At 31.4% G+C, this 144,179-nt stretch overlaps 1 protein-coding gene and 1 long non-coding RNA gene across 2 annotated transcripts; both read left to right on the top strand.

Moving 5' to 3' along the window:
- The first annotated feature begins 40,032 nt into the window (after positions 1-40,032).
- Positions 40,033-139,899, top strand: LOC145313909 (uncharacterized). Its single transcript, XM_080153567.1, has 33 exons — positions 40,033-40,183; positions 48,031-48,213; positions 48,411-48,783; positions 49,205-49,457; positions 51,827-51,947; positions 52,867-52,931; positions 55,860-55,982; positions 56,360-56,512; positions 56,761-56,802; positions 67,853-68,000; positions 69,606-69,670; positions 70,793-70,839; positions 72,985-73,035; positions 93,374-93,517; positions 99,397-99,446; positions 107,045-107,095; positions 112,751-112,828; positions 113,229-113,323; positions 113,957-114,062; positions 114,190-114,299; positions 114,441-114,522; positions 118,254-118,403; positions 125,475-125,630; positions 126,027-126,107; positions 127,562-127,652; positions 128,099-128,211; positions 128,503-128,607; positions 130,487-130,578; positions 130,947-131,051; positions 137,063-137,165; positions 138,134-138,205; positions 138,571-139,094; positions 139,655-139,899. Exons 1-33 carry the CDS (start codon positions 40,061-40,063, stop codon positions 139,695-139,697), a joined length of 4,098 nt encoding a protein of 1,365 aa, XP_080009693.1. The 5' UTR covers positions 40,033-40,060; the 3' UTR covers positions 139,698-139,899.
- A 2,000-nt stretch (positions 139,900-141,899) lies between these two features.
- Positions 141,900-142,815, top strand: LOC145313910 (uncharacterized). Its single transcript, XR_013877552.1, has 2 exons — positions 141,900-142,300; positions 142,461-142,815. It is a non-coding gene; the product is annotated as an uncharacterized LOC145313910 (long non-coding RNA).
- Positions 142,816-144,179: the final 1,364 nt, after the last annotated feature.

Here is a 144,179-nt window from a genome sequence, read left to right as displayed (position 1 = left end):
TTTAAAATTTGGAAGGTCTGCCTTTATCCTTTTTACCCCCTAATGGTTTCACACCACTCTGAAGAATCGTAAGGCACGCCGATGAAATTAACTAGTAACCACAACCTATTATAAAAAGTAGAAAGGATTTTTGTCTGTCCTTAAAGAAATCGGTAACCACTGAACCGATTTAGTTCTACATTATACGGAAGCTTTGTATAGATGTCCAGAAAATAAAGATTATTATGAAATAGTAGAAATAAAGGTTTAGGAACCTAGTAATAGTGTCTAACATTTATCTTTGTGACGTAACAAAAATAGAAGGATGAGAGGGGAGGTGGGAAAGGAAACCCCTTAAAAAGAGATGGATTTTTGTTACGTCACAAAAATAAAAAGTTAGGCAAAATTACTAGGTTCAAGGTTTAGCCTTTTTGGAGATTATGATACCATTGCAGTGAGTTGATATTTAAATATGGTATCATGATCTCAAAACCAATCCTTTTGAAATGTCAAACAATTATATTTTTGAGTAGGTGAGACTGACTGTAATTTTAATTCCCAATAAGAAAACAAATCCCGTAAGCCAATATCACCTTACAAATGATAATTTAAATATGGTAATCTTTCACATATGGTGTTCTTACAATGTAGATACAAATTTTTTAAGATTTAAATCAGAGGTGTGCAGCACACTGAACAGGTTTTTCAGAGGAGAGTGTTAACCTTGTTGTGTTTAAAGAAAATGAAGGTAGACTTTTTCACATTTTCCAAGTTAGTCATCCCCCTTCAGAACGACTATCATTAAAAGTCCCCATCATAATCAAATTCCTTAGGATGACCATTGTCAAGTCATCATCCTATTTTTTTTATTTTTGTTGTTTCTCTCTGGTTCAGGAAAGCTTCACATTCGTTTGGGGCAAAGTAGGACCAAACAAGTCTTAATGGTAAAAAGTGTTTATTATCAAATTCATTTCACCTACTCTTTCGGGAATAGTCACTTTCGTGGCAACGCCCCTTATTCGTCGTATTTTTTTTAATGGCTTTTTATAGGTTATTTTAGGTTATATTGGGTTAGGTGATTGCCCCACAGGGTTAGGCACTTGGCCCCGCAGGGTTTTAGAGCAACCCGCAGGGGCTAGAATTAGGAGAAAAGCTACTGTGAATACGAAGAATCGCCCCTTAAGGTCCGTTGCCATGAAAGGGACTATACCCACTCTTTCTATCAATGTTAAACGTCAAACATTATAAGCAGCAGTAGGTACAGTTTTTAAAGTTTCTAATATGATCAGGATTTCTTACAAAAGTTAATTTGATGTTAAACAGAAACATCTTGTAATTTTACACTTCTTACAGTTTTCCATGTTTTTTGTAACTCAAACATTACTTATTCTTTTTGGCAGCAGAACTTTGAACAATTTTCTTGAAGCAAAGGTTCTCTAAAAGTTTAATTATGAAATTTTTAACAGAATTGTTGGCTTTGGCTTTTATATGACAAAAATGTGTAAATTTATTATTACTTTGATCTTACACTAGATTATCATCTACTTTAATAAAGTGGAACTCGTAGCGGGCTAAAATTCCGATCAATACCATCCACCCCTCTCTTTACCCCATCCCATCCTACTTAATGAACGAAAAGACCAAGAAATGAAGGAAAAATAGCAACCCAATTGTTTAAATAAAAATTAACTAAAAATAATATTCTACATCAAACAATTGAAGAAAGTTTATGGGTAGTTTAGTCTAATATATCTGCAAATGTTTAATTTGTAGGGTGTTAAGTTTAAAGAATGAATAATTGATCGTTTTGCTGTTATGAATATTTTTATTTTTGTTTTGTATAAAACATTAGTTCATTGGCATATTGGGATATCTCATACATATTTCAAAGTAACCTTTTTCAAAGCAAAAACTCTTCTACACGTAATTGCCTGTGTGCGTGTATGTAAGATGGTGTGTGTGTGGGTGGGTGTGTGAATGTGTGTGTTTTGTCCTTTCCAATTTACTAACACAATGATATGAAACTGGACAAAATTATGATTATTTCAACGTTATAATTAGCTTATTTATGCCGTAAATTTGTGTTTACTAAGATCTCAGCAACTTCACTTTAGAAGATACGCTACCCCCCCCCCCCCATCCCAAATACAAAAATCTACGAAATTATCAATTTAACAACTTTTACAAATTAAGAGAAGATTATTTTATCTCTATCTTTTTTCTCTGTAAGAAACCAAGAAAAAATTGAGGATTTTTTAACAAATATTGAATAAAACCATTATCAATTTAGAGGATTTTTGGAATCGGTGCATTTTTTTTGGTAAAAACAAGAAAATTTTGACAATGATTTTAAGGCAAGATTTCCTCCAAGGTTAAATAACTTGATTGTAGGTTCTGAGATGATAATATTAGAGTTATAATAGAATGATCTTTATCATTTCAAAGTTCTGATTTTTAAGGGGTATAGCGATTGTTAATATGATGCAATATTCTTTTCAAACAATACCCTTTTCAAAATCTATAGCTATAAAGTCTTTTGTTTTCTGTTTGAGAGACAAAGTCTTTGGAACATGGAAAAAAACTCTTATATTGATCAGTCTAATATTGAGTGATACAAAGCGAAAATTTAATAGACTTAAAATACTTTTTTTTTTCCAGTATAAAATCTTTAGTCTAATAGAGAGGAATAAGCACTAATCAAACAAAGCTCTTTAGTACATGGTTAAAATACTTATTTTGATCAATCTAAAATCATGAATTTATTGTTTGATAATATATAGACAATATTCTTTGGAACATGGGGAAAAATACTTATTTTGAACGGTCTAAACTCATAAGTTTATTGGTGAGTAATAAACAGACAAAAGTTCTTTGGTACATGGGTAAAATTACTGGCACTTTCCATCTTAAAATATCAAGGGAGAGTAACCTTATGAATATTAATTATTAGGATATGACCACATATATTTAGTTTGAAGGTTTTCAAATATACTTCCAGGGAAGGATATATCATCTGGAGGTCATCTTTTTCCCCCTCCAATTTGTACCACACAGTCAGAAATCGTCAATATTTGGACAGATTAAACTTCACTTCCTGCAATCAGCACATAAAAAAAGTTGAGTTTATTGTTTGGGGCGGGGGGGGGGGGGGGGTGCAACAGCCAATGGCTTCCTAAAAGATTCTACCAATTAGCCTTGCATTAATCTTGCATGGACAAAACCAAATAATCCGAGGGAAAATTTTCAAAACCACCTGATAAATGTTTTAACAATTTTTATTAAAGAGTTCTTTTAAAATACATTAACATGCTAAGTTAGCAAAACAATCTTCATAAAAGTGCAACTACTCTAAATTTATGGTATGTCTGTACGTCCGTCCTTACGTCTATGTTACCTTTCACCCGATTGCAAGCTTTCAGACATATAGAATAAATGGTGCCCCTGCCATTATTTTTTCAAACTTGAATACTTGACGTCGATCAAACAAAACTAAATAAAATTGTCCCTGTAAATCATAGAGTATTAAATCTATCAAACTAGGTGATTTCTTCATTCTTAAATTACTGTTGGCTAGTTGCTGCTTTTCTATTTATGAATACAATTAATTATCCCTGTTTTGAATAAACACTGAATATCTGCATGCAAATAATAAAAAAGTAATAATTTCAAGTTTTACTGGCGTCATGCAAGAAATGATAATCTGGGAAATTTTTAAGAAAGACTTCTTGGTTTGGTTAATGAACTTTAAATATTATTATTGATTTAATTTTTTCAAGGTCAATTATGTTCATAAAAGATGAAGTAGTACGGATGGACATATAACATATATGAATTAGCTGTGCTGCTACTTGAAATTTGATTCTATGCAGACAAAAAAAAATGTTCTTGATTGTTTCAACAGACATAAGAAAAAAATATTTTTATTTGACCATTTTTAACCATTTTATTTTACATTCTTAATGAATACTTATCGCATCTTTCCGTGGATAGTAAAATTGATAGACAAAATATCAATTCCAGTTTTGTTTGCCCCGAGAGACCAATAGTCCGGGTCGACAAAACTAGTATTGATTTTATTATTTTCATTTCATTTACATCCGTAATAGTTATTTATCTTATCTATAATTTATGGTTGTCGGCTGATTTTTAGATCTAAATGTCTCTAGGGGCGCAGTCTTTAAATCCTTAGATATAAAATAACATATTGTTCAGTGTGTATATGATTTAAATTTTTAATGAATCTAGACTAAATTAAACTAATGGATTTATTATTACTTGGATCTTACACTATATTTTCATGTTTTCTAAAAAAGTTAATCTTGTAGCGTGCTAAAATAACGATTTCCTCCCTCTCCATTTATCCCATCCTCTCACCTTCTGCTGGATAAACGTACTGACCAATAAATGACATGGAAAATAGCAACGTAAATTGACGACAATTTTTCCATTGTCATAATATCCACGTATATTCTCTATCCTATATTGAACTATATATTCTGGGAAATGAAAGTCAAATAAAAGTAGAACATCAGACTTTGTAGTTGTAGTAGTATTAAACGTGCATTCAATTAAGTCAATTTTTATTCATTGAAGCTACTCTATAATTCTAAATGTCTTTCTGTCCGTCTGTAAGAAACGATGTAGGGATTTTCTCGGCTATTATGCTAGATAGATGGCTGATTTTTTTTGTTGTTTTGTTTAATTCCCTTCACAAATAAGCATTCAGTTTATAATTTACTAGGCCCATCAATATTAGTACCATTTTATTTACTCACCAATTTTAGATATACGGTTGTGTTTTTGTGACAATTCTGCCGACTACTAATCTACTTTAGTACTTGAATGTTCCTTGTTGATACAAAAAAACTTAGATCCAACCTCCATTATGTTATGATAATTATTAAACTCAACTTAATCAAATATCAATATTTGGTTGTTATGAAGAAACAACTTTGCTTGAATTAGCTAATTCTGATGAAATTAAAGGTTTCACATTAATATTACATTAGATTTTTTTGCGACTTTTTATTCTGTAAAAGTAAAAAGGTAGAATGATGATTCCAAATGTCAATTGCATGTCTGTATTTCTTTTTAAAAATCCTTAATTAAAGTTATTGAATTATCTTTGTATTTATGTCTGTAAGTTCATTAAGATCTCGGAAAAACGGCTGGAAGATCATTTCATTACTTGAAGGCAAGTGAGAATTCGTACAGGGCATATTTCTTCTATTTTAATGGAGGTTGGTCGCCCATTTACTAGAAACTTTCTACTAAATAGTCCTAAATAACAAAACATCATATTAAAGCAAACACCTAAAAAACTGTAATTTAATTAGACGGAGGGCAACCCTTCTATCTTTGTTTGATGCCTCTTGAGGCCATTTCAGACTTTGATATGCGTTTAAGGAAGACATTATTCATATTTACTATTTAAAATAATAATAAAAAATTTAGTATTGTTTTCAATTAGCTACGCTCTATAAATAATCTTATTCTTGGTACAGTTTTAATAAATCAATTATTTACTCATGTATCTTGTCGATAAAGATCTTTAATTTGTTGTTCAAAAATAATTGACATGAAACTAGTTGACAAAACAGCTAATTTATTCAACCAAGAACAGCTATGTGGACAAAATAAGACATAGTTTAGTTGCTTATTGGTCAAGAAATTTCAGAAGTCTTTTTCATATACCTGCAGAGTTAATATAATGTATTTAACATTAAAGTAGAAGAATAGAGGTGATAAGAGCTGTATGTAACTCAGCCCACAGGGCGGGGGATTCTGTCCCGATTTTGGACAGAGTTGGAAGATGGTGTGGAGAGGACTTGCACCAGAAGCGTCACCCAGCCCCCAAGAGGTCAATTCAAATATTTTATAAATTTGCGTAATTCTTAAAACACTTATTATTTGATATTCCAGACGTGGGTACATGATATTTAATATAAGTATAAAGTCATCCGCAAATAACAGTTTCTTAGGTTGTAACCGAGACAAGGTATCTAAAAGCAAACCAACCTCTTACATCTGGGGGCACTGTATTTGAAGAGAGAGGGTGGGGGAGTCTCGAAAAACCTAAAACCATTCAAAGACTTAAATCTAAAAAGAAAAAAACGATCAGAGATCTATGTGAAGATTCCCTAAAATGGGAAGTCAATCTATTTATGGCAAAGCTGGATCTTAACAGACAATCAAATAAACCTTATATAACAGAATTCTAACGGCAACGCCCCTAGAGGCCTCTTTTGTAAAACCTTCTCGGTACCTGTATGAAGCTCCCTGTAAAGAAGTTCAATAATAGACCAAAAGTTAGTGAGATCTTACAGTTTCCGCATCCAGTCATGTCTATTAAATACTAAACTGAAAGTATCAAATTAATGGAATTCTAATAAGGATTTTAGTTTAAAGCAAAGATTCTTGAAAATTGTAGCTGTACCTTTTAGGTTTTACTTTAAATATAACATCATATTGGTGATGTAAATGTTTTTAGGAAAGCTAGGGTCGAAGCTTTACAATGGTTAATTAGTAATTGGCTTCAGAAGAATAGTACAAAAAAAAATAAACAAGAAAATTCTTTTAATTTTACTACAAATTCTACTACCTGAAACTGTAAAAATCTATGTCTGCCATGTTCTATAATCTATATAACAGAATCCTTATCCCTGGAAAACTTATTATGAGTTATTGAATAACAAAAGACAAAGTTACATACTAACATTTATTAAGTGTCATTGAATTCAAGGATCGTATCATTCATTGTTGCATAGCAGAGTTTTTAAAAAGCAGAACAGAACTTAAAGATAATATTGCAATAAAAACGTAAAAGAATTTTTGCCTTTAACTTTTTTGCTTCCCAATAATGCAGGGATAAGACAATGGATGATAAATGAATGTACATACCCAATGATGATATACAAAGTTACCCCCCTCTGTAGATTGGTATTATTTGTTGAAACGTTTGGACATTGACTGTTAAAGAACCAACCCATCAAGATTTAATAAAAGTACCCAAAGAAATAACAAAATGCAATTATTTAACTTTGGGCACTAGTGTAATTAACAGTCTATCTGAATAAGTTGCAGCAGAAAAGCGATACATTTCGTCTTAACAATTATCATTTTAGCGTTCACATTAGTTTCTTCATGATAATTTTATTGTTTTCATTCATTCTCACACACCCCTGAAGTTTAATCTTAACTGTTGATCCCATACCCCACAGTAGCAGCAGTAGGGTAAATTTACTTATAGACACGCACAAAGTAAATTAAATGAAAAGGTCAACTATAGAGTAGCTGTGATACTAATAAAAAAGTGCATGAAATACGGGGAGCTGTGTCATGATAATTATTCTTAACGGATGCCCAAACAAAACAGTAAACAAGAACATGTATGATCATAAGTGGCGCAGCAAAAAACATGCTTGTTTTAAAAAGAAAAAGTGCCGTGACGAGCACTGAACCCTAGCTTCCCCTCCTTTTAAAAATAATTTAAAATAAGGAGGAAAAGTTTTAGATTATTTTATTATTACTTTCGAACAGGTTATTTTATGTTACATTGGGTACTGGGTAGACCGCAGGGTTAGGGCACGACAAGTTGATGGAACACAGGGTTAGCATCCTGCCTGCAGGTGTTAGGCATAGGGAAAAAACTACCCCCCCTATTTTCAATTTGTTTAAAGTAAATTAGAAATTAAGTAACGTATGAGCAACGAAGGGAAAGCGACAATATTGTTAAAATACAATAGTATTAATTTGCGTTTCTGAAAGCTTTTACTGGCATGAATGAATACCACTCTCATGTGTTTGATATTAAACAAGTCATCTGATGTCAATTATCTTTGTAAGAGGATGCATGTCTTAGCAGTAGCACAACTACTGTTATATACTCATGGTCTATATGTTTGACTGACTTTCCTTCAAAGGTCTTTGAATTATATTCTTTACTAGCGGTTGCTCTCCTAACATCGAAGGAGTAAGGAAAGTAGAAAAATAGCCTAAAATCAAACTTAAATATAATAATTAAATAGCCTTAAACCATCCTGGGACCTATTAGAAGCTTCAATAAAATGGAGAACTTAATCTGTTCAGTAGTAATTTTAAAAAAAACATTGCTACTTTATATAATAGGATATATCATAGAATCTGTTTAAATAAAGTTAAGCCTTAATTATATCTAAAAAGTATATAGATAATCAGTATGGTAATCCTACCTATCCAAAGTTAAGAAAAAGTAGGATTGATAAAAATCTTCCTTGGCAAGCAAGCTTGCAAGATCTTAAAGAACATATATAACTCCTACCTTCTTACAATTTATATGAAGAATATTTCTTTAAAGCCTTTAAATTATTGTCCTTTTAAAAAAACTAATCAAGCAACAATAAAATTCAATCTTATTTTTAAGTCAACATAAAACAGACCTATAGTTGTAAAACTAAATTACAAAATTAACTCGCCCTATATTTTTAGAAGCGTCCATACATTACAGAAAAACAAATCGCTATGGATACAATCTAAATGTAGTCTCTAACAAATATAACATCTATGCAGTTTCTCTCTCTCACTATTAGATACTATCACTTTATCTATCCTCTCTCGCAATCTCACTTTCTCTCCCCAACTCTATCTATCTCTCTTTGTCTTTAACTATCTTTCTCTCTTTCCCTCCTATATATTATCTGTTGCTGCGCTAATTACTGATGCAATTGTCCATGTTTTTTTGTCCAATTTTGCGAGAACATACCAATTTATTCTCCATAAATATTCATTAAATTATTATATGAATATTCCATTCCTATCAATTATAATTTTTGAATACAAAAATAGATATAAGATTTTTACGTATGAAACAAAGTAGTTCACAAAGACATATATAATCTGAACTAATCAAAAACCATTTTTAATCAAATTGATAAAGCCTACTTTTATGATTAACTTGTGACTTCGCCCATAGTCCGTATAAAAGGCGTTTGTTTTTATAGAGAAAGCGAGAAAGATAGCCAAAAACATCCTAAGACATATGTAAAGCTTACCTAAAAATCCACTTTAGACAATTTTTGGAACCTGCCATGTTTTTTTTTGTTTAGATAAAAAGTCTCGTATTGGATTTGAGATTTTAGATCAAGAAACAATTTTAATAATTTGACAATCGTTCTGCCAATCAGTTTTGGATCTTGTTTTCTCAAAATAACATTTTCTCTGTTATGTTCTTTGATTGTCTTGCATCTTCTATTTATATATCTTCAAAGACCCATGTTGCTATTGGAAATAATTGTCCCTGTTTTAGTCCCTTTCCCCCTGATTTTGCCATATGAATGTCAGACCCTGTGCTACACTATGAATCACATTTCAAGTCATTTCTATTGTTATCCAAAACTACAAATTCACTTCTAGATTTCAATGCGAAAAGAACCATTAGTCTGTTGTAATTTATTATGGTTTATGTAAATGGAAACCAACTCTCATGATTTCTTTTCGTCTCAACCTAGTTTGCCTGACGCTATGTGAAAAAGAACCATATGTTCATTGAAAACGACCAAAGAAAATTAAAGTTTTTAAGCGCCAAAAAAATCTTTTAGCTCAAATCAAAATATGGTAGCTTTTAACATTCCTGCTTGTTAAGCATAACAATTCTTATTTAAACAAATATTATAATTTTCTCTTGATAAATGCTGTAGTTGTAATCAACTAAAAAATAAAAAATACATTATGTTTTATATTTGGCCTTTTGAAAATCCTGATGCATTTTTTTGGATTTACCTTTCATTGCAAAATTGTAAAAAATATACCTTATAATTAGCTATAATAACCTCTAATTATTTAACTTTATTGAATTATTATTGATTATCATGAATAATTGTGTTTATTGTAAAAACTTATTGCTGTGCTCGTGTGTTGCAAATTTAAAGAAAAAGGAAATGTCTAATTAGTCTGTGCACTGTACTAGGTTGTAAATAGATGTAGAATATACGTGGATATTATGACAGGGGAAAATTGTCATGTCAATTTAGGTTGCTAAATAGACAAAGTTTATTGGTTAGTTCGTTTACCCAGTAGGAGGGTAGGGGATGGGGTAAAGAGATTGGATGAGGGAATCGTTATTTTAGCCAGCTACCGCTGTTAAAGTACATGATAATCTGGTGTGAGATCCAAGTAATATCAAAGACTTTTTACTAAATTTTAGAAAAATATGGCAAGAAATGTCTAATTAGTCTAAGCATCATACTAGCTGACAATGGAATAAATAAATGGATTTATTGTTACTCTAGATAAAATAACGATTCCTTCCCTCCCCTCCTATCCTAATGGATAAACGAACTGACCAATAAGTGATGTTCCGTTTACGACAATTTTACCTCTATCGTAATATCCACTAATATCGCTATATCCATTAATAACTAACAATTATTTAATCTTATATTAAAATACTTTGACTAAAGATGATACATACAGATTAAAAGTATGAAATGAAAGGTAATGTACAATTAGTCTATGCACCATACTAGCTGGCTAGCTAGTTATTTATAGAATCGTATCATAGACAGCTTTCCACGGATATTAGAATGAAAAATTATACGATAAAAGCCTGTTTTGTTAGTCCGGAGGGGACAAAGGCTCGGGATAACAAAACTGGTATTAATGCTATGATTTTTCTGGAAAATTGTCTGTAATAAGATGCTATACATGATTTTACAGTACGACTGAGAACCGGTTTCAATCCAGCAGACATTGATGAGTTTCAAAGCATTAAAGTATTATCAGGAATACAGGTATAGGAAAATGGAAGATAAATTATAAATTGATGGACAGCATACATAGAAAATTATAATCCTCATATGCCTCTGTGCCTGTCTGATTGTGTGTCTGTCTGTACCGAAGGTTCTCGCTAACTGCTGAACTGATATGGTTCTCCTTAACAGTGTAGCTTCTTATAGGTCCTAGGAAGGTTTATAGCTATTTCTGGGGAGAATACCACTTTAGCCTTTCTTCTCACTTTTTATTTTTATTAAAACTAAATTTGAAAGTGGTGGGGTGGGGTATGGGCACAGCAAGCAAAACAGTTTTGCTTTAGAAGCATTTTCCCTTTCTTGTCTTAAGAAACAGAAACTAACAGAAAAGATTGATTTTAAATTACATAGGTAGTTAGAGGAAAAACAAGGATGACAACATCCATAAGTAGCGAAGCACAAAAAATCGTGGATGGAAATACGTAAAAGTAGATTTAAAGTGTATTTATTAAAAACAAGAATAGATTTATTGGAGAAAATAAACACGAAACCTTGTTTTATTTTTAATGATGACGACGGTCAAAGTAGATTACATAAAAGATTCTCATAACAATGGGAAAAATTATTTGGATACTGATATCCCAAAAAAGTTTGAAAATTGGACCAAAAACACTAAATATATGGGAAAATGTGTAAAACATATAAAAATAGCCAAAAACCTGATAAAAGGCAGTCTGACCGCCATGGTTGTTTTCTTTAAACGACGGGAAATTTAATTTTGATATCTATAACTGAAAAAAGTTTAAAAATCCGACCATAGACACTGAAGATATGGAGAATAATGTGAAAAAATACAAAAATAGCCTAAAACCTGCAAACAGGCAGTTTGGCCGTCATGGTTGTTTTCTTTAAACGACGGGAAATTTAATTCTTATATCTATAACTGAAAAAATTTTGAAAATTGGACCATAAACACTGAAGATATGGTGAAATGTGAAAAATACAAAAATAGCCTAAAGCCTGCAAAATGGCAGTTTGGCCGTCATGATTGTTTACTGTAAACGACAGGAAATTTAATTTTGATATCAATAACTGAAAAAATTTTTAAAATCGGATCATAAACACTGAAGATATGGAGAAAAATGTGAAAAATACAAAAATAGCCTAAAACCTGCCAAAAAGCGGTCCGACCGCCCTTGATGTTTTATAGTTAATTGTGCTCCTTAATAATGGGAATGTTGTCAAAAATTTCAGCTGTCTATCTTTAATAGGAGCCGAGAAAATCACGTTTCCCCTATTCTGTCTCATGACGGACAGACGGACGGACGGACAGACGGACGGACATTGTGAATTATAGAGTAGCTTCGCTACTAATAACATGTAGTACATACATACAGATTTCAGTGAAAACATCCATTTAAGCGAAGCTCTGTAATGGTAGGACAAAAGGACAGTGTCAGAACTTGAAAAACATAGCACTTACATTTTAGGAATAGAGATGTTTTGGGTAATATACTCTTAGAATATTTTTTTCAATTTTGAAAATTTGAGTACCCCTTCCCCCTTCCCGACAGAACTATGAACTCTGGTCGCAGCGCTCGGCTCCCTAGCCTAACCTAAAATAGTTGTTCTCTTTCGGGAGGGGGGGGGGGGGGGGGGTTCTCAAATTTTCAAAATTTATGTTTTGTTTATAATACTTTTCTTTGTTGTCGTAGGAATTATTATTCCACAAATCAGACGAATATAAAAATTATATCACTTACAAAAAGTTGTCCGAAAAGTTGATAATTAACATATTTTAATAGTTCTAGTAACGATTACAGAAATGCTATGCATTCTAAATCGTACCTTACTGTTACAGGAATCATCAGGAAAAGTTAAAAATCGACAGGACAATTCTTACAATAGGGGCAGTACAGACGGACCCACCCTGATTATAGAAAAGCCTTGATTTTAAATAGTGACAAACAAGAGAAAAGAAAGTTTCAATGAGTTTTATATTTAAAGAAACGGAAATAATTCATAAGTGTCTAACGATTATGTATCGAGAAATAGTAGAAAACTAAATTTTATCTAAAAGACAAATATGCATATAACAAGAAAAATTATTTCCATAAGTAATTTTGTGGGAGACATTATCCATATAATCTATTGAAAATTGAAATACACTTATAAGGAGAAAAAAACTAAGAGAATAATGTAAATTAGAATTTAAAAGGTAAAGTGTAAAATGTACTAATTACTAAGACACGGTGTGTTTGTGAAAAAAAAGTAAATAAAAGGGAAAGAGGGGACAGATTTGCGAGGGGGCCTAATTCCCCATGGAAAAGTTTGCGGGCAGCTTACAAAACAGCAAAAAATTGAAAAATTACAAATGTCAGAATCCGGAATACACTTTGATATAATCCAATGACAAAAAAGTTAAATTTACGAATTTATACAGCAAAATAATTTCTATGGTTCTTAAATCTCTACATCTTTCGAGTTTTTTTAATGTTATAAAAGTTTATTTTAGTTGGCTTTACAGATTTGAACCATTAACATTACTTATGGCCATGTATTAATTTTAATCAGAGGATTAAAATCTTTTATTACTATTCAAAATTTTTAAAGATATTATTACAGTCTATTAGAACTCTTTTAGGATTAGAGTATGTCCACAATGTGTCAGTTAAGATATCTATCTTTAGATATAAGGCTTTCATTTGTTTTTAACATTCTTACAATAATTCTTTCTGTATTAGCTACAATGTATTCTCACCCCCGGGGTTTTCGATCCACTGACTTACAATATACGCTGCGGCCTGGGGTGATTTAGGCTTTACTTTAAACTTTACTTTTGACTCGAGACAGTAACTTAGTAAGTAACAGTGTAGCACTTGGTGAAGTAGAATTGAGTGAGCGCTCTGCAGCCTTAGTCATGCACTTTACAGCTCTATACATAGTATAGAATATCACACTATGACAAAAATAAATTTAGATTCTTTACTTATATTTTAATTTTGTTTAGAAAAATCAAGTGAATTATCAAAAGAAGTGAAAATAATAAAATAGAATCTAGTAAGTAATTTATAGTGATTTTTTAGTCTCTTTAAAAAAAAGAGTTAATCCTAAGAAAATTACAATTTTTTATAAGTTTTTTTTCTATAAAACAAGTGTCTGTCAAACAAATGAACGTTCTAATATATTGTTTTTTTAACCTAATTAAATCCTACATACCATACCTAAAATAACCAATCAAAAGCCATTTATTTTTTTTTTTAAAGTTTAACATTTTTCTTCTTGGTTTTTTTTTATAAAAGATAATAATTCATATCAAAATATTTTAAAGAATTTGATCACAATACCTTCTGCAGATTGACAACCTTGTGTGTAGTATGACTTTGTCTGTTATTCAGTAAAACCCTACAAAAACTAATTTGTGTGGGGGAGGGGGGTTATTAAATCCCTAGGACGTTCTTACTTCTTTCTTTTGACGTTGATTTGCAGACATTTTTGTCTTTGTTAATATCCAAAATATATAGATTTAAGATTTTCAAATTATCTTGAAGAACAAAATTTGTTCAGGCTAAGTGTGAATTTTTATAAATAGGTATCACATAAGCATTTCTTTACACCTCGTCTATATAGTATACAACCAATGATTGAGTAAGAGAGAGATTACGAGAGAGAGAGAAAATGAAAGAGTTGAAGTGAGGGAGAGGGTGGGAGGGAGATAATGAAGAAGTGAGTCATACCTAGGAACAGGAAAAAATTAAGACATCTCAAATATGAATATCATATTCTTTGTTTATTGACGGATTTCTAAATTTTTAATATTCTCAATTGTTCATTGGCAATCTTACATAAAAGGTTTTAATTTTTATTCAAAATTCTATATTTTTACTTTTTACGATGAAAAAATGTTAAAGCCGCAACTTATTAGTATTACTGGCTTGCTTAAAGCAAAAATTCAACCTGAAATTATTTTACGTAATGTTTGGCCATGCTTTTGGACATGGAACATTAATCCATGAAGGGGTTTTCTTCAAAGTATTATTTTCACCAATAAATGTGTAAGTAAAGATGTATAATCCAGACAACTATCCGCCCAAGTCGTGGAGATTCTTTTCGTCTGCTAGCAAATTAATTTTTTCTTCTGTAAGGACTCTGCTCTGTTTATATTAACGACGCTTTTAGCTTATTTCAAAGATCCAAAACTTAGTTGGAACAGGGTCCCCGCCCCGTGGGTAGAGTTACATATAGCTCGTGCGCCCTCTATTCCTTTATTTTATTTTTTACCTAACTCTGGTGCTTAACTTGTAATCAGACAAGTGCAGAGGATCTCTCAAAATTTGAAATGAAAGGATTTTCACTACAGGGGTGGAGGGGGCTGCTTATTGAATTAGTCACTAGTCCCCAAAGTTTGATAATAAAATTTTCTTATTCCGTGGCTTTAAAACTTTGAGGACTAATGATTTTGATTGGATGGTTCATTAAGTTCAGTGTCCTACGGTGTCCACCTCTAATTGTGTAATCTACAGAAAGGGTAATTTTGGGGATGCAATTGTACATCAATTTATCGACGATTGTCTTATTCCTTTAGAACCCTGGTTGTATTATGTAAGTTTTGGGGTAAGGAAGGCATATTCAGGGGATGGTCAGTGTTGTTTGGGTTAACTCCACCCCCCCCCCTTCCTTTCATGCACGCCCCTGGTCTGCATGGAACATTAATCCGTGAAGGAGTTGTGTTCGTGATCTTTGATTTTCTGTGAACTCACTCCATAGCTGATATAATAGCGGGGGAGGGATAAGTTTTCTCAAATAATACAAAGTAGAACTTTGCCTGTCCGCTTGTCTGTCTGTATATCTGTAGCCTAAGACCTTGCCAACCGCTGAACCGAATAAGAAGTGCATCACATTAAATATACATATTGGGCCTGTGGTGGTTTTAATCTAATTTTCCAGCGGGACTAGGACTCCCCCAACGAAAAAACTTCACCAACAACATCCTAACCTCAAATAAATTTCTTGTTTATACTTCAGATTTCCTTCCTCATACTCGCGGCACCCTTTTAAAAATTTCTAGTCTTAACAGTTTTGGACGCTTTTTGTGTGACTTTAATACAAGTTTCAATGCCTTTTTAGATCATTTATTTCTAAGAATATAATTCTTTTTCTAGGTGGTATAATAGTGATTGCAAAGTTTAAAGTGATTTCCATTTCATTTAATTTGTACCTCTTATCAACAAATTTTCATAACATTTTATCGCAATAGATGCACATTTCTTAAGTAATATGAAATTAAATAGGCTTGTTTTTTAGGGACTTACTTTTCTGTAAATCCACTTATTCTTTTACTATATAAAGACAGAAAGAGTTTTATTCAAAATATTACTATGGAAGTTCAAAACAAGAAAATATTAGAAATTAGAATTATAAAAAAAAGTAAAGAAGATAAATATGTACAATAGCCTTTCTGAATTAAAATTTGATTTGATTCATTTATAGAAAGTTTATTAGCTAGTTACATATATTACTTGAAAATAAGAAGTGAACAAAAGAACTTTAAAGAACATAAAATTTAGAATATGTTTTAGTCCAAATCAAACAGCAAGGATATTGCCTGAATTTTTGTCTGTGACTTTAGTTATCTAATCCTTATCTAGACATCGTATATGTCTGATAAAAAGTTGTATATCTCAACATTTTATATACATGTTAATGTTAGATTTGTAGACAAAAATTTGTCAGCTTCAATTATCAATTATTTTACTCAGAGAATTTTAATACTATGCATAGAGAGATCTCGAATGCCTTTGGGCCTATTTAGGAAAGTTTTTACTGCCCCCCCCCCCCCCCCTATAAAAAAGTATTTAATATATTTTGAATCTAGGAGCAAGGGAGGCATACCCTTTAAATCTAAGCCACTGAAAAATGTTGAAAAAATTTAATAAATAGGTAGTTTAATTTTTATGTTTTGCAATTGAAAGAGCACTTTTTAGATTTTTAGATACTCAAATTATTTCACAAATTTTCTGCCAATCTTTTTCTGTCTACTTTAATGAGATTTTTTACTAAGTTGTGAAATCAAGCGAATTAATTTTTAAAATAGAGTTTAACATGAACAATTTTAAACTTTGATGTATTAGATTAGATTAGATTAGATTTATTATTCTTGGGTGTACATACATAGAAAAAAAACAACAAAATAATAAATGAATTAAATGAATATTATATACATTTATATATACAGTCAAATTTTATTGATATGGTTAATTTATAAAAAAAATTTCTTCCCAAATGGCAGTTTCCTAAAAACTAGGAAGTATGCAGTAATGTGTATTCACACATTGTTTTCATACAGGCCATATAGATAAGACAAATAAATAGAAAAAAGATAATAAGCAATAAATAAAATCATATTGGAGAGGAAAGAATGATATTAGGAAGGATTGATTAGGGCATACAAGTCTCGCACCATTATTGCAATAATAGAAATTTTAAAAAAAACATTTCAACAAATAGATTTTGATTGATTTATCAGATTTCAAACAATATTGAAAAGAAATACAATTTTATCTACATTCTTGACATAATGGGTTGTTACACACTAAAGTTAAGCTTGATAACAAAGATTCTTTTAGATTTTTTATAAATTTTTTTCTTGATTGATTGTGGGTTAATAAATCATTATTACAATGGTTATTCCATAATTCTTGAAAATGATACTTAGGAAATCTTTCAATAGATTTAAACTTCGGTTTTTTAACATCAAACATATTAGAGTTTCTAAGATTTCTGGTATGTAATTGATTACGGCGAAGCCATGTACCTTGAAAGGAACTTGGTAGCTTACTGTTTATAAAATCATACATAAATAATAATTTCAAATAATTAGCTGATTCATGTAAAGGAAGGACATTCATTTTTTTAAATAAAGGCATTGTGTGTGAGATGTGTTTCTTACTAAAAACAATTCTTATTGCCTTTTTTTGCATTTTAATTAATGGTTCCATAGTAGATTTAAGACCACAACTCCAGGCAGGTAAACAGTAAAGTAAATGACTATTTATAAGTGAGTGAAAAAGCATTTTTTTGCTATCTAAATTCAGTATATGTTTAGCTCTATTTATAAGAAATAAGGAACTAGAAATCTTTTTACGTAAATGTTCTACATGATATTTAAAATTTAAAGAAGGATCTATAAATACACCTAGGAATTTAATTGCAGGAATATTGCTACTTGAATTGACATAATTTAAAATTTTTATTTTCTCAGGATCAAACTCATTTTCATTGTTAAAGTTTAGCTTAATATTAAGAGCATTCCAATCAATAGTATTTTCATTTTTATTAAATATCATGATTTTAGTTTTATCAGGATTTAAGCTCATTTGATTACTCCTAAACCAATCGGATATCTTTTTAAGTTCATTGTTTAATTTCAGTTTAATCTCTGTAAAGTTTTTACCAGAAATTAAAAAAATTACTGTCATCAGCAAATAATAGGGTAAATAAATCAGTACAGTTTTTAAGATCATTTATGTAGATTAAAAATAGAATTGGTCCTAAAATAGAGCCCTGTGGGACACCTCTATCTATGTTCAGCTTTCTTGAGTCAGTATTGTTTACATGTACAAATTGCTGTCTATTACTTAAATAATTTTTAAACCATTCAAGTTCAACGCCATTAATGCCAATTTTTGACAACTTTTTAATTAAAATAGAGTGTGGAATTGTATCAAAACATTTTGCAAGATCACAGAAGACTCCAATTACAGTTTTATTATCGTTTTTTGCTTCAGCTATATAATTTAAGAGGTGTGTCACAGGGTGTATTGTAGACTTTTTTGATTGAAATCCATACTGATGTTCAAAAATGATATTATTTCTAATCAAATAGCACGACAGTTGTTGATAAATGACTTTTTCTAAAACTTTTGAGAAAATAGCTAATAAACTTATTGGCCTATAATTTGATGGATCAGCTTTTTCATTAGAATTATTCCCTTTTAACAGAGTACAATGGAGTTTTTTTTTGACGGGAATGGTATACACAATACACATATACCCTATTTGTAGAGTAACTACACTATATAAAATGAAAATAAATTGTTACAAAAAGTAAGGATGACTAAAGTTTTAGTATATTGTACTTGACACTAGTTGATGTATACCTATTATTATTGTTCATTTTTATATACTTTGGGTGGATCAAATAATTGTAGTAGGCAACATCCCTATTATAGCTAGTGAACCACTTATACCCCCTTTCCCACTATTGTAATCAATCGAAACTACTAGTAAATTCATTCTATTTGCAGGTTTTAAAAGATACTTGTTTTTAGTACTATACCTGTTGTTTAGGTTTGGGTTTGGATGTTTTGAATTCTAGAGATTATAGCAAGAATTATAGACAGCTTTCCTCAGATATTAAAAATCATAAGATGAAAGCCAGTTTTCTTAGACCAAGGGGCCTAAAGCCCGGGATAAAGTAAAATGGTTTTAATCTTAAGATTTTTATTTAGTTTATAACGATGCTATACATGAATTTTCATTATCGCTCAGGACCAGTTCTTATTCACCGGATATTAATCGGTTTCGAATCGATACTGATGAAAGTTTTGCATAATCTTACCTAAAGTCTTACAAATGTTCATAATCTCCTACTTTATAAACTAAAGGCATTGGCTACAAATTTAAAATTATGTCTAAATTTTGCAATATTAATGGAACATACACTGAATCATAAAAGGGACACCTCCCAACTCCTGAACTGTTTTTGCTAAGTGTTTTTAAAGAGTCTTTTTCCTTTTCAATCAACCCATGGTGGTTTGTTTTGTTAGAGCTGTCAAACATGATTTGTTTTCAGGCTTCTTTCAAAGGCAAGCACTTTTATAATTTTAAAATGCTATAAAAATTGTCCTTGCCATTTTTAGTAGTTAAGATACTCTTTAATTTTAAATGTTTGTCCGTACGTCAGTATGAAACGATAAGGATCATTTCTCAGCTGCAATTCAAGAAAGACTTCTGGTTTTCACTTATGTAAAGGTTCTCTATTTCAATCAGCTTCCATTATATAATTTACTTGTTCCGTTGGACTGTCAATCATGCAACAACAGATCAATACATACATGTATTGATTCTTTTTTTTTATGACAATCAATATTTGATATATTACTTTGTTCGTTTGTCCATCCAAAAAAATAAACTTTCTTTGCATTTATGGATGTTGTCATTCTTGATGAAGTTTTGTTTTTTATTTCGTGTAGAGAGGACTTTAAATGATAATTATTTTTTGTAAAATATCTAAGGAATGAAACAATTCGTGAAGTTAAAAGAATTTTAATAGTGAACGCCTAGTCAGAGCAAAATGGATGTGTTACCAGCTTTTCATATTTTCTAATAAAGTGAAACCTGCAGCGAGCTGAAATAACTAAGATAGGGGGTATCCACCTCTTTGCCTCATCCCCTTTCCGTCTACTGGATGAACGAAAGGCCAACAAGTAACGTCCATGTTAGCAACCTATATTGACGACAATTTTTCCCTTGTTATAATATCCACGTATATTCTACATCCATTGGCAGAGGAAATAATGGGTTATTTGTCCAGCGGAAATGAAATCAATAAATCACTTGATGTTCTTCATTTAGACACAGAGAAAGTTTTAATTTACTTAAATCTACAATTGATTGAAGTTTAATGATTTTTCTAATTTACTCTATAGTAAAGACTTTTTAATTTAGTTTATTTGCTGAAGTAAAGGTTCTTATATTTTCATATTTGAGTTCATGTCGCTTAAAAGACATCTTATATCTTCCTATGTTTACTATTAATATTGATATTTATGTTAAAAGCTTTTTCAGCATAGCTTTAAAACCTATAAACACCGCTGGCTCAGAACCGGTTCTCAGCTAAACTGAAATCATTACAGACAATTTTCCACAAATATTAAAATAAAAATCATAAAATTGATACCAGATTTTTTAGCCCGGCCCGGCGGCCCCTCGGGGCTAACAAAATTGGTTTTAAACTTATAATATTTTATTTCAATATCCGCGGAAAGTTGTCTATTAGACGATGCAATAAATAACTATTCTGACATAAAGGCCTGTACGTCAATTTTTACGGCTTTTGAAAATTTATGCAGGAAAACTGCCCTACATATTTAGAAGTAACTTACTTTGTTTGATAATTTTGACGCCATAGCAGATCTGATTTTATTAAAAATCCAGATTCTGATGAGTTTTACTAAAAAAATTGGATTATAGTTTGTTTATCTGAGAGCTAAGCTTTCATGGATGTTTTCACTCCTGTTTAACCTTTATATCTTAATTTAGATTTATTTATGATGCATTTTTAGCCAACTTTAACTATGGTAATTAACTTTCAATTCTGTTGTTGGTGTGCCTTCCCCTTCGCATATGTATCAAATCATTAGAACCGCATATTATTACATTACAAGACACATTGGCCCTTCATTTTTCAATTATTTGCTATTTTGTCTGGCTGTTTAAAAGCGAAGCTACCTTATAATTCACTCTTTCTGTCCGCCTGTAAGTCAATCAGTCCTTAACGCTATTTGGAAAATGCGATTTTGAAGATAGGCAGCTAAAAGTTTTAGTGAAAATTTCCATGACATATAAGCATCTAATCTATTCATTTTTTGTCCGTCTGCCTGTCAGTCTAGCTTTAAATGACAAATGTTTTGTGTTTTTTTTATAGTTTTTTCATATTCTCTCTTTTTTTGTGTGTGTTAGGAGAACTGAACATCTGCGCCATAACTCACTTTGTCCGTTTGACCATTTCATGATTTTTTGTACTTCACTTCTTATAGTTGTTGTCATCCTTGTTTTTAATAGGAGATGTTATGCAAATGTAATAACATGCGGAAATGGATTCACACCTCTTTTTTTTCAATCTTTTCAACTGACAACCTTCTCTAAATTTAATCACTATCTCTAATTAGATATTTTTATCATAAGGACAGGAATATGGCACATAATAAAAAGAATATTTGCCTTCATTTTTTGGTCATCATAAATTATTAGTCTTAGGACAAAATGTATTTTTTCTGTATCATTTTAAAAGATGATCTTGTTAGGGACAAAATATTTTTTTTTAATTCCATGTCCTAGTATTTTTATACATTATATTCAAAAGATGATAATAAGGATGGACACGGATAAGAGTAGATAAAAAGTAGGTAAAAAAGAATCAATCTATTGAGAAATTTACAATGGGTTATTGGATTACTTGAAAAAAATTTATAGATACGAAATTAAATAATTTTTAAAATAAATTATTGATTTTAAAATACTTTGATCTGTTCCTGATTAAAATATCTAATTATAACTTCCTTAGTATACAATACATTGTATATAGATAAAGATATATAGAAATACAAGAATAATTATGCCCATAGCTTGCGCACCAATATCAATCTATAGATTTGTTGAATTTAAAAACAATTAAACAGATTTTGTGTATGTGTAAAATTATTGTGTAAATATAGGATTCTGTTTAAGGACATACTTATATTTTTAGAACTTGAATATAGATATCCTTCGCTTAAAATATTGTACCATGTTGTCCTATAAATCATTGTTCAAAAATCAAATAAATAAAATAATGATATCATACAAAAATGTTGTAAAAACAGTTTTAAATGTATGTGTGGACTTTCTTGTAACGATTATATAGTTACTACTCTTTCTTAATCACTCTAATAGTTACAGGAAGCATAAATCAAAGTTTGAAATCGATAGAACAAGTCTAACCTGCCTAAATTTTGACGTACGTAAACAGTGGCATTTCTGTTAGTGGACATTATATATTTTTATTGACTATAACATATTTATGAGAGGACAAATACTAGTTATAGAGTAGCGCCATTTTACTCATAATTAGAAAGAGGAATTCATTACTTGAAAATAAAGAGCGCATTGTTAAGCAATATATGATGAAACATTAGGGACAGGAGTAAAGGAATAGATATAATTTTACTTTTACAAGTTATTATTTTTATCTATTTAAATAAAAAAAATCTGCTTACATGTAGAAAACAAAACTTGATTTATTAAAAATACACGCCAAATAAATTTTTTTGCTGTTTAGTATTAATCCTACCCTTAAAAAAAGATTTACGTTTTACAGATGAAATCAATATTCGCTACTTGTGGATATAATTACTACGCTACTTTTATTTCGTTACCTAGCACAATAATTGCCCATGCTAAATTTGTTTGATTCACTAAAAGTGGCGATTAATAATAAAGATTTTTTTTTCGTTGGAATATATTTCGTTATGAAGCAGCAGTAGTTACTGATCTCTATGTGTTATGGTTGAGATAGATTTATAAATGTTAAAAGTGTACAATATTCATTGAACCCATATAACTTTTCCTTTTTCTCCAATGGGACGGGCCTATTCCTCACCAAAAAGCCATTTCCTAAACATTAAAATTTGCAGTTATAAAACTATCATTTGGGGTTTTTGTGAATTGTTTTTTGGTTAGAAATAATTTACCATCTTCTGTCATTGATTTATAAGGTCTTTTACTACTATACTTATATGTACATATATTTCACATAATGTTTTATATAAAAGTTTATATTTAGGTGTAGAAGCGAAGCTACTTTATAACTAGGATATAATCTTAAGGGATAAGACAATGGACGATGAATTGGTTAACATCCCTTATGATGATAAACGATATCATCCCTTCTGTAGAATAGATTCTTAGTTAAAAAGTAAGGAGCTAACAAATTCAAAGTAGTTGTACCCTAAGATTTTGAGCCAACGAATAAGATAAAACTTTGGGTACCATCGTAAGTTACACTCTAATGTCTCCTCCCTCTCTAGTTATTACATATCGGTGCTCTCACTCAAAGTGCCCTCTTGAGTTCTCCCTGCTTTAACCTTAATGTGAAATAAATTGAAAATGGCTAGCCCTGAAGGATTAGGGCACGAAATACCTTTATAATATAGGTAAAGATACAGCTTTACTGTTTTCAAAAGTTTTCTGTTCAGCATAACAGACAAAATAATTTCCCAACCTCCTCCCTTATTTTTTTCCCTTTATCATTATTCTATAGTTTTACAATTTTTCTATCCGCAAACAACTGACTGTAAATGAACTAAAAACAGTTTAAAGATAAGTATCACCCTAAAAAATAAGTGACATTGAAATGATCAATTATTAACAAAATTTAATGTGATATAAATCAATATCTCCGTTTCTGAGATATTTTCATAGAGAAAAATGCATGCGTCAAAAAAACAAGATAGAAAGATTATTTGCACCCCTAAAAATACAAATGCTTATTTGCATTTAAAATGCTCTTATTATCAAAATCTAAAATTGTGCATATCGAATTAAATTTACTCACACATTTAGCAAAATTGTCTTACAATACAACTCAATAATAATAAAATTAAAAGCGTAGTTACTCTAAAAAAATTTATATTGTATATTGTATATTGCTATAGCAACACATATACAACCTTTTTTTGCTTGATTGTAGCCACACTGACACACACATGAAAACCTTTACAAGATTATAAATGAAACTAGACCACACCCAAAGCAAGATAATCAAAACCTTTGATTTGATGCATACACTAGAGTTTAATAGAACAATCATACCTTTATTTGTTATTAACAGACAACCAATCATATGATTTGAGATTTTTTAAAAAGGTACCAATTTCATCCTAAAACAATTTTAAATTACGAAATATTTGTTGGAAATCAGATTAAAAATTATACATTTATTTTTTAAAAATTTCATCGAAATGCAGGATTCTAAATACAGCATTAAAGGTTGAATTGAAGAGTTGCTTCGCCTATAGCATCATAATCATCCAAGGAATCTGCTTTGAAATAGAAGTATGTCTTATAAAATATTATCATTTCAAAATCAACCTATTAGTGATTAAAGTTATAATGCTGATAGCATCCATAGTATACCTTTTTGTTGCAAGAATCGTTAATTGAGGTGTTTAATGAATAAACGATTCTTACTTGCCTATAAATATAGAAAAGTACAAAAGATTATTCTAACGTTTAATTGTCCTATTTTCAGATAATAGTTGGGTTAAAAAGGGCGTTTTATGATCTTTTTTAGCAAACCCTTATTATTTCTTGAGAGTTTAATTCTTTGAAAAGTCAGATCAGTTTACAGTTTATTCAATGAAAGAAAACAGAGAGTATTTATATCGAAAACACCTGATTTTTATTTGGGTTATCTTTTTTTTGTTATCCTTATGGAAAAGTAACAGGATGTGGGTCTGTCTTTCTGTCTGTCCTTCTTTCGCCCCTAGGAAAAAATTACTCCAGACATTTATTTTCTTTATCTTTTTCAAATTTTCTTCTGTGATCTTCTGTGCTTTAAGATCTCAGAAACAACTAGACCCATAGATCCTTAAAACCTTTTAGGAGTGGTAGTACATACCTCTATATTAGTACCTATATTAGCTAAGCAGATTTTAATCTATATTGCAAGGGAGTAGGTTCACCCCTAGGAGACACTATCCCTAAAAAAAGTTTTTTCTTCTGCATGTGTTTCCTTTAAAAGAAATATTAACTCCCATTAAGTTAAAGCTTGGTTAGGGACTAGTAAATGGATGAAACAACATCTATAATATTAATGTTTTTAAAACCCAGTTATAAATGGATAGATTTATGAAAGAAATTATATTATTTTGATCTTATTTATGCATTTCTCACTTAGGGGAAGTATTAAATAATGTAATTCCTGTCACCCTGTAATTTCTAATAATAAAGTGAAAGGGGATATGCTTTGTCTAATTTCTTTCTTTTCCTTATTTTCTTCAGAGAAACAATACTTATAATTAATAAAGGATGAAGTATTTCAGTAATATTAATTGGGAAATGAAATTCACAGAATAATGGTTCTCCTCTTGAATTGGGAGTTGGACAAAGGCAATGATATTGTTTTTCTTTTTATTCAAATGCTTCAAGCCTCAGATTTGATCAGAGTGGTTTTATTTTAAATTTACAAATGTTGTGTTCATTTCGTTGTTTCCATACTCATTATATCCATTGCCGGGTGTGGAAAATAATCCCTCATTATTCAACATGTTAAATATCTTTTCAAAATTGCATGATTTCTAAACTCTGTAAAGTACCTTAATCGCCTTTCTTAAATTCTTGTTTTTATTTTCTTTTTGGCTGCATTACCGATTAATTTACACTGGATTAGAACCGGTTCTCAACCATACTGTAGTTCATCGTATTACCGACAATTTTCTACGAATATTAAAATAAATCATAACATTAATAGCAGTTTTGTTAGCCTAGGCATTCGGCCCCTGGAGACTAATAAACCTGGTTTAAATCTTATAATTTTTCTTTTTAATATCCGCGAAAAGCTGTTTATAATACGATGCGATAAATAAACTATCCTTAACATACATTTTATTTAATATATTTGAATTGAATCAAATCGCTGTCCTTACTCTTAATCATATCTATTGCCTATACCTTTATTTTATTTAATGAAAATTTATGAAATACAGTATCTATACTACAGTTAAAATTTGACTATACCCAACAATTTTCTAATATATAAAGAGTCCAAAGTGCGGAACTGTATACTACTATAACCTTGACATCATTTCCCGTTGTTGCCTAATTCTTAGTTGGCAAAAATATGCAAATTATTTTACATTATTTGGAAAGATTTTAAACTAGCTGCAATTACAAACTATTAAATGGCTTATTATCCTAGATTTTAACCCCTTTGAATACCTCAGGTATACAGGGATAGGACAACAAACAATATTTTAACCTTCTACTAACATCCTTTTATGTAGGATTGTAAATTTACACATAAGCTTATTTTTATTAGGCGAAAGGATTAACTGTTATGTTTCTCTCCAACCCTTTGAATTGAAAGAGTTACTGTAGTCAGGGAAAGAGGGATATTACAACAGAAGATGAAACAAAACCGTAACATTTTGACTCAATAAAGTTATATTGAAATGAAATTGTAAGTTGTCAGTACTTTGTATGTCTTTGGGTTTAGATAAATTGTAAAATAACATTTTAAAACTTTCTAGTAATTATTTAGAGCTGAAAGAAAACAGTAAGGGCAATTTTTGAAAAGCATTGACTTTATTTGAAAGTTATCTAACTTCTTAATTAGTTTTGTTGATTTTACAAGAAAAAGACAAAAAGAAACAAATTTAGCAACTTTTTTATCTAACTAAATTGTGTAGGGGTGTTAAGTTGCGGGATATTTGAAATTCTTTTCTAGGCAAAGTATGTTCTATAGGGCTTAGAGTTCTTTCTTTGAGTTTTAAATACAAAAAGTCAATTTCTGATAGTTGCATTTTATATCATTTAAGGTCTTGCAGTGGCGTTCACTGGTTTTTGCCAGAAGGTATGTTGCTTAATTGTACGAAAAAAGGGGCGGAACTTTACAAATTTTCATTAAAAGGTAGGATGTTGACAATCCCCTTCGACTCCTTGCGCACGTTTATGGTTTTATGTTTATCTTGTTTTATAAAAAGTTTCGCTTCTATTGGATACACAATCGTCTCTGTGTTTTTAACAATAAATAAGGACAGACTGTTTTTAAAAAAAAAACTTTGTCAAAAGTATTTGTTAGTAATAGATTTTCTCTGAATCTGAAAAAAATACAACAACATAAAACATTAAAAAATAAAAAAGAATTATGAAAAAATCTCAAATACATGCTGAAAAGTCAAATGTAAAAATAGACATGCAACTCGTTGTATTTAAAATACATTTAACTTAATTTCAGATTATTCTGACAGCTAAAAAATATTTTTTCCCCTAGAAAATGCGAATAAGGCCATTTTTTCAGTGCATGGGGTGAGAGGCAAGGACATTCCACAACTTCCCTTAATTTGACAATGGACCACGATAATTCCCCCCCCCCCACAAACACAATTTTTTGGCAAATAATGATTTATGGATGCTTTCAAGGGGAACCACCCCTTTTTAAAAATAATTTAAGAATAAGATCGTAAATAATTTTCAATTTATTTTCATATAGTGGGTTGGGTGGGGACTCCGGTTTTTTTTAAGTTTGTTAGGATTGAACATTGAGGAAAGAGTAAAAAATATTAATTATATTAGAGCCAAAAACATTTAATGAAAACTCAGTTTCATTTCCACTAAACAGCTTTGATGTTCTCAATCACGCAGAGGGGGGGGGGTTGCAAAAATTAACCATGTAAAAATAAAGGAAAATGGCAAGTTTTATTTGTGTAATTCAGCTGGCGAAATTGCATTAATTATGGGGGATATCAACTTTAATTTTACATTGTTTTTGGAATGTTGGAAAATATAATGGGGGGGGGGGGGGTATATATTCAAAGGATAAGGGCATGAATATAAAAAAAAAGAACTACATACAAAAGAACCAAAAGAGCATTGGTTTTATCTTGGGGGATTTTGTATTCACTGTTAAAGCATCTTTGTTAAAATTACTTTTATTTTTTTTCATAAAAATAGTTATTTTTAAATAAGATACAAACAAGCAATAATATTATATTAACAGTTAAAATTTTTTAAGTTGTGTTGCAATTTACCTATCCGTTTTCGAGACTTTAATAGACATAGTTTTACGCTGGTATATTAGATCATACGCTTTTTAACATTAAATGATCTTTAGAAAGTGATAATTTATCATTTAATCACATTGAACACATTATTATTTATTCATTTATCGTAGCAGGGCAGGTTATTAAGCGTGATTATACAGGGAGGGTGAGGACATTGGGCTGTTGTAAATTGATTCATTATTACTTGGATCTTACACCAGGTTATCATGTACTCTAAAATCTCATCCTACTCCTTTACCCTCCCCTTACTACTGAATATATGAATTGACCAATTTATGATGTCCATGTTAGCAACCTATATTGACGACAATTTTCCCCTGTTTATGCAAAAATAATATATTTGCAGGAATTAAATACTTTCGCGGACGTGGTGTAGTTCCTCAATTTATGTCTAATCATATTTATCATATAAATGATTGCTAAATTCTTGTCCTTAAAGGACACTATATTTTTATTTACTTTATAAAAGGAATGATGACATTGTATGCTTTTAAGAATGTTTAAATTGTCCTTTTGATTTGAAACTAAAACAAGTTTAAGAGAAAGATTTGTCTGTTTACTGTGAAAATGCCAGTAATGACTTATCGTCAAAAGAATCATTGTTAAGACTAAATAGATTAAAAGGAAGAGACAAAATAATTTTTTATTCAAATTTAAAAAGTTGGACGTTCCTTCCAAATGCAAAATGTTGAGGCCGTTTGAGTTATAAAACATTTTTTTTGCAAATAATATTTAAAGTAATAAAGTATGATGATTTTGCTAAAGTTTTTAATGTTTTGCTGTAAACATTTTTTATCAGTATTTATGTCATATTTTCATAACATTTATATCCTGTTAGAGCGTCGCTTCTCTAAATCAACGACATGTCTGTAAGTCATATTACGTCAACAGCAATTGGGTTAATTAAATCCTCTAGTTTCATATTACCATACTGAATTTATCATTACTTGGATCTTACACCAGAATATCATGTACTATAATATAGTAAAACTTGTAGCTGGCTACAATAACGATCCACCCCTTTACCCTATCCACTCCCCTCCTTCAGATTGAACGAATTGACAAATAAGGGATGTCCATGTTAGCAACCTAAATTGACGACAATTTTTCCCCTCTCATAATATCCACGTATATGCTATATCCAATTAGAACACCAATAGGGGTCTGAACCTAATATCCAACGAATTATTTGTGATCTTGTGACTTCAAGACATCAAAAACAGTGCAAAAGACCTCTAAATATGAGTTCTTGACTGGCATGATAAAATCTTGGGGTAAAATTTATACTGCAATGCAAAAAAAATCCGTCAAATCTATGAACTGAGTCTAAAAAAATTCTTTACATCCTAATTTTATACACGCAAACTTATCAACTTGAATTTCAGTGTCGTGGCTTAGAAATGTTGTTCAGAGGCGTGCGAGAGATAGAAAAAAAAACACAATGGCCATTATTATATTACATTCTAGTTTTAATTTTTAACTTTCCTATTTGATTATCCATTTAAATCTTAATGAAAAATCATTACTAGCGGCTACGCCCCTCTAGGTGCGATTGAGGGTGGGGGGGGGGGGGGGGGGAATAAGTCGAACACCCCCCAATTTCAATTTAAGTTGAAAAAGGAAAAGTAAAAAATCGAGAAATTACATTGTACAGAAGAACCATTTCGGTTTAGCGGTTAACATTATCCTTCAGTACAGACAGATAGACACACACATAGACATTATGTTACTCTACATAAGAATACACCTCTAACATTTTTGTTTTGCTTCGTGCACCCTCATGGCAAAGACCTGTGCACGCGCCTTTGAGGTTTTGACATTTTTGGCTTCAACTTCAAAACTAAAATCACCATAAAGATTTGATATCAAAATAGGAAGCTTCATTTCTGCATTTTTTTGGCATTATCTTTAATGTTAAGTTTAAAGGCAGCTGCTCTATTACTAGAATATTTTCAAATGTATTGTAGGTCCTTCTATTACTAAAAGAATTCAAAAGGAATAAACTCTCTTTGCAGTCTACAACCTCTTCTCTGTCTACACTACATAGTTTTTGAGGTATAGTCCCTTTAGTGGCAAGGCCCCTTAAGGGACGTTTCTTCGTATTTTTACAGTAGCTTTTCTCCTATTTCTAGCCCCTGCGGAAGCTCTAACCATGCGTGTCTAACCCTGCCGGGAAATTACCTAACTCAATATTACCTAACCTAACCCAAAATAACCTATAAGGGAGCGGATATTGGGCTGTTTATTACACTAGTCCCCGAAGTTTTATAATAAAGATTTTTAATTCGTTGCTTCAACAACTTGGGGGCTTTTGTAGAATTTTAATTTGTTGGTTAATTAAGTTGAGTGTCCAATCGTTTCAACCACTTGTAATTTAGTGTATCATCTTATTTGATGTAGATCAATTTGTCGGACATTGTCTTATCCCTTTAGATCCCTGGAATTTTCTTATTTTTGTTACTGTATAACATTGTAATCTTTTAAGCAGCTTTAAGCTGCTGCGCTACTTATTGACAAAAATGTCTTTATAAAAATCATTGAAAAGATTATTTCCCTTTCTTTTTCCTATTTGCTACAGTTGCTATTTTTTCTGTAGAATTGCAAAAAAAGAGTACAATTGATTTTTCCTGCATAAATGTATATGCAAAAAATGTCTGAAATGCCAAGTGGGGTTTTTTTTAAAAGCGAAGCTTTTCTATAACTAGAGTCGGTCCGTCCGTCCGTCCGTCACGGATAGCTTTTTTCGTTAATTTAGACATGTTAGAATTGTCCTATCAATTTCAAATTTTGCATGGTGATTCCTTTAGTAGATAGGTACGATTTAGAAAGCGTAGCAACTCTATAATCATTACCAAAATGTCCGTACGTCCATTTTAAACATGTTGATTTTTTTACTTTTTTAAATAGCTTTTTTCGTTAATTTAGGCATGTTAGAATTGTCCTATCGATTTCACATTTTGCATGGTGATTCCTGTAATAGTTAGGTACGAGTTAGAAAGCGTAGCAACTCTATAATCATTACCAGAATGTCCGTACGTCCATTTTAAACATGTTGATTTTTTTACATTTTTAACAACAAATTTGTATGTGACCTAATTATCCGATTGGTCTGATATTTGGTATACTGATTCCTGGGACAACAAAGTAAAATATTATAAGCGAACCAACTCTATAATCAAGTCCTAAAAATGTAAGTATGTCCATAATCATTATCCTGTATCAAGCAGTTTTTTAACAAATTTACTTACAATTTTGCTTTGACCATTATACATTCGCATTCTGATTATTCAGTTCTGACATTATACAAGTGTTAATGTTCGTTTGTCCTACCGTTTCAGAGCTTCGCTTTTATGGATGTTGTCATCCTTGTTTTTACATAATGTGTATTGACAAATACGTTGATATTTAACTAAACTAGATTCCTTATCAATATTTGTCCACCTTTGTATTGGACTTTGTCAGATTAATGGATATAGAATATAGGTGGATATTATGACAGTGGAAAAATTTTAGTCTATTAAGGTTGCTAACATAGACATCACTTATTCGTCAGTTCATTCATTCATTATGAATGAAGGGAATTTTGGGGTCGTTTTATTAGCCAGTTTTTATTTATGATTTGCTTTATTAGAGTACATGATGATCTGGTATAAAATCCAAGAAAAAATAAATTCATTGTCAGATTATTATGACTGTTTTTTATTAAAGCGAGGATAGCAACATCCATATGTAGTAGAGTTTATTTATTTTTAAAAGAATTCTAGAACAAACAAAGTTAGAGATAACTAACTATCTTTAATGGCAGCCGAGAAAATCATTTTTCACTACGATAAAATTAAACAAGTTTTTTTTATGAAATAAAAATAATGAAAAAATAAAATATTCAGGGGCGTCCAAGCTTTTTTATTTGGTGGGGGGTAAAATTTTTTTAAGGGGGGGGGTAAAATAGCGCGCGAAGCGCGCCGCAAATTTCCCCCCCCCCCCAAATTTTTTACCCCGGGGGTAAAATTTGCTTGGGGAGGTAATTACCCCCCCTGAACTCTGTTGGCAGGGGTAAATTTAGTTTACCCCCCCAAAATTTACCCCCGGTAAAATTTTTTTTGGGGGGGGGTAATTTGATAATATATTAATATTTAGTAGTAAAAAATTTTTTTGTTAAGGATTTTTTATTTTGGGGGGGGGTATTCCCCCCCCCCTAAAATTGTTTAAGGGGGTAAATACCCCCTGCTAAATGGTCTACGGCACCCTTAAGGTAGGGGTAAACTTTAAGTGGGAGTGGTAAAATGAAAAAAATGTTGGGGTTGCCTACGGCACCCATTAATTCGTTTGGGGGGGGGGGGGGGGTAATCACCCCTTTACCCCCTCACCCCCTTGGACGTCTATGAAAATATCATTTATCTGCTTACTTTTCACAAGTCATAAAAGGTTAATTATTGAGTAATATTTTCAAAAAAGATGAAAATGTAATTTTTATTGATTCAAAACCACAATTGTAAAGATATTTTCCATTTGGATAAACATTTAACATAGACAGACTTTTTATATTCATTAACAGCGCTGCAACTGTAAAATCATCTTTAAGTTCGTCTGTACGTCCGTCACAAAAAGATTTAATACCTGCCTCATTGTAAGACATTTTTGTGTATTTTTACATATTTAACGAGTTTGTTTATAGTTCGAGGCTAACAGCTCCCTTTTGGCTTATTTTTTTTTTATAAAAAATTAACTAATAAACTGTAAAATTCAATGGACATTTTGTAAAAAAAAATCGGAGCCATTTATGAACATATTATTCCTTGTTATACTTATTTTTAAAACATTTTGTACATTCCAAAGTAGATTTTTGCAAAATATTTTTTTCTTGGAATTATAAACATATAATCTTATTTTATTATTGACTAGCGGCTACGCCCCTAGAAGCCTCTAGGGGCACTTATGTCGACCTCATTCCATTTTAAATTTGAATGTCAAAAGAGTAAAAATAATTTAAAACCTTCCCAGGACCTATAAGAAGCTTCACTGTAAAGGAGAACAATTTCGGTTCAGCGGTTAGCGAGATCCTTCGAGACAAACAAAAAACGCTTACTACTTTATATATTAGGATAATGCTGAATTGTTCTTTTCATAATTCTAAATTTGGACATGTTGTATTTGAATACATGCTCATTATTTCAATAACAAACCATCAAAACATTATTTTTATCTATTCAGAAGGTCACAAAGCATTTGCAAAAAAGTGTAAGGATAAATGGATAGTTATCTATACTAGGGGCTACACCCCTAGCATCTATGGGCTCTCTATTTGCAGTAAGGCTGTAAAAATAGCCTAAACTAATCCAAGGACCTAAATCAGAAAACAAAATAGCCTCAAACCGTCACAAGATCTATGTCATGATGCCTATCTAAAATAAAGAACCCAATCGGTTCAGTAGTTATTGAAACCTTACTACTTTATAAAATGAGATAGTTTGATCCTTGATTGGAGAATTTTTGGAGTGCAGATACTGTATAAGTAGGGTCTATCCGTATGTATCTACTTAGCTCCACTGATGATGCAATTTTGTAATTTAGAATTTTCTATATATAATTAAGCTAGTTATTTATATAAAGAGTGAAAAATATCTTTTATGTTGATTACTTTTAAGACTTCATATGCAATTTAAATTTTCATAAACACTTCAAACTAAATATTTGACTTATTTACCTATCTATTTTTTTCTTGGTAATAAAATACATTGAAGTTAAAGATTAGCCATGGGTTATCTCGTACTAGAAGTGTCCTTATATAAAAGAATTATTAGCAAATTACAATAAATGTATAATTGATGTATGATCCAGACAACTACCTGTCCAAGTGATGAAGACCCTTTTCGTCTCCTAGCAAATTGTTTTCTTTCCTTTTGTAAGGAATCGGCTGTTTTTATATTTCCGACGCTATTGGCTGATATTCAAAGACCCAATTGTAAGTCGGCAAAGGGTTCCCATCCCGGAGGCAGAGTTACATATAGCTTGAGTCTCATCTATTATTTTATTTTAATGGACAATGTTACATTTTTGCGGGAACTCGTCTAAACTTAGCTTTGATCAAACAAGTTCAAAAAGTCAAGTTTAAAATCAGATTGATATCTTGGAAAATTGAAAACGGGGGGTTCTGGGATCATCAAGTCAATCTTCAGGCGGGTTTTAGTTTTTTTCCTCACAATTTCACAGTAAATTTAAAGCTCATAATAATGTTTTCTGTTGTGTGTTTTTGTTGCGATAGACAGTTTTAGAAACCACCTCATCTTTTTCTGTAATCTGTGTTACTGTATCATTCATTACAGGATAAATGGATGGTATGGATGTAAAATATTTGTGGATATCATGACAGGGGAAAATTTGACTTCAATTTAGGTTGCTAATATGGAACTCAGTTATTGTTCATTGTTTTATCTATATACTAGAGTTGGCTCGATATAATTATCTCCCTATTGGCTAGTTTTCTATGTGCATATCTATTTCTCAATAAATCTATTTTCCTAAACCCGGCATTACTATCTAAAAGAAAGTAAATATTTAATAATTTAAATGATTTTAAAAAGATTTTTAAATTATATTTTTTTCTTTACATTACCATCACCAAAGGGTTAATAATGATGATTACAATTTTAGTTTAATATTTGAACACACAAAATGTCGCCACAATCGAATTCTTTTAAAACAGAGTTTTCTTAAATTTATTATATTATAAGTTAAAATTTTCTTTTTTATTATTAGAAATTAAATACATCAATATAAGGTAAATAGCAACATGAAATTAAAAAAAGGAATTTATTTTTAATAACGTAAAATAATGGGTCTTATCGTTCTGGGCAATGAGAGTTTATTATGGATTATTGGAGCACTATGAGTTTTAAACAAATATTCCTTGGAAAATTTGAGCTCGTTTATAGACATTTATTTTCTATACAGATCTGACATGGATCTTGAAGCAATTAAGCAGGCCGTTTTGTACATGTTAAAAATTGGAAGATTTCATTAAATAAAAGTTATCGCAAATATACTTAGTAAATGAGGGGAGAGGATTGGGTAAAGGGAATGGATGGGGGTATCACTATTTTAGCCCACTCCGAGTTTTACTTTATAAGAGAACTTGAAAATCTGGTGTGAGATCCAAGTAATAATATATCCTTTATGGATAGTAAAGATTAAATTAAAGAACCTACTTAACAGTCATGCATTCTCAAAATAATGCATGAACATTAAAGTAAAACAGTAGAGGGGGAATGGGTTAAATAACTGTATTTCCCAACCCCGTTGACCTTGTGCCGACTTTTAATTGAGTCTTCAAATATCAGCAAATAGCATCGGAAATATTAACACAGCCAAGTCGCTACAAAAGAGCATAAAGCAATTTGCTAGCATACATGAAAGGTCCTCGACATTGAATCCAGGTCGTTGCTTAGTTTATATATTTATACTTATACATTTATTGCATGAAAGATGGAATTAAATATATAAAAAATTAGAAAAAATGCACTTTGATGGTCTTTAACAAAATAAGTTCAATACTTAATCAAAATTTTATATGTTATGTTTTCTACTCTAGCAAAAAGATCACTAGTTGCTTCACACCTAGCCTAAAAGGGAGTGTGAAGATATCAGAAAAAATAGCCTAAAACTATCCTAAGACATTTATTGAGCTTATTAGTTGTAGATAAATATAAATTGTATATAAATTGTTTTCTTGTTTCAATAAGATGTAATCTCTTAGAATAATGTGCAAGTGAAATGTCATGCCCTTTTAATTTTGAACCCTTGTGCTAGATATTAATTTAATTGTCAGTTTCCTCCCCCTTCTTATTAGTACCGCAGCTTCTCTATAATCCATCCTATATTCTTATAGAATCAGACAGTTTTATCTAATAAAATATATGTATATCAAACACAAAATGGATCATGAAAAGAAAACTAAGAGTTTCGTCGTATTTTATTTATTTTATCAGTAGCTTTTGATTGGTTATTTTAGGTTAGGTTAGGTAACTGTTAATGGTTGCCCCAAAGGATTAGGAAATAGGCTCCACAGGGTTAGAGCCCCATCCTCCCCCGCAGGGACTAGAAATAGGAGAAAAGCTTCTGTGCAAATTTGACGAAACCCGCTACTTCGTTTTCTTCCATGATTCAATATTTTTCTCTTTGTATATTACTATACTTTTTCAACTGAAATACAGTTACTATATTATTCCAGCGCTACTAATGGATATAATTGTTCTTGTTCTAAAGAAAGCAAAAAGAAAAAGAGTTATTTGGCAATTAAAGTCTTAACCTCTTTATTTCACTATACAACTTTCATTGGAAAGTAACTGTAAGTTAGTTTATTAGAAACAAGGACAATCTATATTACAAAGTAGCTTGATGTCTGTCCGTCCGTCCGAAGATTAATCTCTCTTTAACCACTGAACCGAGTGGATTCTACTCTTCAGGGAATATATCTATTGGTCCTGTGGTGGTTTTAAGCTATTTTATTGGGGGGTGGGACACAACCCCCCCCCCAAAAAAAAAAAAATCCCCCCTCCCAATTTTTAAAAAAATATTTGAAATTATTGGTGACAGCTCCAGTAGTACTTGATTTTTTTAAAATTACATCTTGGGGTAAAAGACTATAAATTATGCAGATATAAATTTTTTAGTTAAGGCTAGTTGGACAATAATTTGGAAGGAATTTTCAATTATAAACGAAAAATGACGTATTCTTTAAATTAATCAACAAACTATGTTTTTTTTCTAAATCGGTAAATAAGTTGCGACTAAAAAAAGATAATTTGTCCTAAAATATAAGATTATATTTTGCATAATCAATGCATTAGATCTTTAAAAATCCAGAGGTATTTATATAGGGGGTTGTCAACACCCACGTATAAAAGAAATTAAGAAAGAATTATGGTAGCATAAACCTAATTATTTTACTGCTTTTTACTTTGTTATTTTCATGTTTATTATCCAATTATGCTTCATAACTTTTATGCCAGGTTTATAGACAGACTAATGAAATAATTATGAAATCATAAAAAGATGGTTTCTAACTTTTTAGGAACTCAAAAGTCACAATTGTAACCTATACCAGAACTAGGTTAATAGTGTAATGTTTTCAGGTATGATTTTTTTTCTAGAACCCTGAAATCTTCAAAAAATGAATGCAGACATTAACTTGGGTGAAAATTTAAAAATCTTACATTAGACCAAGTTGTTAGAGACTTAACAGTGCATTAAAATTACTTCTTTTAAAATAGTTAATTATGAGTTCTCTGTCTGTCAGACTTTTGGTTATTGCCTAATAATTAAACTTTAAAAATTGTCTAACAAATTTATTCTACGCTAGCATTGAGAACCATTACTTTTACTTTGATTTTTATATTATCATTAATTATACTTATTTAGGTTAAGTCCAGTTAGGGTCCCTGCATTTCAATGTCATACTGGATGATTTCTACACTTTTGGGGGGTTGTATTGTTAAATAAAAAGGCCCTGTTTAAAAAGGTTTGGATTTGATTTTTATTAGGTAATTTAGGTATGCGAAAAATCTTACAATGGATTGGTCTACTGCATGAAGTTTATTATAATTGAAATTGCGGATGTAGAATTTGCAATTTTAAACAGGAAACATTCAATAACCATGGGCGACAATAGAGCAAAGAAAAGAAGCAATAGAGTTAACTTAGATTTATTTATACGGTTATTGACTTTGCTGTAATTTTTTTGGCTCGAATACTTATTTTTGAAGCAGCTAGTTTTTTATTTTTGATTGATCTTTTCAAATGTTATAGTTCTAAAAATAGCTCTATATTAGTGTTTTTTTTTATTTTTTTGGATTTTTAAGAGACTAAAAGTAATTCTAAGCCATCGAAATTATCAGTATTTTATCTTTTTTCTTTAAATTTTATTATAAATTTTTTATATAGCACTATTAAAGGTTTCGTGATTTATATACTTTTTTCATAGATTAAACCTAATTTCAAAAATATTATATGTCATTTAGAAATCAAAATGAATATATTGATCTTTTAATAAATAGTATTCAGTCAATAAATGCATAAATTAATGAAAATTGTATCAAAATTAGCTTTAGAGTAGTATTTTTTCAAAAGTTATTCAATCTGCAAATACGACATTTTAAACGTTGTTACTCCCGTAATATCCCTTATTTCACCCCCACTCTCTTTCTACCCATCCCCATTATCCCTTAAAGCGCCCTTATTAGCCTTCTCTTTTTGGCGGGAGATGGAACTTCAAAGTTGCAGCTTCTCCCCATTCGGACCCGGGCTTTCGGTTAGAAAATAGAAATCAGCTGTTTAACCAAAATATTGAATTTTCTTCCCGCACACTCACACACACTGACTACACTATCACACGCACACACACACAGAGCATAGCACACTGTCACACACACACATAATTTAAATCATGCAGCGCTCTTACTTATATTATTATGCCTAAACTGAAACTTTGAAAGTTTTGGCGGTGTTTGTTTGTTTGTTGGCCCTCCCCCCTCCCTTGGGCTTATTTCAAGCCTTTTATATTTTGTGTTGTCATACGACTCTTGGGTTGGATATTGTTACTTTTTCTTAGTTAAAAAAGTGATTTTTTATATTTTGGGTGGATAAAAACTAAAAATCAGTCAGGTGTAAAAATAATAATTTATTATGTGATTCAACAATATAAAAGTACTCTATTGTTTTAAAAAATTTAAAAAAAGTGAAAATATGATATTACGTTTAATTTTTAATTAATAAAAAATTAAATTATGAATATATGATGATTTAAAACAAACCTTCTTATAATCAACTCACAAAGTTCACCAAACAAAATTGTTAATGATTTTAGATTTAATAAATTTTCCAATTGTAAATTTATAAACTATTCTAAGTATATTATTTGAAAATGAGTTTTTACTTAACATTTTCTTTGATTGACTCACCTATTAAATTAAATTTATGGGTAAAATGTTATAGATTGATTTTATTAAAGCCTATCTTCGACAATTTTTGTCTTGGCCCGGATATGGAAGAGCAAAAAGATTCTCGTTGAAATTCTAAGGTTTCTTTATGTTTTATTATGATTTAAGCTGTCCGGTCACATATCTTTAATTGCATCTTTTTTTGCAATTTCTGTACGTGTCAACGAACGTATATAACTAGCTACAATTGAAGATTATTAGATATTTTGTGGTACCTATTCGTTGTAGAGGTGAATTCGCTTTGGGGGGTAGAGATACCCTGTCCCAAAATAGTTTTAAACCTTCCTTAGACTTAGTTATATTATGACCTTTAATATAAAGGAGAACCTTATTGATGGTTAACGAGATCCTTAGATAAACACACAACAGATAGACATTCTTTTGCTTTTGTTCAGGAATAGAAATTTAGACAGTTCGATCCTAATCTGAACACAAATCGATTTCTGTTTCAATCGATTTCCAAGATCCAAAATGTCTCCCATTATTAACTTATGTACTTAGACAAAATTATAAGCTTTGTTATTTTCCATAGGACAATTACAAAACAGGATTTCAACTTTTGTACGTTTTATCCACATGAACCTAACTACCAGAAGTGAGTTAAATAAGGAAGTAATGCATCACATGATCAAGTTAGTGTTACAACGAACAACCCTTTGATTTTAAGACTTATTGCTTTTTATATCAAACTCAAAAATATTTTACATTTATTCCTAACATAATTAATTTAATTTCAGATAAAACACCTAAACATACTAGAATGGAGGAGGAGGTGGAGAAACGAAAATCCTCCATTGAGATAGAAATGGAGAAATATTTGGAGACAGAATTAGGAAAACTCGACATAACCAACGAAATCCCCTTGGACCTTACTGTGAAAAAGGTATTATATATTACCAGTGTGCCTACTCTGTAATAAACATTTACTTGTCTTAACCAAAACTATTTCATTTCTTGATCAATAATGTCATTCAAACAGCTTATTCCACGCTCCCTTAATTAGTTTAATAAAAGTAGGACAGCTGCCACATTAAACATAATTATTATAAAGATGTTAAAAAAAGCCCTAGAGATGCTAGTCGAATTTTTAAAGTAAGACATGAATCACGTTTTAAATCAATTATTACCCGATTTTTTACCTGTATCCTATAACTATAACACATTCTAAAGTAAACAAGATTAAAACAACAAACTTTAATCTTATTTTGAATGTTAATTTAATTCTAATTAAACTTTTTTTGTATATCTGAAATTCCAACGAATATTTGTAAGGAAGATAAGATCTTAAAATTTGAAAGTTAAGAAAAAGAATAGTTAAGCATTTTAATAGGTAGGTACTAATTTAGCAATGAGAAATCTAAAACATTACCTATAAATGTGATCGCAAATTGTATCTCTTAAAAGATTGTAATCGAATTTTAAGTTTAAATAAATCCAATATTGTAATAGTATATCCCGTCAAATGCCCTGAGATAATACATAATTAGATTGGGTATTTAAAAACTGTCATTGATTCACCTAATGGATAAAAAACCATGAAAAAAAATAAATAGAGATAAATAGCTGTCGTGTTAATTTCTTTAAAACACATCTACTTCTTTGGAAACTTGCATCTTTATTTTATTTATGTGTTTGTATTCTACAGATCTGCTTTGCTTTTTAGTGCCTCAGTTATGCCGGATATATAAGCAATGCAGCAATAATATTTATGGATCATGTTCATACATTATAGCTAAAATAATTGACTAGCTATAATACGTCTTTAGATCAAGATAGTATATGTAAAGAGGGTCTAAATGAAGAATTAAGTTAAACATGGAACCTACTGAAAATACACATAAATGCCAAAAGAGAAGTCACTAACTAGTATCCTAAAAAGAAGCTTTTAAAAAAGTTTTCTTAATGCAAATGTAATTTATGCATAAATCTACACGAAAGACTCTTAATTATTCTACATACATAACTGCTTAGGTAGTAATTCCCATTTTTCTTAATATTTAATTAAAAGGCAGACGAACATTTATCAGTTGTATAGTATCTGTGCTACTAAAAATTAAAAGCCTTTACCTATAGTTTATATTATAAAATATTACTAAACTTTTTTTTTATCAATTTAGGTATGTTTATTAAGAGATATAAGTTTTCCGGAATTGTAATGTAGGGAGTAGATTTGAAATCTGCATCAAATTTTAAGGATTTTTTATAAAATTCGTTTTTTGTATAATTCTTTATCTAAAAGCGGAAATACAAATTAAGTTAATTAATTTTGGCATCTGTGATTAGTGGATCTAAAAAATCTGCGCTCTGATTGGATGTCGTACATCATTCAACCAATTAGAGCGCAGGTAGTTTAAAATCCACCTATCCTATTGGTCAAAATTAATTAACTTAAAATGTATTTTCGCTTTTAGATAAAGAATTTTACAAAAAACGAATTTTATAAAAAATCCTTAAAATTTGATGCAGATTTCAAATCTACTCCCTACATTACAATTCCGGAAAACTTATATCTCTTAATGTTTATACGCTGCCAGTAAACACCATAATTTTAAAATATTGTGTGAATCTGCGTTGCTGTCTAGCTGTAATGCAGTAAAACTGTATATTGGCAATCGGTTTTATTATTGCCCCAAATACTTGACAACTATTGTATGATATGCAGTGATTGTTTATAATTAGACATGACGTAATTGATAAAATATTAATCTTACTAATATGATACGAATAAGATTAGCGGACTTAATTTTAATTTTTTTAATGTGACCTTACTAGATCTAGATATAAATCTTTTCCTTACCTATACTTTAACTTTTAAAGCTAAAATTAGAAATATTTCCTAATGGCGACCTTTAACTTTTTTTTTGAATTGTTAGCGAGCAAAAGTAATATTTTCTATTTGTTTTATTAATAAACTAAAAGTTTGTTTAAGGATTGGAGGGGTTAAAGTGGCCGAAGGGGGTAAATTTGCGGCCAAGAGCTAATTTATTTTGGTATAGATGAAAGTTTGTCCAATATAGCTTTGCTAAACCAAGTAGAGTGGTGTTCATTTAAAATGGCGTTTATAATTATATATTATTGGAGATTTACAGTTTATAGCTTAAAACTTGCCTTTGATGTTCTATGATTAAAAGTCCTATAATAGCTATGTTTATGTGTTTTGCCTCCTTTTAATGGGCCAAGGTATTAAAGTTTTCTGAAATAAAATTAGATTTATCTATTATCTTTAGTATGACAAGGTGTGATCTTTTCTTTAACCAACGGGCGCATTTCTTTACGCCATTGGCATTGGATATTTCTTTATCAATACACATAGACAACTACGTTATTACATACATTTTTTTTTGGGTGGGGGGGGGGGTAGGGCATTTTTCTAGAACAATTTTTCTTGGGATGGTTGCAATACCCTTCCCTAAAAATAGTTACAAACCTTCCAAGGACTCTGAGAAGCTTCCTTGTAAAGGAGAACTATATCGGTTCAGTAGTTAGCCAAATCCTTAGGTACACACACACACACAGATCCTGTTACTTTATTTTAAGGATGGAAATATTGTCTTCATTGTTAAAACATTTGAATCAAGTATAGCCAACTGAAATCTCAGCAACGATACTGCTTTCATGTGTTTGGGTTTGATGTATTGGTTAATTCTTTTCATTATATGTTTCAATCAGGGGGGGAGGAGACATTGGGCTGTTATACTAGTCCCCAAAGTTTTATATTAACGTTTTCTTAATTGTTAGCTTGATTAATAACTTCGGGGACTTTTATTGATTTTGATTGGTTGGTTCATTAATCAACCATTGTCTTATCCCTTTAGATCCCTGCCTTTTAATAGATTTCTCTATATAAAGGGCCATGTCAGAAAAAGGAATTTTGAGAAAATTATGAATTTTAAAAAGAAAAGACGAAAACTTTATTTAACAACAAATAACTTCTGTAAAACTGTAGGTATTTGACTTTTAAATCTCCATCTTGACGTTTGCTAACTATGTACCTATTGCTGTTACATAATATAACTTTATAAAAAACTTTCAATTTCATGGAAGCATGCCAGTTTTAATATCTATAAGTTAAATGTAGCATAATTTGCATTTCTATACACTATATGTATATTATTTATGAATACATTTTATTTGCCTACTTTTCTCTCTCAATCTTATTCTCTATGCCATAAATGGTGTTCTCACAAAATATATAGTTTGTATTTTAGCAAGATGACTACTTAATTATCAGGAAGGTATATTTAACATTATATTTTATTAAAATAGCTATATTGCCTTCTGTTGTTTTAATAAAAAATGATACTTTTTAGTAAACTAGCGGCTGCGCAACTAACATCATATGTAGGGGATCTATTCAAAAAGGTAGGGCTAGGGGTAGATAAATAGCCTAAAACCATCCAAAACCCTATATATAAAAGAAAATTACCCTAAGCCATCCCAGGACCTATTTTTAGGTTTAGTAGTTATTGAAATCTTAAGCTTAAAAAAACTTTTCTGCTTTATGTAACAGGATTGGAAGACAGTTGTTATATTTTAGCAGAAATATCTGTTGTTGGCCTATCCCCTCTAAATTTTTGTATGGAAATATGAAAATTTTTGTTTAAGAAATCTTAGAACAATAGATAGATAGCTAATATTTACTGTTTCGCATGCATACCGCCATATTCCCGGCTCTTTTACTCTGCATACATAATTTTCTTGTGTCGGAGTGGAGAGGGGCTGTTGTAGTCTTTCTTTACATCTCTCAGAGTGTGCCTTGCACTGCTTTGTGTATTCAATATTGTATTTATGTCACTGTGGTCTAGAATTGAATCAAGACAAAAGTAAGTGCCGAGCCCTGGGACTTATGTATGGTGAAAATAGACATAAAACCATGATTATTCCAGGTAAAACCAAAATTTTTCAGCGGGGGCTTTTTGAGAAAATTAGATTTGAAAATTTCAAGTTCAATTTTCACCCCCTAGGAGTTGCCGCATATTCACGACAAGAAAAGCAAATATTATTTATTTTAAATTTTGAACAACTTTGCTTGTTTAAAGTTCTTCATCAAACCACTCCTGAAGGGAGTTAATAAATGGCCATTTTTATCACTTGCTTTGCAAAGGTCTTGAAAATTCAGCCTAAAATAAATCATATATAGAGAGGTTTTGAGAAGGACTTATAAAAGCAAAGTTGTTCAAAATTTAAAATAAATAATATTTGCTTTACTTGTCATGATTATGCGGCAACTCCTAGGGGGTGAAAATTGAACTTTAAATTTTCAAATCTAATTTTCTCAAAAAGCCCCCGCTGAAATATTTTGGTTTTACCTGGAATAATCATGGTTTTATGTCTATTTTCACCATACATAAGTCCCAGGGCTCGGCACTTACTTTTGTCTTGATTCAATTCTAGCCCACAGTGATGTGTGTGTATCTTTTGGCTGTTGTTTATACAGAATAGCTTAATTGGTATTATTCTTTTATTTAAAAGATGTTTTTGCTTTTTATTACAGTAGATATTTAGTTATGTTTGAAGTAAGATTAAGAAAAAAAATAATATTCTTTAACTCATACCATGAAGTTTTTAAATGTGCCTAAGGGTGTGCTTTGACCTATATTGTTATATATTGTTTATATGTGACATCCTTTTTGTTAAATTGAGTTTATGTTCATCCATTATATAAATTAAATGAATGTCTGTCTATTTTTATCTTAAAATCTCTAACTTCTGCATGTAATGAGACGGTTCTCCTTTTCAGTGACGCTTCTTATAGGTCCAGTGAAGGTTTATAACTATTTTTAGACACATTACATTCACTCTCCAAAAAAAATAAAAAAATAAAGGGGAGGGACCTCTTAATCCCACTCCTTGACTCAAGTGCCATTAAAAGGCCTTAAATAAACATAATATTGATATATTATTTGCTATGTACATACGATTGGTCTGGTTTTAGTCAGTTTTGTCTGTATTTTATTGTACAATAGCATGCTATAATAGTAACAATATTGTAAGAACACACAATGGGCCGTTCTATCAGCCCCGGTGCATTTATAATATATTGAGATTTAGATTAGTCTGCAATACAAACAGGGATAGGACTTATAAAGAAAATTTAAAAGCTAAATTCTGTTTTTTACTGTTAAATACTAATCTTCAGGTAATCGTTATTAATAAAGACGAAAATACAATATATTCAATATAATAGACTGAGTTATTAAGATATTAACTCAAACATTTTTAATTTTCTGATGCTTTTTCTCTTCCAATGGCTGTCTAGTCAGCTATTTATTATTTATGATAAAAATATATTAAAGTTTGTTAATGTGTGAGAATTTTTTGGTTCTAGACATTTAGCAAATTAGTTTGGTTTATTTAGCGTGCAAAAATAATTTTTCCATAGGTATTATTTTATCAAAATGAAAAAGAAATAAAAAGCAAATTAATTCAAAATTTCGAAAGTATATAGTAGTATGTAGTAGGGATGGGAATCCGTCGAATTTTTAGGCCGGATTCGGATTCCGGATTCTGAAGGAATCCGTCCAAAAAAGTGACGGATTCTTGCGGATTCCGGATTCTTATTTTTGGCGGATTCCGGATTCGGATTCCGGATTCTAGCAGTATTTTAAAAGGCCGTCCGTCACAGAGGGATAGCTTTTTTCATTAATTTAACACTATGTTACTTGGTTGAAGCCTTGATTTGTTTAAAGTGTTAAAGTGTTAAACATTTACATAACATTAGTAATTATTAAAATTTGTTATGTACAAAAAAATTTAAGAGGGAGTTGTAAGAAAAAACTCAAGACGGTAATTTTAGCCTACCAATTTAGAATCCGGAATCCGCTATAAAAAACGGATTCCGGATCCGGATTCGGATTCCAAAATTAGCCGAAAATTGGGCGGATTCCGGATTCCGGATCCGGATTCCCATCACTAGTATGTAGTATATTTATATCTAAACTTTTCTAAACTTTTTGATTAGATTTTTATGCAATTCATGCTACTTAAAATCTTTAAAAGTTTCATATCTTTCTTTTTGGCAGTGTAGTAACTCTGCAACTTGGGATGTAAGTATGTTAACCAGACGTTCTGATGGCCCCTTGCTTTGGTTACACTGTCTCTATATAGCTTCTTTCTACTGGCAAACACCCTTGCAGCAGAGTTAGTGTACATACAGTGTTTTTATATGGTTTAAATCCTTGAAAGGTTGTTACTACTTTACTACTTTTATTCCGCATTTCTGCGCTACCCGAAGGGGGGTGGGGGGTTAAGATGACCCCCCACTTTTAAATTTAGTTTGAAAAGAAAAAGTAAATAATTGAGGGAGGGGTTCATTTTTTTGAGGGCTATTGCATTTGGGTGGTTGGTTTTATCCTCTCCCAAAATAGATATAAACCTTTCAGGACCTCTGAAAGGCAACCTGTAAAGGAAAACCATATCGGTTCAGTGGTTATTGAGATATTTCGGTACATACACACAGACAGACCTGTTACTTAAAAATATGATATTATAATAAACTTATTACTTTCATAACTTTGAAATAAAAGTAATGCAACAAAAAGATTTGTTGAAGATAGGTATTGTAATATAATACCATTATGCAAAGTGTGTCAAATAAACTTTAGGTAGGTACCTACAGAATAGCAATCTCAAACTTTCTGTTAGGAAAAATAAAATAAATAACTTTTGGCGTATAAGTAAAAGATTATTTACCCCTCCATACTCAGCAAATTACAATATGTTATGTTATGTTGATTTCCTAAAAAAAGGTCATTTCTTTATCAGGACGGGAGGGGACATTGATCTGTTTATTCCACTAGTCCCCAAAGTTTTGTATTAACGTTTTCTTAATCGTGGGCTCAACAGCTTAAGGGGTTGGTTGGTTCATTTAGATGATATTCCACTAATTTTAATCTACAAAAGGGATAATTTTGTGTATAATCATTGGGGACGTACATTAATTTATCGACCTTAGTCTTATCCCTTCAGACCCATGATTTTTATGCTGTAAAAAATTAATAGCTAGGAAGGATATAAGGTCGTTAATATATCTGATATGATTAGATATCTAATGTGTAAGTCTTCTATTGCTATAAAAAACTTGCAATTTATGCGAATGGAAAAAGTTTGAAGATATACCTATATTAGATGGATAGTAAAATCGTCTAGTGTAATATTTGCTCTAAACTTAGCAGATTTTATGTAAAGGTGTGAGTTTGTACGCTAGAGATAAAGTTCTTTTTATTGTACAATACATTTCAAATTATGAACAGTAGTATTTTTTCTGTATTTTTCAAACACTAGCGGCTACGTTCCTAGAGGACGCTCTAGGGGCACTTCAAAAGGGGGTGTAGTCGAATCCACAATTTCAATTTTAGTTTTAAAAAGAAAAGGAAAAAAAAATAGTATTTGGGGATTCATTTTTATCGAGGGGTGGTTACTCTTGGGAGATTGGTGGTACCCTCCCAAAAATAGTTTGTTATAAACCGTCCAAGGACTTTTGAAAATCTCTACTGTAAAGGAGAAACATATCGGATTGGCGGTTAGGGAGATAGACAACCAAACATGCAAATAGACTGCCATCGTGTTAATTTAAGGTTGAAAATAAGAGATTCAAGTTTAATTAAAACATAAATATGAAGGAAATGTCCCTGCCCTTTGTATGGTTTCATTATTAAGGGTGTTATTGTTGAAAAACACAATATTAGGTACTTTTTTGGTAAAACTCAACCTAACCTAATATTTTTTCAGACAAGTAACCCAGAGGTAACAGTAAATCCTCAACCACCAACATCAAACACCACAACAATACAAGCACCACAACAACCTGATCTCAATAAAGAATCCACAACAACGCCAGTATTCAACACAACATCACAACAGCAACAACATAATTCTCATTATGAAACTAAAGAGATTGATATTGATTCACAGGAATTGCTCATTATAACTATTCTTTTTCAAGAATAACGTTTATATTATGACAGGGCAAAAATGCCGCCAATTTAGGTTGCCATCATGGAACTATTTTACTTTCCAGTTCGTTCATCCAGTATGCGGGTATCGTTATTTTAGCCCGCTGCGAATTTCACTTTTATTAAAATAAAAATAATGAACATTAATTTTTTCAGTTGGACAGTTTAAAATCCACCGACAGTGCAAGATCTGACGAATTGGTATCAAATGATACCACAGAAAATCTAAACAAATCAGATAGTGATAATCCTAAGAAAGATACTACAACAGTTACTACTAGTGATAGCAACAGTGTTAAAATCATTGTAAACAGCAACGAAATGATCTCAGAAAACAGTACAGATACAGAAAAATCACATTCCAGCATCAGTGGCGAGAAGCCAGAAAAATGTGTGACAATTATTGAAAACGCTAGTGTCGCGGCTAAGCATAATCTGCATAATGTGGTGAAAATTAAGATTAATTCTGAAAGTTTTGACAGTGATAATGATAGGAAGATGGAGACGAACGAATCTGAACAAATCTCAGGCATTTTATCAATTAAAAACACAATGTAATGTAAACAAATTCCTTTAGTACATATTTTATTCTTATTCTTACTTTTACTTTACTGCAATTGATGTTATCCTCAATTTTAAACATTTTTTTGATAAAATGTTGTTTTTCCTACTCAAACCTTGATACCTATAGAATGGATATAGAATATACGGGAATATTATGATAGGGGAAAAATTTTCGTCAATCATGGACATATTGGTCAGTTCGTTCATCCAGTAGCAGGGGAGTGGATTGGGTAGTAGGGGTGGATTGGGAGAATCATTATTTTAACCAGCTACAAGTTTCACTTTATTAGAGTTCATAATAATCTATTGTTGAATTCAAGTAATAATAAAAGCCTAAAAATCAAAAACTTTTGGTAAAACTTTTATTGATAATAATACAAATCCAGGTACAGTGCAACCTCCAGGAGCCGAAAACAGTCCTCCAGAAAAAGGTCCTCCGAACCCTCCACTAAGTCTAAACTGCAGCATAACCCCCAAAAGAGCGGTTACTCCAAGCGGTAGTGGTATAGCAACCCCAGTAAGGTCTGGGACCCCGAGTAGGGGCATGGAAACCCCCCAAAGATCTGGAACTCCAAGTGGGGCGGGCAGTCCTAATTCTGTTCAGTTAACGCCTCCTGATCTTATTCCTGAAAACGCCAGGTTCATTTTTATCATACCTAATATGTTAGGCATCATTATGGGTTTAGTTACATATAAAGATATCAATAGAGTTTACATTTAGGCTTCATTTAATTTTTATTTTGTAATAGGTATTCATAGTAAAATTGCATACCTAAACTAACTTTTCATAGCATAAGAGTGTTACTTTTTAACAGACACAAAGCCAGCTCATAAATATTAAGAAATCACAAAGAAAAAAAGTAGTTTTTGTAGTATTTTATTTTTAGTTTTTTTATTGGATAAAAAAATATTGCCAAAAATACAGCAAAAAAACGAATTTGACAATAACCCACCCACTTTTTGTGACTATATTTTGCTAGTGGTAAAAGTGGCAGCACCCCTTATTATTTCATCTCTTAGATGAACAAAATAGATAATAGTTTTGTTTAAGGTACCTCTATTTTCATTTAAATAAGACACCTGTCATTTATCTATAGACAATTTGATGGATTTTAAAAAGTGTAATGCACATTTTTACTGAAATCCTATGATTGTATCTTGACCTCGTTCAATTAAGTCGACGCAACAATAATAATGATTTGAAGTTACTTGTCAAGAATAAATAAACACAAATAGAATAGGTAAAAGGATGACAACATGGATGAAAGGGAAGCACAGTTAATCCAATGGTCAGACAAACAAACATTTAAAGACTAAATTATAAAGATGCTTCGCTGACTATAATATAATTTCTACTAGTCAAGGAACAAAAATGCTAGGAATTATTATATCAAGTTTAAAATCGATAGGACAATTATAACATGCCTGAATTAAAAATTAGATGTATCCTATATGGACGGACGGACCATCCCTAAATGTAGAAAAGTTAAGCTGGTATTAATAAGTTCCCTTTCTAGCATAATAATACGCAGTAAGAAATATAACACAATAACCCAACAAAATGTAGAAGTATTAGAAATGCGTTTTCATTCAAAAGCAAAGAAAATCTTCTAATTTCCTTGCCTAAAAATATGGCCATATTTGTTTACTTATATATCTTGCATGAGGTTTCCTGTAACTATAAGGAATAATCTTGAATGCATCTCTATAATCCCTAACAGTAAGTCAGTACGTCGTCCATTTTGAACAATTTTTGGCTTTTTTGACACTGACACTTCATATTTGTCGAAGTGCGTTGCTTCGATTGTCTTGATATGTTGAGCTTCGCTTTTATGCAAGTTTTCAAGCTTGTTAGTTCTCATTAGATGTCCTCTAACTAATAAAATCTGATATTTATGTGTTAATTTTTTTGGCTGTTTCAAGTGCACGTTATAAATATGACTATAAATAGCGTCGCAACAATCCTTAGAAATGTAATTATGCTTGTCTGAATGTTCGGCCCATGCAATGCAGGGAAAAAATTCGAGGATTTATTTTTTTATATTTTTACTTTGTTTTTGTTTGCTGCACACACATACAGGGATAAGTATCCTAAAAAATATTTTAAAGGGCATAAGAGAAAGAAGTTAAAATAAACTTAAGAGAAATCCTATTAGTAGACAAATAGTCCAAAAAAGATTAGGTTTACTTTAAGTAGACAGTCACATATTGTATTTCTCAAAAGATATAAATAAGTCTACAGATTTTTTGTTCTCTTTTTAACACTCTGTTTATTCTGTGTTGACTAATGATATTTGTATTACTAATCTTTTCTATTATTTTTTCAGAATCCCTTTCTTCTATCTTATTGACATTGTACACTTTATTACCCAAAGTCTAGGAAGTAGTAGAAGTGTTATACCTAACTTATTGATAATTACTAGAAACTTTTTTTCTGGGCTAGTATTATTTGTGTTTATACCTTTGATAATTTTTTATGGGATTTCCGCATTAATCAAGTAAAAATTTCCATTGATGTAATTCACTTAATTAGTCCGTAACGCTAGTGGGGTAATATTATTTTCTCTGATGCTATTCAAGATTGCTGTTTTTTTGCTGAAGATTCTCTGTAACACTGAGCATTCAGTATGTAATTTACTTGGTCCTTAGGTATATCACTCATGATTTCGTGCTAATTTTATTCTTGATTTAAAATGCATCTGCTCTTTAAATCACCTTGTCCGTATTAACATCCATGATTTTTTGAACTTCGCTACTTATGGATATTTTCATCCGTGTTTATGCTACAAAAATAAAATATCTTATTTTTATCCTTATTGCCTATCTTTTATATTTATTTCATTTCTAAATTCTACAATTATCTACTTATCTGGTATAACATTTATTCAACTTTATCATGGTAAAATTCATATAACCTTTATGTATATCCGTTTGGTATCTAGATATCTTAACATATATTTTACATTATTTATCTCGCTACCTATCTATCTAACATTTTCTATTTGTAGAAGTGAACAGAAAGTATCTCCACCCTCCCGTATTCCGAGTAGAAAGAGTAGCCACGCATCCACAAGTATTAATGAAGATCTAAAGAAGCTTGAATCTAAACTGGAGAAGTTTATGCCAAAGGTCAGTATTTTCTAGTACCGTAGCTACTCTATGATTATATTTATCTGTATGTCCGTCAGCCAGTCCATAACGCAGAGATGGGTTCTTAAAAGATGCCGCGTTTTTTCGACAATTTTTTAGACATTGATTGATTGAACGAAGACGATGGGATTTCAACACAGAGTGTATACAACATAAGAATTCAAAATAATATAACTTAAATCCATTTTGCGCTGCATATTTATTAATGCATCTTTTTAGAGCTGTGTTAGACATTATACAAATGGCTAAAATAATAATTTAAAATTTTGAATTCTCAAGTTGAATACTCTGTTAAAATCGTACGGGGCATTGATCTTCGAGATGGAATAAGGTTTTTAACAGAATATACAAATTTAGAATTCAAAATTTTAAAATTATTATTTTCGCCATTTGTATAATGTCTAATACAGATCTAAAAGGATGCATTAATAAATATGCAGCGAAAATGGATTTAAGTTGTATTAGACATTATAGAAATGGCTAAAATACCTAATAATTTTAAAATTTTGGATTCTTATGTTGTAATACTCTGTGTATCGTCTTCGTTCAATCAAGCAATGTCTAAAAAATTGTCGAAAAAACGCGGCATCTTTTAAGAACCCATCTCTGTGAGAGAATGTGATTTTCTCAGCCCTTATCCATTGATAGATGACTGATTTTTTAAAGATTCCCTATACCTGAACATCCAGTAATTAATTTACTTTATCCGTCGCTTCGGTCTGTCAGTCATGCTACATGCTCTTTAAATCTCCTTGTCATTATTCCCAACTATGATTTTTTTGTGCTTCGCTTCTTAGGAAATTTAATGTTAAGAAGATAATTATATCCATTTGTACAAAGTTAGAAAACCAAGAACTAGAATATCCAATGGCAGTAACAATAATATTTTATTATTTAGGCTGGAAGTGATCTTGGAAGTGAGACATCAGAATTATCCGAGGGATCAAACAGAAGTGGTAGCAGGTTTGTAAATATTCATATTCAATACAAAGCTTCTAAAAATTGTCAGTCAGCATGCAGTGTAAATGTTAAATGCAATAAGGAGTGCAAAAAGCGTACAAAGCCCCGTCATAACTAAAGACTTTGAAAATTAGTTAACATGGTTGTTATTTCAGCAGCTTTGTAATAAAAAAGAATATTGGGAATGCCTATGTTTAGAAACAACCCGCGACCGTGGCTCAACACGTAGCGCATCTGCGCGTCGTCGGGAAGGTGATAGGTTCGAATCTCGGCCCGACACCGCGTCATAACTAAAGACGTTAAAAATGGTTCCCACTGCTACTATGTTAGATGCGCGACGTAAATAGTTAGAGTGGGGGGAATGCCTTGGCCCAAAACAGGCGCAACTCGCTACCATGCACAGTTGGGACTTCTCAGACAAAGGTCGTGCATCTCAGAGAGTTGGTTGTCTGATGGGTGAATGGACGCTTTACACCGCAATCATAAGTATTGTATGTATGTTTCAAGGTGCGTGGAGAGAGGTCTAGTTACCTAGTACCCGAAGCGACACCTAGCCCCCAAAAGTCTTAACTCTTATGTTCATAAACAGGCGCAAACAATTTCCAAGCAAAGTTAAGACTTTGGTGTCGTTTGAATTGTTAAATATGGGTGAAATAGCAACAAAATGGCTTTATGTTCAATTCTACTGGCCAATAATAGTCAAAATATTAAAAAAGTGAAGCTTTTCTTTTCATTATAAACAGGAAGTTTGTTAGTCTCATTTTTATACCACTTTTTTACCATTAATATTTAATCTCAATTTACGTTGTAAATCCTCAATCTTCAAACAGTACATAAAATAAAATTAGATTTGATGCTTCAAATCTCTTCCCTTCTTTCTATCTAAGAAGGAAAAGGCTATTGTAATGGGAAAATCTTATTTGGAACAAAAGATTATAATACTAAGACATAAAACGTAATAATGACAATATGTAAACAAAGGCAAATAATGCATCAAGGATTAATTGATGGAAAAAAACACTTGTTACAGAAAAAGTATCAATTTCCTGTATTTTTGTTTTATTTTCTTATTTTGCCCATTCTACCATCTCAATAATAAAAATGAAAACTTCATTCAAGGCCTTTTGGGCTGTGATCTTTAGATGCTGATAGATGTGTGCCTCTATTAAACCGATTCTGTACACTACATTTTTCCAAAATAAAAGCCTTCCAAAACACAAAGTTTTATAATTGCCTTTTCTTATTCGTTGGTTTAACAACTTTGGGGACTTTTAAGAATGTAATGATTGGTTCATTAAGTTGAGTGGTGAAACGTTTCAACCACTAATTGTAATTTACAGAAGGGGCTTACCCCATTAGATCTCTGGGGTTTCTGAGTGGGTACATTTCAAATGCAATGGATATTGTCATAATAATGATATTAAATATTCCCTTGTCATGCTTTTGCTTCAGATTTTTGTTGACATATGTAAGCTTAGGGCCAAGTTTTATAAAAAAAGAATATTCTATATAAGGAAAGAACATGTAGCGCAGTAATACATCTAGCAAACATTACTTTTTTATGAAAAAGAACCGAATACCTAAGATTTTTTTTGTGTGTTATCAATGATGTAAATATTGAAATGCTCTATTAATTCTAGGCAATTGAAATCCTCAAAATTCATATATGCAAATTTTCCTTAATCTGTAGTATAGTTAAACTTCTTAAAGGGCATTACATTAAATTAAGAGGGAATAATATTATTTTTTACCTAGAAAACTTATCTCCTTCCTTGTAAAAATATGAAAATATCGTTAACCTACATAGAAACATTTTTGTCAACTTTTTTCTGTCTTGTTTTGGTCAAACATGTCCTGTTTTTCTACATAATTTCAGGCAGGGAGGGGACATTGGGCTGTTTAATAGACTAGTCCCCAAAGTTTTATAATTAACAACTTTGGGGACTTTTATTGATTTTTGGTTGGTTGGTTTATTAAGTTGAGTGTCTAAGCGTTTCAACCACTAATGTAATCTACAGAAGGGGTAATATTGTGTATCATTATTTGGGAATGTACATTAATTTATCGACCATTTTCTTATCCCTGTGAATCTGTGACATTTTTTACAATCACTGTTTTGACTTGAAACATTTTTATTAAAGTGTTTGCTAAGTTAGATATTTAGTTAATTCCTATATATAAAAGTGAACCACCATTAGCCCCTCTTAATTAAAGAAAAGGTGTTTTCATATCCATAAAAATGAAGCTTTTCTACAATTATAATAGGTCTGTACGTTCTTTAAAGATTTAACTGGATTCCGAAATGTAAAGGAAACCAAGAAAAGTTGTTTACTTTAAAATAAAGGGGTTTGCTATGTGGAGTCGTCTTGCCTTAAAAAGGATTAAGCCGATGCTTTCAATATGCAAAATATGACCTAACATTTAAAGTTTAGACAAAACACAACTTATCTTAAACTACATCTACTAAATACATTTTTGAATGGAAAGCAAAAAATAAAGTTCTACTATCTTTGATAGCAAGAACACATGAAATGGTCAACAGAATTTAGGCTACCCATCACCCCAATGCAAAAAAGTTATATTTTGTGTGAAAGGCATTGGTACCTAAGGAATGTACGTAAATATTATGACAGGGGAAAATTGTCTTCAATTTTGGTTGCTCATGTAGACATTACTTATTGGTCAGTTCGTTCATTCAGTAGGAGGGCTACAAGTTTCATTTTATTTGAGTACATTATAAACTGATGTAAGATCCATTCATAAATCTATTGTGGAAAAAAACACATGCAAACAGAAATGGAATAATCAAAGAATACTAACACTGCCGGCTTGAAGGGTCTAATCGTTCGATATTATATATTTAGTAGTTTGAGAAGATTAAGCCGAAATTTTTTTTTCTTCTGTCAATAATTTAATTTTGCTTTTTTAAAGTTCATCCAATATTGGACAACGGCTCCACCACGGACAAACAGCAAGCACGAGAGCGAAAGCGTCGGAATTAAAACAACAACAGGGTAGTGTCTCCATGAACACAAGCATGACTAGTAGCTTCAGGTTAGAACATTTTTTTTATGTTATTGTTTTTCAATATTTTTATATTTTCCACTGGTGTATCCTTATATAAAACTAACACAATGTCTGTATGTGTGTAGTGTACTGAAGGATCTCACTAACTGCTGAACTGATATGATTATCCTTTACATTAAAGATTCTCCTATGTCCATGGAAAATATATAGCTACATTAGGGGAGGGTACCGTCACCCTCCCCAGAGTAATATTAGTTTATGACAATACATTTTTTGTTTTTTTTGTAGATTAAATAAAATAATACCTATCATTTGAAAATTATCCTCTTCCAAAACAATCAGAAAAAGAAAAAAATAATATAAAAGATGTTGGTGTTAAAGAAAATCTACTATTATAATTTCAGAGGAAGGTTGCCAGAAAGCCTGACTGGCAGTTTCAAAGCCAGAAAGTCAATGGCAGCCCCTGGCAATAATAGTAACACCAACACTATGACGTCATCGTCAAATACAGGGTCTAGTTCTAGTTCTAAGAGCAGCTCGCCTCCGGATAAAACAGGAATGTTTTAGTACCATATTAACTTCTATTTTGTACAGAACTTTCTTAGTTTTGTTTTTGTCAGTCGTGAATCTTTTTGGATCATGGAAAGAAAACGAAAAGTTATAACTTTCTATGTCATTAGTGCATACATAAGACTTTAATTCAAATGACATTAATTAACAATTAAAAACTAGCCGTCAGACATACGCCAGGAATCTTTTCCCCTACGCTAATAATAATCGTGTTAAAACTTTTTTACTGAACAGGGACTGCTTCTATGCTGAAAACTACTTTGAGAAAAATGTCAAGGTATGATTTATCACTATCAAGTAATTAGATGTCTACCGTTTGGTTTGTATGTCTTTTTTACCAAAATCTATACGTATGTAGACTGCGGTTGCGTTTATGCGAGTAAAATAAGCGATGGACAGTTTAGGTTACTAGTTTGTACGAAAAGGTTAAAACAGCTGATTGCGACAGCTGTTGCAAACATTAAAAGTTTTGTAATTTATGTTTGTTTCTGTCTATTGCAAAAATCACTTTATTTTATAGTTTATGTTCAATGACCTTGTTGTCTGAATCTACATTAGGATCATCTAGGATTTAAACTATTGCATGCTCGTAACAGTTAAACGTCAAGTCAAACATTTTATGTTTTTCTTTACTTACAGATGTTTTTTCTCTTTATTTTTATGCTTTATTATAATCATTCACTAATAAGCATTTTCTCAATACTATAATGAAATAAAACTTAGATTCTATTACTCAAAGATTTAAATAGTACGCAATATAAGGGATTTTCAAAGTTTTTCACATACACAAAAAAGTGAACAAAATTGCAGCATTAGTTATTAAAAAAGCTATAATTTAGGTACTTGAATTATATACTGAACTTGTCATTATATATTAATGGCAATGCTGTTATATAATATGGGGATTATAAATGTTTTAAATGTTTTCCATTAGCAATAAGTGAACTGCGTAATTGTCTTAAAATAAATTATATTAGGTAGTTTGAAATAATTTTAACTTGTAAAACAACAAGGACAAATATGTCCATGGCCATCAGTACCTAACAAAATTGTTAAAAGAAAATTTGATTTTAAGAAGGTTTTGTCAATAAATCACTGAAACTAAAAATTGTGATAGATACTTTTTATTGAAATTGAGCATTGTAAAGGCCATTAGTAATTTTTTTGAGTATTACCATTAAAGTTGGGTGTGACATTTTAGTCATATGCTCTTATTAAGTCAAACTGTTCTTAAGGTGACACCCAACTTTGTGGAAATAAAAAATTACCTACAACCTTTAGGATTTTGTGAAAATGCTGAAGTTATTAATATTTTGATAATATACGAGGTTGTACAGACTAACTGACATTACCAATTTACAGAGTAACTGCATTGCTAACAAATCTTTTATGCCTTATTTACATTCTTTTATGTCTATGTTTCTCGATTCATTTCAGATGAATTTACCCTTTAAGTTATGTTACTAACAAAGATAAATAACATCATTTGGCTTTGTACGGAATATTTGAGAAAAAATCGACCGAATGTGGCAGATTATTAGTTTAGCGGCTGCCGAACGCTAACTGCGGCTTTATTAAGAATTTTGTAATTAGAGTTTCCTCTTGGAAAACATTATAGCTGATGTATATTATAAATATAATGACTTGCTGCGGCCGCGGATTTTTAAAGATTTGGCGGCTTCATAGAAGTTTCCAATTCTTAAAGCTAAAGATGTTAAACTTATGTTATGCAATATTCTTTGAAAAGTTACATATTTGTAGAAATGAGTTTTCTAAAAAACTTAACTTTTCTTGTGAAGTGCAAGACTCGACAGAGATATGCCACCTAAAAATAAAACTACTTATTCTTCAATTATATCCCATTAAAGTATTCCTATTTTTTATAACAATATTTATAACAGAATACTTCTGCGGAAAACATACGATCTGTATTGGTACATAGGTATTAGGTAATGATTATTGTACCTATAGGTAGTGAAAAAAAATATTTTTTTGGGTCTCTATTCAATTTAGGTGCAATGTTAAATTTATAGATATAATGGAGGACAATGGACAATCTTTTTTTTATGAAAATACTTATGAAAAATATATTTCATGTTGTTTTCTTTTTTATCTTACTCCTTTCATAACTTTTATGTTAACTTTAGCAGATTTCAGTGAAATATTTTTAAAATCTTCACGTTAATACTTGTTTCCAAAGGTTAAAAACTGCAAACTTTCATCAACTAAGCATTTTTTTAAGAGCCTGACTTTTCCTTTGTAATGATATAATATTCCACTAGCGGTTACGCCCCTAGAGGCCTCTTGGAGGATTTGAGGAGAGAGTCGAATTTAATAATTAAATTTCTCATTTTAGATTTTAAAAGAAAAAGTAAAAAAAAATATTTTTTTTTGGGGGGGGGGGGATTTTTCATTTTATGGGGGGGTAGGGGGTGTCCAACCCCCCAAGAAAATAGTTATAAACCTTCCCGGGACCTATGAGAAGCTACCCTGTTAAGGAGGACCCGATCGGTTCAGCGGTTAACATTTTCTTAATCATTAACTATTTAATGACCTTAAATAATTTTTGATTGGTTCATTAAAATGAGAGTCCAAACGTTTCAAGTACATATTGTTATCTATAGAAGGGGGAATGTACATAAATTTATCGGCCATTGTTTTATCCATTTAGATCTTTAATTCCATAACCTTCTTTGTTTATTTTTGTCATGGATCTAAAGGGATAAGACAATGGCCGATAAATTGATGCACACTCCTAATCAAGACACACTTAGTTATGCCTTATGCAGATAAAAGTTAGTGTTTGAAACGTTTGAACAATCAACTTAATGAACCAACCAATCAGAATTCTATAAAAGTCCCCATATTTGTTAAGTCAACGAATAAGAAAAAAATTATCACAAGACTTAGGGGACTAGTGTAATAAACAGCCTATTCACAACGGTCTAAGGGTGGAAATTTGGCAAAAAAGTCATGATCAAATTTTCTTATTTTAACTTTATATTATTGATTTACATACCCCAGCGCATGCATAATGGACAAGGAAAATAAAAAATAACGTTTGGAACTAAGTTTATTTTTACTTCAAAGTTGGGTCAAATCAATATTTTTTGAAAGTCAAAAATCTACTTTTTATTTTCTACCTAGATATGAAAAATATTTTTTTTTTGCATAAATATCTATTAAAAACTAATTTCGTTCATATTTTTTACAAATATATACACCAAATCAATAAATAAAAACATTTTTATTATATATTTTACCTTATAAGTGTTAATTTTATGCTTTGAAAGTAAATTTATGAAATTATTTTCATCATTTTTTTACTGAAAAATTTAGCAAAAAAAAATAGTTTTCAACATTTTACTCCTAGTTGCGCTACCGACCCCATACCAAACCATATATGATTCTAAATTTTGAGAATATAATACAACTTTTAGTCAAGTTTCCAGAGTGGGGTCGGTAGCGCAACTTTAAAAATTTGTAATCTGAAAATTGCCTGTAAAACCTAAATTTGAAGGGGGGGGGGGGGAATTACAAATCATAACAGCAATCTTAATTTCTCTGTTATTCCATTACTATTAAAGATAATTGAGTAAAACTTTTTAAAATTAATCAGTAATTACTTGAGGAACAATAATTTTAAAAGAAAACCGCGACTTACCCGCAGTTCCCGCAAAAAAAGCCGCCGCCCGCAAATTTTAAAAAACTAATTTTTTAATTTTAGTGTTTAGGGAAGGTTTTTGCAACTCTTGTCCTTAGAAGGAGTGTGCAAAAATAAATTTTGTAGTAGCGTAGCTACTTTCTAATTCGCTAAGTCCGTCAGTCTGTATGAACTGATATGTAAACATCGTGAATTTCTTTGCTACTACTCAAGACGGTTGAAAGAAAATCTTTTTATGAACATTATCTGTCAACAACCATCTAGTGTAAAATTTATTTGGTCCGTCGGTCTGTTGTTAATTCTCTTACAGACATTAGATATCTATAGGGAAAATTTGATCTACTACGCAGTTTTATTTTGTAAGAAAGCTGATTTTTTTGTGGTGATTAACTCACCAACAAGCATCTACTCTTTAGTTCACTTGGTCCCCTCTGTCTGTAAAACTCTAAGAACATTAAGATTTCAAAGAGTAAATGGTTTTGTTTCTTCTGTCTTTTTTTGAAAGATACAAAGCATTTTTATGTTATGATTTAGCTGGCAAATACTGTTTTAGTCTATTACTTGGTCTAACGGTATTTCTTTACTGTTCTAAAATGAATTAAAGTTTGTTTGATATCAATTTTATGATGGTTATCTTATTTTTGGTTAGATAGGGGGGGGGGGGGGCATAGATACAAAAAAATATTTAGTTCAGTTATGAGAATTCTTTTTTCCTTTAAAACTCATTCTGATACTTTTAAAAACAAAATTAAAATTTTAACTTCTGGTTTGGTAGTAGAAAGAGGGGGGGGGGGGTGGCGGTGTTGGCCCCTGTAGGCCATTGAAGGACAGTACTAAATTTAAATAGGTACTTATAATAGTAGACTATACAGGTAGAAAAATACTTTACAAAAAAAAATTAATCAATATCTTTAATAGGAAGCTCGATTATTCAGTCTCAATATTCATTTTCTTTGAGTTTAAAAAGACCTAACCCCTCTTAAATAAATTATAAATATTAAAAAGCAGTTGTAAGTGGATAGAAAAAGGTGTATTATAATACTTTTATTCAGATAGATCACACTTTTCTATTGACTCCAAACAGCCATGGGGTAGCAAATAACACGGCGGAATTCGGCGGTAGACGGCGGTTTCGGCGGGAAATCCCTATTATTTATTAATAATCGTTTACCTAGGGTAGTAATTGAATCAGGGAAGAAACTTGGTTCAATTATCTTTAAAAATAACGTAGTAGTAACGAAAAGTATATTTTAAAAATCACCCCTTTTTGGCTACCCCCCAATCACATTCCTGTGCACGCACCTATACATGACCAACTTTAAAAAGTTGCCTAATGTAATATATTACTCATAACTTTTTATTTTAATGAATTCGGACTGGTAGAAGTGTAAATATTTAAATTTGATTAAAGCTATACCAAATTTCCACTAAACCCCTTAAATAGACCATAGTGCTATTGTCCCCTCTCTCTTCTGATTTTTGTCCAGGCTGTTAAATATTTATTCCCTGCTACCTATCAAATGTCCACTTTTAAGAAATCAATCTTTTCTAAAGCAACAACAATGTAGTTTCAAATTGTTTGCCCATTTTTCATTTTCACTTAAAATAAACTTTTAATTTCCAAGATTTTGTTTTTAATGGTCCCCCCCTCTCATATTTTTCTTGCTAGCAGATCAAATATACCAAATAAACAATCTGTTTGATTATTTATGCATCTTGTATTAAGGATTTTATTACATTTTGTCTCAATTATGATTATTTTTATATGACAAAAAGTGAATATAACACTGTATAGTTTTTCTATACCTGTAGTACTGTACTGTAGGAAAAGTAGACTATTCTCATGGATCTATGGGGATAAGACAATCGCCTTTTAATTAATGTACATCCCCAGTGATGAAACACAAAATTACCCCTTCAGTAAATTGCAATCAATAGTTAAAACGTTTAGACACACAACTTAATGAACCAACCAATCAAAATTTAATATTAGTCCCCAAAATTATTGAGCCACCTAATAAACATCTTAATGTGTCCCCTCCCTCCCTAACTATTCTAGAGTTCTTTTTTGTTAGTAAAAGAAGGGGGGGGGGGGGGTATTGAAATAGGTCTAAATCAACTCAGAAGAAGTTAACTTTCCCTTATGTGACATATTGTTGTTTATTAAATTCTTATTTGTTTTCTGTTTCCTCAACAATACATACTACAACAACAACAAGTGAGTAAACATAGGATGCTATGTGCGTCTTTAAATGTAAGTAGTTGGGTGTTTGTTTGTCTGTTAGCAAAAAAATATTCGACTGACTCTTTAAAGATCGTTAAAAATGGTTTGTTTTAATCTAGTTATTCATTATTATTGGATATATTATTACTTGGATCTGACACCAGATTTTCATGTATAAAGTTAAACATGCAGCGGTCTAAATCGCCCCCTTTACCCCATCCCCTCGTCCTCCCTTCCTACTGGATGAACGAACTGACTAATAAATAAGTTCAAAGTTTTAATAAAAATTAATCTATTCAATAATTATAAAATTTACTTATCTAATTGTTTCATTCCTCAGTTATTATTTGTAAAAGTAAGTTTTGTTATAAACTGATTTGTTTGGTCTAAAACTAAAAGGTCTGATACAAAATCCAACATGCTTAACATGCTGTGTATTTTTTATTTGTTTTTTTTTGTGTTTGTGTGTGTGTGTGTGGTTGTGTATTTGTGTGTGTTTGTGTGTGTGTGTGTGGTGTGTGCTTGTTCGTTTTTGTTTCCTAGCAAGTTTTGAAAGCAACAGGAGATTAGGGTTTCATTTTTGAGAATTTAAAAAAGTCAGGAAAAATTTATTTTTATTGGTAAATGCTTTTCTGTTAGATAAGCAATTTTCAGGATGCAAATTTTTTATTTATTGATCAGATTTAAATTTTCTTTTCACACATATTTAAAGTCCAAGCATAAAAAAAGCAAAATGAAAATTGTCCATTATATTTTAATGCTAGCTAGCTACTAAATTTAGACAATTTAACGAGCAACTGTATTCCAAATTTTACAGGAAGAATTTCACGTAATCTTTAAGATAATATAAATTCTCGTATTCATAAAAATCCGGTATATAGGATCCGGTTCTCATCCATACGAAAAAAACTATGTCTAGCGTCGTATTATATCCAGCTTTCTACGAATATAAAAATGTACAATCATAAGATTAAAACCAGTTTTTTTTTACCCGTGCCTTCGGCACCTCGGGGCTAAAAAACTGGTTTTAATCTTATAATTGTACATCTTATATCCGCTGAAAGCCGATTATAATACGATGCGAGAAATAACTATTCTATACACTTGAATATTAAACCTACTCGTTAATTTACTCTCACTGCATGTCTCCAATTTATAAATCGATTTATTATTATTGGATGTTACATAAGTTTTTCATATACTCTTGATAATAGTAATGCTCGCAGCTGGCTATGTAAAGATTCCTTCTATCCACCCCCTTTACCCCCTTTATCCTCCCCTCCTACTGGAGGAACTAACAGACCAATAAATGAGGTTCATAAAATGTCCAGTTTTCCCTTTTTTAGAAACAAATTGAAGGGAATTATATTTTACTTATTTGTGTTACCTATGTTTATTGTCATCCTTGTTTTTATAGATATAGATTTTGTGATATCTGATACGGTTAATCTTGTGTTTATGATATACATACATGTTGAATATGTTAATTTGAGATCAAAAGGAAATCTAAAAGATATATGAAATTAAGCATGAAAGATTAATTATTCTGATTCAGCTCAGTATACATATGTTTAGCATTTTACTATTGAGGATTAAATTTAGAAGATTTAAAAAGAATATACATGTAAAAGGTTGCGTGATTTTATTGAGACAGAAATTTAGACAAATTAGTCTTCACCTAATTCTTACATATGTGAAAAGGGAACTATTGGATAAGATAATGGCCGATAAATTGATGCACATTCGCATTGACTGCACTGTGGGCTAGAATTGAATCAAGACAAAAGTAAGTGCCGAGCCCTGGGACCTATGTATGGTGAAAATAGACATAAAACCATGATGATTCCAGGTAAAACCAAAATATTTCAGCGGGGTCTTTTTGTTTTATTTCAATTTTAAGTTCTGAAAAAAAAATGAAAAAAATATGAAAATCTTTAATAAAAAACAAACAAAAACTGTTTTTCAAAATTTTTTTTCACTAAAAGATACAAACAACTTATATACATACTATAAGCTTTAAAAAAATCAAAATTTTCAAATTTAGGACTGCCTTTCCAAGGTTAGAAGAAAAATCCTAACAACGAATTCTAACATATTTCTGATCAACATAGCAATAAAACGTCTTTTGCTAAATCTTTAACATCAAAATTAAATAGCACTTACTAAAGACTTTTTTTCATTTAAACTTATACTTTTTACATTATTTAACTTTTAAGATTGTGTTTTTTTTAAAGAAAGGTTGCGTGATTTTTTCCCTCATAATTAATTTATCTTAATATACTGCATTATAAGTGACTGACATTGTAGGCTGTGATGGCTTAGAAAACTCAATACCAGTTTTGTTAGCCCAGGCCATCGGCCCCTCGGGGCCTACAAAACTAGTTTTAATCTTATTATTTTTATTTTACTATCTGCTAAAAGCTGTCTATAATCCCATACAATAAATAACTATTAAACATACCAATTAAAGTGAAACAGGGATCTTAAGGGATAAGACAAAGGATGATAAATTGATTACTCCTTCTGTAGATTAATATTATTGGTTAAAAAGTTTGGACTTTGCATGTTTGAACCATCAAATCATTAATCAATTCATAAATTATCAATAAAACATACCAAGACTAATAGTATAAACCAAACAATCAAGATGAAAAATAAAGTTCCCAAAGTTTTTGAACCAATGAATGAGAAAATATTTATAAAGAACTTTGGGTACCAGCAAATTTTACATTTCAATGTCCCCTTGATCCATATTAAATCTACCATTTCATAAATTGAAGAATTTATTTATCAGTATAATTTAATTGTAAACAACAAAACAACAGGGAAGAAGGGGACATAAGAACTGTAAAGATTCTTAGAAATAGGAAAAGTTTTCTTTTGTGTGGACACTGCTAGTTTGAACCATCCAATTAAGATTTAATAAAAGACCAGTTAACTAATTAGATAACGTGTCTATAAAAACTTTTGGTACCAGTATAATTTATAGTCACATGCCATACTCGGCGAGGGTGAGGTAATAAAGAGTAGCTCACTTGTGACAGCGGGTCAAGGTATAATATACTTGAGCGTGGAGCTTAATAGCCCTAGTGGCTAAACAAAAGTGTTTCATCCTTCTTCATTACTACTTAGGTCCAAACACTAAGAAACAATGGCTACACAAACAAATAAACAGTCACATTTTTCCTCCCTTCTTGCCGATTTGCATGTATTTATCATGTATAAAATCAATTATTTATCATACATTGGAGGTAGGGGGCTTTGGACTGTTTATAACACTAGTCTAAAAAGTTCTATAATAATAATTTATTATTCGTTGGCTTATATTTTAGTAAAAATATTTTGTTTTGTTTATTCTAGGTTTTTTTAAAATGAAACTTATATGGAATGTGTCCCAGAAATAGAGAGGACAATTGACTGTTTAATAAACTAGTCTCTAAACTTTATAAAGACATTTCTTATTCTTTGACTTAACAACTATGGGTACTTTTGAATAGTTTTGTTTTTGTCTGTTTTCAGGGGAAATTTAATTTGTATAGCAGCTATTCAAGACAGACGGCTGCATTTTTTGTGAAAATTCCCTAAACAATTTACTTTGTATATCAGTCAAGGTCTATAAATATTAAAATTATAAAATACGCAAGAAAGGTTTCAGGATTTAAAGAAATTCTTTTTAAAACTGCTTGTCCATATTCCCATCTCATCCATGTTATTGATGTTGTCATCCTTGTTTCTTTCTTTCAGGGATCTTAAGGGATAAGACAAAGGACAGTAAAGTGATACATGTAGATTTCCACAAATTATGACAAGGAAACTAACCATTTCTTATGTAAAATTATTGTTTGATTATAAGTTTGTAAAATATTAGTTTGAAACCATTCCATTAATTTTAGTAAAAGTACACAATTTTTTTGAGCTAACGTGGGTACTGGTGTGATTTACATCCCAATGTCCCCTCCCTCTTATAATTAGCAAAATAAATTTTAAAACGGCATTCTGCTTTTCAAAACAGGATATTTAAATAATTTGTATGATAGAACAAAAGATCCTAAAACTCTAGACAAAAAGTAACAGGATGTCTTTCTGTCTATATATAAGTGTATGTTTAACGAAGGAGGGAGGGAGTGAACTTGACATAGAATTGTAAATCATATCCAAAGTTTTATAAACACATTTTCTTATCCTTTTGATAATTTATGAATTGATTAATGATTTGATGGTTCAAACATGCAAAGTCCAAACTTTTTAACCAATAATATTAATCTACAGAAGGAGTAATCAATTTATCATCCTTTGTCTTATCCCTTAAGATCCCTGTTTCACTTTAATTGGTATGTTTAATAGTTATTTATTGTATGGGATTATAGACAGCTTTTAGCAGATAGTAAAATAAAAATAAAAAGATTAAAACTAGTTTTGTAGGCCCCGAGGGGCCGATGGCCTGGGCTAACAAAACTGGTATTGAGTTTTCTAAGCCATCACAGCCTACAATGTCAGTCACTTATAATGCAGCATATTAAGATAAATTAATTATGAGGAAAAAAATCACGCAACCTTTCTTTTAAAAAAACACAATCTTAAAAGTTAAATAATGTAAAAAGTATAAGTTTAAATGAAAAAAAGTCTTTAGTAAGTGCTATTTAATTTTGATGTTAAAGATTTAGCAAAAGACGTTTTATTGCTATGTTGATCAGATATATGTTAGAATTCGTTGTTAGGATTTTTCTTCTAACCTTGGAAAGGCAGTCCTAAATTTGAAAATTTTGATTTTTTTAAAGCTTATAGTATGTATATAAGTTGTTTGTATCTTTTAGTGAAAAAAAATTTTGAAAAACAGTTTTTGTTTGTTTTTTATTAAAGATTTTCATATTTTTTTCATTTTTTTTTCAGAACTTAAAATTGAAATAAAACAAAAAGACCCCGCTGAAATATTTTGGTTTTACCTGGAATCATCATGGTTTTATGTCTATTTTCACCATACATAGGTCCCAGGGCTCGGCACTTACTTTTGTCTTGATTCAATTCTAGCCCACAGTGACTGGTTGAAACGTTTGTATACTCAACATAATAAATGAATCAATCAAAATTTAAAAAAAATCCCAACAAAGGCAACGACTAAAAAAATGTTCTAATAAACTTTGGGGACTAGTGTAATAAACAGACCAATGTCCCCTCCCTTCCCGGTTTTGGTATTTAGATTGTTGACAACTTCAGCGTTATTGAGTAAATATTTTCCGGTATTGCTCCGAAACCGTTTAATATCCGGTGGATAAGAGCCGGTTCTCAGCCACACTGAAAAATCATATCGTATTATATCTAGTTTTCTACGAATATTAAAACGTACAATCATAAAACTGGTTTTAATCTTACAATTGGTACATTTTTATACCCGCGGAAAGTTGTTTAGGTATAATACGATGCGACAAATAACTATTCTAGGTTTTCAATGGGCAGCAAGAGTAAGAAAGATGCGGAGGTTGACTGTGTGGAAAACAAGGGTATCAAATCCCCGGATCCAAAGCCGCGGGGCCGACCATCATCGGGAGGTTTCAACTCTAACACCATTGGCAGGAGTAAATCTTTCAAGGTATTGTACAAGCTTTTTACTTCTATCAATTCAATATAAAATGTAAAGTACTATGATTTCTGTCTGTGAAAAGAAAAGTTATAGGAACTCAGTTACTGATAAATCGATTGCTTTTGAAAAGCTTCCTTATTGTATTATTTTCATAGAGGCCAGTGGCGAAGCTAAAATGCTAAAAATTAGTGGTAAAAAAGAAACCGACTTTGATAAACGATAAGCTATAGAAAGTCTTTCTACAGACATGTTATCCATTTTAGTAAATCTTTATCTTTAAAAATTGTAGGTAATAATCTTTATATTAATGCGGCGGTGGCAGATTACTAATTATGATATGCGTAGAAATATTTTACAAACAAGGAAGATAACCTTGTGATTTCTTATTAAGACAACTTTTCAGTGTTCACCTCCCTCAATCTATGATGATACAATAAAAATGGATGTAGAATATACGTGGATATCATGACAGGGGAAAAATTATCAAATGAGGTTGCTTGCATGGAGCTCGTTTTTTGATTAGTATATTCTCATTAATCCAGTATGAAGGTGTTTTGGAAAGGGGGTGGAAGGGGGAAATTGTTTTATTCCGCTGCAAGTTTCACTTTATTAAAGAACATGAAAATCTGGTTTAAGATCCATGTTTTAATATATCCAATCCATTATAATACATAAAGAAATAAAATATTTCTAGCAAATTATGCTTAGAGATATTACAATCAGTGATATCCACCTGAGGCAATTTTTCAATTTTCGGCTCCCTGAACCAATGATAATACAATAAAAATGGATCTTGAATATACTTGGATATTATAACAGGAGAGAAATTGTCAATTTACGTTGCTAACATGAAGCTCGTTTTTTTATTAGTACATTCATCCAGTATGAGGGTAAGGGGTGAAGGGGATGGATTAAAGAAGGGAATCGTTATTTTAGCCCGCTGCAAGTTTCACTTCATTAGAGAACATGAAAATCTGGTTTAAGATCCAAGTATTAACATATCCATTAGGTACAATAAAAAATAAAATATTTCTAGCAAATTCTATTGATGCAGCAATGTATTGCATTTGATAGAAAATATCCCAAATAATCCCTTATATCATGATATGTTTGAGATATAAAATCATTCAGGGATCCAAGGATAGGTAAATAAAGGATGAATAAAATATTAGTTTAGTTCAGCCATCAAGTAGGAGGGAAGGGGATGAATTAAACGGCGCGGGGTGTGTGTGGGGGGGATATTGTTATATTAGCCCACTGCGAGTTTAACTTTATTAGAAAACATGAAAATCTTGTGTAAGATCCAAGTAATAATAAATCTATTGCTATGCAAAAGAGATTTTTGATAAAGTTGAAGGCAAAACCTTTCTTAAATTTCTTACTTTTAATCTTTTATTAAGAGATTATAGTATATTTTAAGGGCATATCACTGTACCCCTGGAATATCTGCAAAATAAGCTTATAGAGCTTATAATACAGTGACCAGAAAATACTGCTTTTATTACAGAGCACTGATAGGACAATCAATGATAAATTACACTCCATCCAATTGTCTTTTTCTTTTTTTCCGTTTGATCTTTTTTCAATTAGACTTTGAAAAAAATATTTATTTAGGAACCTGAGCCACCGAAACCGCAGCCACTTTCATCCAGAAATCAACCCTACACCAGTTCATTGAGGTAAGCTTGGAGTCCCCTAAATTTATTACGTGTAATGTATTTGAAAATGATTTTTTATATGTAAGAGATTTCGTGATTTTATTCATATTATATTTATTTCAAGCTGGTAATTTTGTTGGTCCAAAACTTTTTGTGGTTGTTTCCTCATTGGCTAGTCGAGCGCAGAACCCCTACTTAATGGGAAAAAAATATCTCCCAACCCTTATTTTAAGTTTATTTTATAAAGAAGAGGGAGAAGAAGGGGGTTTCAAAGCTTAATAGAGAATTAAATGAAAACGACAAACTTTTGTGTCATGTCAAGTTAATAAATAATAGCCTACATGAATGATAAAAGAAAGGAAATTAAATTTTTTCTTATTAGATATTTTTTGTATTTTTGTGCAAAGTTCACATAAATAAAAGCAGCCAAATATTGTAAAATGCATCAAAGTAGACACTGACACGCTTACAAAATCTTACAAATTAAATTTTCATATTTTCTTTCCTTTCATAATAAACAAGGACAGAAAGGTGCAGGGAAGGGAAACAAAGCTTTTTGATTGAATTTCGAGATATAGAACTCTACCTAGTTGAATTAAAATAAGTGTTAAAAACCAACCCCCCCTTTCCTTTTCAAAATAAATTCAAAATAATTGGCTTGAGGATAGTTTTTTTCTTATGTCTAATCTAGCCCTTGTTGTATCCTTAACTCTGCGGGGCCCAGCTTATACCTGTACCCGATATAAAATAACATGTCATAACCTGAGGTGGATTCTTAAAAAAAATTTGCCCCACTAATCGCTTAGTGGGGTAAAATTGTTTTCGTGAAAAATCCACCAAAATCACATTAAAAATCTACAAAAATTAAACAAAATGATAGAAGGGTTATAAACATAAGATTTTATTTAATTTTTGTAGATTTTTTATGTGATTTTGGAGGATTTTTCACGAAAACAATTTTGCCCCACTAAGCGTTTAGTGGGGCAATTTTTTTTTGAGAATCCACCTCTGACCTCAAATACTATCCACCCATAAGGGTGATTGTGGTGAATCCAGTGCTCTACTAAACAACTTTCAGGGAAACTGCTGAATTTAGAAAACAAACATAACGCAAACAGTCTTTAATATTGTTATTTCTTTTAGGAGAACGAAAACTAAGGCTCCAACAACAGACAAAGATCCTTCACAAGGTAGATTTTTCTTTTTATTTCTTCTTGAAAAGGTGATATCTTCTACTGAGGAAAACATTTATACTTTTGAATGTTTACGATAATCAAAGATACAAGTTTTAAAAAATTCTCTTATAATAGACGTAAGTATAAATTTTGTAGGTATTAAATGATTTTAAGATAATACTTATTTATTCAGATGTAATAAATCTCCTCTCATTTCTTATTAAATATAAGTTTAATACATATATCAAGTAATTGATTGTTTGAACATAGAAATATCTAATTTATATAGGTATACATTTACATAAATACATGTTAATTAATGTTACACGGATTGGTCAATGGAAGTTGGATATATTCATCAATATCTATTTCAATCAATATCAATTTTGGACACAATCATAACGTACCTAGGAACTTTGCGGTCTCTTTATTTTTCTTCATTGACTTTTCCCTGTAGCCCTGACATCATTCACCAAAGTTTAATATTATTCACCATTTGAACTTGAAATTAAAATTAAATTAAGTTTGTAACTTGTAATGCAAAATATTCCTTTGCCATGAAAGTTGTATTATGCAGTACACCAAGTGGTGGTCATACAATACGGCTAATTATATATTTACAAATAATTGGGCAAAATAGTTTTCTTTTAGTCCCATATTTTTCTATTTTTTTCTATTAGCATTCAAGTAAAACTTAAAAAATAGTTATTAATGGCATCGTATTATACTTATGGAAGCTTTCTGGGGATATTAAAATGAAAAGGTATAAGATTATAACTAGTTTTTTTAGCAACCAGGGGCCGAAGGCACGAGTTAAAAAAATGGTTTAATTTTAGGTTTTGTATTTCAATATTCGTGGGAAATTGTCTGTAATACGATGATATACATGTTTTTTTCCAGTATAGCTGAGAACCGGTTATAATTCATCGGATATCAATCGGTTTTAAAGCCATATTGGAAAAATTAAAACAATTTTTTTATCACAATAAGCTGTCTCTAATTTATTTTGATCATACTATGTTTTTTGATACCTTTCCCAAATTTCTCACAATGTTTTCGTAGATTTTTTCAAAAATAAATTTGGCTATTTTTATTATACATTAGTTATTTCTAAGGAATACCTAATTTATGCAAGCCAAATTTAATTTAGTAAGCAACTGAAAGGTAGAACTTTATCAACTTTATGAACATACAACAAAGCATCTTATTTTAAGTTTTCATTATCATACCCTATGTACTTAAGTAGCTGGATGTTTGTCTATTACTTTTTTGTGCGGGTCTTTGCTAGGATTTAAGAAAGATTTAAGTCCATTGTACTATACCTATATCATCGAATTGAATTCCAAATTCTCTACTAAATCTGTTTTTTTTTTATGTTTATAGTTTTAACCCCACGGAAAGGTTGGTAATAAGTTGTAATCAGGGGAAAGACGATTGATACTCAGCAATTTTGATCATGTAATGTTTGGATGAAATCAGATTTTGTGTATTTCCTTATAGTTCCATTTTAAAGAAAGTTTTAGCAAATAGATGTATTTAGGTGGGCCATTTAAAAGTGAAATTAAAATAAAAAACAAACATTACAAAATTCATATTAACAAAAATTGCTAAATACATTTCGCTGCTCCTGATTGTATCTGATTGTATTAAAGCTTTGGATTGATGTTAAAATCTCACAATATATTTTCAAAAGCACTGCTAATATTGCAATTCTGCTTTCTTGGTTTAAACTTTAATCACAAATTATGATTGATTGAAAAATAAAAAAAAACTTTTCTAGCAACTTAAAAAATGTAATTTAGGCTTCTTCACAGTTCATTTTGCTTATCACAAACACCGCAAATTAAAATAAATTATTTCAAAAAATGACGGATTTATTTTGAAATACATAGAGCACCCAAATCGATGTTGTATGTTTTGCCTTAAAACTTTTCATTTTAGGAATTTAAAAATATTTAAATTTTGAGCCCTTTGTCCAAGATTTCTTTATCATAGGACGATAAAATCTCTCCTTTATTCGTATGTTAAAAAATTCTACCTTGGGTAAAGATAAATTTAATCGACATTGTTCCTTCCTTCCTAGGATGATAATACATACTTCAAACATATAAATGTACATATTGTAGTAATTTTAATTGATACATATTTATATTATTAAAGTTCTACGTGGAGTCCGTTGTAATAAGTGGCTGAAAAGAAGTGGTTCAAAAGGTTGGACATAGTGTGGATTTTTGTTGTTGTTAAAAATGTGTTTTATACCCCCTAAAATTATGTCTCTTGAGTGCTTTAAAACTCATTTTATTAATATATCTTGAATGGAATTTCTAGACAATTTAGTTGCGTAGCAATAACAAGAAAATAACATCAAAAAGCACCTAACAATGTTGTATATGACATATTAAACTTTAACCCTAACGGTCAGGAGGTATGATCCTACACCAGCAATCTTTAAATGGCTCCTGTGACCACATTTTTTCACTTAAGACTTCAAATTTTAAAGTTAATTTTACTGATATACATTTGCCCGTGGACAGACAGACAAACTGGCATATTGTAGTTTGAAGTACCTGCGCTACTGTTTTTAACCAAGTGTTTTAAGATGCCTACTGCTCTAACTAACCACTACTAAACAACATATTTGTTTTCAACTAACCATAAGAAGCTACTGTGTTATTTTAACAACATACTAACATTGTAATTATTTTAATTTTAACAGCTTTATGATTAAGTATATGATGAAGAACTTAATACACATTTTGGCTGATTTGTTAGGGTTCTTTAAAAATATTGTTAATATCATTAAAGTTAAAGAATAGTGGGGACACGAGCTATATATTTAACTCTTTCCACAGGGTGGAGACCTTATGCCGACTTTCAATTAGGTCTTTGAATATCATCCAATTGCGTCGGAAATATTAACACAGCAAAATCGCTACAAAAGATCAGAAAGCAATTTGACAACAGACACAAAAAGGTCCCCAACACTTGGGCCAGGGCCAGGTAGTTGTCTGGGTTATACATCTATAATTTTACATTTATTTCAAAATCAGTAAAGTGAGTTGTACTTTTGTATTTTATAATCCTGATGAAATTTACGATTATTTAAAATAAATATCCTGTAAAAAGAGACTAGTGTTAAATTGAAGCCATAGAAAGCCAATATTTCATTTTAAAAAGTAAAAGTTTTCTTATTACATGGAAATTTGAATAAATAAACAACAAGAAATTAAATTATTGTATAATTTTGTATAAATAAAAAAATACATCTAAAATGCAATGTTCCCAGTTTATATCTTACAGCTTATCAATGGGAAAATATAATAAATCCTAAAAATTGCTAATTCATTATTAATTCTCGAACCAATTCTTTGAATTTTCCTTATATTGAAAGCGTTTTCACATAAAAGCAAAAATACTGTGGTGAAATTATTCTGACATATAAAATATAATAATAAATATAATAGCATGTTGTAAAGTAAATAATATCCTATTATAAAAAGGAACTGTATTTTTTTTAACTGGGTACTTAAAGCTGATTTTTGAGTGGTTAACAACTATTAAAAAGTAGACTAAGCTATTTATGAATACTAGTAACATTTAAATGCATACATTAAAAAATCAACCACATAAAACGCCTCAAAGGATGGAAGTGTGCTTTTTAATTTATTTTTCTATGGTCTACTTACATAAGGTTAAGTAAGAAATAAAATTTTAAGTAACATTTTAGTTACCCTGTAAACCTTATTAATGTTATAAAAAATAACAAGTTTTACACTTGGATTAACAAAATTTCATTTTTAAGACGAAGACCTTAATTAATCAACATTGTAGGTGTAATCCTTGATTTTCGTTGACATCTGTTAAATACGTTTACTGTTTGAATAAACTTTCCAATAAATACAATTTTTAAAATCAAATTTTACCCTTTAGTTAATAAAGTTATAATATTAGTTATAAAGTATTTATTTACAGGCATTTATTAAGCAGATAGATCAATTGAAATGAGATTAATATCAGTTTAAAATCAATTTTATTTAAATCTACTCCTTCCATTACCACAGTTTTCTCTTTGTAGGATTGACTTGTCCTTCAATATGAGATATAAAAATCTGCCAAGGCCTATATAAATATTCTTGAAAAGGAGAATCTCATCGGCCCAGTGGTTATTGAGATCTTATAGTACACACATAGATCATCTACCTATTTTATGTAATGATTTTCCTAAATTACCGGCAAATTGATTGATGGAAAAAAAACTGAAGAAAAGGGAGGGTAAATATTAAACATTGCATATAATCTTTTTAATGGAATAATAACAAGGACAACCTGGCCCATAAGTAAATCAGCAAACGACTACCTACCTACTATAAAATCTGAAAAATTGTATAAAATATGGTGGGCCAGTGACCAGGCACATTTAATTAAAGTAGATTTATTTCATATTTTCGTTTCCGTTGGATTGGAACGGGTTCTAAGCTAAACTGAAAAATCATATATCGTATAGGAACAAAGCCAGTTTTCTACGATTATTAAAATAAAATCACAATATTAATACCAGTTTGTTAAACCGCCGGGCCTGCGGCTCCTCGGGGGTAACAAAATTGGTTTAAATTTTAAGATTTTTCGAAAAGCGGTCTATTTGAACAATATACTTTCGTTTAAAATTATGTAGTAGCTGCGTTGGCTGAAAAGGCAAACACCCAAAAACTGTTGGAAACTACAGAAAAATGAAAATAAAATGCATTTCCCGTCAGGAAATATTGGAGAAAGTCTATCTCAGAGACAAGGGACCCGCCACCACCTTCTACCTTATACACTTATTTATCATTCATGTCGGGTTTAAATCACATTAAAAAGAATCCTTTTAAAGAATAAATATTAAACTGTAATTTAGGTAATATGCATATTATTGATTTAGGGAATTAATAAAAGTAAGGATGTTTTTACTTTTTAGTATTAGTGTTAATCAAATAAGTGTCACTTATACTATAGAATGTATGATGTATGTCAGTAGAAAAGGAAGGTACTCTCTGATCCTCGACTCTCTCAATTTTGTGGGCTAGCCCCTGAAGGCTAGAGATGTAGGCACAAATGAGCATAAATAGTGCGAACTAATTTGAAGGTTTCTTTTCATGAAGAATATAATTCGCTTAGGCTGACTTTCTAGTAAGAAAAAATGTTAATATTGTAAAGGGATAGTTTCACAAAATGCATTTGAACTTAATTTAGTGAACCGCATATTTTTTGCTATTGCTAATTAATGGGTTTAATTATATTTATATGGCATATATTTGAAAGAATTAATATTTTCTACCACGTAGTTTTTAAAATATCAAAAATCGTATTTTTTGATATATGCAATTTAAAAAGACGATTTTCAAGTCTTGATATTTTAAAACTACGTGGTAGAAAATTAAAATTCTTTCAAATATATGCCATATAAATGTAGTTTAACCAATTATCCAGGAAAAAATATGCTGTTCACTAAATTAAGTTCAAATGCCTTTCGTGAAACTACCCCTTTTATTTACAAGGGTTTGTTTCATCACATATACCTTATCCCGTATTCTATAGTAATAATCAGTAAGGTAGTTACATAAATAAAAATTAGCAATATTCATTGTGCACTAGTAAATAAAAGCAAAAAAGTTTTGGAAACTCCAATTTTTAGCCTGATTAAAAATTATACTTACAATATTTTTAGAGCAATTTTTTTTGTTGAACAATGATTACAACATTCCAAAATGCGAAGCTGTTGAATGAACATGAACAACTACAGCGTATTTGTATTAACGTTGTAGACAGAAGGACAGACTAGAGTTAAACAGTTAGGGAGTTGAATCAATTTTTATAGAAGCAGAAATATAATCTATGATTATGGTTTGGACCCTCTAAAACTGTAATTATCTTTCCACTTCCCCCTCTCTTGTTGAAGATATCTTCAACGCCGATACGATTTTTGAAATGTAAGATTCTACTTTCCCTTCTCTTGGTGAAGATATCTTCAACGCCGATACGATTTTTGAAATGTAAGATTCCACTTTCCCCTCTCTTGGTCAAGATATCTTCAACGCCGATACGATTTTTGAAATTTAAGATTCCACTTTTGCCTCTCTTGGTGAAGATATCTTCAACAAGAGAGACAAAAGTGGAATCTTATATTTCAAAAATCGTATCGGCGTTGAAGATATCTTCACCAAGAGAGGGGAAAGTGGAAGGGTAGATTACAGTTTTAGAGGGTCCAAACCATAATCATAGATTATATTTCTGCTTCTATAAAAATGGATTCAACTCCCTAACTGTTAAAAGAACTTTGCTTTCATAAACAAATGACAACCTTCATTGAAAAAAGAAAATTACTTTTTATCCTAATATAAAAGTAACTAAAATTATTACACGAATATGTAATTGTGTTAATTATAGATTTTGAATGCTTCACTGGTAAATTTTTACATTTTCTCCCAGCAAAAAAGTTATTATTAATTTTGGCATTGGGTGTGGAAGGGGGAGTTTGATATACATAGAATAACAAGAATGACCATATTTATAGAACTAGGATTGGAGAAGGTAAAGTACATCAAGTTCCATGTTTGCCTTGTTGAGGATGTACATGGAAAATAATGAATTTAATATTACTTGGATCTTACACCAGATTATTATGTACTCTAATAAAGTGAAAAAATAAAGACCCTCTCCATACACACCCCTTTACCAAATCACCTCCCCTCTCACTATATGAACGAACTGGCCAATACGTGATGTACATGTTAGCAACCTAAATTGACGATGATTTTTCCCCTGTCATAATATCCACGTATATTCTATATCAATTTATAAGATTTAAACAATACCTAGAAAATGTCACTTACATGGATGGATATTTTTCTAAGCATATGTTTCTCCTGATTGTTAGAAAATTTAAAGGCAAAATATTTTTTTCTTTATCAAAAAAAATAACTTTTCCTGAGCATAATAATCCGTCATTTCATTTTTGTTTAGGCTTCAATTTTTAAATGAAAATAAAATTGTGTAAAGAATAGATGCGCTTTAAGTGACACTTTTAATGAAACTCCATATTACGTAAAAATGCATAGAACACACTACACAGTGATGATGTGTAACATGATAAGGGCTTCAATGACTTTAAAATGGATATATAGGAATATGTAAATGGAGTTTATTAGTCAAGATGAGGTCTATAATACTCTTAAATGTAATGAAAGAGGAGTAAACAAAATAAATGATTGATTGATTTCAATCGTCCTAAACAATAAATGTATAATAAGTATGGATCCTTTCTTGTGCCTAACTGGCACAGGAATCCCTATTCCCTTTATTTTGAATAAATTGAAAATAAGGGGGAGAAGTTTTAGTTCTTTGTACACTGTACCCAATATAACTTACCTAATCAAGGTAAAACACGAGATATCCCCCCCCCCCCAATTTATTTTTTAAAAATGTGGGGTGGGGATCTGTGATATAGCTACCCTACTTATGGACGTAATAGTTTTGAAAATACATGACCTTGTTTTAGTAAATATTATTAAATTCGATCATATTTATCGGAGGGTCTCTGTGTATTTTTATAAGTGTGTGTGTGTGTGTGTGTGTGTGTGTGTGTGTGTGTGTGTGTGTGTTTGTGTGCGTGTGTGCGCGCTCTAAGCAGAAAGAAAATGCACGCAAGCACTTTTTCAATTTTCATTACAACGTCAGTCTGTGTTTTACTTTACTCGCGGTTAGTTGTGAAAAAAGTCATTAAAAATTGTGAATATAAGTTAATTCTTAAAAAGTACATTAAAATGTTAAATTGAAGAAAAAAATGTAAGTTTTATTATTAATTACATTATGATATTTTAAAAATAAGTGATGTAATTTTTTGCACGCTTGGGCGATTTTATGAAAACAATTTCCTCAAAGTTTTTACTTGTTTGGACATTGATATCATGATTTAAAGGCAACAGTACTTTAAAAGCAGGTGGTAACAAAATCTAAACGCAAATAATATCATTTATTTGTAGATTTTTTGTTATTGAACATTTGATAAAAATATGATTGGTAGAATACTTCATAAGTTTAGATCATTGTATTTAGTTCAACTTCACTTGGATTCTGATTTTGTTTTGTTTTAAGCATAAGATATTAGATTTTGAATAGTTTTAGTAGACTGGTACAAACGGACAAAAACTAAATCTAGAAAAGTGACACTATGAAAAATGGACAAAGTTAGTTATAGAGTAGATGCTTAATGGTAATAAAAATCTTCACACAAAAATTCATCCATCTAAAGTCAAGAAAATCACGTTTCCCCAAAGCCGTACAAACAGACGGACCAAAAGAGTTGTAGAGTAATTTTGCTGCTAAATAAAGATAAACAACGGTCTAATATCCTTTTTTAACCCATTAAACTGTTTAACACCAAAAATACATCATTTTTATTGTAAACATAACAGTGCTTGTCAAAGACTTCCTTTTGGATGTACGAAGACAACAGGGATCTCAAGGGATAAGACAATGGACGATAAATTGATATACATCGCCAGTTATAATAAAAACTAATACCTCTTCGGTAGATTAAATTGATCTTTGATAGGGTTGAACACTACTAGCTTGAAACAAACCGATAAAATTTAATAAATGTAAAAGTTTTTGAGCCAACGAATAAGGTATAAAACTTTGGGTACCAGTGTAATTTATAGTGCAAGTTTTATTATTTTCACATGAATGAGTATTTTAAGCCACTGGGATACATTCTATTTGTTTTTGGACGTATGTTTTTATGTAAAAGCCTTGATTATAAACTAGCTGCGCTATTTGAAATACTTATACTGCAAAGAAATTGAGATTAATGTATTGATAATCCAATACTCATTATTATTTACAATTTATGAGTATTTTATGAGCTCGCCTTTGCTATAGTTGTATAGTTTAGTTAAGCACCAATAGTATTATCATATGATCAAATTACTTGAAGCGAAGCTTCTCTGCATGCTATGTCCGCTGCAAATGCACTGCGAATGAAGGTTTTCTGGAACAAATTAACCCCTTATTTATTAGTAGCTTATGAAGTATAGCTACTTTAAAACTATAACAACTTTCGGGTCATTTTGATTCAAAGAACACTGTTTCTATTCAGTTTTTTTGTATCATCATGGGAGTTTATCTTTTCACAGAATATTGTATAATTCCATTCATTTAATTAGAATATGTCATAAATTTATCTTTGTTGATTTTCATGTATATACAAGGTAAGAAATATTTTCTCTTGCTATTTTCTATTCAATTTCTTAAAATGAATTTGTATAAGTGAAATTGCCACATCTATTATTCTGAAAATAAAGATAGGTGCTAGCATCCAAAGGGGGGGGGGCGAAAGTGACACTTTTTGAAACCAAAACTAAGAGTCAACAAAGGAACTCAACTAAAAAAAGGGTTACAGGTCTGAGATTTTGCATGGCAGTTGCTTTATAGGGGTACAATATGGAACTGTGAAGAAACGGCGGCGCAACCGCCGAAAACCGCCGTTTCCCGCCGTAATTTTTGTTGCCTTTTCTCGGCGGTTTTCGGCGGTTGCGCCGCCGTTTCTTCACAGTTCCATATTGTACCCCTATAAAGCAACTGCCATGCAAAATCTCAGACCTGTAACTCTTTTTTTAGTTGAATTCCTTTGACTTTTAGTTTTGGTTTCAAAAAGTGTCACTTTCGCCCCCCCCCTTTGTTCTTATATATGTCTTATAAAGAACATTTTGTTAGCCGAGATCAAGATAAGTCAAAATTTCTATGTGTAGTCTTTATAAACAAAAATGATTGAAAACTTTATTGTGTTATTCTGATTTAAATTAAACTCAAATTTAACCTCATTATTTACATACATTATTTAGCTTTTTGATGCTCTTTTTACTTATGGGTAGCAATAGAATAAATTTGGTGTTATTTTTGCGAGGTTTCAATCTATAGCATTTTCAAAGGATGAATGAGGGTATAATGTAAATTTAAATAATTCCGCCGGAAGGAAGAAAATGATTGTCCAAGCTAGAGCAAAAAAATGACCACTATATAGTATTGTTATAAGTGACTTGTATGAAACCTTTAAATTAGAATATTAACTCCCCCCCCCCCCCCCTCCTGTTTCTTACTTTCTCTATAAGCTTACCTACTCTTTAATAATCTTTGTCCTTTCGCCTGTCCAGAAATACTATTTCTCCTCCCATCTCAAATTAATTTTAGATTTTAAAAAAATTGCAGGGTAGTTGAGTTAACCTATCTATACGTAAAACAGCCTGAAACCTGCCTAGAATAAATATATAGCCTTCTAAACCCCGAAAACACTGGGTCCAGCAGTATTGGAGATCCCGAGTTGTAGTGTAGATAGGCAACACCCTACCCCTGTGATGCACTGCCCTTGGATTAAAATTTTCCTTGTTTTCAAAGCTCCTAGGGGGCCATTACTGTGATTTTCTAGTGCACTGTTTAATATTTTCAATGTCAATCCACACAAAATTTAGATAAAACAGCCATTATATCGTTATCATAATATAGCCAACTCCATAATGTTTAATTTTGTAGTACTGTACAACCAACGACTTTGTCACTAGCCTTTAGGGGTCTTATTTCAGTGCGGGGGGGGGGGGGGGATTGGTATAAAAAGAAGCCTAAAACATTAATAAAGCTTCTCTGATGAGCACAATTCACCCTTCGAATAATTTTAGTGATTTAATGCCTCAAAAAATAAAAACCTTGCTAATAGGTTATTTATAGTAATGGTTATAGAATAAAATGAAAAATATTCTAAACTTGTCATAAGATTCCAGACTTAAAATATTTAGGTAAATGTAAGATAATTTTATTTTAGTAAAGTATAAAAATGTACCTTAAAGAAACCCTCCAAAGAAAAATCCTTATTGTTTAAAAAACAATAAAGTAAAACTAATCTAGATAAATGATAATGATTTAACTCATTGTAAAGAAAGGAAGAAAGATAATTTAGTAAAACTTTGATACAAAAAAATTAATAAGCACCTTCAGAGTTAATTAGACATTTTTGGCCTCTATTGTTTCATTATATTTTTTCACTTCATTTTATTCTCTAAGCTTTTTTTTCATATGTAAATCTTGGGATGATTTAAAGCTTTTTTATTGACCTTCCTGCCCCTTTAAATACAGAGCCCCTAGATTCTAAGGGCGCAGTCACGAGTTAGACTTCTAAGGATATTATTTTATCATTTTGATGTACATTAAACAAAATTATTACAACTCATAAATTACCGACAATTTTATTATCTGCAAAGATGGAGGTAAAATAGTTTTTATTTCAGTTGCCGTATCTGTCTGTCTGCCAGATATTTTTGTTTAATCAGATGAGGGTTATTTTAGTTCCTATTCGTGATTATAGGGTGGATTTATTTTGATTAAGGTGTATGGCACTTTTATACGCATATTATAGAGTTCTTTTAGAGTAATCACAACATATTTATCTCTTTATAAACTAGTGGCTACGCCCCTAGAGGCATTTATATTTATATGGCGATTTCTTTTGGGAGGATGGTGAAACCCTACCCAAAAAAATAGTTATAAACCCAACCAGGACCTATGAAAAAGGAGAACCATATCGGTTTAGCAGTTACAGAGATCCTTTGGTACAGAGACACAGATGCAGTTACTTTTATAAAGCTTCACATAGTTGTTATTTGCTATTCTAATTCAAGGTTTAGTCTTGTTATGGTTTTAGGCTATTTTTTATAATCTTCGAATTAAGGGCCTCTTGAGCAGCCTTTAGTTTTCTGAAAGGTAAATGTAGAAACTTAATTTAAGTGCCACGTTAAATATGATATTGGTCGGTCTACAACTTGTTTGTCTGTAATGCATATGAATTGAATAGTTCAAGATGAGAAACAGGAAGTGTAAAGTGTTGGAATGTGTTTGTCATTTTATAATCTAATAAATTTAGATCTTTGGCAATGGATGTAGAATATACGTGGATATTATGACAGGGTAAAGGTTGTCCACAATTTAGCTTCATCACTTATTGTTCAGTTCGTTCATCCATTAGGAAGGGAGGGTATGGGGTAAAGGAGGTGGATTGTTATTTTAGCCAACTACTAGATTAAGGGGGGGGGGGTAGATATACCACACTTTTCTGGGATCTTGCCAAGTCAAGTATCAACTGTTAGGAATATCAAAGGATGACTCCATGCAAAATTTGAGCCGGATCCGGCCAAAACCGGCCGTGAATTTTATGAAAAACCGGTTTTTTTCCGGTTTTTAGGGGGTATCTGTAAATCGATTCAGCTGGAGCAAAACCGGTTGGAGGTACAAAAAATTTTACTTCACATGAAATTTAGCCAATGCAATTGCCTACAAAAATGTACTTCATCATCAACTTGATTGGACAACTCTTTCCCCTCCTAAATGTCCATTAAAACCTCGGAAACGGCAAAAATCGCCAAAAATCACGCCTTCGGCGGCAAATAACGGCTAAACGGTCAGCCGGAGGCAAATGAAACATAAATAAAGAAATGTCTGCCTCAAAAATTTGTTCAACATCATAGAGATGCTTGAAGTCTCTAAAACGACTTCTTCCCCTCCTTTAAGGGAAAAACTGAAAAAACGTGATTTTCAAAAGTATGCCCACTTCGTGGGTGTGGGGGGCACTGAACCCGTCACCCCAGGGTCACCAAATATAAAGTCTAGGCGGCCCACAATGCTGAATTTTCACCAAGTGAAAGTCTTGTGTCATTATCTCTTATGAGAAAAAAGTTATTAATTAATTAAAATTTCAAATTGTGATTTTTTGATGGATTTCTTTGATGAAATGACAGGCTGGTCAATTTTTAGGCCATTTTTTGCTGTTTTTGGCCCGCCACGCCCAAACGGTTTGAGATAATCTCACGGGACCTTTTGCCCGACCTAAGCCTGGTTAATAGTAAGGTCTAAGAAAAAAAAATCTCGGATTGGATGAAGCACGACGTCGCTGCGCGCCGTCAAAAATCGCTGGTCGGCTCATTTTGCCCCCTCTAACCCTCACCTCGTGCCATTTTTCTGTGTAAAGATTATAATTATAATCTTTTGCGTAAGTCTGTTTTTTTTTCCTAGACCTCACAAATAACCAGACTTAGGTTGGGCAAAAGGTCCTGTGAGATTATCTCTAACCGTTTGGGCGTGACGGCCCAAAAACCGCAAAAAATGGCCTAAAAATTGACCGGCCTGTCATTTCATCAAAGAAATCTATCAAAAAATCACAATTTGAAATTTTAATTATTTAATAACTTTTTTCTCATAAGAGATAATGACACAAGACTTTCACTTGGTGAAAATTCAGCATTGTGGGCCGCCTAGACTTTATATTTGGTGACCCTGGGGTGACGGGTTCAGTGCCCCCCACACCCACGAAGTGGGCATACTTTTGAAAATCACGTTTTTTCAGTTTTTCCCCTTAAAGGAGGGGAAGGAGTCGTTTTAGAGACTTCAAGCATCTCTTTGATGTTGAACAACTTTTTGAGGCAGACATTTCTTTATTTATGTTTTATTCGCCTCCGGCTGACCGTTTAGCCGTTATTTGCCGCCGAAGGCGTGATTTTTGGCGATTTTTGCCGTTTCCGAGGTTTTAATGGACATTTAGGAGGGGAAAGAGTTGTCCAATCAAGTTGATGATGAAGTACATTTTTGTAGGCAATTGCATTGGCTAAATTTCATGTGAAGTAAAATTTTTTGTACCTCCAACCGGTTTTGCTCCAGCTGAATCGATTTACAGATACCCCCTAAAAACCGGAAAAAACCGGTTTTTCATAAAATTCACGGCCGGTTTTGGCCGGATCCGGCTCAAATTTTGCATGGAGTCATCCTTTGATATTCCCAACAGTTGATACTTGACTTGGCAAGATCCCAGAAAAGTGTGGTATATCTAGGGGGGGGCGAAAGTGACACTTTTTGAAACCAAAACTAAAAGTCAAAGGAACTCATCTAAAAAAAGAGTTACAGGTCTGACATTTTGCATGGCAGTTGCTTTATATGGGTACAATATGGAACTGTGAAGAAACGGCGGCGCAACCGCCGAAAACCACCGAGAATAGGCAAAAAAAAAAATCAGCGGGAAACGGCTGTTTTCGGCGGTTGCACCGCCGTTTCTTCACAGTTCCATATCGTACCCCTATAAAGCAACTGCCATGCAAAGTCTCAGACCTGTAACTGCTTTTTTAGTTGAGTTCCTTTGTTGACTTTTAGTTTTGGTTTCAAAAAATGTCACTTTCGCCCCCCCCCCCCCTTTATTACCTAAAGTACATGATAATCAGGTGTAAGATTCAAGTAATTATAAATTTAGACTAATTTACCACTTCTGTGGATAAATATTTCTAATGTGCAAATAACCCTACAATCCATATTTTGAAATCACCATGGTAGATTTTATTTATCTTTTCAATAATATCTTAACTTTTTATTTCGCTTTTATTGAATTTTATCAAATACTTTATTTCGTGAGTTTAGGACAAATAATTTTTTTTCTTCTAACAAATGTTTTTGTTTTGAACTCATTGAAGCGATTTCAGTTTTTTATTTAAATTTCGTGCAAGATAAGCAAATAAATTACAAATTAATCTTTTTTCTTAGATATTTTTTTTCTATGAATGTCTTCATGAAATTTCTTTATTACATTTGAGAAAAAAAAGTCGAACATTTGTATTTCCACACACGGTTAGAACGTCATTCTGATTATAGAGTTCAGTTACTTTGCTACAAAACCATTTAATTCTAGAAGGGGTAGGTAATCGATATATTATTACTTGGATGTTGCACCAGATTTTCATTTACTCTAAAAAAGGGATACTCGCAGCTATCTAAAATAACAATTCCCCCCATCCAGTCCCCTCCTATAATATGAACGAAGTGACCAATATATGAGGTCTATATTAGCAAGCTGAATAGATGACAAATTATCCCCTCAATTTATACACGTATATCTTATATCCATTCTAATAAGTATTATAGAAATATATTTTTTTGTTGGTGCAATATCCTTATCCTAGTAAGGATGTGTAAAGGGGGCAATGATAAAAATTTGGAATTTATTATTATGTGTTAATTGCGGTGAAATAATAAATAGGAGGTTGGTAGAAAATCAGGGATCTAAAGGGATAAGACAATGGCCGATAGATTGATGTTTATCCCAAATGATTATACACAAAACTACCCCTTATGTAGATTACAATTAGTTGTTGAAACGCAACTGAATGAACTAACCAATCAAAATTCAATGAAGTTTCGAAATTTTTAAAACTAATGAGTAAACGTTATTATAAAACTTTGATTACTATTGTAATAAACAGCCCAATATCCCCTCCCTCCCTGGTAGAAAATACACAATAGCATATTATTTCACAATAATAACCGTAATTAAACTAGAGTTGTTTCAATAGCACAGTTGTGATATACATCTTTTTTTTCCAATAGTTTTCTATAAATATAAAACTACAGAATAAAATAATTTAAAGCTCTTCTATAGGCGCATTTTTCATAAGAGAATAAGTTTTAATTCAGAATATAGTGTAATTCATAGTAGTATACTTTGTATTTTAGACTGCTTTCCGCGGATATTAGAATTAAAAACGATAAATTTAAACCTGTTTTGTTACTCAAATGGGACAGAAAGCTAGAATTTCATTTCGATGTGTGTAATAAGCACCATTTAAAATCATAATTTATAGGTTGAAATTCACCCTAGTCCTTGTCTTCAAGTGAATATTATATGTAGTGGCGCAGCAGGTCCCCTTATAAACTTTATGGTTCTTGTTCTTTGATAAATGGAAGAATTTCATATATTTTTATGTGTATAATAAGTTATAGTAAGCATCATTAAAAACCACAATTCAAATGTTCATCCTATCTTTGGTTTTTCTTGTTATTGAAATAATAATTAATAATTACATTTAAATACTTTTTTTTTGAAGCGAAACTTTTCTATATTTTGAAATGTCTGTCCGACCACCAGTCAGCTACATTTAGGGCGAAACGTGATTTTCTCTGCTTTTTTTCAAGATAGATGTCTAAACTTTTTAAAAAAGATTCCCTGTACCAATGAGAATCCTGTATTTGATTTACTTGGTCTGTCAGGCCTACTACAAAAATATTAGTATTGAATCCTATTTAAAAGTTTGTCCATAATTGATGTTTTTTTGCTTTAATGCAATTCATACTGGCAGAAAAGTTAACGGAAAATAGACTTTCTTTAGATGAAATTTCTCCCTGCAATGAATTTGCAGAGGGCCAAAACAACCTGCAAGAGTATTGTGAAATGATTTGTTGGTTTAAACGTCACGACCAGTAACAGGTGCTGGTAATTGCCCAATAAAAATGAAACTTTAACCTCGTATTGGCCTATTAAAACCATACACTGGAGATTAGCATTCCTACAAACAAATTGAACAGATTAGAGAGTTCTAATTATCAATATCAGGACCTATTATGACAATTTGTTGAAGGGTTATAAAAAAACAACAATTGATTTTTTAAGTTTCTAATACATAGAAGAAATCAAAATAACATGAGCATCATTTATTTTTATATTTGTTTTACATAATTGTTTTTAAAAATTACAAGGTAGAAAATAAGTAGGGTTTTAAAACTGTTTTTAAAAATCTTCTTTAACACAAATTATCATATTTTGCTTTTCAGGAAACATTTCCTTTGTCTTAATTAAGGCAGTATTGTAAATTAGTTAAACACACACAGCATGATCTAGATACAAATCAGGAATTAGGGGAATGGATATATTAATCCTTAGATTACATAATCGTTCCATTAAACACATTGATGAATTGGAAACACATATCATAATTTTTAATTATTTAATTATTAATTTACCCCTCCACTAAAAGTCTTCTAAAACCAACATAAACTAGAAAGACAACATCCATAAAAGCATATCTGATCAGTTAGCAAATTAGATATAAAGACATAAAGATAAAACAGCGTGCCTTGTCGTTCAAGAAATATTCATGCTTTCTTTTTAAGAACTATAAATGATTATAGAATTACTATGCTTGTTACTTAAATCTCTATTTTAAATCTATAGCACAATTTAACATATTTTATTAATAACCCTAAGGAAATATTCTTATTGTAGAAAATCTTCGCCATTTAACAATACGTGAAATTTCTCCGTTTAAAGAGATTAGGATACTTAACTTGATTTGTATCTACTTATCACTAGCATGTTACTCATATTATATTTTTGCTTGGCCCTCAACTTTTAATAATCAACATGATATAAAAAATAACCATTAACGGGGATGGCAACATCCATAAAGTGAAGGTATAAATTCAAACGGTAGAATAAAAGGAACATTAACACTTGTAGAGTGTAAAACTTCATAAGCAGATATAAACATAATTGTACATAAACTTTGAAATCGAAAGGGCAATTCTAACATGCAAAAATTAACGAAAAGAGAAAACCTTGATGTACTTAGCCTTAAATTTGTAAAAGCTTCGCTTAAAAATAACCATTTAAAAACCTATTGATAAAAGTTACTTAAATTCTTAATAACTGCTTCATTACTGTTGATTAACTATGTACATAAGTATTACATATCAATAGTTTTTTAGATTAACAATTATTTCTTTAAAGCAATTCATTTTTTTAAATTTTGGCAATCTGTCAATTGGTAATTTATATTGTCGTGATAAGCGCGGACAAATGAACATTCCCTGCTTATGGAGTAGCTATGCTTCAAATAAAAAGCTATATCTTTAAAATGCTTTTGAAATACAAAAAAGACTGTAATGCACATAAATATATAGGAAACATTATTTCTAGTTCATGTCTAATAAATAGTTTTAATTGTAGGAAAAAGTGACATTTTAGTGTATTTTAAAGTATTAATATACCAACCAACCTAAAGGGATAGTTTCATTATAAGGGTTTTCAGCAGTAAAGGTTCATGAAAGTTATACTAAAAAATTATGTATAGCATCGAATTTTTTTACATATACTAAAATGAAATCTATTAATACCAGTTTTTTTAGCGGTTTTTTTTATACAGAAAATTAGAAGTATTAAGTCTAATGAATTAATCCATAAAATCATGTTCTCCATCCATAAGACTTAAAGATCATGAGTTCAAAACTATTTGCTCGCCAAATTGAAACAATCACTGTTGGCTGCCCTCCCTTGCCCCTTGCTGTCCTTGCCCCCACTTTTTTCGGCTAATACATATTCGTATACTTGCTAATATAGCTATGGATAAAACGTTTTTAAAATATAAGAGTTCCTTGACTTGAAAATATCAGTTAAGTCTAAAGGTAATAATTTACGCCTGTTTTGAGGTAAAGCAATTCCCCATGCATGAATTCATGCCTTTTATGAGATATTACCTTGTATAAGAATGCTTTGTCCATCCATATATATTATATCCATTAACCTTGCATATGAGCGAAGAAAAAAGTTAATGCAAATTTTCTCTTTAATCTAATTTACATATTGAACGCAAATTTTCGTTTTAAAGTGCAGCTTCTACTAAATTTTTACATTTCTAAGAACACAAACTTAGTAAAAATATAATTTTAGATGAAGTGGGGTTGCAAGATGATTAATTTTAGTTTATGACTTTTCAGACACTCAACAAAAGATAGTTACTAAGTGGTTTAAACTTTCATCCTTCTCTTGTATAGGCTTATAGTTATAAAGAATCTTTTTCTCCACCTTGGTATATTTTTTCCTTGTTTTATGATGATGTACAATGTACATACCAGAGCAAAACACGCCGTCTCACACGCCAGTGGAGAGAGATAAGGCATAAATTGATATACATTATCAATCATAATAAACAAAATTATCCCTTCTCTGTCTGTATAATCTATTGGTTGATAGGTTTGAACACTTGGTTTAAAAACAAGAGATGGGTAGGTTTCTGGTAGAATCCGTAAAGGTTATGTGTTATAAGTTAAAAACAGTAGTAGAACGATAAAAATTTATATTAACTTAAAAAAAAAAATTTGTCTATAGTTCTTTTCAATAAGAAATACACATATTTAGTGAATATTATCGTTCTACTACTATTTTTAAGTCTTAAAACACACACAAGCGAACGAAAAGAATTACATGTATCAGCCTTATTTATATTCAAATGTCACCTCCTTTCTTTAAAAATATGAAACAAAGCAGATTTGTGATAAATTATTCCTGAATTCAGGGGAATTAAGTATGTTTTTTTCACGGGAATGTATTTGTTAATCCAATTAAAGAAAAACCATCCCTATACAAGCGCGCCGAGTATGTGCGTGCGTGCTTATACATTTGTCCAATATCATATACATATGAATTTATATGTGAGCGTGCATAGTTTATTATGTTCCATTTAAAATTACAAATTCTGAAAATTGAATTGAATATACTTATTCGCTTTTAGATGCACAGCTTTTTAAAAAAGATGTGATGCATACATTTTTTATGATTAATTATTTTATTAACTATTTGTAATTTAAACATCACATTTACTGATAGCCACTTGAGATTTTCTTTATATACCTACTCTAAAAAAAGTTGTAATTGATGCATTAATTATTAACATAATGGTCCTAATTATTTTTTACCACACACACACACATACACACTTATACATACATACAAACAAATAAATATTGTTTTGTTTGTTAACCTTGTAAATATTATGCACGGGAATTGGAATAATTATTTATAGATCTTTATTGATTTGGCTCTCTTTTATGAAGTTTAATTGAATATTTACACTTTTTAAAATTGACTTCAATATCTAAAATAGTCATCTATCTAACTTTTGAAAGAAAAGCTCTTCTTTATATGTGAAGTTTCTTTGGATTATGACTGGGGTAGCTATCTTTTCTTTAACCCTTCCGTAATTGATATATATGTAACAGTAAACTGTTCTATTTTACTGTGAAATGTTGTGTATTTAAACGTCAAGTTTAAAGTTTGTTAAAAAATAATTAAATGCACTTTTAAAAAACTGTCAAGAAAAGCATTAATCTTTAAATCTGTGGTTAAAAAATTGATAATTGTTATCATTTTCTGAAGGTGTAAAATTGGTTCTGCAAAAATAAAGGCTTGAACCTTATTGCAAGGTATTGTCAAACTCCAGAAGAAGCTCACGTAATATTCAAAATCTTCAAAAAACGCAAAATATACTTAATTTTTAGAAAAACTGGGGGTAAGTGTGTATGTGTGGATGAGGGGTTTAAGTCGACCATCCACTTTCCATTTGGGGGGCGGAGGGGAGAAGATATTTTTTCTATGTGGTACTCTTCTTGGGAGGGTGAAGGTACCCTCCTCAAATAGTTATTAACCTTCCCTGGAACTATAATAAGCTTCACTGTAAAGGAGAACCGTATTGGTCCAGTGGTTAGCAAGATCTAAAGGATTATTACTAAGACTTAAAATCTAATGTTGTAATTTTATGCAATTATTATAATTATAACCTATTATTTTTCAAGCTATAAATTATCGTGGAAACAATTGCACAACCTTTCTTTATAAAATATGACAACAATGCTGTTCTTTACCTTCAGTTTTAATATATCGATTTACTTTGATAATATTTTATAAGTTTACCCTTGATTATCACTGTAGGTACACAATATACGAGAAATAGACTAATAAATTTGAGAACAAATAAGAAAAAGTTAAGGTGATTTAAAGTTTAGATTAATATCTAAATTCTCACATAGTTTTAGTAGCTCAGCTACTCGATGACTATGATATCTTTACGTCCTTCATATTTGTTTTGAACTTTTTAAAAATTCTATTAAAAATCTAAAAGAAACCTTTTTGTTCTTTTTATCAAACATGCATTATGAACAAAATTGCACTTTACCTAAACCTTTTAATAAACTGTTTTTTTTTTAAATTTAAGTAATTTTTGTTTATAGTATATTTATGCAAATTTAAAGATCTAAATACCTCACGAGCTTAAGGGGGGGGGGGGGTTTTAATGCAACCATCTCGTAATCAATGTATAAATGGCACTTAGAATTCGAATTTGGATCTGAAATTTTGCATGAGTAATCCTTGGTAGGTCTATTTTCCCTAAATTGAACAAAAAGTTGGAAAAGTAGCGGCTAACGGCTGGCGGCTCATCCGTTTAGATATTTGTTGGGTATTTTCAAGCGAAATCTATCACGAAACCTCTCTCCACATAATGCTCTTTTCCGATCCAAAACGTTTTCAAACGGTTCTAGCCGGAAATTGCTGGTACTAGAAATCTAAAAAATATTTTTTTGTATCATTTCACATAATTTAAATCAAAAATATGTTTCAAAAAGTTGATTTCTACGTAATTTATGAAGAATTGCCCTAAAAATAGCCAAAAAAACAGCTAAACGGCTGAGCCGTTAGCCGTTACTTTTTCAACTTTTTTTTTCAATTTAGGGAAAATAGACCTACCAAGGATTACTCATGCACAATTTCAGATCAAAATTCGAATTCTAAGTGCCATTTATACATTGATTACGAGATGGTTGCATTAAACCCCCCCCCCCCCTTAGTTTGCTTTCAGTTAGGACTGACAATGTTTTACATGGCCAGAAATAAGTTTACTATACCTAAATATTTATTTTTTTTACTCATTGATTTAAATGTTGCTTTTGTCAAATATCATGCATATAACAGACATAGAGTTCATAAAATAATATTTTCATAAAAAAAATATTTGATTTGAAAACCTTGACAATTTGTTAAAACCAGAAAAAAATGGTAAATCCTTGATATTTGTCAGGGAGACAGGGATAGGGAAATGACCATTAGACTAATATTTTCCTATTTCTTTTGCGTTGAATTATCTCTTTAAGGTTAGGGGGGGGGGGGGGCGTGTTCATGGGCATGGGCGAGGAATATGTTTAAATAATTGTCCTCTCCCTTACAATTATTCAATGAATTTTTACTGTTGTGGAACTTTAGCATTCATACAAGAGCGTTGAATACTTTTTTAGCAGATATTTTCACGATTAACACTACCTTTCCTTAATAATGGCAGTTTGAATCCTGCTCAGAACCAATACAAAGCTTCTCTTACTTACTTACAAAATGAATAAATTACAAATACCTAACTGCTCTAGTATCCTAAAAACAGTTTTTTGTAAACACCACAAGCGCTCTGGGAAATTCTTGACAGGCTATAAGCCGAGCAAAAATTATACTTTAACAAATCAATTTTGCAAATTATTAATTTTTTTGTGTGCAATTTATAATAAAATAAACTACTTTAGTTACTAAACTGCCATGGTTGGTTGTTAAAAGTTTGGTTGTTTTAAATTCATACTTACTCTATATCCTGCCAAAAAACTAACAAATAAATATAAGATTAACACATAATACCTAAACTCAACTTCAATACGTTTTTACGCTCAAACATTAAAAATATCTTATATTATTTAAAGAAAGAAAAAACTCTTCTATAGGTAGGTATAAAAGATTGTTTCTGTTTTTATGTTTTTTACCGTGTCAATATATTTTCCATTGTCCAAACCTGTATTTCATTGTATTTTTTTTATTAATAAATTGCATAAGTAATAATATTTTTTTTTTCAGTTGGAAATCTTCAGAGAACAAATACTGGAGGACAATTAGACCGTGGCGGGATGCGGCGGTCAATATCGGCGTCTCGGGGCGGTCCCGGCGCCAGAATTGTTAAAAAGTCGCGGACAGTGCAAACACAGCTTACACTTGATGCAGGTAAATAATGATCACTTAATCGATATATTATTACTTGGATGTTAAACCAGATTTTCATGTTATCTAATAAAGTGAAAATCGCAGCGGGCTAAAGTTACGATACCCCCAACCACCCTTTTTTTAGCCTTTCCCCTCCCCTCCTACTGGATGAACGAATTAAATTATAGAAGAAATAGCAACCCTTTTATGTGATCTAATCATCTGATTGATCTGATTTTTGGTATTTTGATTTCTGATTTTGATTAATGAAAAAAGCTATCCATCTCAGACGTACGGACGGACGGACGTACGGTCCAACCCTAATTATAAAATTAAAGTTATTTTTCCCTGTCATAATTTTCTTGTATATTTTACATCTATTCTTAGAACATAGGAGGTCTTCATAACTAGTTGGGACGTTATCAGGGAGGAAGGGGACATTTTACTCTACCCAAAGTTTTTCAACCACGTCATCAAAAAACCTTGTAGGTACTTTTTTCTTGAATGAACTAGAATTAAGATAAAAAGGGATTGTCTTTCTTGGTTTATTTATACAGAAGCATGCTGTTATTATCATTATTAATTATATTATATTAAAGTCCTATTTTCAATGCAGAAAACTAAAGTTAAATTATTTTTCATCAAGTTCCATGATATCCTTGTCACTGGTTAAGAATGACAAGATCAGACATTTAATAATTTAATTTTTAATGCTTAGTAGTTCTTTCAAGTTCTCATTGCAAGGTTGTTGTACCACGCCCATTTTTTAATGACCGAATCCTTGAGAAAACAAGGATTACAACATCTAAAGCGAAGATTAATCAAACAGACAAAAATACAAAATTATAACCTAACTCATTTTAATATGTTAACACTCTTAAAAAATCTTTTTCTGTCAGAAAATTGTATTAAGTGTTGTCATACTTTATGGATTACATTAACTGTTGCAGTAATTAGCATAAAAGGTTTGAAATCCTTAGGACTAGTTCAAAACTAACTTTATGTAATTTATAATCAAAAAATAAAATACATTTATTAAACTATCATTTAAATAAAAATTCGAAAACAATTTTGCATAAACACAGAGGCCAAAGCCTTGCGCTATGATTTGATTCACTTGATACAAATCTTAATTGCTTTTTGGTCATAAAGTTGGTGTTTATACCATAAAACGCAAAAAAGTTAAGAAGCATTGATTTGATTATGAATAAAAATTAAAGAGTTTTAAATTAATCTAAAAACAGGATATTCTTTTTTGGATTGATCTCTTAATATTTTTAAATTGTTTAACATTTTTAATATTCAAAATTATCTTTTATATATAACTTCTTCTAAGACTTTGAATATTTCTTTAATTATCATACACTAGTGGCTACGCCACAATGGGCTTTTAGGGACACATGAGACAGGATTGGGGAGGGACAAAGACTCCCACTTTTAATTTTAGGAGTTTTTTCCCAAATGTGTTTTCACTTTGGAGGGTGAAGTTACCTTTCCACAAACTAGTCAAAAACCTTCCCTGTAAGGAGAACCATATCGGTACAGCGGTTAGCGAGATCCTTTCCTACATACACACACACAAACAGATAAACATCCCCAGACTTGAATACGCCTTTTATCTGCATTTTTTTTATGTAGTATTACGAAAACAGTCTATAGTTACAATTTTATGTTACGCTTAAGTTCTGGAAAATTTCATTTTCTTTCATTTTATAATTCTCATCTTTATTCCATAATTTTTAATCAAATTTTCTGATCCAAACAAAAGGCAGTTGTCAACTATTAGGAATTTTGATATCTAATTTCATTATTGGATAAACAAGGTCAATTTTGTCCACTAGTAGCGGAGCTATAATAAACTAACAATATTCCAGTATACTTGAATTCAGATAAATGTTAGGTTTAAAACAAATATTTATTTGGTTTACATAGCTGGACCATAAGTGTTGGTTGTCTATTAGAGGGGCAACTCAGTTGATTTTTAAATTAAATTATGCATTCACTAGTCATAGATTATCTACGCCACAAAGAATTAAGTTCATTTTATTTTTTTATTTTACTCTTTGAACTTGAAAATTATTGGAGCTTTTCTACTCTAAATATGACTTTCCAATTTTTTTTGTTTTGGGCGGAGTTTTATTACTTATCAAAATAATTAACTTGATGTATAAGACGATGCTATTATTCTATCTGTTAAAGAAAATGCAGTATTTAAATGTACTGTTGATTTTAAAATGTTAAAAAACTATGAGATGATTTTAATTTACTTTTGGTTAGGAATATTTGATTGTCACAATGAACAAACGTGTCCTTGTTTCTAAAAATAAATCAGTTGTTAATTTTCAAATCAATTGGCTTTTTAATTTTCTCGTTGAAGTTTGGAAAAAAATTTTTAATTGTTATGGTTTCCTGTTGTAACTCTTAGTTCCCATGTTGATTGAAACAATGTCCAGTGTTCATACATTTTGTTTGATATTAATAGTACAAATGTGCAAATGATTGATAATGTTGTATGCAATTATCATTAGAATGATTTCTCCTACTCGATTGATTTGAGCTTTTGGCAATTATCTTTTAGTTTAAGGTTCTTCACTTTCGTGGCATTTATAGCCAAGCAAAGGGTAATCCAACTATTATTTATTAAGTAACTAAATTTCTGAATGTTATGCAGCCCTTGAATTAAAATAACTTTATCACATTGTCTTAAGTGAGTTTACTGTCGAGTCAAAATAAATTTTCACGCACCTGATGAGGCAATTTTAGCCTATAAAACTATTATAAATATAAATGCTTTTTTAGTTGTTTTGTAAAAATATTTTTTTTTTTTTTTTTTTTTTTTTTTTTTTTTTTTATTATTATTTGATTCTTTATTTGCCTTTATCATTTACATACAAAGATTACATTAAAAGTATAACAATATTAATTTAAGACTCATTTAAAATATTCAAGTTGGGTAAAAATTGTTTATGTACACATATATAAAAGAATATCATTTCAAAATTACATTGGTTAAATAAAAAAGATTTTTTACAATCTGTGACATTCCCTTCGTTCAGTCATATTTTAATTCCTCAGATTATAATGGATCACATTTAAGGTGTGATTGGCAGACTGAATAAAGAAAGGAGGGGCAGGGACAGTTTTATTAAGAGCAGAATGCTCTAAAACTGTTAAGTACAAGGGTCGCCAGAGGATGAATTAAGGATAATTTTCGACTGGTCCCTTACCTTATTATTGCCCCTATAACTCAAGTCACAGATCCTGGGCAGGGACAGTTTTATTAAGAGCAGAATGCTCTAACATTGTTAGGTACAAGGGTCGCCAGAGGATAATTTTCGACTGGTCCCTTACCTTGGTATTGCCCCTATAACTCAAGTCACAGATCCTGTGGTATTCCCCTAGCCCAGTCATCAATAAAGCCTCCAAAAAAAAATAGTGTATCACATATAAGATGTGTTTAGCAGACTGAATTAAGATGAGAGGGGCAGGGACAGGTATTCTGATAATAGACAGCTCTGACCCTGTTAGGTTTAAGAGTCGCCAGAGGATCATTATCGACTGGTCCCTTACCTAGGTATTTACCCTGTATAGCATACTTGAGCTGACTAACCGACAGAGTAGAAATAAATTTTATCCAGGGTCAAATTGTATTGTTGTTAATTTTTCATATCCTAGCTTATAACTTTTATTTTTAAGCAAAAATTTCCTTTGAAAGGAAATGAATTCAAGTAGATTTGAATTTAATGGAAGCTTTTTTTTCAGTCTTGACTGAAAGATGAAAAATAACACAAGAATAATTTCGATATTCAATACAGTTATGAGGTTACTGGTGAGCGTTTTTGGAACTCCTACTAACAGCCAGCTTGACTCAAAATTATGTTCAATATTTTGTAGAAGGTTTGTGAAGTAGTTGGCAGTAATACTAGTGGTGACAGGACAGTCCAGATAAAAGTGCTGGGCAGTTTCTTTGGGTGCGGGTAGATTCCTGTCCAGTCTACAAAGTGTACATTCTGGAGACTCTGGCCTAAAATTAGCGATATTGGCGTTAAAATAGTGAAAATTGTTTATTGATTTAAACGAGAAATCTCTTATGTTTATAGGAATAAAGGACAAATTCCAAACTTTTTGCCATTTACGCTCTCTCTCTATGTCAAATTCTCTGATTTTCGCCCAGTTATACCTATTTAAATAAGTCTTACACTTTTCTATCCTCTATTCATCATTTGATAAGAAGTAACGAAAATGTTTTGACTTTACTTTTGGCTTTAAAAACAGGGAACTAATTTTAGTTTGGGGTTTTGAAAGTTTACACCTATATATAGCAATATTGTGCTGAACAAATCCCCTAAGTCTCAGATATTCCATGTAATTAAAATTGACCTTTGATTTGATGTTAAAGTTTCTATAATCTAGACATACATTATCAGTATTTAAAAGGTCTCCAAAGCAAATTAACTTAATATCATTTTCATAACGTAACCATGTTGTTTCTGTAAAAATAGCCCTGCTTACCATTTGTTTATCACTATTACAAAAATAATCATTTTTAAAAATTCTCATGTCTTTTATATTGTCATGTTTTAGCCAAAATGAATTTGAAAATATTGTATATGATTCAATAATTCTTGATAAAATGGGATTAATATTCTTATCTAATTTTTCATAAAAATAAAATGGATCATTTGCTTGGCATCTTGTATTTTTTAATTCTGAAGACCAAGTATCAACTATGGATAAAGATTTTTTATACATTAAAATATCTAGAGATCGTAAAAAATCTGTTACTTTTGGTATTCCTAAACCTCCATTTTCGGCACTTGAAAAGATTTTGGATTTAGCTATTGGTCTACTTTGACATAAGAAAGAAATAATAAGATTTTCAATTTGAGAAATTATTTCTTCAGATGGATAGACAACTGCCCCTACATAATTCAGTAAAGGTAACATGAATCCCTTTATAATAGCAATTTTACCAGGTGTAGTAAGGTAGAAAAGTGCCCAAAAATTTCTAATTTTTGACATTTTAGTAACAATTTTGTTCCAATTATATTGCATATTTAAAAGTTTTGAATCAAAATGTAAACCTAAAATATCAAATTCATCAACCACGTCAATTCTAATTACATCCAACTCCCGAAAAAAATCATTTGATGGCTTCCTACCTATTATACAAATTTTAGTTTTGTTAACATTTGTTCTTAAATTAGAAACTTGAGCAAAGAAAGTAAGAATTTGAAAAATAGTTTTCAAAGCAATGGCAGTTGGATTAAATGCAACATTGCAATCATCAGCAAATGCTGATTCAGGGTCAGGCTGTTTGTCAGTGTCAGTCAATTTAAAAGGTATAGCTCTTGGTATTACAATTTCATTGTTAATTGATAACATAATTAATAATGGGGTAAAAATATTTGCTGGTATTGAAAAAGCTTGATAATTCATTCATCATTTACACTCAGTGCGGAATTTTTATTGTTTCTATTAAATTGGGAACTAAAGCCGAGCTTTAGCTTTGTAGAAAAATTGGATATAGGATATACGTGGATATAAAGACAGGGGAAAATTTGTCGTCATTTTGGTTGCTAATATGAACCTCATTTATTGGTCAGTTCGTTCATGCAGTAGGGGGGAGAGGGGAGGCTATTACATTTTTATTTTGAAGATAAAGAATGGTGTAAGGTATTTTTTTTGTCCCCTTTAGGGTCAGATATACCTTTTTTTAAAATAGTAATATATATGATGATGTTAAGACTCGGAGCTTACTACCAACGTTCTCGTCTTTTACGGACATGAATCGAACCCCAAGATGTAAAAGTATTCAATAATCAACCCTTCAATACTGTACTGCGGTTGTGCATCATCCATATACAATGAGAGCACGACAGTATTAATGTTTTGTTAAGGAATGGACAATGAGGATGTGGTAGACGGTGCCAGTACTGTTCAATTCCAGGTATTAAAATTTTTTACCTCATTTTATTTTTGTAAATATTTTTTAGGGGTAGTTCCATGTCAGAGATTTCAGGAGATTAGGTACTTAGCACACTTTATGTATGGTGGTTTGTTCAAATCGGGGCCAACTTACTGATTAAATGTATTTTATAAGTAAATGCTTTTTTTAAAAACTACATGGTAAAAATTATGGTTTTCCTTTTCTAATTTCTTACTGATTAAGAATTAATTCTTGAGCTCTTTCATGGAACTATCACTTTGACGGCCAAGAAATATATAACAAAGGGAAAGTTGTATGAAGTGCATTTAAAAAGTTTGAGTGCAAGCACAAGTTGCAAGAATACCATCTTACATAAATAAACATATACTTTTTTACTACAATGAAATGCAATCAATTAGACACCATCAAAATAGTCAAAATACTATTTTTGTAAAAAAAAACAGAACAGTCATTTATCCAAACAATATGATTTTCACGTCTTTATATTTTTAAAACTACCTGGTAGAAAATTGAAATTATTTCAAATATATGTCCTATAGATATAGTTTAAACTATTGAACATAAAAAATATGCAGTTCACTAAATTCAAGTTGAAATGCAATTCGTGCAACTCTCCCTTTTTGGTCTACATTATAAATCCTGTTTGGCCAACATTTCAGACAGTTTGGCAAATGTAACAGGATGCATATAGCACAGTCTATACATTTATGCAATAGTTATATGTTATATTTATGTAATAAAAGACTAATAAGCAATGATTATGTTTAATGCTTTCATTATTTTATTTGAAGTTAAATACGCTTATTTTTGTTATTAATAAAATACTTTTTTTCTAATTTTATAAAGCTTATTTAAAATTCACAGTTGAATTTCAAAATATATCACAAATAAAATTTATCCAAAGAAAAACCATTGTGTCTTTTAATATCGGTATAGCGGTTAGCGAGATTTTTCGGTACAGACAGACAGAGATCCTATTGATTTTGTATCAGGATTAACAGATCGATATGATTATGGAGGCAGAATGTTTTCTTAAAGAATACATACAATCTTATTTACTATTTAATAATTATTGATGTATAATTTATTTACATCAACTCATTATTTGCTTCCACAGTTCATTTCAAAATCTTATTTTCACTCAAGGAATTTCATGTTAGACTAAATTACAAAACAGCAAAATTGTTTATTGTAATAGTAGTAAACTTCAATGTAATGTCAATTCAGTAGCATTGAAATTAGGAATCTAAAGGGATAAGATAATTGCTGATAAATTGATGTACATCTCCATTAATGATTCACAAAATTACCCATCCTGTAGATTTAGTGGTTGAAAAGTTTAAAAACTTAACCAAATGAACCAGAAAACTTTAGGGACTAATGTAATAAGCGGCCCAATGTCCCATTCCTCCCTGATTGAAATCCCACTCGGAACACTTATACAAAAGTCTTGCAATTAAAGAGACAGATTCATTTCTGAATTTAAACCTTTACAATTGATGTGGGAACACTTTTTTGATAATTTGTTCCCACAATCTCTGAAGCTTTTACAAGTGTCATCTTTCTTCTATTAATTTGCAATTATCTTTCTTATAAGCATTCTAATAACCATGGATGTAAGCTTTTAACGTTTCCAATTATATACTGGATATTACAATCAATAGGGCTATATTAATGTTTATTCTTAAGCAAGGCCCACTTCACAGTGAGATCCAGTGGGACATCCAAAAAATTTAAAATTGACTTTTATCTATCCTAGGAATTAATAATGGCTGTAAGTAGACAGCTAGAAAAGAAATTTTTAAAAAATATTCATCTTTGGCGGATTTATGCCATTTTTAAAAAAGGTAGTGAAAAATTTCTTTTCAGTTTTGATGATTTTCCAGATTTTTTTACACAATTTTTTCAAAGCAACAAAAAATACATTTATGTTCATCTTATGAAAATAATTTTTGATTGAGGTACTTTTCAGATACCTGTACCAATGTCTAATTAAAGAAAAATTTAAAAAAAATATTTTTTTGGTGGTGTAAATTGACATTTTGTGAGAAAATTTCACCAAAAATATTAAGATTTTTAACCCCAAAAAATCAGTTTTCTCCATTTTACCCAAAAACGGCCAGGATGCCCCGGGTTTTGCAATAATAATATTAATATGCAACATGTATTGTGTTTAAAACAGTTTTCATAACCTGGGGCCTCCCGGCCGTTTTTGAGTAATTGAGCATTTTACATTGCATGGTTTGAACAATTTCGTTCTTGTTAATTTGAAATTTTCCCTCGTTAGAGGGGGAAGGAGTCATTTTAGAGCCCAAAGTCATCTCTGCAATGTTTTCTAACTTTTTGAGGCGGAACTTTCTTTACTTATGCATTATTTGCCTCCGGCCAACCGTTTCGCCGTTATTTGCCGCCGTAGGTGTGATTTTTAACGATTTTTGCCGTTCTCGCGGTTTTAATGGACATTTAAGGGAACAAGGAGTCCTTAAAAAAAGATGACTTATAAATACTTTTATTTTAGCAATTAAATTTGCTAAATTTCATGTGTTCTGAAAAAAATTGTATTTCTAACTGGTTTTGGTTCAGCAGAAATTCAAATTCGGGGATTAATTATAATATTGCAAAAACATTATATATGCGTCTGAGAGAGAGAGAGAATTACGTTTGAGAGAGAATATAATATAAGCAATTATGTTTATATTCTTATACAAACTTTAAATGAAGATAGCTAGACTTAGAATAAAGGTATTAACACAAAATCAAAAGTGTTTTGAAAATTATGTTATTGTTGTTTATATCTGTAAAAAAAAACATTAGAAAACATGCCTTATTAGTGTCCTATTTTACTTATACTGGACCTACCTAAAAATGCCGGGACTCGAACTGGGTGCACCTGACGCTATATTCATGTTCACAAACATTGTTTGCATTGAAGAAATATTTACATAGACGTTTATTTTGTTAAAATATTCCTATCCTAACTAAAGTTATGAAGGTTTATAGATTTTTTAAAAATAGGGTAGCTTCGCTCCTCCAAAACCGCCAGACGTACTTACCAAATGCACATTAGAAGTTAACAGAAGCAAAATTTATGTTATTTTTGAGTTAAAGCAAAAGAAATTACATCATTTCGTCAAATACAAGCTTTTTTATTGATGTTTACTTTTGTCTACCCTTAATGTCCCGTTTTTTGGCAAAAGATCCCACTGTGCACTTGGGATACAAGTGCAATTTGCTTGTCTTATTTAAGTCCCTCTTTACTTTTTTTTCTAAAGCCAATGGTTTGATAACATCCATATTTTTACAAATCCAATGTTTCTCATCGTAATTATGATTAAGAATTCACGTTTGATTTATGGAAATTATATGTTCAAGATTTCATTTTTATTTGAATTTCTCATATGCATTTTATCTATTCTTTGTTTTTAAAGTTAAAAACATCATTATTTTTAGTAAAAAGAATGAAAATTTTTACAGGTATTATAAAAATCGTTCTTGTTCAGAGGTTAGATCTCCATTACAGCTGATTAATTAGATAGAGCTGTTTATGAAAGCGTTCCTTTTACATAGTATAAAGGATTTAAAACTTGACCTTTGACAAAAACAATTATTATAATTTCCAAAATAATGTCAATTAATCACCAAATATGACATTATCATTTTATGTATAGATTTAATAATGCACTTTTCTATATCAACAAGGAAGGCTTGATTAATCAGAGGTTTTCAGTTGGACGGACAATTGAACATATCATAATTATGAAGTAGCTTCCCTAATATTAAAAATGCAGCCTATGTACAAGGAAACTATTTTACAATCAGCCAAGCATTCAAATTTTAAATTTTACACCAGATCAATTTTGCTTCAAGTTAATGCAGGGACATGAGGGATAAAAAAAATAATCCACAACACTTTTATCTCCCTAAAATTTACCAGTTACAATAGTCCTCCAAAGGGGTTAGTGGTTAATGGTGTTTCACACTGAAACTCCTTATTTTATTCCCCTCAAAAAAAAGCTTGAACGTCCATGCCATGACAGTTTCTAACAGCTAGATAACTGGAGGAAGGTTATTTCTTTGTTCTATCCCTGCATCCCTGGGTGTATATCAGTTACAGATAATCCTTTAATTGCTTTATTTCAATTCCTAGCTGTTTATAAAATACAGAAAATTTCAAACTTAATTTTTAGAAAATGATAAAAAAGTACCTGTACTTTATAAGATTGAGAAAGAGTGATAAAAATGTTTAGATATTTGATAAACTTATTGTACTAGATTTTAGGATTGGGTTAAATAAAACCATAGTTTAGCCTAAAACTCATCATTGACTATTATCAAGCTTTTTTTAAAGACTAGAACTGCTAATGTTTTGCCTGTTAAGAAAGAAAAACTTATCTAAACAGAACAGTTGAAAATAATAAACAAAATGTTATGCCTGTGGTAACTTTTTTGCTGAAATTAAAATTTTGTTTTAAATAAAGTAATACAATGTCATTTTAAAGGTATTTCTTTTGACTGGAGAAAAAGTTGAAGGTAAAATAGATAGACATAGCTTTGTCCATCACATAAACAATCATCATTTAAATTTTCATTGATTTTCCTTGTTCAAAACTTGATAGTTTTGTATGAACTCCCAAGATGGCAGTATTTTAAGTTGCACACTCTATACAATTCAAATCTGCTAAGCCAGAAAAGAAGGACGTTTCTTCATTTCTGTTTAAATATTAATATTAGATTTTACACACCAAAAGGATACTTCAAGAAGTCTAACTAATTGAGATTTTTTTGAAGATTTTAATAAGTTTAGGTTAATTTTAAAATTTTAAGATAGCTAGAAAAAAAATAATGTACTTAAATGCTTATCAATTGCTTTGTGGCTTTAAAAAAATTCTCCATCAATAATGATAAAGATTAACATCTATCTTGGAAAGAGCTTTGTTTACTATCTAAACTAAGTATTCTTGAGGGAAATATTCCATCTAATCAAAACACTGTTTTTAATGGACACTATAAAAGGCACTGGAAGGGTTAGATTGGATTGTGCTAAGATTAAGGGAACAAAATTCTAAGGGAAAGGGATCAAGGGATAAAGTAGATTAAGAAATTCTTGCAATTTTGCAAAGGTGTCAACTCAATGTCACTAAAAGATAAGAAGTACAGCAAAAAATGCGAATAATGCAACGTGATAAAAAATTACAAAATATCAATGTAAATTCTAAGCTATATTGTATAGGTTAAATGAGATAACTGGTAAATAATCTCTAGGACCTACTAATATAAAAAAAATCTCAGTCCCTTGCGGGGCTTTTATTACCCTTACTAAACCTAACCTTGCCTGAAAAATTGTCATATCTTTTTGTTACAAATAAAAAGAAATTTCTAGTTGCAATTCGTTGAAATCTATCCCTCTCAAATCCTCTATAAAATTAGTTTTTTTTCAGTACACATAAATCACATAAAACCACTAGCCCTTTCTTGTGTGTAACTTATAAGAAAACTATGATGATTAATTGCCCTTAGAAACCTTCCAATTCTATATTGTGCATTTCAATTTATCACACATATCATGCCATTTTGGCGATATCAATAGTCACTGTTATAGTATGATATCAACACTGTAACCAGGTTGTTTGTTATTAAAGTTTAATGTTATACCTTAGTTTTAGTAACTCTAGATAAGGCTTTTTGCTTGTATAGTTTATTAAGCTCAAAAATGTCACAAATAAAAGGATATGAGAACTCTATGTTTTGTTAACTATCGACTACGCCACTAGCATCTAGGGCTATGCATTCAAAGTAGCATAAACGAACTAGATAAATAGCTTAAAACCATAACGGGATCTATATGAATCTTACCTAAAATAGATTTTAGTAATGAGATCTTAAGCTTTAGACAAAAAAAAACCTTCCTACTTTATATAATAGGCTATATGTTAATAAAATAGATTAAACACATGACTAATGGGAGTAGAAAGATAATTTGTTGCCTCATAGTCTTCTTAAATTATTGCTGCAAAAATAAACTTTTTCAAACCTTTCTTACAAATTCCAAATGACTTCTATCCCTGCAAATTACATTTTTGTTTGCGACATTGATATAAAATGTTTTCTCTTAAATTTTCCTTTCATTTTGTAAATGATTGTTTCCTTGTCACATTGATTTACTGCTAGCAGGGGGATTAAATGTTTTCTACTGCGAATAAACACTAATGGCCACGCCCCTAGAATTTGGGGAGCTTCTCTCCAGATGTCTGTTTCGGGAAACTCCGTAAGTCACATTTACTTGGCTTTTCTTTAGAAAAATAGCTTTAAACCTATCCATTAACAATAAAAAAAGCAACATTGGTTGAAACATCCTTACATTTTAATGCTGTAAAGTTGCATAAAGTGCTAAAAGTCAGAAATGTGTAATACTGAACGCACAAAAAATTCAAAACTACAATCACAAAAACTGTTTATAATTCTTTTAAACACAGCTATATTCATTGAAACACAAAGTTGCAATTTAGTTAGCAAATGTTATGCACCAATGGATACGCAACCTTCTTGTTATTTGCAACTAATGACAGTTTCTAAAAACATTTTATCAATATTGTCACATAGCATAATCATTATCATAGATTGTAAATTTATTGTGGTATTGAGTGTAAAATAACTCTTGAATACTTTAATTCAAACAATTAAAAACTTGCAGCTTCTATGTTTTTAAAAAGCTGCTATTTTTTTGTTTATCTAAATAGCACATATTCCAATAGGTATTATAAATCTTTAATATTTTTGACATGATTTACATATGTTTAAAAACAAAAATTATAATTATTTTTGAAGACTAAATTCTATCATATCGTTTACGCTAGATTTTACTTTTAAAATCTGCCAAAATTTTGACATTTTGTGTCAACACTAAATAATTTTATTTGTGCCGAATCCTTTCAAATTCAAACCTTTATGTAGTGCCTGCTGCTACCTTCTAACTTCATCAGAATATTTAATAAGCTTTATGTAAATTGTTTCATTTATGCATTTTAACAAAAAGAATTAATATATTCAAAGAAAAGTATGTTTAAGCTCTTGACAAAAACTGCTTAGTTTTCTGAAAAAGCGAATTAATAATAAAATATGATGTAAGAACAACGTTTAGGCTTAGAGATTAGTCCTTTTTATGCTTAATGTTATTGCTTATTTTATTTTGTTTATCACCTAAGATTACTATATTGTTGAAAAATTCAATTGAATTGGTTGAATCCAAAAAGAGAAATATTTCCTTTTTTAGTTACGGATAAATTACGGATAAATTTGATTTAACGATCTTTGACCTATCATTAGTTTTACTTTTAAGAACACTTTTTCTATAATATTAAACTCTTTTCCGACCATATAGTAACCAAAATTATTGTCCAATCACGTTCGCAAAAAAATCAAAACTTTATTTTTGCATTATACTCACTCTTTATGTTACTTGCTTTTGTGTCTTTTTGTCAAGGATTTTTGCTAAGCATTAATTTGCTGATATTGCAATTTTGCGAACTTGATTGAACACTGCATTATTTTGTTTATATTTCCCCTGCACGCGCCGCTGCTATGCATATGCTTTATCCTAGGTTTGGCTGCCTGACCTGCTCGGCGAAGAGACAGATAAAGTTGAGACACATGTAAGATATATTTTTTGTTTTGTTGCACTGCAGGGAGGTTAATCGTGAAAAATAAGCTGTATTCTTACGTTTTACCTCCCTCTATCTATTTTTTGAAAGCCAATAGATGATAAATGTTATTTAAAACTTTTTATCAGGTATAGTCCCTTTCGTGACAACGCCTCTTAATGGGCGTTTCGTCATATTTTCATAGTAGTTTTCCCTCTATTTCTAGCTTCTGATTGCAATCACCTAACCTAAAATAACCTATCAAAAGCTACTGTGAAAATACGACGAAACGCCCCTTAAGAATCGTTGTCACGAAAGGGACTATGCCCCTTTTTCTTAAAATGCAGAAAAACAGAGGGAAAAATCAACAATTTTTCTATAATAAAAGCAGTACAAATTGTGGACTTGTTTCTCTTGCTTATTATGATTGTGGTCTGTTATCTTTTTATAGGCTTTCAAAAGAAAATCTTAGATCTATTAATCTATTTTTTGAAAACAAAATTAATTACAACACCGTAAGTATTTGTGTTATGAAACCAACATCCAGGGAAGGATAGGACAATGTCATTAAAATAATTTTTATAAACTCCCCCCCCCCTGTATCATCCAGCCATTAAAGACAGACTTTTACATATAATAATGTTGAGAAGATTAATTTACCGTCCATTATACTATCTCTTTATCCTGGTTTAGCATCACAGATGGTTAAAATATGTAAGTAATTTTTACAGTCCGCTTTAATTTCTAATTTATAGCATAGTTTTATTTATCCCAATGCTTTTTATCTCCTACTAGCGACTGCGCCCCTAGCATCTAGAGACTCGACCGTTTAAAATGGCTTATAATCCTCCTGGGACTTGTGAACCTTCCTTGAAATTGAGAACTAAAATAATTTAGTAGTTTGGAGATCTTAAGGGACGAAAACTAATCCAGCCACTTTTATCGGTTAAGGGGAGTTAAATCATTTTGATACTATACTGATCGTCCGAATATTGCATTTGACCTTTTTTCAGGGAGGGAAGGGACAATGGACTGTAAATTACACTGGTACCCAAAAATTTACAACCATATTATCTTATTCGTTGGCTCAATAACTTTGGGTACTTATACTGAATTTTGATTGGTTTGTTCCAAACTTTTCAACCAATAATTTTAATCTACAGAATGAGTTATTTTGTTTATCATCATTGGGGATGCAAATTAATTTATAGTCCATTGTCTTATCCCTTATCCTGCCTTTTTAAATGAAATTTCCTATAGCTTTCCAAAGTTGAAAAATACATATTTCGCATTTTTTTTTATTTTTGCACTGTTAATGCACTAATTTTATAACTTAGCGGCTCAGCTTTCGATGTTATGATTATTTTTGCATTTATAATTTTATTTTATAATTATATTTGGATATTATGTCAATAAGTATTATTATACGTCATTATGAGAAGGAAAGAAATCCATAACATTTTGGATAAAAAAAAGTATTTCTATATAAATAGTAAAAGGGAGAATCTTTTTTTCGCCAAGTGAAACACCTCTGCAACCCCTTATAACACACTTTTTAGAAACTGCGGGGCTTTCTTAAATATTACCTAACCGAACCTAAAATAAATGAACTGTATATACCTACCTTATATGTTGTTGTTGTATTGGCTGCTTATAGTCCATATTCGTGTCCAGGTTGTCATCAGTAGGTGGGGGAGGGGAGGCTTATGGAGGGGGCTCTGGAGGGGGGCGTTGAAGAGGAGGGAGGCTGGTGAAACTGGGGTGTGATGATAGGAAGGCAGCTACGAGGGTGGGATTTTGCCAGAGGTCAATGGGATTTAGGTTGGTGGGGTTATTAGGGCAGGAAAAGAGGTGTTGGACTGTTTCAGGGGTAGGATTGTTGGGGCAGGATGGGCAGTTGGGTGAAAGAGAAGCGTTAATGGAATGCAGGTAACTTTGGAGCTTAGGACAATAATTGGATCTTAATTGGGAGAGGATGGTTCTGTAGTGCCTAGGAAGTTGGATCTCAGAGGGGTTGATGTTGGGAGGGGCATGATTAAGGACAGGATTAGGGGGGTAGGAGTTGATGGCTTGGGTAACTGCAGAGGTGTGGAGTCGGGAGATGGTGGATTTGTAATTTGCAGGGAGGAGAGTGTTGTCAGGGGTGAGAAAAGGTTGGAGATTCGGGAGGAACATGGATTGGAGGGTGGATTTCTTGGATCTAGGACCAGGAGGGGTTGTGACATTGGGGAAGGATGGGTGGGAAGGACGGAGGGAGGAGGCCAGGTACTGGGAGCATAAAAGGGAGAGGTGGTTCCGTACTGGTAGGATTTTAGTTTCTTGGTGGAGGTGGCTAATGGGGGATTTTTTGGTGGAACCAGTACAGATGCGGAGGGCTTGGTTTTGGAGGACTTGGAGTTTGTCAATGTTGTTTTTGGAGGTGTTAGGAAACCAGACAGGACAGGCATAGGTGGTGATAGGGCGGAGGAGGGTGTTGTAAGTGGTGAGGAGGGTCTCCTTCTGGTGGCCCCATTTGGTGCCAGCCAGACATTTAAGGATTCTGAGGCGGGAGGAAATTTTAGAGGAAATGGTGGAGACATGGGAACTAAAGTTGAAAAAGGTGTCAAAGGTAACTCCAAGGATCTTAGGGGTTTTCTCAAGGGGGAGGATGGAGCCGTTAATTTGGACTTGAGGATGGAGGTTGGATTGGTGCTTACGGTCAGGAGTGAAAAGGGTGACAGTGGATTTGTTGGGGGCGATGGAGAGGCCATTGGTGGAGGCCCAGTCAGCGATTGAGGAGAGGTGGGAGTTGATGGATTCAACTGACTGGGGGATGTCAGGAGAGGAGTGGAAGGAGTTGAGGTCGTCGGCATAGGAGGAGGTGGTGGCAGGGGGGATGTGGGGGGCATCTGCTATGTAGAAGTTGAAAAGGACGGGGGAAATAACAGAGCCTTGGGGGACACCAGTGTGGACAATTCTGGGGGAGGAGTTGGTATTTTGGTAGGAGCAGAAGGCCATTCTGCCACGCAGGTAGCAGGACAGCCATCTGATGATGTTTGGATGGAGGTTTGAAGAGGAGATTTTTTGGAGAAGGAGATGGATTGGGATGCAGTCGAAGGCTTTGGAAAGGTCAATGGAGGCTACGGTTGTGCGGCTGGGGGGGAGGTTTTGGTTGAAACCGTTAGCAATGGAGGTGGAAAGATTAAGGAGTGAGGATGTGGTGGAGTGGAGGGGTTTGAAGCCATGTTGAGAGGGGTGGGTGGAGAGGGATTGTTTAAGGTATGGGAGAAGGAGGCGTTCAAGGACTTTAGCTGCAGGACAGAGGAGGGAGATTGGGCGGTAGGAGGTGGAAAGGTCAGGGGGTTTACCAGGTTTGAGGAGGGCAATAATTTTGGAGAGCTTCCAAATGGCAGGGATATTAGCAGCGGAAATGGAGAGGTTGAAGAGTTTGGTAAGGTAGGAGATGCCATTTGGACCAAGGTGTTTGAGGTGGAGGATGTTGAGGTGATCAGGGCCAAGTGCAGATGAATTTGAGGAATTTTTAATAGCTTCAAGGACAAGGGCAGGTGTGAAAGGTTGGAAATCTCTATTGAGGCGGTGGCGGTGTCTAATTTTGCGGATAATTTTTCTGGAGAAAGGGTTGGAGGTGTGGCGGGAGACAGAGGTGAATTGTTTGGTGAAGGATTCAGCAATGTGGGCGTGGGAGGTGTGAACTTTGTTGTTGAAGGAAATGGGTTGGTTGGAAGGAGGGGAATTGTTTTTGCCAGAAAGGGATTTGAGGAGGGACCAGAATTTGGAAGGGTTGGTTCTATGGTCGGATTTGGAAAGGGTTTCTTGCCATTTTTTGTTGGAGTGTTGGTTTACTATTGAGGAAATTTGTTCATTGAGGATTTGGATTTGAGGATCATGGGGGTTAATTTCTCTTAAGGAGTCTCTTTGCTGGATAAGGGGCTTAGCAGACTGGGGGAGGGAGGGATTGGAGTTTTTGATGAAGCCAGCGGGGACTGTGTGTTTGGAGGCAGTTTGGAGGATTTGGCGGAAAGTGGCTTCACCTTGGGAGCAGGAGGAGGGTTCAGGAAGATCTTCAAAGAGGGTTTCAGTTTCAAGGGTGAAGGTGTCCCAATCTGCTTTACGGAAGTTGTGGAAAGTTTTGACAGGGCGGGGGTTTCTGTTGATTTCAGGAAGGGAGAGGAGGATGGGGAGGTGATCAGAACGGAGGGTGGTGAGGGTGTGCCAGGAAAAGTCAAGGGCAAGGTGGGCAGAGCAAAGGGAAAGGTCGGGGGAGGTGGGTTGGCCATTGGGGGGGAGGCGGGTGGGGGAGTCCTCGTTGAGGAGGCAGAGGCTGCTCTCATTGAGAGCTTCCAGCAGAGCCTCCCCACGATTCATGGCAGATTGGTCAAGGGTGATGGAGTTCCAGGCAGGGTTGTGGGCATTGAAATCACCGACTAGGATAAGGTCATTTGGGTTGTCAAAGAGGAGGTTAAAGTCAGGGGTGTATTGGGGGGGACAGGAAGAATGTGGAGGAAGGTAAAGGTTGATGATTTGTGTAGGAGAGCCATTGCGGGAAATTTGGATACCATCAATCTCTAGGGGGCCATTGGAAAGGTGATTGAGGTCAAGGTGGGTGAAGGGGATGTCATCGGCAATAAGGAAGGCTATTCCTCCACCAGGTCGGTCTTGACGGTCCTTCCTGAGAAAGTTATAGCCAGGGAGGGGTTTGGGATTGGATTTGCTGGAGAGTTTGGTTTCTTGGAGGCAGGTGATGGGGATGTTATGGGTAGAAATAAGGTTGTGGAGTTCATCTTGGGTGGTAAGGAGGCCATTACAATTGAATTGAAGAACAAAAGGTTTACCAGGAGGTTTTCGGGGGGCAGGGGTGGGTGGAGGAGGGGGCGGGGGTGAAGGAGGAGCTGCAGGGGAAGGAGGGGTAGACGGGGAGCTAGGTGATGGGAGGGGTGTAGGGGGAGATAAGTTAGGAGAGGGAGGGGGTGAGGTTGGGGGGGAGCAGGAAGGGCAGAACCAGAAAGGAGAGTAGTGGGTGGCAGATGGGAGGAGGGAGCATTTAGGGTGGATCCATTGGAGGCAGGAGTTACATTGGAAGGAGCCAGTGGATTTTGTAACACCTAAGGAACAGACTGTACATGGGAATTTAGGACCGCGGGGTTTGGATGGGGGTGTTGGTGGTTGGGGGGAGATAGGTGAAAAGGGAGTTGTTGAGGCAGAAATGCAGGGTGGGCAGGACCAGTTGGAATTGTAATCGGATTTGGATGGAAGGAGGGAACATTTAGGATGAACCCAAAGTTGGCAGGAGTTGCAGAGGAAGGCACCAGTGGAGCGGGTAATATTGCGGGAGCAGGTAGAACAGGGGTATTTGGGGCCAGGGTTCGGGTGGATGTCGCCAGAGAGGATGAGGGGAGGGGGGGGAGGGATGTTGGAGGGTTGGAGTTGAAAGGCCTCCAAGGCCTCCAGAGCTGACAGGGGCTGACTTAAAAGCCTATTAGGCCAGCCCCTTGGTGGAAACCCGGACAGGGTGAATGGTCAAGCAGGTGTGTTTGATGCAGGTGCTATTAAAATAAGTAAGTTATAAGGACATGAGTAGATTGGAAAATCATAAGAAAAGAAATTGGGGAAACATTAATTTATCTTCTATTTCTCTGTCTCTTCCTTTTTACATTAACCTTTTTTTAGGTTGAAAATTCGAATGAACCAGTAGATGTAAGAAAAAATAGACAGCTAACCCTGGAAAATATGAAGTTGCATAGAGAGGTAATCATTTTTGTTGTGAATAAACACATAAGTAGCGAAGCAAATCTACAATTATGATGAGTTTGTTGTCTTGGTCACACATAATGCTCCAGAATACATGTAAAGTGAAGCTTATTTTGTTAGAATTTGGGTACTAGCTGCTTTTAGAATTATCCTTGATGTAAGAATGAATTTAATATTACTTGGATCTAAAACCAGATTACCATGTATTCTAATACTCTTTACCCCTTACTCTCCCCTCAAACTGGATAAACGAATTGAGCAATACGTGACGTCTATGTCAGCAACCTAAATTGACGATAATTTTCCCCTGTCATAAAATCCACGTATGTTCTACATTCATTGATGTAAGCTACTTCTACGCGGATTTTTTTATCATTGCCTACCTATTCATTTATAGATTGACAAACTGAAGAGTCAGGTGAATGAGAATGATGTCCTGAAGAAAGAGATTGCCAACCTCAAAGTTAAACTGGAAGAGGAACAGAAATCCAGGTAAAGTTACAGACTGACCGACCAACCACATTTCATAAAGGCATCGTCATAAAAAAAAGCAAAACAAGGATTATTATCTCTCATTTTGAGTGGGAGATGACATTGGACTGTAAATTAAACAGTTATCCAAAGTTATAACCAAGTTATCTTATTATTTGGCTCAAAAACTTTGGGTACTTAATTGAATCGCTATGACTGTACCAATAGAATATATGATACAGTCATAGTTGAAATTAGCGTCCTTAAAATGAATATTAAATGTTTGCTTCACATTCAATATTTTACTTAATGAATTATACAAAGTTTTTAATTGATAGGATGATTCTATCATGCTTATATTTAAGACTAGAGCTACCTACCTACTTGCATCGTCCTACGGAATAAAATAATTACATAAAATATATTTTAGAGTACAATTATGATGAGAAATATCTATTTATCAGATTAATAATTTGCACAAAAAGATATCAGTTAGGCTCGCATTTATCAAGAATTAGAAGCCATAATTTTAATTCTATTCTCACGTGCCCCTAACTATTTAACAAGCTAGGTAACAGTGATATGGCATCGGACCATCAGCTTTAATTATGTTCATAGCTTATAACCTTGGCTTCGATACCTTATTGTATTCAGGTTAAGTATCCAGAAAGACCTAGAACAGAATCATGAACGTGTCCGAGCCATAATGATGTCTATGGATACTGTTGAGAAAGAATGGGAGAATAGAGCTATAGAACAGGTAGAACAATTAATGTATAAGCATAAATGTATAATCCATACAATTACCTGCTCGAGACCTTTTTCGTCTTCTATCAAATTGCTTTCTATACTTTTGTAGGGACCCATTACAAAATCATAATGTTAAGGAGCAGCTCGAACAGCAGCTGGAAGCCGCCAGACAAGAAGGTGATCAGCTGCGACAGCAGCTGCAAGCTGCAATGCAGGCTATTCAGTCTCAGAAAACTCAACTGGAAAAGTAAGTTACTTCACATGCAAGATTTATCTATTTGGGTTCAAGTTCTGTCAAATAATTCAAATTTTGAATAGGTGTTAGTTAATTAGAATAGTTAATTATAAGGCTTCGAAAATATGTATTCCTTAACAAATAATATTCAAGGTCCCTGAGTTTACAGAAAACCTTGATGTCCCAATTACAAGATACAGAAGCAGAAGCAAGAGAGTTGCAAGATTTCTTACAGGTAAACTTAACTTTAAATTATGGCACATCCTTATTACCCCGTCCCGGATTTGAAAAATTTTGTTAAAATTTTTGCCCCCAGCTAAAATATGGTTGATTTATGCATAAAAATGACCCATGCAAAATATTTTTTCTGTAATGCAAAAATTGCGACGGTACAAGCACTGCAAAGTTTTTAAAATCTGCAAAAAAACCCTGTTTTTATGGCTTTTTTGGGGCTTTTGTACCATCCCAATTTTAAAGATTTCTACAAAATTTCAATTCAGGTGTGTTGATAAATACCTGAAATTTACCAAAAAAAATGGGGGCAGACTCAATTATAACATATAAAGGTGTAGCAAGTAATCTTCCAAATACAAAATTGTCAAATTGCAAATTGGGCCGGATACTTTTTTGGACGGATACTGGATATCTGGCTGGTTTATAATGCCGGATATCCGGCAAATATATGTTATTTGGCCGAATATCCAGTTATTCGACCGGATATCCGGTTATTTGGCCGGATATCCGGTTATTCGGCCAGATATCCGGTTATTCGGCCGATGTTCTTTTATTCAACCAGATATCCGGTAATTTGCCATATAACGATTATCTGTCATTAGAAATCAACCGGATATCCGGTATCCAGCCAAAAAAGTATCGGCCCAACCCTATTATATATGTATGCAATTGTTTCTTCTTTACAGTAACGTTTCTGATAGATCCAGAGAATGTTTCAGTTATTACCACTTAAATAAAATTAGAGGATCGACCCTTCTCTCAGGTGCCCAAGAGTCCTTTAGGAGCGTTACCGCTAGAAAGTACTATGGAGAAGCTCTTCTTGTGAAAATTAGATAATTTTTAACATTATCTTTTTATGTGTCATTATTCATTGTTTATCTCTGTTAATTTTGTATTGACTTAATGAAAAAAGATGTCTTAGCTTATAAAAGATGTTCGATGCTTTCCCTCAAAGTGTCTTTTGATCACTGACAACCCCTCCCTTCTTATATTAACTTGCAAGGGTCCCCAATATAAACTATCCTAACCTGACCTTATATAATTAAGAAACAAACTAGAAAGTATGTGCTCGACTAGGCACTTGGGAAACTGGCAATAATTTGCATTAAACTTACGTCTTCAATATATCAAAAACTAAAGCTTTAAAGCAGAAGTACCGATTGCAGAGTTGCTACACTTTCTAAACCCTTATTGTTACAGGAATCATCAACCAAAGTTTTCAATCAAAAAATTTCAACTTGCTTAGATTAAATAAAAGAGCTAACATTTACGGAGTTCGTTCAGACTCATATTATAGAAAAGATTTGCATTTAATAAGTATCAGAAATAGATTGGACAAAATAGGCCATTTAATACACTAGTCCCAAAAGTTTGAAAATAACCTTATCTTATTCGTTGACTTAATAATTTTGGGGACTTTCAATAAATTTTGATGGATTGGTTTATTAATTTGAGAGTTCAATCGTTTCTACCACTAATTTTAATCTACAGAAGGGTTAATTTTGTGTATTATTAATGGGGATGTTCATCAATTCATTAGCCATAGTCTTATCCCTTAGATCCCTCAGTAACATGTTATTTCTTGTTATGTAATAAAAATAAAAGTGTTCCATTTATTATTAGTCTTTGGTTACAGGGATCTAGAGGGATAAGACAATGGCTGATAAATTTATTTGTATATTCCATGATGATACAGAAACTGACCCTTTTTGTTGATTACATAGTGGTTGAAACGTATGACCACTAAACCTAATGAACCAACCAATTAAAATTCAATAAAAGTCTCCTAAGTTGTTGAGCCAAGAAATAAAAAAAAATTATGTTTCTTACATTTGGGTTAAAACATTGGGGAAATTCAGTAAATTTTATTTGGTTGATTTTTTAAGTTGAGTGTTTAAAAGTTTTAACTTCTAGTCTTAATCTACAGAAGGGACAATGATTTGTATCATTATTGGGAATGTACATTGTACATCAATTTATTAGACATTGTCTTATCCCTTTAGATTCTTGAATAACATGTAATTTCTTGTTATTTAATAAGAATAAAAGTGTTCCAGTTATTATTAGACTTTGGGTACAGGGATCTAGATAGAAAAGACTGATAAATGGACGTGTATACCCCATGATTATACACAAACTTACCCTTTCTGTTGATTCAATAGGTGGTTGAAACGTCTTATTAAACCAATTAAAATTTAAAACAATCTAAAAAGTTGTTGAGCAAACAAATGAAAAAGTTTTTAAAAGACTAGTGTAATTAACAGCCCATTGTGCTCTGCCTCTCTAGTTATTATTAGACTTTTGGTACACTCTGGTATAATTCAGAGAGGGAGGGAAAATTGGACTGTTTATTTCACTTGTCCCCAAAGTTTTATAATTGTTTTTCTAATTCATTAGGTTAACAACTTTTGAGAATTTTATTGAATTTTAATTGGTTGGTTTATTAAGTTAAGTGTATAAACGTTTCAACCGCTAAGTTTAATCTACAAAAGGGATATTTTTGTGTATCAAACAAATTTCATACTTATATAATAGAGGTAGGCCGGATACTTTTTTGGCCTGATACCGGATATCCGGATGATTTATAATGCAACATATTTGGTATCCGGCAAATTACCGGATATCCGGCTGAATAACCAGATATCCGGCCAAATTACGGGATATTTGCTAGATATCTGGCCAGATGTCGGATATCCGGCATTATAAATCAGCCAGATATCCAATATCCCTCCAAAAAAGTACCCGGCCCAACCCTATTATATATGTATGCAATTTGACAATTTTGTATTTGGAAGATTACTTGCTACACCTTCATATGTTATAATTGAGACTGCCCCCATTTTTTTGGTAAATTTCAGGTATTTATCAACACACCTGAATTGAAATTTTGTAAAAATCTTTAAAATTGGGATGGTACAAAAGCCCCAAAAAAGCCATAAAAACAGGGTTTTTTGCAGATTTTAAAAACTTTGCAGTGCTTGTACCGTCGCAATTTTTGCATTACAGAAAAAATATTTTGCATGGGTCATTTTTATGCATAAATCAACCATATTTTAGCTGGGGGCAAAAATTTTAACAAAATTTTTCAAATCCGGGACGGGGTAATCCTTATATAAAAGTAACCGGATGTCTATCAGTCCACGTGGTAAAGGATTTCAGTAACCGTTGAACCTTTGTCCTTTACAGTGAAACGACCCCTTGTAATAAAAAACTAAAGTACAGAGTGTTTTATTGTAAAAAATAAAACTTCCCCATTGTTGGATAAATGGTGATTAGTTACCTCTTGTATTAGTATTCAGAAGAGATGACTTAAAGATTGGAGTCTCTACAGTAACTTTATGAATATTATAACAGTGGCCTTTTTATGACATTATATTAGGTATACCTCCATAGTGATTTGACAATCCAACTGGTCGCTTCGTTCCCCAATAAATCAATAAATATAGATGCATACCTAGGTAACCAGACTACTACCTGGAACCCCCTGTTGGAGACCTCGTCTGTTAGCAGATTTTTTTCTGCTCTTTTGTAGCGATATGGCTGTGTTAATATTTTCGGATGCCATTGGTTAATTTTCAAAGACCCAAATGAAAGTCAGCACAGTGTCCTCGGGGTGGGAACATACAGTTATTTAACCCCTTCACCCTCTAATATTTTTCTCTATTCGTTTTCCCTTGTGCCGACTCAAAGTTGATAGATAATATATCTTTCTTATTAATCTTCTTATTCTAGGCAGAGAAGAGTACCCTATCTGAAGCCCTGAAAGAGAACGAGCAAGAAGTATTGCGGCTGCGCGGAGTTATCACAGAAAAAGACGAGAAACTGGCCAAGGTGGATGAACAGACCAGCCTCTTGGTCCGCAGGGCTGAACAGAGATCACAGGTACATTAAAATCTCGGGAATGATTTGGTTGTAAGAAAATTGTTACTAGGATCTGTCTGTCTGTCTGTATCCAAGGATCTCGCAAACATTTGAACCGATATGGTTCTCCTTTAAAGTGTAGCTTCTCATAAGTCTTGAGAAGGTTTATTACTATTTGGGGGGAGTTTTGAATAAAACTTCATGTCAATGTTATATTTTGTTTATCTTGCTCAATTTGTATATCTTGACTTGATTAGATAAGCCAAAGATGAAAAAATGATAAGGAAAACCAAAATAAACAATTTCTTTATGGTTTTAATTTGACCATCCTTTTTTAGCTTTGTAATTTATCTTTTAGGGAGATAGGGGACATTAGGCTGTTTATTACACTAGTCTCCAAAGTTTTATATTAACGTTTTCTTTGGGGACAACTTTGGGGACTTTTATTGTATTTTGATTGGCAGGTCCATTAAATTGAGTGTCCTAACGTTTCAACCACTAATTGTAAAAATGGGGTAAATTTACAACAATTTTTTGACCATTGTCTTATCCCTTTAAGGACCCTGTTAGGCCTTATTTCTTTTTTTCGTTTTCATTCGAATCCGGTGGATAGGAACCGGTTCTCATCCATACGAAAAAACTATGTCTAGCATCGTATTATATCCAGCTTTCTACGAATATAAAAATGTACAATCATAAGATTAAAACCAGTTTTTTTAGCCGGTGCCTTCGGCACCTCGGGGCTAAAAAGCACTAGTATTAATCTCATAATTGTACGTACATTCTATATCCGCAGAAAGCCGTTCATAATGCGATGCGAGAAATAACTATTAATCCTCCCTTGAATTGAAAAAGCTTCAATTAAAAGAAAATGTCTGTTTTGAAAAATTTAAGTATTTATTACCATGCATAATATAATATTTGAATTTTATTCTTCGATATGAAAAAACAACCACAAAAAGATTTTTTGTTTGTGTTAACTGGATAATGACAAAATAAGATGGTCAGTGCATTCAGTTTAAGAAATGTGCAACTAGTTTTAATTACATGGCTGTTTGCTCAACTACTTGACTTCAGGGATAAGAGATAGATAATTTAGTTGAATAATAATGTAACTTGTTTTAATTACATGCCTCTTTGTATCAAAAATGGTAGAAGTAATATCATAATACCTACATAATCATAATTGAATGATACCTAACAAAACCTGTTCTTTGGAATTATACAAATTCTTGTTGGTTATTCCTTATTCCTGGAAATTGAAAGTTTGATTTCATTAACTAACTAATTTTGGATTTACCATTTCACCACTGCAATGGTTGCAAGCATCTACAAAATATTGCGATGCAAATCTTCTTCATTTCTTTTAGCCATACTAGTGGCTTCACTCCTAGCCTATGGGAACTCCACCTTAATGGGGAAATATTAAGGTGTTTCTCTGAGTTATGTCTCCCAGGGAATGTGGAAAAAAAGAAGTTTTCCATGTCCTGTTAAATAGCCTAAAATCTGACTGGTACAATACATCTTTCCTTAGTAATTGTAGATTATTTAGTAGTAAAGTTTAAAAGATCTTGATTGATTCACGGGCATTCAAACGCACAAAAATCCAGTTTACTAAAATGAGGTATTAAGCATCTTTATAATCATAAAATTTTTGTAATTTTTTCTATAAAGCACCCACTGTGAATATATCCCTTTAGCTTTTTTTCAATTTAAGCAAAAACTGCACAAAATAAAAGACATTTCACGGTTAGTTTTTTATTAAATGAATAAGTTAGGGTACAATGTTTGGCACTTTCGATATAAGTAAATGATAATAACAAAGCCACAGAATACGATAATACCTTCAGAAAAATCGATGAAAATAGTTTTCATACTAAATTTTGTTTTTTTGTATTTTTTCTAAAATGTCATGACAGAAGATGTAAAATGTCGTCTTAGTTTTTTGAAAGGATTAATCTTCTCTGAAATCTAAATTATCAAAATATTTTTTTTGGTAAATGATTATACGATATATGTCAAACATTTTATCAGAAAGAAATATTTAAAATTGTGAAGTAGAAACCTGAATAATTTTTCTTGTGGAAATAGTTTTCTGCAAATGTTGATAAACATATGTCTGCTAGCATTAAGATGTTTGTACTGCCAATACACGTTGGGTTTTATTTAAAGAATTTCTTTAAAATGTTTTTTTTTTACATTGTATACCAATAACGCAATATTTGCTATCAGAAAACCCCGACTAAGACTCGCCTACGACCCGATCTTTTAGGATTGCTTTGTAATTTATATTTTTGAAAGTCTTTCAACAGTATACACAGCAAATTCTCTCTTTTTTAACTAACTTTCCGAATAATATACCTAAAGCATTTGAATTGACAAAGGCTATGCTAATATTTTTACCATTCAAGTTTATTTAATATTCTAATAAATAGCGCAACCCTCCAAGTTTATGACTACTTTTCATGAACATATGATCTAAAGAATAAGCTCTGACGCAATGTCATATAAGGATATTATAATATTCATGAAAAAAATTGTTATTTTTGCATATATGTTACATTTTACTGTGTTTTGTGGCTCAAAAGAAAGACAATTAAAAATTATTTCATATTATATAGTTTAAATTACATAAGATAACCTAGAAATAGTAAAAAATTCCCTTTCTTTTTTTGTCGCAAAAGAGAATTCAACAAAGATTTTCATTAAAAAACACCTTAGTGTAAAAATTAAAAAGTTTAAACATGGTCACAAAAAGATTCAATTAGTTTATTAAATGTTTCATTTTCAGCAAATAACAATTAATCTCTATTACAAAGAATAAAGTGTAAAAAGATATTCTCGTTTTAATTTTAAGCAACTTAAAATGCATTTTAATACCTTTTAATGATTTATTTTTTAAAACATCATTTTATAAAATGTTATTGATTTTTAAAGTTATATATTAGAATGTTTTTAAATTTTGTTAACATTTTGTTTTAAATGTAGAAAATTGGTAATTCTAAACATTCAAAAAATGATTTTATTAAATTTTCATCACTTAAATTGCATGTTTGATGAAATTTTCAACTGATAATTCAAGAAAAATCGTTTAAGTTTTATTATATTTTACTTTGAAATGTTAAAAAAATATATTATTGTCAAAAATGTGGAAGTTATACTTTCCTCAAAAAAAGACCTAAAACATGCAAATTAACACGTGTAATGAGATTTTTTTTCTTTCAGGTTTAATTTTAAGTAATTATTGATATTTTTTGTAAAAAGGATTTTATATAAAAAGTTTTAAAACTCGAGTTATGTAGTGGTTCTAAAAAAGGTTGCGAATTTATGCAATTTTCTTGCAAAAAAAATTTTCTAGGATTTTAAAAATAGCAAAGGGTGTTATTAGACGTACTTACAGATACAATTGCTAAGTCATTTTGGCCAAACACTAAAATAAAGTTTTGACATCTGAGGGTCCAGCCGTGATTTATAATAGATTTTAAGCCTAAAATAAATGCACAAATTGAATAAATTTTGGTGCAATTTTTCTGCAAAGAACTTAAAAATGGCTACTGAAAATCTTAGGCAAATGGTCAAGATTTTAAAAGGGTAAAATAAAAGATTTAGATATTTTGAATTTACCGATCTATCCTTTATCCTGCGATGTGCACAGGTATTTTGCCAGAAAGATATATACATCTTGAGAGGACTATAAAGGGAAGGTTGACTTTAATTTTTAGGGGAGTGTCGACACCCCTTTTTTTCACCTATACCTATATGAATCTATAGGAAATAAAAATGAATTTCAAAGATAGAAATGCCTAAAATGAATTTATGTTTAATAAAAATATCAAATAAATAAAAATGAAAATTAAGGAATAGTTTGCTTGTTATTTCTGCATTGCTTATAGACATAATTGTCTTTTTTACATTCCAACAGTAATGGATATAGTTGGATATTAAAAGGGAGGAGTAGGTTGCGATAAAAATCCGTTAAGGTGTGAGTTTTAAGGCTTAAATATAGTAGTATAACGGTATTATTCACTAAATATGTGTATTTCTCATTGAAAAGAACTATAATAGACAAAAAAAAATTTTAAGTTAACATAAATTTTTTATCGTTCTACTACTGTATTTAACTTAAAACCCACAACCTTTACAGATTTTTAGCGCAACCTACTCCTCCCTTTGTCGTCAATTTAGCTTGTTGATATGACCTCATTTATTAGTCAGCTCATGCATTAAGTATGAGGGGAGCTGAGGGGATGGGGGAAAGGCGTTATTTTAACCAGCTTCGGGTATTACTTAATCAGAGAACATGAATTTAGGGTGCAACATCCAAGTATCAATATATAGATTCCCACCGCCGCCGTATTTTTACCAAATCTGTAAAGTCCTATTGTTAAGATCTGGGTTTGCATATGATTAAACTTTCATGTTTTAAATTCAACTTGTCACGGCACATTTTTGTGAAAAGATAATAACTTACTGTCTTAAAATAAATGCATTTAAAGAGCTATTCCTCTTAAAGATTTCTCCCCCTTTTTAAAAGCGAAACTTTTCTATAATTAGGGTCGGTCCGTCCGTACGTCTGTAACGGATAGCTTTTTCGTTAATTTAGGCATGTTAGAATTGTCCTATCGATTTCAAACTTTGCATGGTGATTCCTGTAGTAGTTAGGTACAATATTATAAGCAAAGTATCTCTATAATCAAGTCCTAAAAATTAAAGTATGTCCATGAACATTATCCTGTATCTAGCGTTTTTCAACAAATTTTGTTTATAATTTTGCTTCGACTAGGTATTATACATTTATATTCTGATTATTCAGTTCTGACACTATACGAGTATTAATGTCCGTTTGTTCTACCGTTTCAGTGCTTCGCTTTTATGGATGTTGTCATCCTTGTTTTTTAATAGTGCAGCTATTCTTATCACTGGTTTCCTCACTGACTATGTAACAAAAACAGGGTAGATACTTGTTACCATTTGCTTTGCCTTATTTCTTTTTGTCAGACAAAAACATATCTTTTGAAGATAAACACGTTTTTAACAGGGATCTAAAAGGATTAGACAATGGCCGAAATTGTTGTACATCCCCAATGATGCTACACAAAATTAACCCTTCTGCAGATTGCAATTAGTGCTCAAAACGTGTGGACACTCAACTTAATTAACCAACCAATAATTGGGAGAAAGTCCCCAAAAGTGTTGAAACTTTGGGGACTAGTTTAATAAACAGCCCAAAGTTTGGTAGGTTATGGTAAATCTTTCGCTGCTATTGTCTGTGAATTGTTATTGAAATTCATATACCTATAATTCTCCTGATTTTGAAAATCATTTTCCTTTATTTTAAACATGTGTAGGTAAGGGTAAAAATTAGAAGTAAAGGAATATCTAACAATGGATATTTAAATTGTTCTCCCATTACGATATTATGGCATTTTTATTAATTGGAGCTTATTAAACTTTGGGAAATAATGGGATATAAATTAATTTATTGTTCTTTTGCATTATGGCTGAAAGTATATCATGAATATTCAATATTTGAAAACAGATAATATTACAGGAATAAGGTTCCTTATTTAATTCTCGAACTCGAGGGGGCTCCTATATTTTTATTCGGATTTCTTGTCCCTCTTTCTATTTTTCCCTCTCACTAACTGTTTATTTAAAGAATTAAAAAACATAATTTTAATTGAGCACTTTTTTATTCCTTATTTCTGATACATATTTCCCTGAAAAATATTTAAATATGCATAAATCCATCCCTCCTATATGGAGGATTTATAATAACAGGGATTAGAGTGACAGTGGTAGAATATTTTCCCGCATTTCTTCAAAGCCGATTAATATCTAGTGGATTAGAATCGGTTCTCAGCCATACTGATAAGTAAGGTATAGCATCGTACTGCAGACTATCTTATACTTTTTCATTCTAATATCTTCGGAAAGCTTTCTAAAATTCGAGGCGATAAATAACTATTATTTTCATCGCTTTCTTACCCTCAATATTTCATCATAGGCATAGTTTCAAATATAAGAAATGTCGGAAGAATTAATTAAACATGCAATTGTCCATCACTGCCTCCCTGGTACAAAATAAAATGGAATGAAATGCACTGAGTGTGTCTGGTTTAATTTCCAAGAACTCCCGACAAATTTGGTCAATTTTATGTCTATTAGATACAAGGATTTTCTAACCAAATGGTTAAAAAAATGGCTGCATAATACTGGGATATGTGAATAGAAGAATAGTTATTAAAACAGCTTTCCGCGGAAATAAAATGTACAATTATCAGATTAAAGCCGCAGATGGTCCGGGCTAACAAAATGGTATTGATTTTATGATTTTAGTTTAATATTTGTGGAAAATTGTCTGTAATACGATAATATACATGGTGTAATGTTAAATCATTAACCAGATAATTAAGACAATTGTAAGTTTTTCCTTCGGTGTAATATCAATCTTTTTATTTCTTGTTTATGAGTAAATTTCCAACCTTGTTACAAAAAAAATCCTCCAAAGAACATGCAAAGCAGAAAGATGAAACTTGTGATAAAATGGAAATAAATCAAAGAATATTTAACGTTAGAAAGTTGGATGGACATGTTTAATAAGCGAATATAAAAGCGAAATTGGAAGTTTAATTAAGGGAAACACCAATCAACGATAAATAAACGAATGTGATTGTGCACCCCCAATTGTATATTAATTTTTTTTTGTGAAAACGTTTGTATACTGCTAGTTTGCCCAATCTAATCAGGTTTTAAGAAAGTCCCTAAACTTTTTAAGCTAATTAATGGAAGAATGAATGTATAAAACTTTGGGGGCCTGTATGATTTTCTTCTCAGGTCATTAGTCTTAAATTGATATACTAACACCACAAAAATATCTAAGATATTGATATTTTATTAAACTTGATGAATACTTTCTCTAGTATGGCTTCAAAATCTATTGATATCCGCTGGTTCTCGGCCATACTGAAAAATCATGTTTGGTATCGTATTACAGACAATTTTCAACGAATATTAAAATAGCTGTCTATAAATATGAGGCTATATATAACTATTTTTAAACTGACAATTAACAATGGATTATTTGTTAAGGAGTTGTTGACCGCTCGCGCCGAGTTAACCGGGACACGTGACCGCGCCAGGGAGATGTTGCTGGCCCAAGGAGCAGAGCTGTCCAGAGCCAGCATAGCCCTGTCACAAATATTTGATAAACTTGAGGCATTTGCTCCCATCTTTGCAGAGGATAAGGTAAGCTTTTGGTTTATGAAAATTTTTTTGGCAATATAAAGTTAGAGATATTGTGATGCATATAAATCAGCTATCTTAAAGAATAAGATAACGTACGATAATTTGTATACATCATCAATGATGAACAAAATTAACCCTTCTCTAAATTAAAATTATTGTTTAAAGAGTTTGAAAAATCTAATCAAAATTAAATATAGTACACAAAGTTGTTGGACCTACGAATAAGATAAAGTGTGTGTGAAATTTTGAGTACCAGTATAATTTACAGACAAAATATTTTTATTTTCTATGAAATAATTCTACGTAGCTCCTTTTTTTACCTCTTTTTGCTTGTTTATATAATAAATTTAAACCTTAGCCTATCTGCATTCAAATTATAAAAATTGGTTTATGTAGGATGGGGACGTGGAAGAGGTATCTGAGAGCTCTGATTCCCAATCCCAACTTGAATATGATAAACAAGTTGATTTGGCAAAGGTAAGCTTGCACGCATTTGTAAAATTGCTAATTTTTTTATGTCAAAGAAAACGGTGGTCCCAAATATTCCTATTTTGATAAATTTTCTTTCTGCAGAGCTACCAAATTAAGTTCGATATTCATCCAATTCATTACTATATTACCTATTCAAGTAAATGCAAATTGTGTATTGTTTTAACTTTAAGACTTAATTTGCCAGACGATGTCTAGCTGTGATCTGTTATTAAGGTCATCCTTGTGAACAGTTCTACTATAATTTGATATTTATTTAGATATTTTAAAATGATAGGATTAAAATCCATAAAAGTGCACAATTCACACACACACCAGGGATCTTAAGGGATAAGACAGTGGACGATAAATTATTTACATTATTAATGATGATTGACAAAGTTACCCCTTATGTATTAAAAATTTGTGTTTAGTCCCTTTCGTGACAACGCCTCTTAAGGGACGTTTCGTCGTATTTTCACAGTACATTTTCTCCTAATTCTAGCCCTGCAGGAGGCTCTAACCCTGTGGGGCAATCACCTAACCTAACTTTTCAAAAGGTACTTGAAAATACGACGAAACTTCCCTTAAGAGGCGTTGTCACGAAAGGGACTATACCCAAAAAAATTTGGTTTAAAAGTTTGAACACTTTCAGTTTAGAACCAATCAATTAAAATTAAATATTCAAGTACCCAAAGTTTTAATCCAACAAATGAGATAACGTAGGTATAAAACTTTATTTGCCAGTTTAATTAAAATTTCAATGTCCCCTCCCTTCTTGTATATTTATTCATACTTATTCACCTTGAAGAATTGTTTGAATTTTTTTTTTTTTTTTTGATGGATGAACAAAACAGTTTACTTTTTACGGTTAATTTCTTTGTTTTTTGATGTGTATACTGTATAGCAGTGCAGCTATTATTTAACTTTCTCAAATAGGTGAAATTCAGATCTAAACATTATGTTTGAAACATTTTAATGTTTTAATATTATTTTATATTTTTGCTCTTAATTAGATCTTTTCTGTCCTATTCTTTACTTTCTGTTTATTTACAAAATTTCTCAATTTAATTGTATTAGTTGGCGCTAATCCTGGACAAAACAATCCTTGTTTTATTGTTGTTTTCGTGACCACTTTTATGCATGAAATAAACTGATTCTCATTTAACCCTTGCCTTATTATTTGGTTATATGTATAATACTTATAAATATCAAATATAAAATTGGTGCAATGTCTGTCTGTCTGTTTACTAAAAATTTTGAATCCAAAGGCTCAGGAGTTTAGTGAAGCTTCTTATTGGTTCTAAGTAATTGAGAACAAATTTTAGAAAATTTTAAATTATCACATATATTCAACTTTGAAATGTAATAGACTTTCAAACAATAAAAGACTTCTAATCATAAAATATGTGTATGTTATTTTAGATTACATGAGCAAGTTTTAACCTATTCCATATTTTCAGAACCGACGACATTCCCAGTTCCTGGTGACCCCCACAGAAAACCTGGACGTACTGACAGAATTTAGCAAGGCCCTGATGTCTGTCAGTACAGGTATAACTACTCTTCGTTGACTATGAAAACCTATTTTTTCTGTTTATTAAACTAGTTGATTCGGCTCAATGGGAGGGCTGGGTATTGAGAAAAATAGCCCAATACTACCCCAAAGATATTTATAAAGCTTCTCTAAAATTTATACCTAACCCATTTAGACCGGCAATCGATTTATAATAACTTGATTTTCATGTACTCTAACAAAGTGATACTCCCTTCTGGCTGATATAACGGTACCCTTTGTTCACCCCCTTACCCAATCCCCTGTTTTTAGATAAACGAATTGACCGATAAATGAGGTCCATATTAGCAACCTAAATTGATGACGCATTTCCCCCTGTCAATATATCAATATTCTATATCCATTAACCTATTTACCTTAGACTATAGTTTATAATCTTGGTTCTTAAAGATAGGTTGCGTGATTTTAAATTTATATATTCCAGGTTCCGACCAATTACAACAAGAGCCAGGAGTAGAGAACTCAATCAGTACTCTAGCTACAGCCATAGCTGACAGGAAAAATACAGACAGAAAGAATTCAGAAACACTGAGTCAGGTGGGTGACAACTCTATTTATCCGTTTTGGATATCATCGGATAAAATTTGGAATCCTTTCATAAAATTAAAAAATAATTAAATGAAAGGAAGGGAGGGTACATTGAACTCTTAATTATCATTGTAACATTTTCCACAAAATATTCTATTATATATATAATAAATTTTGTTTTATCGGGCATGGCTTAACCCTTAAAATAATTCTAAATTCATGTTTAACAGATTTTTAAAAATATTACCTATTAAATTATCAATATCTTGTAAAACCTTAATTTACCTATATTTTTTTTAGTGTGGTGGTGCTGTTCCCTCATTGGCTGATCAAATCACCCAATTAAGTTCCATATTGAGTATTCTTATAGCTGAATACACTACCAAATCTGCACTGGAATCTTCGGTAAGTGACACTTTTTAGCTTCTATGGACCAAATAATCATTTTTCTCTTTATATATCCTATTATTTACAGTAGTAATGTGTTTTTTGTATAAAGCTTAAGATTTCATTATCTGCTGAACAGAGGTGGATTCTTATAAAACGTTTTTTTGCTTACTGGCTCACTAAAATCAGTGATGCTCGCAGTGAGGCAAAATTATCCCAACCTAACTTTTAGCGAGCCTCACTGATTTTAGTGAGGTATTGAGCCAAAAAGTTTTTTAAGAATCCACCTCTACTTGAGTGCTCCCTTTAAGAGTAGCTTCAAATAGGTGAGTCTCAGGATGGTTTTAGGCTATAAACTTAATTTGTCAACACTTCTCTTTATCCCAAAATACATTTTTACAAATCTCTAAATACAGAATTTCATTAAAAAGAATTTTTAGGAAGTTTAAATTAGCGTCCATTGTAATTTCTATAGATAAGCTGTTATTCTACTTTTATGTTATTATCAATAAAATTATGAATATAGAAAAAATAGCTGTAAAGCACGTATACAATATACATACCTAATCTGCAAAGGTTTTAATTAGTTTTGCAGATGAATGAAAAGGCTGTGTATAGCAACAGGCATCAACGGAGGATTAATTTACTAATATAGGGATAGTTTTGACCAAGTTACTAAATATATGTATAATAAAAGTTATAGATAAAGGACTGTGGAACATTTTTTTTATTGCATCGTATTATAGACTGCTTTCAGCAGATATTAAAATGAAAACGTTTAACAATAATTTCAGTTTAGTACGCTGCTAAGGTCATTATTTTTTTTAAATAGATAGTTTTGTTAATTAATGACATAAAGTTTTAATTTATCAGCTAAATGAATATCAATTTAGAATCTAATGTTTAACTTTTTATATATCACTTTATCCTAATAAGAAGGAGAATGAGAGTAGATTTGAATAATGATAAAAAGTTTTAATAAAAAAATTAAACAACTAGAATATTAACACATGTGTGCATCTGTTGGAGGCATAGCTTCTCTTTTAAGATTTTCTAATAGGAAATTTCGTATTTAAATAGGACACTATAGGAATGGATGTAGATTGTAGAATATACGTTGATATTATGACAGGGCAAAAATGCAGTCACTTTAGAAATATGGTTTATGATCAAAGTAATAATGTATCCATTACTACAACTAAGGGTCCTAGGACAAACGCAGGAGTCCCAACCGTCAGAGTGGTCACCTAACCTAACCTATTTTAGACCATCTTTTAGGTTTTTTAAATGCCTTACCCCTGCAGGGGACTTATTTGTACATTCATATCTAAACCTAACCTAACCTGTATAGAAATACTAAATTAAATTAATATTTAAACAATCCTGCGTTTGTCCACTCCTACTTTTGGGACTCTTGCGTTTGTACTGGAACCTAGATAAAGGATGGTTTATTCAAAGAAATTAAAGGTTCCGTGATTTTACATTTCTATATTAACATATCCACATATGTGTTTATTTGCACAAAGTTATCCTTGCTTAATATAAAAGTTTTGGTGCATTGGTAGGTATGCAATTTATAAACAAACAGCACAAAAAACTAGGGATATGTCATGAAGAAGAAAAGATAATTTTGTAGTACTAAATAGATAAGGCAATGGTCGATAGATTAATGTATGTACAATGTAATTGTACATGTACATCCCTCAATTATATTATAAAAAATTACTTTTTTTCTGTAGATTGAAATTAGTGGTTGAAACGTTTGAACACTCAACGTAATATACTATCCAATCAAATTAAACAAAAGATATTTTTTTTAAACTTTGGGCACTAGTGTAATAAACAGCCCAATATCTCCTCTCTCTCTATGAGGACTTATTTTTATGTTATATCTTAGGCCACAACAAGAGAGGCTAAGAACAACCTGAATAACCTGGTAAACCTAAACGGAGCTGCAGCTGAATTACCTCCAAGTGACATTCCTGCCAGGTATAATTTAGCAAATCATTTTATTGATGTTTTGTTCTTTCGTTCATTTGGACATGGAAATAATGGGGTTTAAATAATTTAGCGCATTTTTTATAATATTTTGTTGGGAAAAAAACTAGCATTATTAAGGACATGTGTCCTTCTTCAAATTCACTGTAGGATTCGACTTAAAGAAATTAAAACTGTCATACTTTTAAAAACATGGGTTAAAATAAATGATCATTTTGTATCTTTATCTAACAATTGGGTATTGGAAATTCCATTTCTTTGTGTGATAGTAGGTAAACTACAACCAAAATACATTTTCATAAAATTTTTGTCATATTTTTTTTTATTTCAAGCCTAAAATTAAATATATTTATTTTTAGTGTAAGTCCACCTGTAGATCTTGATATTGAAAACGTGGACCTCACAAACCTGGAGCTTACCCGCAGTATTATTCTAGAACAGAACAGATACCTAGCTCAACTCAAGTAAGTTAGATAGATACCTAGCAGCTTTATAGATAGATAGAGAGCTTACCCGCAGTATTATTCTAGAACAGTACAGATACCTAGCTCAACTCAAGTAAGTTAGATAGATACATACCAGCTATATAGATAGATAGGAAGCTTACCCGCAGTATTATTCTAGAACAGAACAGATACCTAGCTCAACTCAAGTAAGTTAGATAGATAGTATCTAACAAGATACCTAATTGAATCAGGCTGTGCAAAACTCGGGTTTTTTAAAAAATACCCCGGGGTCGTGGAAAATAGGGGTTTTACCCGGGTTTTAGGGGTTTCTTGGGGTTTTTGGGGTATTTTGGGTTTTTATAGTTTTTACCTATACTGTAAAAGCTTGAATAATATATTAAATATAATATATAATAGACGATTCTTTCTATGGCGCAGCGAGTTTCATAGTATTTTCACAGTAGCTTTTCTTTTATTTCTACCCCTGCGGGGCAATCATTACCCCTTAACTAACCTAACCTAAAATAACATGTTAATAGTTACTATAAAAGTACAAAGAAAACCACTGTGCCATGAAACCAATTAGGTCCATTCTTTTAATATTTAGAAACAGGCTAGGACATAAGAAAGATGAAAAGTTGGCTGCTATTTACAAAAATGCAAAAATGCAAAAATCTAAAGATCCTAAAATTGTTTTCTTGCTGGTATATCTCTTTCTTATCCCATGCCAATGGCAAATTTGCAAATCTTCCTATTGAGTTGACAAGTGAGGATATCTCCAAAGATATCATGGAGGCTATTACTAAGCTTACGGAAAAACAATCCTCCGACCACAAGCAAGTGATGGATAAGCTCAACAGCCTGGATGATTTAATACAAAGGGTCCATGTCCTTGAGGAAAATTACAAGAAGGTTCTACCCCTTATTCAAAAATTTCCACAAATTGAAAAGGATATTAGCGCCATAAAGGTTGTTAACACAAATCTGAAGACAGAGATGGAGAGCTACAAATCTGAAATCAAATTGCTAAAAATCAAGCTTGATGACAGAGAACAACACAGCAGAAACGAGTGTGTAAGAATCAATGGTGTACAAGTTGATAAAGATCTGGAAAAGTCCCTTGGCCACAATCAAGCAGCCATGAAAGCAGTTGAAGAGGTCCTCAAACCTCTGCTAGAGGCGAACAAAAACCGTCTCAAAATGCCCACTGAACCAGGTCAATTCATCAAAAATGCCCATATTCTGCCTATACCGAAAGACAAGAATGGATCATACAAAGTTCCACCTATAATTGTAAGGTTCCATAGTCGCCCATTGAAAGATTTTATCCTCTCAAACAAAAAAATCTGCCTATAAGAGAAATTGACGTCAAAAATGGTGTAGAGAGATACTCGATAAGCGCCGACCTCACCAAAATGAGGTATGATGTTATGCAGAAACTGATCAGAAGTAAACAATTCTCTAAATGCTGGCACCTGGATGGTAGAGTGATCAAATATATTAAGAACGAAGGAGACAGGATACAATCTGTGAAGTTTTTTGATAAATCATGCAATGAACTAATGAACAATTAAATAGTGCTCAAAGTTAGTTTATATAATAGTAATTATGACCTAATCTTAACCTTCTAAATTAAACTAGTAATTGAATTTTATTCAAAATAGTATTTCTCGCTATTTTTTTCCCCTCAATTTTTAAAAATGTCCTTTCATACACCCTAAATATCTTATTTCAACAGGAAGTTAAAATATTCTCACCCCCTCTCTCCTTCCCTTCCTTAATAAAAGTTCCTAAGTTTTCCCACGCAAAATTTTACAACATTTTTTATGTGCTATTTTTTTCTTTAAATTTTGACATTCATTAATTATCTAAATGAATGTTTTGCTGATAAATTAAATAGTGCAAATCAAAACGAAATTGAAAGCCCGTATCTCAGTATTGATTTAAAATGTTCCTATTTTGACAACACACAACTCATTAATAAATTTAAGAATTGCAGGAAGATAAAATTCTTAAGCTGGAATCTTGGTTCCTTACCCTCGAAATTTGATGAATTTAAAGAATATATCAATTTTCTTCTACAAAACAACATTTATTTTGACATAATTTGTATTCAAGAAATATTTTCAATTATTGATCAAGATCTATATAAACTTGAAAATTATAATTTTGTATTTTCATCTAGAAAAAAGGGGAAGGGAGGGGGAGTTGGAATCTATATTCATAAAAACATAGATTTACTGTAATTGATGATTTATCATATTTTGAAGAAAATCTTTTTGAATCTTTAACATTGAAAGTTATTACTGAACAGAAAAAAAGCAATATAATTAGTTGTGTCTATCGTCCTAATTCTCCAATACAAGGCATGAGTTCTAATGATCAGATGGAATATTTTATTGATAAAATATCAAATTTACAAGCAGCAATGTCATCTTATAAAGGTGACTCTTACATCATGTCTGACTTGAATTTAGATCTCCTTAAATTTGAATCTCATTTAAAAACAAATGATTTTATAGAGAACACTTTATCTAACGGGTTTTTGCCTTTAATTACAAAACCAACTAGAGTTACACATGCTTCATGTACATTGATTGATAATATTTTATCTAATTCTTGCAATAATACATTGGAATCTGGCGTTATTCTGAACTCAATTTCTGATCATTTCCCTATTTTTCATGTTAGTTCTCAAACACAAAAAACAGAAAAGCCTAAAACATTTATCAGCAGGGATATAACAAGTGAAAAAATTATTCAATTTAATGCAATGTTAAACACGAACAACTGGGGTAATGTTCTTAATGAATTAAACCCACAAATTAGTTTTGAAAACTTTCATGAAGTATTTGATTGTGCTTTTAATTTACATTTTCCCATCAAAGAAGTTAAATTTAATAAAAATATTCATAAAATAGAGGGATTTATGACGGGAGGGCTTATGATTTCTAGACGAAAAAAACTTGAGCTAGGGACAATTTATTCAAAAAATAAAACACCAGAAAATAACATTGCATATACAACATATAGGGACATTTACAATAAGGCAATAAAAGATGCAAAGAAAATTTTTTACAGGGAACAACTTAATCAAAATAAAGAAAATCTAAGAAAAACCTGGCAAACTTTAAGACAAGTAATCTCAAAATCAAATGACAAGACATCGTGTATAGATGAAATAATTGTCAATGATACATCTTACAGTAATAATCATGATATTTCTAACAAATTTAATACTTATTTTACTTCAATTGCTGATGAAATTGCCAGCCAAATTAACCCTTCCCCACTTAATCCGTGCGACTTTATTCCTGATACAGACAGTGTATTTAAGCTAAGAGAAATAAATATTCATGTTCTTTTTAATTTAGTGAAAAAAATGGAAAATAAAAAGAGCTCTGACATGTTTGGATTATCAAATTGTTTATTAAAACAAATTATAAATAGTATTGCCGTACCTCTTGTTCACATTATTAACCAATCTATTAAAACAGGTCAAATTCCTTCACAATTAAAAATTGCTAAAGTTTTGCCAATTTTTAAATATAGTAACAGCTCTAAAATGGATAAATGTAACCCTGGCAATTATCGTCCAATAAGTTTGCTACCTATTTTTTCAAAATTGTTAGAAAAAATTGTATCTGAACAACTCACAAGATATCTTGAATTTAATCAAATTATCTATGAACATCAATATGGATTTCAAGCAAAAAAATCTACACTACATCCTATGATTCACCTTTTGAATTATCTGGGACAAGCAAAAAATGAAAATTTAATTACTATAGGGGTATTCTGTGATCTTGCTAAATGTTTTGATACAATTTCGCATACAATTTTATTAAAAAAACTTAAAAAAATTGGTATACATGGATTAGAATTAGAATGGTTTAAAAACTATTTAAGTAATAGAAATCAGTTTGTTTATACAAATGGCGAAAAAAGTGATTTATTAGGAATCAGCAAGGGTGTCCCACAGGGAAGTATTTTGGGCCCAATTTTGTTTCTAGTTTATATCAATGATATTAAAAATTGTACTAGCTTAATGACACTACTCTTTGCAGATGACAGTAATTTTTTGATATCAGGAAAAGATTTGAATGAGATAATTGAAATACTCAACATTGAACTTAAAAATATCTGTGATTGGTTTCGTTGCAATGAAATGTCTCTTAATCCAACTAAAACTAAATTTATGATCTTTAATAAAAGGGAGGATTCCATAACTTGGGACCAAATTAAAATTAAATTAGATTTTAATAATGAAAATGAGAATGATACAGATAAAATTAGATATTTGGGTTATATCAACCAACAGAGTGAAATTCCTGCAATTAAATTTTTGGGTGTGTTTATTGATTCTCAACTTAACTTTAAATACCATATTGAATATTTAAGGAAAAAAATATCTAGAAGTTTGTTTTTAATCAATAGAGTTAAGCATATATTATGTGAAAAATCCTTAGTAACACTATTCCACTCTTTTATAAATAGCCATTTATTGTATTGCTTGCCAGCATGGAGCTGTGGCTTAGAATCATCTATTAAGCCTTTAGTAGTTCTACAAAAAAAAGCTATTAGAATTATACACAAATCCGCTTATAACAGCCATACGCCACCTTTGTTTAGGAAAATTAATGTTTTGCCTATTAAGGAGCTATCTATTTATACAAAACTACTATTTTTTTATGATTTTATTCGCTGGAGGCTACCAAATTCTTTTGATGGTGTATGGATTAGAAATAATCTAAGAAATCAGAGACAACTAAGAAATTCTAGTGAGTTTTATATTCCAATAGCCAAATTTAAAAAAATTGAAAGGTTTCCATTATTTTCATTTCAAAGACTATGGAATAATTTTTGTCATGAAAAAGATCTTTTAAATGAGAATATTCCTAAAAAAACATTTGCATTAAATCTTAAAGATGAACTTTTTAAATCTATATGTAATATTGAAGAATGTAATGAATGTACTTAAAATATATTGATTTGCCTGGATTTATTAAAAACCTTACATTATTAATTACAGAAATGGTTTTAAAATTTAAGAAAAACTAGCCTTAAAATTTGTTGTAACCCTTCTTTCCTTCTCTTTTTCCCCTGTCCATTTAATTTTACCTACATTTATTTTGACATTATTATTTCTTATTTTTCTTATTATTTTAATGCCAACCTAAAAAAGGCAATGCAAACATCTCGGATACGCATATTCCTACTTTTAGGGAAGCCTAATCAGTGCCACACATAACATCTAGTGTTAGTCATGCAATTTAAATTTATAAATATTATGAAAAATTGTAAAGTACACCTGGTACTAAGCAGTAGCTTGGTGTACTATTGTATGTACTGCTTCGTAAGACGGGGCGTAATCTGTCACTGAATAAATGTTTTTTATGTTTTTTTTTTTTTAAATCAGGCACAAGTAGTAATAGCAGCAGTCTATTCCTTTCTTAAATACAGGGGTCAATGAAAAACATATTTTTTTTATATAAACAATGAAAAATAAACTTATTTTTGAAACAATTTTACTTTTTTTAATAAAACCCCCAAAACCCAAAACCCCATGGGTTTTTTAAGGTGGGTTAAAGGGCAAAAAAACCGGGTTTGTTTTGGGGTGGGTTTTTGTCTGCCAACCCTGAATTGAATAGCCAGGCAAACTAAATATCTAGTTGAAAGAATTTCAGGCAGAATTTTAGAGATAGAATGAAAATTTTTAAACAGATGGGGCATACTGATAAGTAAAATAAATATCTAGGTAGACAGTCTTTCATAGATAATTTACAGAAAAAACAATTCTACTATATAGAAGTAGTAAAGGTTTTCAAAGGTTCAAGGCTTCTATCTCTTTTACTTGAAGGGATGAATCTAACAGTTGAATCAAGTAGGTAGTAGAAAAAATTTTCTCGTATTCATTCGAAACCGGTGGATTAGAAACTGGTTTTAATCTTATAATTGTACATTTTATATCCGCGGAAATCTGTTTATAATACGATGCAAGAAATAACTATTAATTTATTATTTTTTAGGTCGATGGTAAAAGAGAAAGAAGAGAATATGAGTGAGATGAAAAATAAATTTTCAAAGCACAGACAAATTCTCACATCAAACTGGCAACAAGCAGAGGATGAGGTAAGAAAACAAAGTTTATCTTGTCGGCAATTCTCCTTTTTAAAGGGAACTATCCATGAACGAGAGCAAGTGATTCTAAGCACCTTCCAGCAATGATCCATAGTATTTTTTTAGTGAATATACTAGGTTTATGTTTAATATTAGGTTTATCAACTCAAAAATTGGCTTTTACCATAGTTTTATATGAAAAAATCTTTGAAATATAAATAGTTTTTTGATGCAATATCATCAAATGCTTTGTTGAGTTCGAAGGACAAAATAAAATAACATGGCAGAAAAGCATCAAATGCTGTAAATTGCAAAAGTACTTTAATTAAACTGTTTACAATATTACCAACCCTTTTTCTAAATATACATTTTTAATCAAAATAATTTACTTTTGTGTCAAAGCTTTTAAAAACAGTTTAAACTCAGCAAAACATTTGATGATATCATATGGCACAAAAAAAAATGCTTTACTTGTCCAAGTTGTTTTTCATATAAATAAAGGCATGGTGAAACCTAACTTTTTAGTTGAAAAACCAAATATTAAACATAAATCTAGTATATTCACTAAAAAAAATACTATGGATCAATGCTGGAAGGTGCTTATAATCACTTGCTCTCGTTCGTGGATAGTTCCCTTTTGTTGTGTGATTATCAGAGACAGAGAGGGGATATTGGACTGTAAATTACACTGGTACCCAGATTTTTAAAACTTTAAAATCTTATTCGTCGACTAAAAAACTTTTGCTACTTTTGTTGAATTTTTCATGATTGGTTTCGAACTACAGGTGTCCAAAATTTTTTATTAAATAATTTTAATTGATAGTGATGTAATTTTGTTAATTATCATTGGGAATGTACATAATGTATATATCAACACTCGTTGCGTGATAGAGAATTCTAGAGTTACAAAATATGAGTACAAGAATGGTTTTATTTCTGAAGTTTAAAAATATTTTGGGACTTAACACAATCTATTTTAGGTGAGAAAGGTGGATGATATCTACCATTCTACAATTGATAAAGTCATTTCAACAGTTGAATCTTTACCAGAGGTAAGTAACTAGTTTTTCAACTTCAAAAGATTTTTTCTATAATATTTCAGAAATATATCATTGTTATTACAATAAATGTATAAGAATGAACGTATAACCCAGACAATTAAATGGCCCTTTTTTATCTACTAGTCAATTGCTTTCTGCTCTTTTGTAGCGACTTTGCTGTGTTTATATTTCCGACGCTATTAGCTGATATTCAAAGACCCAATGGGAAGTCGGCACAGGGTCCCCATCCATCCCGTGGATAAAGTTACTCATGTCTCGAGTCCCCTCTATTTTTTAACTCTAAATATATCATTATGAAAGTAAATTTACTTTTTATATAGCTGGGCTATTAACCATATTAATTTCCTTGCTTTCAGACTTTGAGTGGCGATCCTGCCCTCGTTGCTTTAGTCACTTCCCTCCGCCAAGAACAGCTGGAGGCGGAGACAGTCGTTAAAGCCGAGAACCTGGCAAACGGCAACGCCGTAGAGAACAATAAAAGTGCCGCCGCCCAGATAACAGACGGAATTAACGGCAACCAACAGTTGAGCAACGGCAACCTAAGCAATAATGGGCTATCACCGCCGCAAACGGCCACAGTGAAGTCTAAATCCGATTTGCTGTTAAGCTTAAGCTGCCGCGACACGTTGTCTAACGTTAATGGCGGCGTGGGTAAAGGTACAACGGCGGAGTCCACAACTGTTAACGGTAACAGTAACGGTATGAGCCAGAGTATGCTGATAGAATCTTGCCATAGCAGTAACCGCAACAACATTAACAGTAACGGTATTGAGGTCGGCGGTATCCGGCTGAAAGGCGGTGTTTTAAGCGAGCCTTGCCTGCAGAAGGCGCCCTTACTTGGTGGGCTTCCTACAACTACTTTGTTAACAAGCCCTGAAAGGTAAAGAATCTTTTTTAAATAGCTCCCAAAGTTCTCTAATAACGGTTTTTTTATTCGTTGGCTTGACAACTTTGGAGACTTCCTGAATTTTGATTGGGTGGTTTAATCTACAGAAGGAAAAATTTGTGTATTATCATAGGGGATGTACATCAATTTATTATCCTTTGTCTTATCTTTTTAGATCCCTGAGCAAAGCTCCTCTGTTTTATTGAGTCAAAAATAAACTTCTTAAAGAAAATCAAAGATGGATGTTTAAAAAGGAGGGTGGGGGATATATAACTCCGAAATCAGTTTTTTCCTTCAATTTCTTGTTATTTAAAATATTAAAATCATACCTACGATGAAATTATTACATATGATACGGTATTTGAATTAAATATTAAATTATTAGAAACATGTAACATTGGATGTAAAATATGACAAGGGAAGAATTGTCGTCAATTCACTTAATAGTGAATATAATATAATCACTGCAAGTTTCACTTGATAGAGAACCTGAAAATCTGTAAGATCTAAGCAATAATATATCAATTCATATAACATATTTTTATTTATTTCAGGTTAAAACAGCAAGAAGATTTGAACGCCAACCAATCCTTGTAAATGAGATATCCTATATAATTACAAACTTTGTATCATGACCAACCAACATACAGACTCTTAATGACCAACTCTACTTATCACATATATTTATTTACTAACCTGAAGTCCAGAACCATATTTGACTTTATTATTTTAATCCTAATTTTTAATTATATAGGAATGTATATCAGCGATTTTTATCATGTTATGTTTATATAAGAAACCCCCCCCCCAAAAAAAAAAAAAAAAAAAAAGACAAGAAGTTTAGTGGATGTTGAGTGTGGAAATGGGTTGAAATATGAGGAAAGCACACAAACAATACATGATAAGAACCAATGAATAATAACATCTTTACTACTTATCAAATGAATTCTCTTATTTAAAAAAAACCAATGAGATTTTAAATTATTGTAAAAAACCCAAATCTTAGGTATTTTGTTGGGTATTCATTCAGAATAATATTTGGATAAATATGAAAAATCATGTATATTACATGTATTAACAGAACATTATAATTCCTAAATCTATAGAATCAGGAATGGAGGTATAGGTAAATTGAATAAAAATTAAAGCCTAACATGTACTGCTTTTATAAGACAATTTTCATATCATTTTTTGGATAATAATTGTTTAATAAAATGGTATTTCTCATGGAAGGAGGGGACACTGGGCTGTTTATTACACTCGTTTTCTTATTCGTTTGCTTAACAGCTTTGAGGACTTTAATTGAATTTTGATTGGTTGGTTCATTAAATTAATTGTCCAAACCACTAATAATAATATACAGAATGGGTAATTTTGTGTATCATAATTGGTGAAGTCCTTCAAATTATCGGCCATTGTCTAATCCCTTAAGATCCCTAATGTCCCTCATAGATAATTTTTCATTTACCTATCCCTTCATCCAAATCAAAGAACAATCTTAACTTTCAATAACCAAAGAATCTGAAGTATTTGTCTTTATGCTTGTTGCTAAGCTCTAATAACTATTTCTTCGTGTGTGAATTTACTTTTGCATTGTGTCATACATTCGCAAAAAGATGTAATAATAAGGATGTCCAAGCTTTTTTGAGGGGGGTTAAATAAGGGTCTTCTAGGTTTGAGTGGTATAATATAATAATGTATCTTTTTTTAAAAATTATTTAAGGGGATAAAATGTAATATAAAGGGTTTCAAAGTTTGAGAGAGTGAACACCCCTCTACCCCCCCCCCCCCTTTGGAGGTCTATGATTTAGGTGGTGGTTTATTAATAAGGGGCAGATTAAATTTGTTGAAATTATGCTCGTTTTCTAATTATTTGATACATACCTATGCAGAAGTAAAATCACACCCCCAATTCATATCTATTCCTATTACAAGCTTTCCATAAAGTATATTTATTCATAAAGTAAAGAATTCAATCTAAAAGGAATCTTGTTTAGATAAATCTTCTAATTATTTTAAGAAATCTTTTAATTTTGTCACAAAAAAAAGCCTAAAAAGAATCTTAATTCGCTCATTTAAAATACAAAAAAAGACTCCATACACATGCTATTATTGACCTAATAGTTTTTGTGATTATAAAATTACCTAACCTCTCTATATTTAATTTCATCACATTTACTTAAATTATATATATTAATAGGTAGTTATTATATTCATAACAACTTTGCTTTCATACATATTTAAAACTTTCAAATTGTAAAATTCCAGTATAATGTAGCTTTTTAAAGTATATATAGTGTCGATTGTTTGGTTTTCATTATTTCATTTTTTGTCTTTGCCATAAAAAAAAAAACACTTCATCTATGTCACTTTAAAACCTCGATGTAGAGCAAAAGCCGCTCGAAAAAAGTAATTTCTGGCGGCTCTATTAAGGCTGCGTCTTCGCTGGAGTCGGAGATCAGCATCCCTAAAAAAGGTGGCTCAACAATGGATTGATCATTACTTGAATCCTACACCAAATTATCATGTACTCTAATAAGTGAAACTTGTAGCTGGCTAAAATAACGATCCCACTATCCATCCTCTTTACCCAATCCCCTCCCCTCCTACTGGATACATGAATTGACAAATAAGTAATGTTCATTTGAGCAACATAAATTTTTTCCCTGTCATAATATCCACCTATATTCTACATTCATTAGCTCAAACATCGATGATTTAAATTGCCTATAGGTAATAAGTTTGGTTAGTCTTCTTAAATGAAAATTTTTCATTTCAACAAGAAAAATTGTTTTCCAGTTTAAAAATTTTGGCTTTCCCAAATTGAAAGGTGAACCCGGTTCCAAAAATTATTTATATATTACGTAAATTCTTTCTGAAAGTTATTTGTTTTATTTTAATAATACATCCAGGAAAGGCAGTGTTTTGAAATGATTTTTTTCAATTTTGAAAAATAATACTTTTTCTAAATATATTATTGAAATTGCATACCTAATATTCTTGTAAGTTTAGTTGCTTTTTATCTTATTAGTTATAAAATAATGTATTATTTTAAGATATTTCGACATTTTATTTAAATTATATATTAAATGCTTTAGTTTGGTCACAAAAATGGAGATTTCAATATTCTTTTTTTTGTTTTTCTAAAAATAATTTCCAGTAAGGCTTCGAAACTGGTTGAAAGCCAAATTGCAAACCATGTATCGTATCATTATAGCCAGTTTTCTAGGAATAATAAAAAAAATCATAATTTTAATACCAATTATATTATCTCTGGCCTTCGGGGCTAACAATTTTCATTTTACCAAGGGCGGAAAGATGTCTATAATACGATGTAATAAATAACTTAACAATGTCCAGTTTTCTATTATTTTCAGGGATTTAGACCCATCTCCAAGTCTTGTGTATGATCTCAATTAAATTAAACCTGCATAAAGCCTAAGAAATGTCCTACACTATAAAAAAAATATTCTCGTATATGAAACTATTATTACAGTTATATATATATTGAACCTTTATTTCATTATTGTGTAGAAAATTCAAGAAAGTTGCCACTATTTTTAGTCCTTAATGAGAAAATTGTAATAAAAAGTTTGATTTACGTGACAAAATTGTACTAGTATATGTGATAATATTATTATAGTTACGTCCTATTTAGTATCAATTGTAATCGGCCTCGTTAATATTAATATAATAAATACCTATGCCATTTAAATTCTATTTTATTTCATTGTTTGGTTATTAAAAGTAAAATTTTTCCCTTCTTTAACTTTCACAAAACTTCGCGTTTCAATGTAATAACAATAATAAATGTATAAGTATAGATATATATCTATGTAGTGGACCTTACTCTTTTCTGCTCTTTTGGAGTGACTTGGCTGTGTTATTATTTACAACACTATTTGTTGGTATTCAAAGACCCAATTGAAAGTTGGGACAGGGTCCACGGGGTGGAGACATATAGTCATTTAACCCCTTCTTCCTCTATTGTTTTACTCTAATGTATCGACATACAGGAATTATTTTACCTTTTCTAGCCTTTTTTTATGCTACAAAAGGTAGAATTTACACCTAACATGTAAATTCAAGTAGTACATTTTATCTTAAAGTTTTCTCTTTGTAAATTAGAATTGCGTTGCGGTCAACTAGTTTCCTGCTGAGGCATTTAGTCCTCCCTTTTTAGTATCATACCCCCCTTTTGCATAGATCTACCTTTTACTCTTAGTCTTGGGACTCTTTTCAAAATAAAGCAAGTCTTTTCTATTATCAAGGTCTATAGGAAGTCGAAGTAAGTTAGGTCTAAAAACAAATTAGTTTTATATTGTGTAAACTAGCTCTAGTCAATAAATTCCCAATGTTTTTTTTGTCTACAAATAAGAGAATGTTATTAAACTTTGGGTTCAAGTGCAATTTACTATCCTATGGCCCCTCTCGCGCTACACAATTTTTTTAATGAATTGTCGTTTGTGTTTTCGGCCACTATGTTAGAATCGAATCTAATCTTATACTGTCTACAATAGTGTTTTAATATTGATTTTAAAAAAGGTTAAACCTCGTTTTCATGGTTGGTGTCATCCTTGTTCCTCTTACTCCTACTCCTTTCCCCCTTTACCTGAACTTAGAGGGTATCCTAAACTTATCTAGCCCTCCCAACTTTCTTACGTAGATTCTCGTGAAAAGGGGAATTTTAAGTTAGAACTTTAGGGGCCTTTCCTATTTACATTTTAGGGGCATAGTAAAGTAAGTGAGAGGAGGAGGGGAGAATCGCTTTAGAAATTGGGAAAGTAATATTTCTGTTTAACCTGTAAAAAAGGGAAAGGAGGAAAAGGCATTTAAAGATATAAACATACAAGTTTTAAATACTGAAGTGTTAGGAAATTAAATCTATTCAAATCGACACTTTCCATTAATAAATACTAGAAGCTAGCGCATCTAGGAGCTCGGTATTTGAGGAGGTTGGGGGTAAAAAAAAAAGCCTAAAGCCATCTATAAGACATAAATATTTAAAAAGTAAACAGCCTATAAATTACACTTGTACCCAAAGTTTTATAACCACGTTATCTTCGTTAAAGTACATAC

This window comes from Acartia tonsa, chromosome 3 (genome assembly GCF_053477335.1).
Source record: "Acartia tonsa isolate MP-2025a chromosome 3, ASM5347733v1, whole genome shotgun sequence".
In the NCBI taxonomy this organism is placed as follows: domain Eukaryota; kingdom Metazoa; phylum Arthropoda; class Copepoda; order Calanoida; family Acartiidae; genus Acartia; species Acartia tonsa.
The sequence above is the reverse complement of the archived record's forward strand: the minus strand, read 5'-3'. Positions and strand labels throughout refer to the sequence as shown.

What these genes read in the sequence shown, in the direction of transcription:
- LOC145313909 (XM_080153567.1), top strand. Translation starts at nt 40,061, where the DNA reads ATGGAGGAGGAGGTGGAGAAACGAAAATCCTCCATTGAGATAGAAATG. An exon ending in TCGCCTCCGGATAAAACAGG is followed by an intron (nt 56,513 to 56,760) that starts AATGTTTTAGTA and finishes TTACTGAACAGG; the next exon opens with GACTGCTTCTATGCTGAAAA. An exon ending in AACAAGTTGATTTGGCAAAG is followed by an intron (nt 126,108 to 127,561) that starts GTAAGCTTGCAC and finishes CCATATTTTCAG; the next exon opens with AACCGACGACATTCCCAGTT.